At 39.9% G+C, this 144,179-nt stretch overlaps 3 protein-coding genes across 7 annotated transcripts in view; 2 read left to right on the top strand and 1 right to left on the bottom strand.

The window, feature by feature from the left end:
- Window positions 1–51,248, bottom strand: part of SCAPER (S-phase cyclin A associated protein in the ER) — a 167,909-nt gene extending 116,661 nt beyond the window's left edge. For 2 of the 3 annotated variants that reach the window (XM_074880532.1, XM_074880534.1), the window contains exons 1-15: window positions 51,153–51,248; window positions 49,035–49,110; window positions 45,506–45,623; window positions 38,561–38,631; window positions 30,994–31,191; window positions 18,904–19,004; window positions 17,385–17,501; window positions 13,781–13,941; window positions 6,275–6,537; window positions 5,590–5,814; window positions 3,858–4,028; window positions 3,290–3,365; window positions 2,719–2,836; window positions 2,270–2,381; window positions 1,654–1,794 (exon numbers count right to left, since the gene is read on the bottom strand). In XM_074880532.1, coding sequence (XP_074736633.1) covers window positions 1,654–1,794; window positions 2,270–2,381; window positions 2,719–2,836; window positions 3,290–3,365; window positions 3,858–4,028; window positions 5,590–5,814; window positions 6,275–6,537; window positions 13,781–13,941; window positions 17,385–17,501; window positions 18,904–19,004; window positions 30,994–31,191; window positions 38,561–38,631; window positions 45,506–45,623; window positions 49,035–49,110; window positions 51,153–51,208 — 2,004 coding nt within the window. In that variant the 5' untranslated portion in view covers window positions 51,209–51,248. The remainder of the gene's footprint in view (window positions 1–1,653; window positions 1,795–2,269; window positions 2,382–2,718; window positions 2,837–3,289; window positions 3,366–3,857; window positions 4,029–5,589; window positions 5,815–6,274; window positions 6,538–13,780; window positions 13,942–17,384; window positions 17,502–18,903; window positions 19,005–30,993; window positions 31,192–38,560; window positions 38,632–45,505; window positions 45,624–49,034; window positions 49,111–51,152) is intronic. The other variant, XM_074880533.1, reaches the window with a different exon arrangement.
- A 3,641-nt stretch (window positions 51,249–54,889) lies between these two features.
- On the top strand, window positions 54,890–68,363 carry RCN2 (reticulocalbin 2). Of its 3 annotated transcripts, none has more exons than XM_074880409.1 (7): window positions 54,890–55,045; window positions 55,205–55,310; window positions 58,089–58,285; window positions 60,747–60,848; window positions 62,048–62,144; window positions 64,573–64,715; window positions 67,555–68,363. In XM_074880409.1, the coding sequence occupies exons 1-7, from the start codon at window positions 54,932–54,934 to the stop codon at window positions 67,705–67,707; spliced, it is 912 nt and encodes a 303-aa protein (XP_074736510.1). In that variant the 5' UTR covers window positions 54,890–54,931; the 3' UTR covers window positions 67,708–68,363. The 3 variants fall into 3 exon arrangements, with proteins under 3 accessions (XP_074736510.1, XP_074736509.1, XP_074736511.1); XM_074880408.1 differs by having other exon boundaries at window positions 60,735–60,848; XM_074880410.1 differs by lacking the exon at window positions 67,555–68,363 and adding an exon at window positions 66,971–67,547 and having other exon boundaries at window positions 60,735–60,848.
- A 9,286-nt stretch (window positions 68,364–77,649) lies between these two features.
- PSTPIP1 (proline-serine-threonine phosphatase interacting protein 1) lies at window positions 77,650–135,016 on the top strand. The gene is made up of 15 exons (XM_074880639.1): window positions 77,650–78,183; window positions 97,845–97,945; window positions 101,726–101,800; window positions 113,661–113,695; window positions 114,777–114,883; window positions 116,774–116,836; window positions 117,908–118,006; window positions 119,743–119,788; window positions 120,602–120,681; window positions 123,493–123,591; window positions 124,218–124,314; window positions 127,379–127,463; window positions 128,998–129,068; window positions 130,714–130,814; window positions 132,733–135,016. The coding sequence occupies exons 1-15, from the start codon at window positions 78,151–78,153 to the stop codon at window positions 132,862–132,864; spliced, it is 1,224 nt and encodes a 407-aa protein (XP_074736740.1). The 5' UTR covers window positions 77,650–78,150; the 3' UTR covers window positions 132,865–135,016.
- Window positions 135,017–144,179: the final 9,163 nt, after the last annotated feature.

Below are 144,179 nucleotides of genomic sequence, written 5' to 3'. Positions count from 1 at the left end.
CTCTAAAGCCTTCTGGCCTAATTAAGCTTTATTTCCAGAACACAAGAACCTCAAGAGGCAGCAGATCTTACACATTTAAAAACACACAATACTTGAAACATCTGCTTAGCTGGGGAATTATGGCAAGTGTGATTTAGTTAATATGATTACAGAAGTCACACCAGTGTAATGAAATAATAATGAAGGTATGGTATGTTAGACTGAATTAGGGAATCTGGAAATCATTTTAATACAAGAGACAGGAACAGCGACTAAGTGAAAAAAGCTAAATCCATTTTGCTGTGCTTATCTCAAATAGTATGGATGAACAGCTGCATCAATCACAGCTAGAATACATACTCATTATATAATGTAACATTTTAGTTTGAAGGAGATGCATATATCTTTACTTGGGAAAAACAGTCTTTAAAATAAAATATTTCATTTATATTGTGCTGGTTTTGGTGGGATAGAGTTAATTTTCTTCACAGTAGCTAGTACAGGGCTATGTTTTGGATTTGTGCTGGAAACAGTGTTGGTAACACGGGGATGTTTTAGTTACTGCTGAGCAGGGCTTACACAGAGTCAAGGCCTTTTCAGCTTCTCACCCCACCCCACCAGCGAGGAGCTGGAAGGGGACAGAGCCGGGACAGCTGACCCCACCTGACCCAAGGGATGTCCCAGACCATATGGTGTCACGCTCAGCAATAAAACTAGGGGGGAGGTTGGCAGGGGTGGCCACTGCTCAGTGACTGGCTGGGCATCAGTCAGTTGGTAGTGAGCAATTGGTTTCATTTGTATCACTTGTCTTTCTTGGATTTCATTTATCTCTGTTGTTTTCCTTTTCCTTGGTTTTTTTTCTTCTTTTTTTTAGATTTATTTATTTCCATTAGTAAACTGGCTTTATCTCAACACATGTGTTTCCTCATTTTTACAATTCCAATTCTCTCCTCCATCCCACCAGGGCAGCAGTGGGGAGTGAGCGAGAGGCTGTGTGGTGCTTAGTTGCACCTAAGGGTTAAACCACAGCAATGTTTATCCAAGCAATATGAAAAAGGTAAACCAAAAAGCATTCATCTAGTGCTTGTCTTATGAAATTACGTATTAAAGTCAGAAGAGCACTTAACAAAATATTATTTTAGAATAATTGCCATGTGCTAACTGTAAGTTTCTATTTAATTCCAACTGTTCAACAATATTAGTGGTACACAACACAGCAACAGAACTATTGTTTAAGGACACAGAATGCTGGATCTAGAATGGATATTAAACAAAGGAGAAGAGCAATGAGCTCTCCCCATTTCTCAGTCTACACGCTGGAAAGCAGAGAATTAATAATCAGATCTTCTACTCCTTCCAGGAGGACTAGTTATCACTGAAAATGCTTCCACACTCTCTGTGAGGAACAAAAGCAGCAAGACGACTATTAACTCTTTATTTCAACCCATCTTTTCTTCCAGTCCAACCCACCACGATGTCAAATAACAGCTAATTAATTTTAAATTCATATTAGAGAAAAATTGTCTGGTTCAGAGATTGGCATTTATCCGCTTCACAGTACACACGTGTTCATATCTAACTTCCACCATCCTTCACAACCTACTCATGAGCACTCTGAGATACAAAACATATACAAGTGTAACTATTAAATAGTTTCCCTTTAAAACAACTTACCTTAGCTTCTTCCTCTTGTGCTTTTTTCACAATTGCTTGTAGCTGCACTTCACGTTTAAATTCTGCATGAAGTAATTTTTCCTCCATCATCCTGCGTCTTTGATCTAATAATTCTTCTTTCCATTTCCGTACGTCTTTCTCCTGTATATAATGAGTAAATTCATTACTAATACAGTAACAGAAAAGAGGGCATGAATTTTCCTCAGAATTTTCTAATATTTGAAGCTTTTTTTACATTAATAAAACAATCTGAGGCCCTACACAAAGCCTGCATTAAGTTTAACCCAAAGTGCACTGATTTGCTAACTGCTTCAGTTTGGCAAGCTTTAACATTTATGTTGGATACATGCAAAACATTACTACTTTTATCATGCCTTCCCTGAATCTGAGTCAATATAGTATGTCAATTACACTCTCACAGAAGTTCATGATTTGAAATAACGCTTCCTTTTGTATCTGTGATGCACAAGTTATCTGTGAAAACTATGTGAACTCAAATTCAGAGCAAAATTTCATTTCACTGCTAGTTTTAATCTCTAACGTTTCTAGACTATGTGGAAAAAAAAGCTTTTCTGAAAGGCAGCAGACAGGTTCCTTTGTATTACAGAAAGCTTACCCTCTCCATTAATTTTTGAAGCTTCAGTGTCTTTTCTTCACGTAACTTTTCTCTCAGCTGTTGAGCTTTCATTTGTTTCTCTTCATGTTTCTTCTTGGATTCTGCTATTGTTCTTTTAATAAAAAACAAAACAGAGCAAAAGCAAGTGAGACAGCATTAACTGACAGCGTTGCAAACATTTCTGTGTCATTTTCACTAAAAGAAAACAAACAGGCCACTGGAGGTCAATTATTTCCCCTAAATGTAAAAATTGTTCTTCTAGTCTTCAAAATCTTTATTTACCAGACAATGTAGCACAAGCCTAGTTCATGATGAAAATAATACACTGATTTCTATAACACTTTCCACCCACAGACTTAAACAAAGTAGAATTATGAACAGTTTCATGTGGCCATGAGTTTGGTTGCTCGTTTTCACCGGCCAATCAAGACAGGTAACAACTCTAAAACCTTTTGCGTGATGGTGATGACAGTTTCTCATGCATGTGTATTCCATGTCCAGGTGGACGTGCAGGCTCTTCTTCCACTCTGTCTCCCCAAGAATTACTCTGGCGCCATGATTCACGAGCTGTACATAAAGAAAACAAAGCCTTAGATAGTTTAAACACACTTTTCTGGGAGAAGTGCAATTAATGAGGCTTAGTTCCTCTTGACATTCTCTCTCAAATGGGTTCTCTTGCGCCTAGGTGAGGTGCAAACACAGACTGAAGAATCTCTAATCCCCATGCATTTTCAATGATTTTTACTACACTTCTATCCAAATGTTAAGATAAAACTTGGTAACAAATTTTGAAATTCTAATAGAGTGATGGGGGAAGAGAGCTGTAGAACAAAGCCACACAGAGATAGTTTAAGTCCATCCTTCCTAAGGAAATAACAAAAAAAAACGCCAACATAACTTGGAATAATATTTAGATGTCAGGGGGATCTTCTGAAACCTTAACTAGTCATGAGTAAAATGGGCATTTTTCTAAATTTTGCTGTCACTTCAATGTAAGCACAATAATATATGAAAATTTACCTTCATAATCTGCCAGAACATCATTCCAGTCCATAGACATACCGCAGAAAGATATGCTTCCATTGCCCATGCTAGCCTGAAATTTAATATGACAGTAAAATCATAAACCTTAATGCACAGGTGTACACACATACTAAACAGTGCCAACTCAGCAACTTTCAGCAATGTTTCCAAACTGAACTAGCCACCTCAAAGACAGATGCTGTTCCTGCTGTTTCTGACAGTAGAAATGCAGGCTTCTGTTTCACCTAGAGTAGCTCCTCTGTGGTAGTGACAAAAATAACAAGTCCCAGCTCTCCCAGTTTCGCACACAGAAATAGGCAGCTGCACAATGACTGCAACATCAGAGGACTTTGTACCAGTCAGCAGCACTGTGCTGCTGAGTTTAGTAAGACTAAATATACCTTAGACAGTATGGTGTAATTATTACATGACACTATTTACTTTATTCACATGTAGAACAGGTTGCATTAATGCAAAACCAAACACTAACAAAATCTATATTCATATTGCACTGTCATCAAAGACAGTCTGAAGTTGGGTACTTTAAAATAAACTGAACACTCACAGAAAAATCGCTATCATTGTCAGTCTCAATATTAATATCATTGTTTTCCTCTGCTTCAATCTCTCTAGTTAATTGCTCTTCTTCTGCAATAGCACTAGCAATGGCTTCTTCATTTGCCTTTTCCAGGCGATCAGCTAACTCTTCTTTCTTAGCAAGGACTTCTGCCATAGACTGTAGGAAACATGAAATGAGAAAAAAAAAACCAAAATCAGCAGCAGGCACAAAAAAGTGGTTTTCATATAGTTAACATGAATTATATGACATTTTGTTCAACTTCCAATTACTTGTCATTCCTTTACTGCTATATTTTGTGATGGTAACTGAAATATAAACTCTACTAAAACTGTTAGTAACTATTAACTCATTTAATAGTTACATGAAACACTTAGGAAATTAATTACCATCCACAAATCCAAAACATATTATATGAACACTGTCATTAAAAGCAGCAAAGACAGTTGTTCTCTAATTATTCTTTTAAATACCTAGCCTTAGGGACTAAGCAATGCATACTCGGAAACATTAGTGGCATGCCCTGCTATTATCTCCAGAAAAGGAATCACGCTCCAAAGTATTATTTAAAGATGAAAATGGATCTGCAGATGAACTGTTATCTGGAACTTTACCGTAGTTAATACGACAGAAACTCAGGCTATACTTGTTCTTCAACATGAATGACAAGACAGTTAGGCTAGAATGTAAACCTGAATATGCTGACTGTCTTCTTGTCCTCTAATCTCCAATGTTAACTGGCTCATTTCCACTCGGCTACCAAACAATACACAAACTGGTGTTCAAAACAATCTAATCAGGAGTAGTGAAATGCTCACAAGAGACACAGATCCCACCAAAGTGTCAACATCCTGAACTGTTAATAACTGAGAATCTGAAACATTGTTAGTGGATGAGATGCTAGATATAAGCTCTAAAAACAAAGATACTTGACTTGGAAACTACCTAGCAGGAGTCCAGTTTGTAAAAGATGTTAAAGGGAAAGTGATTTACAGGAAAACTTCTGCAAATCAGAATTTTAATCTAGTTTCTGAAAAAAAAACCAAAACAAAGCATAACCCGAAAGTATAACCTGGGTTTTACACAGCATTACTGCAATTCTCCACTCACAGAATCCAGTAAAGCAGACACACCTTGAAACCTGCAGAATTCTACAGACAAGAAAGGACATTCTTTTTGGGAAGCCACATAAAAACTGAATACTGACTTCACATTTGCTGCTTAAGAATGGCAGTCATCCAAATTGCTAGTTGTATAGTAAGACCCAAGAGAGCAGTTCAGCTAGTCTTAAAAGACAGAAGTCTACATTTGTTTCTAACAGAATTTTGATAGCCCATGTGTTTCCAGTTTGAATAATTAGCAAAACTGGAGTAAGAATTTAAGTCTGACTTAAAATGATTGATAGTGGAAGGAAATGAAAAATTATGGCAAACATATAAGTAATATATAAAAAGTAGTAAGAGCACAGATCTCTTTATTCCAAATAACGCATTTATATCTTTCTAGTTTAAGTTCAGAAACTTTACTGGAATTAAATCCTATCTTGAAAAGTATCGGTGTAATAAGTTCTTTTTTCTACAGTAAGTACCTTACAGACTTTTCCACAATTTCTACAGCAGGTTAACAAACACTATGTAAGACAGAATGAGAAAATTAAGGCTTATATTTATTATTTACTCAGAAATCTTATAAGATTTCTTACCAATCTGGCAGCACTCACATTTGAAATATCCGAGGGATCCATTTCAGTTTCAGTTTTAGCTTCTTCTGTTTGATGCCGATTTATAGTATCAGTGATCAGGGAGGAAGCTTCATTAATCTGCAGAGTTTTTGAAGCACAGTCAGTATTTGTGAGAACTGGAGACATCTTAGAAACTGTTTGTAAGGAATCTTCTTGCAACAGTGCGCCAGTGCTCCCATTGTCTTCTGAGGCATGTGCTGTGAACTAACAAGAGGCATTTGAAAAAATTAACGAAATTTTGTAACATACTGATTTTTAAAGTCACCAGGGTCAAAAGGATCTTAACAAAGTACTTGGCAACCTTACAGTGAGTGATGTAAACAACTCCATGTATATTTCCGTTGCTCATAACCTTGCAAAAGTTGGATCTTTCTACTAGAAATCTTCTATGTATGAGATGTGCTTAATGCTGAGTTTTTGGAAAACATGGGAAACCTGTCCACAGCATTGTAAAATATACGGCTCATCTCACAGTTTTTAACTTGCCTATTTGGGCAAACATCTTAATGCGTTTCCATAAATGTAACTGAAATAGCCATTATTTTTAAATCCTTTTCCAGTCTGGTTAGTGAAGAAAAGCTCAAGACAACGCTACCTTTAGAAAATGCTCTAAAGAAAAAGTTGCAAGATTTAAGGTTAGAAAATGGTTCAAAATTGTACTGACCTGAGTCTTTTCAGTAAGAGGACCTTCAGACTGATGTGAAGGATCTTTCTGTACAAGCTCTGTGCTTTTGGATGCACCACTGTCAGTGACCAAACTCCCATGCTTATTCTCTGATGGTGGTGAAATGACATTTTCTTTGTCACTGTCACCTTTGGACTTCAGTGATTCTGCAGCTACAGGAGTTTTTGTTGCCAAAGCTGTGGATCGAGATCGAACGGGCCTTCCACGCTGAACTGTTTCCCAGCCCTCTGCATCCTTTCGATCTACATATAAATAAAACACCCCATTCTAAGAAAGGGAGACTTATAAATAGAAGTATTATAAACAACTATTTTGTTACAGTATTACACAAGTTGTGTGATGAAAATGTTCTCTTTAAAAATCAATACAAAAAAAAAATCTATGAAATATTCTTTAGCAAAGCTTTTTACTTCGAGGAGTGCTATCAGTTTCACAAACCCTGAACAACTCTATTCACAGGACCAGTTCCATTATGTCAAGAAGCTAAGCTACTCATAATAAAATCATGTGAAAAATGGCAACACATACTTAAGCTTTTCACGCCTATGTTGCCATTTCATGAGATGGTAAAGCACAACAAAGCAACCACACTCTTGTTGCTCTTTCTAGCAACAGTAACATTAGAGGTCTTTTGAGAAAGTGTAAATCTCTGTAAGTACAGACGTAATTGCACGTCTTAGTGTGGAAAGTATTGTCCCAGAAGTGGCTTACTATTCTTCCAGAAATGTTTTCTTTACTTTTCCCATTTTGGAAAATTTCTTTTCCTGGATTCCAGGAAATAGCAAAATATTGCTACAGTGGGACTGCAAATTGAAAGAGAAAATAGAACAGTAGTTTTGTTCAATTTACTTTGACGACTAAATAGCTGTTAAATATGACTTGTTGATCAATATTTCTGATATCTAATCTTGGTACCTACCTGAAAAGCCTTCAAAGTTACATTTATCTGCCTAAAGTATCAGGTCTTAAGTTTGATTAGATTTCTAGAATATCAAGGTAAACGCCCTTTTTCATATATAAGATTTTTTGGTGGCGAGTAATTAATAACAGCACATAATTTCCCATATATTTTTGAAATAACTGTGATTCTTTTGAGACCTGATGGTTCAACTCAAACGTGTGAAAGATAAGCTCCTATGTACCTGTTTGCTGAACAAAAGTTCTTGCAAAAAACTCAAGAACTAACTATGCATGGTATTCTCCAACATAGTTTTAGCATAAGCTATTTTTAGGATCATTCACATAAAAGGAAGAGAAGGGTATGGGAGATTATTTTTACCTGGAGGAGTAGAGAACCAAAAAAAACTACACTAAATTGACTGCTTTACAGAGGGAAAAAAATCTAGAATAGAAGAGAACTTCTATAACAAAATTCATTCGCTGGATATTTCTAAAGCTTTTACTAACAAAGATGGTCCTGTAACTCAGGCATAAAGATCAGAGCTCAAACATTAAAGTTTAACATAAATATGAATAGTAATAAATATGAGTCTACTCGGTTGTCAAAAAATGTAACTTGAAACACCCAAGAGTGATGAGAAAACTAAATTATTTATATATTATGATGAACTGCATATTACCAACTTAAAGACTGGCTTAAAACTTGCATTTCTAGAGATCTGATTTTTAAAAGCAAAATATAAAGTGGTTTAAAAAATGTAAAGTAAAAGTGTTATGCTCTCTAAAAATACCACCTGCTTTCAGTAGGAACACATGGTGGTTAGGTTACAAGAAGTGAACCATCTCTATGGACTGCCACTAACATCTATATGCAGGTCAACACATCCATGGGGAGATGAGAGAACAAAATATTTTTTGTATGTTTATCTTAAAGTAATTTACAGTACATAAAAAGGATCTGTCTTAACATTAATTTTCATGGTCAGAAATCCTTGAGTCTTTTTAAATTTCCCTCCAGGGCACATGTTTCTGGCAACCCTAAAACAAGTACAGAAATTCAGGTACAATGCCTTCACTGGGAGTGCTATACCACAAAGTGCTGCAGTGGCACAGCCATAGCACTGTCAATAAAAATGGAGATTATTTTAGGGGAAAGATAAAACCGTTGTACCTACTGGACTAAACTACCTTTAGGTGGACTTGAACTGATGTTCAACATCAGCAGTAACCAGTAAACTGGAAATTAGCCTAAGCCAGAACGAAGGGCACTTTCATACTTTGCTACTCTTGGCATCTAGCATTTTACAAACATTAAGTGCTCATTTAATTACTGGGTTCTTTTAACATCTCAGGATAAAACATAGCAGCCCAAACCAATGCCTGGTGTAAATCATGAGTTACCAGTAAAGTTAACAGGACTGTATTAAAATTTATCTTAGCTGAGTAGCTCATACAACAGCTGTTTTAACATAACTATATAATTGTTCACAAACCTTAACAATACTGATACTATGACAGATGCGAAAAGATAATTCAATTTGCTATTCTACTGTTGAAACTGTTTTACTCTAGAAAATTTGCTGTATATTTTAAAGCAAAGTAAATTCCAAAAATTTGTGTGAATGACTGTAGCTGATCACTTCAGATTACTGATGGTAACCAGAGACAGCATACCTCTGCAAAAAGCCTTTCTATGTTCATTCCCGCTATGTGCGCTTGCACGTGCTTCAGTATGCACCACTGGTTAGAGAGGGGAATGGCACTCAAAAAGATACAGATTGTAATTTTTGCCTTACCACAGACTTTCCATTTGACCCCTGTAAGTGACTTTGGCTTTATTTTCATTTCTTCATCTTTATATGGAAAAAATATTATTACCTACAAGACCAAGTGATCAAAACATGTTATTACCCTCTCAGAGACAGTCTTATCTCCAATAATACTCCAGGGAATGGGGTTTTAATTCCACAAGAATCACAAACAGACTTATTGCAGAAAGCCCCAGGCACACAGCCTGTGTAGAATATAGCCCCTGCACGACACGGCACAACAAGGACTGCTTAGGCCCCTTGTATATCACAGCTGCTCCTACCCTACTGACTTTTGTAATTGGTAGGACCACAGAGATTTTATTGTATATAGCTTATGATAAAATTTGGCCAAGAAATTTCCCTGGTAAGTAATAAACAGACAATGAGGAGATTGTTCAGAAAACTACTGAAATAAACCAAAAAACTAACACTGCTTTACTGCAGCAGACGTAGACTGCAATTTCTTTTGCCTGTCATTGGTGAAACAGGACTGGTGCAAGATTTCACTTCTACTTGTTCTGTAAATTGAAGTCAGCTCTTACATAAGGCATCTCTTCTACATTGAAAGAGATCAGGAGATAGCCTTTAGTAGTAATTTACTAATATCTACTGAAGTTAATTCTACCAGAAAAAAAAATAATTCTTGCCTGCCTTGCCTAGTTGACTCCTTGTTTCATGGCATATTTTTTTAATATTCTAAATGATAGAATTAATCAGAATAAAATTATTCAGAGCACAGCAAAGCCATCATCACATTTACTACAATAAGAATGAATCTTTTAGTAAAAGCCATACATCTTCAATTTTTAATTTGTATTTTTTCACTCTCAGATTCATAGTTATTACTGAAGACTCATCCAATTATTTTAACAGCACAGAAATACTTGTGTTTGAAAGAATATTGTTTGGTGAATTCTTTAAGTACAAAACAGTTTTTAATGCAAGCATGCATTCAGACTGATTCATTTGGAATCAGTTTAACAGTTTTATGCCATCTGACAACTAGCTGTGCACAAGAAGTTACTTTTTCATTTTAATTTGCTTATCAGTTTAGTATTCAGTCATTTCCAGGAACATTTTTAACAAAAAGTTTGCAAAGCTGGTACATTTATTAACATTAGGTCACACAGTTCCTACTCTGAAGCAAAGCTAATATTAAGTAGGGCATCACTCTTCCTTCACTTTTTTCCTTAAGTCTGGAATTCTTTTCACATAGCCCAGTAGCCATGTCCACATGCTAAGTATCACATGCTGGGTTTGATTACTCCTAGAGTTTTGTTAATGAATAATTCATCTGACTACCTTGATCATTCTCTAGTTTCATTTGAACTTCCCTGTCCCTGCTTGCTCTTGTATTACATGGAAGTGACAAGCCATCTGTTATCTTGAGGCCCTCAGAGCCACCAGGGCCTTATTCTTTCGAAGTTACTCCATCTGGAAGAACTGGCCAAGCAGCCTTACTGGCAACATCAGTAAAATAAATCTAGGCAAGTTATGTGCAAAACTCTTCGGAGTTCTACCTCAGGAGATGCATGTCCCTTTTTAAAAATTTACTTGCAAGTAATATATGACCAAAGCCTATTTGACCTTCCCCACTCATTACTAAACTTCAGCCCCAATTTCTTTTTTAAACCTAAAGTTGTACTACTGTATCTGAGAGGCACTTTGGAAAACCATGATTACTTGAGAATCTGAAAGCAAATCAAGAGACATGAACTCAGCCAAAACACAGTTACACAGCAGAAGACATGAAAACCAGAACAATAAAATAAAAAAAAACACAGAGAAAATGTAGTGTTGCAAGAAGTGGTAAATTTACAAATCATAACAAGAGATGGTGAGTTAAGAGGCAAGACTTTAGAGATGTTAATTGTCAGACTACTTTTAATGATCACTTAAAAATACAAGGGGGTGGGAGGATAAAAGAAGGTAATTACTGTAAAATTTTCAACAGAAATCATGCTTAAGAATTTGACAACCCCATCAGGAATAAACCATCTTTTGCTGTTGGTGATGACATTCCTGCAAGTTGTTCTCAAGACACAGAAGTTACACATTCTTCCACAAGATCAGGTGCCAGCATGTCTGAGCCCAAACCAGGTCAGTTACTTCAGAGGACTGCATGTCCTGCAAAGTCTGAAGTCTTAGCCACATTACAAAGAACATCTATTCACAGTTATGGACAGGAGCAATTAATACAGGAAACATAATAATAATAAAGAAAACTAGATTTCAAGTGTGGCAACAGGAAAAAAAAATTCGGTATTTCTGAGAAGTTTGCACATTCTTGACTGCCCTTTCTCCTAAGTTATGTACAAACAATAATTATTCTAATTGTAAGCACCTACTTTCAGTCTTAATACATACTCTAAACTTGGGTAATCTATCTCACCTCTTACCACGAGCACCTGGGAATTAATCTCATGTTAGGTTATTGCCTCTGTGTACTACTGTTAATAATCCAATCTTTCCTCCTGCCATAAACTGGTCAGACAATAAGACTAGACTATGTTTCATATTGTAGAAAACACTGAAGCATGAAAGACAAAAATATTATTTTTTAGAATTCATTAAAATAATTGAGGGTAATGCTAAGTTTAATGAGGGAAATGAGATAAGATCATTCAACCTCATTTAATTATGCATCCAGAAAAAAATAACTTAAAGAAATATCTGGAAAAATAATGTGTTTTCTCTCTCCCTAAGGACTTATTTAGTTAAATTTGGAAATTTTGTCAACCATGAAACAGATACAGTATCACACCACTCATCCACTTCACAAAACTATTGTGAGACCTAATGATAATACCGTCGGAAATCACTGGAGAAAAAGTGTTTTAGGGAAGTCTTGCCACTGTAAGCCCCAGCTGGGCTTTAGGATGGGCCAGAGAGCACTACAGGGTGGCAGGAGGAATCCTCCCTCCCACAAGGCCTGAAGGTACCTAACAGCTGTGAGTGCATTAGCTGGTGAACAGGCAGAGCAGATGATACACAAGCCCCATATCTGCTTCAATGATGCATGTGAAGAGCCTTTGTGACTCCCTTTGCGTAAACTTCACAAATCCTCTCATGCTCCAATCAGGGAGGTTAATTTGATTTTACCAAAGTGATTCTAGCCTCCATACAAAGGGTAACATGCTCCTAACGATAAGCTAATTTGTTAAAACTATTACAATTTAGCCATGAGAAAATAATTGAAATTCAATGTTGAATGTCAGAAATAAGAGATTCTTAAGAGTAAACAAAGCCTCTAGAAGGAACGACAGTGATTTCTTAAAATGAGGTGTTTCATGTCTGAATTGTAGAGTGTATTTGATTTTGAAAATTACTGAACACTTATAGGCCAGTACTAGAGGACCTAAACGGTTTCACTCTTGGAGCTCATCAGCTGCAGGTAATAGATAATAAAACACAGCACAACAATGACCCTTCAGCCCTTTAAATGCATAAAACTAACATAAGGATAAGCTCTTCTGTTTTCCTTTTAGCCTCTTAAAAATACATTATTCCTATGGAAGTGCAGGTCAGTTTTATTCCCTGTGTAACTAACAAAATTCTCCATACTCACTAGAATCCCTAATTAAGGTATTTTAACAACAGCTTGGAGTCTGTCACTTTAAGATGAGCAATAATCAACAGGAAAAGGTTTTGTTATGAATAGCTTCAACTACTGGCAAAAATTAAAAGTGGAATTACACCTAAAACTCAGCCAAACTGCTACTGTTCTCCAACCAGCTCACTGCAACTATATACAGAAAAATATTCCCTCATGCAAACAACATCAATCAATTCCCATTCAAACAACCCTTTTTAGAGTATGGTTTTGATTGTTCTCTCCTAAGCACAAGAATCCGCATGCTACTGAACTCACTTATGCTAAATTGCAAGACATTTGGACAAGGTATTTTAGTTCCATAATATACCACAGGCCTCCAAACCACTACACATGACTTCTACTACTTCCAGGTTGAATGTACAACTACCTTAAATTAATACATGCTCTTCCTGTAATTTTTCTTTTAAAAAAACAAATTATGAACATTTCTTTTTAATTTCTTTCAGAATACCCATTTCTATATCCTGCCTGCTGATTTTGCAGTAAGTCATCTGGGACCACACATGAAAAAAATAAATTGAAAAAATGCATCTCTGAAAACAATCTCAGGGTTCCAGTGTGTGCAAAGAAACTAATTTTAGAAACCAAATGTTAAAGCTTTTTTTGTCTACAACTAAACAAATCTCTCTAGAACAAGAGACCCTCGCATCAAGCATTCTTCAAGGAGAATCTTTAGAGAAACAACTCATAACAATGTGGTAATTCTTGTCTTCAAAGAAAAAAAAAATCACTACTTCAACACAGTTCTAGTAACATCGTCTCCCTGGGCACATCAAAGTACCTTGAGCTCTTTTACAGATTCCTGAAGATGTATTATTCTTTATATTATTAAACCATTCCAAATTGCAGTCAGTTAAATTGTCAGTTTGTGACCAAAGACCTTTCATTTTTTGGGGTCCTATGTACCGGTATTTTAATAGATCAAATTCCAGTTAGTGGAAATACAGTGGAATGTTACCTACAAATGAAAACACATTTGTCTCAAACTTAACTATTACAATGTATGGCTGCATTAATCTTTTATCTCGATACTTAATTTAAACATTGTATTTTGGAAAATTAGATTTCATTCTGGTTTGCAAACAGATCATCACATTCTGAAATAACTTTATACCACACAGTTTGTAACAGTAACTTAAGCCACTTAAAGAGACTTGCCATTTTTCCGCGATGACTTCTGTGCTGGAGGTGGCAGACAGGTTTGTGCTGCTGATAGCTCAGGACTGGCAGCTTTAGCTCCATGATTGGCTTTTACCTTATCAGCCCAACTGACACCAGAAGGAGCCAGGCGTGTTGCAGAAATTGTCACTGCAGGGTTCCTAAATGAAAGTCATAGCTCTTTTTAGTGTCTTATTTTTAGTGTTTAGAATTGTTCATTAGAAAACTTTATCAGGACACTCTCTCCTTCATCTTAGCATTCAATGATTCAGACTAAAAGCTAGTTCCAAAAACTGGAACCTACTATAAAACAACAGGGAAAGCTTCCTATAATAACTCTTCACACAGCCTAGCCTGTCTCCTTTTCTCTTTCCAGTTTTAAAAGACGAAATTTGTAGTTCTTGAACATTAAAAACTCAGTATATTTCTCATCAGCAAAATCCCTATAAATTTAACTCATGAAAAAAGTAAATCTAACAACAGAAACAAGGATGCAGCAATAAATCAGGTGGGGTGGTTTTTGTTTCTATTTGGTAACTAACACTGATACATACATATTCCCAGTCACAGAAAAAAATCAAAGACAGAAAATAGAGCTGCACCTGAAGAAAAATGCACCTGAAGAAAAATCTCCAAATTATATTTCTTATATTTAGTAGTCAATGAACTAAATTAACAAGAAGTGAAATTATCAGATTAAAATTTTTTTAATATGTAATGACTGAAGAAACATGCATCACTAGGGATGGACAAACAGTTCCCACATGAAATATTCTCTGATAACAAATGCTAGAATAGAAATAAACATATGGTGAGTATTTACAGTCAAATATAAGAGCTCTTCTACTGTGTCTTCCTGGGTCCAGCCTAATTTCATCAATGAACTGTACAGCGTGGACTGCAACCATTACTAGCATAAGGAGTCTAACAAAGCATATGGGTAGGAAGTCCAAGAAGTGCAGGTTTATTGCAAATGTAGATCACACAAATCCGTAACATACTCTGTTCCCAGGTTAAGTAAATAAAGAACAGATCTATTTTCTATTACCTACTCAGCAAAAAATAATTGTAAATCTGGAAGGCCATTCTATTAACTTTTAGAAAGCTCTAAGTAACACTGACCACCCAAACTTTGAGTTTCTGTATGGACAGAACTGCAGTCATTTTATAATTATTTTGTTTTTCTTTTTGTAAAAGGTTGCCATTTTCTGCACAAGGCTTCGAGCAAAAACCTATATAGTTTTAGTTAAGTGAATGCAAGCAAAAATTTTTAAATTGGGAAATGGTAACATTCAAGAAGCACGTGTTCAAGAAGCGTCCAATTCTCTTCTGTAACAAGAGTCATTTTATCTGCAATCACACAACTGATTTCTCTTCCAAGCTTTATAACACTGATAAAACCAGTCCAACAAATCCAGCTGCCTCTTTAGCTAAAGCAAATTAAGGACAAAAAAATGAAGATCTTTCAAGTTTCAAACACATGCGTAGAATCCCCCACACACCTAGATTGTTCACTTATTTTAAGACCAGTGAGATGTCAATTTGTTGTTATTTCCTATTTTTATCAAGTCAGTCATCAAAAAACCCTATCAGAAATAATTCCATAAATTATAAAAATGTGGCTGGTTGGTTTGTTTGTTTTTAATAATCCCCATTGATCCTATGGGGATGCAATACCATTTCATGCGAGGAAATCAGGAAAAGAGGCCAAGCCCTGTATCCTGTCTCTGACAGTTCCATACAGACCAGCAAAGAGACTATCACAACTGTGCAGCACAGAATGACTTTTTCTTTGGCATATTCTCCAGGTTGCAGCGATTTACCCTGAAAAGTTGTTGTAACACATCTTTGTAAACACATCTTTGTGTTTAATAACCTAAGATGGACTTTAATCTTTGTGATATTAATTTCTCAAGGAATTTATGCTTTTGGCATCCAAAGCATCACATAATAACAAATTCTACATACCAAGTGTTGAAAAACATTTCTGTCATTTTAAGCTTGATGTTTGATCATTTCAATTAGTACTCCTAATTCCTTTTCATGAAAAATGAACAAAATTTTCCTACTCATCTTCTTTGTAAGTGATTTTATTTATCATACCCTTCTCCTTATCTCTTCTCCAAATTATTTTCTTTTTGCATCAATACTGTTGGATACTGTTTCCAGCTTCTGTACTTTTTCTACACTGCTTTTGGGAAGAGATGAAGATGACCAAAGGTAAGAGTCATTCAGTATGAATTTCTACAGTGGTACACCACCACCACCTCTTCTGTCCTCTATTCCTTTCCTAAAAATTCCTAGCATTCTGTCAAAAATTTCCATAATACCAAGTATGTCTAAACCCTTATTTTTCTATCCTATTTTCTCAAACACACACAAAATATTGTAGCTGTCTGGTGTTGGCTTTCTCTGAGATATACAAGCAGACTAAGAAGGAAAAGTTTGCACATCTGAAGGATAGAAAGCTCATCTTGTTATTAGCTGCTTTAACACAGTTGCTCATCATCAGCCTGTGATGGTGAATAGAACAGCTCCAGCAACAATACAACATGTAATTATATACCAAAAAAAGGCTTAGCTGGAAGACTTCATTACGCTGAGCTGTTGTTTGGGTTCTAATAAAAATAAAAGCATTGATTTCCACCAGATTCAAATTTTTCATTGGACTACTTGTGTACATTTTCTCCTCATGCATTCTCATCATGCATTTAAGCACACACCTCTCAAATGTTGTCAGGTAGGTATCAATACATACATCTACAAAGAGACTAGCACTGTTGGAGCAATTTTTCCACCAAACACTCTTAATGGTATTTTTGTAGAAATGTTTGATATTCAAAATTCAAGAGAGCTCAGTACTCAGATGGACTGACCAATATTCTAATATTACCTCTGCTGAGGCCATCGTAACCACTTATGAAACAGTATAGTATGTGCTCTAGATCCCAACAAACCTGCATGAACTAAAAAACACACCCTGAGAAAGATTTAAGTTGTACTTGTACATGCTCTCCAGAGCTGAAACAGCACTGCTCTAAACTGGTGTTTCTGCACATTTTTGTTGAACTGCTTTCAAACAGCCATTTTCATTTTAAGAAGTAAAAGATGCTTTACTGTTGTATCTAATTTGCTCTATATTTAAACTAGTATCAGTTTTGCTATTTGTCAGAATCATAATACTCTCACTTTACCTGCACTCTTTTTGACCTTACTTACTTTTGCAGACTCAGCTGGCCATTCACAGGGCATACACTGGCAATTTTAACATGCCAATTTTGACATTTTGACCTTTGTTTTTTAGTGGGAAGAGAATAAGAAACAGATTACATGAAATTGTATGTAATTAATTGTATGGTATCTTTAGATCTTTGGAATGACTGGTAATTAAATATATAACAAAGTAAGTAAAAAATTAAGTCCTTGATAGGATTTTCTCTTACAGACCACATGCTTTTCTTCCATGAATGCAAATAATTGCATATATGATTCAATAAACAGCAAAACAGTGTATTGATTACTACAGAAAAATAGTGTATTTGTGAACTCTGCTTCAAATGAATCCTTATTTTAGCTTTAATAAACTTATGATCTGGTTTCATACCCAAAATTTAAACTTCTTCGAGCATTTGATGTCACACTAATTCTATCTGTTGATGGACTTGGAATCACATGGCGTCCTGGAGACATTTTCTTTACTTCCCAGGCTAATGAAGTAGGTCTGTAAATTCAGGAAATGAAAGCTTAAAAATAAAATTCACAGTAACTATTCCTCTATCACCTTAAAAGAAAAACACCACTGACAAATGCTATAAAGTATTAATGTATTAGCTTAAAGTTAAAAAAAGTTAAAGTTAAAAGTTAAAGTTAAATTAAGTATAAAGTTTTAACGAATACTGCTGAATTTAATCATACATCTTAGCAACTATTTCTACACCAACTCCAAAACGTATTAGCTAGACCCATATCAAAAATAATGCATACTCTCAAGATTACAATGCTTATTAAATGTCAGTGTAGGACCAAACATCAAATCAATCAGTTAAAAGGAAAGGATATGGGGTAGGACTGGAAATATCCTCTAGTTCTAGTGACAATAACACATAACAGCTACCCTACATTTGCCTACCCTGTGTAACACAGCATTCAATACAGTTTAAATGATGCTTTGGTTAATATAGGTATCAAATATCTACAGTACATAAAAAAACTTTGGAATTAACCAAATATATCACCATCCACTCTTCTATTCTACTACTGGCATACCTAACTTTGTCAGCAATAACATTTACTGATAAATGTGTACTTGCAAAGATAACTGAACGGGTTGATTTAACTGTCACTAACGTAAAATGTTTTAATCCAAACAGTTTGAGGCGGAAGTCAGGGTAACAGTTTCATTATGCATTTCGTTGAAGCAGATGCTATTTTCCTTTTTTTTTTTTTTTTTAACTCTTGCTCCTGAAGCTATCTGATTACATGAAAATTGCAACTGACAATTAAAAAAAACCAAATCAAACTTGAAGAACCCAGTGCTGATGAAGACAGATTGAGAAAAGCGCTTACAGACATTATTTTTTAACTGGTTCAGTACTACTAGCAGGATCAACAACCTATAATCAACTACTAAAACCACTGTCACATTTGGCCTACTTTTTGTCTCTATGCAGGCAGATGAGTGATTGAGCTCACTGCCTAACAAAGGAAAATGGAAGAACTAGAGTGTATTACTCCACACTTACTACAGGGCTCCCACTTCTACAAGCACAAATTGTACCAGCAAAACCTTACTTCTCATCTACCTCTCAAAGCTACAACTTCGGCACCAAGGCACAAATTCAACACCAGGCACAAATTGTAATGACGTAATCAGTTACCTTTCTGACACTGTACTTCCAAACCATTTACTGTTTCCAGCACAGCTGTTCACTGATGACACTACCAGGAAGGATAAAATCTTCTCTGTGTCCTCACACTAATTGTGCCCAAAAGAAAAATTTCCTTTCTGATGCCCCAGAGCAAATAATAAAATTGGTTCTATTTGTTGAATCTCTGTTACAAAATGAAATTTACTATGAGACAGTATTTGGATGCAGATTAAAAAAATACATATATCTAATTACCTGCTTTGAGCATCAGCTTTTTCTAACTTTTCCTGTAGCTGTATCCAGTCGATCAATGCTTTGAAGTCCCTTACATAGTTATCAAGCATCATCAGGACTTCCTGAAAAGCAACAATTACATCAACCTTTGTATTTAAAAAACAATCCTCCCTCCACCCCAAGAAAGGAACTGAAAAGAAAGTAGGAAATTTACTAGTCTGTAGGGCTCTCATAAAAAAATAAACCCAAGAAAAACCCTGAAAACAAAAAAGCCCAGATAGTTAAGATTTTCATGTGAACAAACATTGAAACATTTATCCTAGCAAAAAAATGCACATTTTCTAAGATCTCTGTGAGCACCAGTGTCTAAGGACAAAATAGCAATATTCAGCAAGAAAATAATTCCTAACGTACATAAGTATCACTGTTTCAGGATTTTTTTTGTCAGAGTTGCTATCTTTTAAAGTATGCTGGACATACTTCATCCCATAAGCAAAACTGTCTGTAAAACCTGATAGACCTGTGGGAGAGTAAAAATGTCACGATTAATCTGTTTATGAAGTAAAAATACACCAAGCTACACAAAGGCAACTGCATCAGACAGAAGGAATTCCTTCTGGAGAATCCTGGGGTCCCTGCATTAGAAAAAAACAGTTCTTATGCCTCTGAAGTTGCCTCAGCAAACCGTATCCTTCCTACAGAATTTCAAGTGTATAGAACTTTCCAATGATGTCTACTTGTACGTGTCCAGATTAACGACATTCTATTGTCACATGAGATTATCAGAACTATTGTACTAATAAAGCAGTTTTTAATCAAAAAGACTCCTATGGTGATATTCTGAGAGGCAAAAAGAGAAAGACTGCAGCATTACACTTGGTTTATAAATCATAATCTCTGACATGAACTTACTGAGAAATAAACAACATAAACTGCAAGATACAAAGTTTACATTCTCTTCTCTGATTAGCACACCTTAACAAGTGAAAAAGTCACTAATTGCACATTCTTGTCTATGGAGTAATTACATGTCCAGACCTTACAACTCCAATACCCAGATTACACTTCTTGACCATTACAAACTTATTCATTTTTTACCATTTAAAAAATTACTTTTGAACTATATGGAGTCACCAAAGAATTTACACATTTTTATGTGAATTAATCACTGAAAACTGTAGTCATGAACACATTCTATGGTTTGAAAGATTTACACATTATCATGAAATAACACAACTGAGAGGGATCTTCAGAGCCATCTAGTCCATCCCATAATTCTTGGGTACATACAGTCAAAAATTATGTGGGCATGATGGAGTTTTATTCAAAATATTGCAAAATCTTGATTAAGTAGTTAGAATCTTGTAAATTATGTGTTGGTCTCTAACAAATAAAATTAACTGTTATGAAAGGATGTATAAAATTAACTTGACTTCACACTGGATCAGGAAGAAATTCATAGATAAAACACTAGGGGCTGAACAGTAGAGAACTAGAAGACTTGTTTCTGTCAAAAATATTCTTAACTTTCAGAAATTATTGACTCTACTGATTTCCAGTTTGGTCAAATATACAAGTGTAGTAACTATAGCAAGGTCAGATTACACAGAAACAATAAAAGATTAAAAGGTAAATTGGTATCCCACAGTCTTTACTCAGACAATACTGACATTTTTTCACAGCAAAGCAAAGCAAAAGACTGTATTGACTAAACTCTTAGCTTTGTTCCCTGAGCAAACTATAGTTATCTACTGTCACTGGTAGAAAGATCAATTCTTTACTGTGCAGGAAGCTAGGAAATCACTTATATTCCACATATAAACTCAAAAATGATTTATTGAATGTGACAAAAACCACACAGGCCATCACAGCCAACAGGCGTTAAGACACCTTCTCAGCAGAGCTGATTATCACCCAACAAAGCATATTAACACATTTCTAAAGGAGATAGTTCAAGATCATGTCAATCAGAAATAGAAGCTTTCATAAATACTCTTTCAAAGACAAGAAGAATGTATAATGTACTCTATGATGACAACATGCTGAAAATAATAAAAATCCATAAATGGACCTTGAATTGTATGAAAACTTACATCAGCTTCACATGCAGAGTTTAAAATATAGATATAATTCTATAGTAGATGAAAAAACACTGATGACAAAGTGTTGCTGTTTTGCCAATTCTTTACTATGTCAAAGTCATTCCTGCTGGTATTAAGAGAAATTTTCCTCTCAAAGCAAGTAATTATTACTTAGAAACATTTGGGAACAATCACAAATGAAAATGTATTGGTTCTTAAGTGCATAACTACAAATTTTAACAGTAAAACTTTTAACACTGAAAACAGTAAAAACATTCTACTACAGTACAGGTAACTAATGTACATTTTTGTAACATCACATCCCATTCATCTTTACTTTTAATTGAAAAAGGACCTCTAATGTACACAAAATGCTTTTTCATATAAAATTATATGGGTGATTATTCCTTTTGTTTAACACAAATGCAAGTTTGAAATTCAGCTTCAGTTTTCACATAAGTATCCTTTTAACTAGTACGTATGACAGAGAGCATATGCTGGCTGTTATAAGGGAAAAGTCACAAGAAAGTCAAACACAAGGGAAATCAAACAGAATACCACTACTGATGTAAAAGTTGCTCTTTGTTTTGAAATATTCCACAAAAAAGCTAACAAAAATCTTTCTTACAAGGCAGTTGTTTTACAGCACCAAAGTAATTCTTAAGTAAAGTCTGGTACAAGAAATGAACAAGTCAAGTATTTTAGCCAGTTCTTTTTTCAGTTTCACTAATAAAATTTCAGCTTTCTAATTCAATTCATGTCCATTTAGGTTAGCCCATACTAAGTTGTGCTGACTGTTACTAACAATAAGAGCATAGAAAGCAAAATTTAATTCTGAATCATTTACTTTTCAAGTCTGCCACTGAGATATTCCTCACAACAACAAAGAAAAGAATAAATCTGAATATGAGTTATATTTTTTGAAGTTAGTTGGCACAGGAAAAAAAATACAATAAATGGCCTAACCTATTTTAAGGAATGTTTAGCTACATGTTATCAGAAATGATCAGAGCAGAACCATGCAGCTGTAACCCGACTCATGTTTTACGAACAAGGGAATACAAACAAGACAAGCAGCTGGAGCGGCCCCATATTCACTGATGCACATCTTTCTCCCTAAAGCTATGAGGGCCATTTTGTCAAGCAGGATGAAGCAGAACAAAAGTGGCTCTGAAAGCGCCGTTACAGGCATCCAGATAACTACATATAGATGTACAGCTAAAATTACCAATTAGTTTACCAATTGGCTGCAACGGATTCGATTGGTTTGTAATTAATTCTAGTTACTGGCGCATACAGCAGGACGGTTGGCGCCATCCCTTTGTCCTACTGACACACAATACTGGCGTGCAGGGCTCTGGGGTCTTGGACATCAATACAGCTCTCTAGCTCACCTACAGTACCGAGTGTAGCAGATATACCCTGTGGTGCTGAAGCAGTGGAAACTTGTACCACTTGAGAAGGTGCTGACAAAAAGGAACCTTTATGGGGTAGACTACGGCTGCACTAGAGTCAAAACAATTTTAAATCCCATTATTTTTCAAGGTCATATCCATCCTATACAATATTTAAAGAGCCAGTTCAAACTAAAAAAGCAAGCAATACTGTTAAAAAACAACACTTAAAGGAAAAATCAGACATAAAATTTAAAACACTCACAATACATCTCCTGTTTCTTTCTCCCCTCTGTTCAATTCTCTGATCAATAGTCCTGTACATCAAAAACCTCTTTTTGTGCTTTTCCTTCTTTTCTCCAGCTCTCAGTCATTAACTCGGTTTCTATGTATTTATCTTAAATTGTACTTCTGGTCTCTTCAACTGGGTGATCATATTAACGACTTTGCAATCAATAAGGATCACTATTATATGAAGTAGCTACATCAGAATAATCCTATATTCCTGAATCAGAACAATCTTGACTTGGGTCCTAGACAGGCCTGTTATAATGCTTAAAAACAGAAATTCACTTTGTTTTGAAATCCCATAATGGCTTTGAAACATCGTCTTCTCCATTTATTCTCCCATTCTCAAACAAGGAGGAGGAGAACAGGGAAGCATGGAAGATTGTAGGATTTTAAGCTTACTACAATTCAAAACTGAAATTTTTATCTCTTCAGTTTTTAAACTGAAACTTTCAACCAGCTATTTCAATCAGTTATTGAACTAAAAGTTTAAAAGTAGTAGCATGCATGTCAGAGAAATTAACTCAGTCACCACATCTGTACTTTATATTATTCTCAAGGCTAGAAATGTGTGCTTTACTTCACAAACTATGCATACTTTATATTGTTTCATTATCTATACCAAATATTTTAGATTATGTATTTACCAAAATAAACTCCATTTTCTTGTACTGGAGTATACTTTTAGCAGGCAACTTAAGTTCCTTCTTTCTTTCTTTAAATTTATGTGTTTAAGGTTAACCAGGTGTTTCAGTAATTTGACACAAAAATTGCTTCAAAAAATTCCTTGTAGCCTTTTTCATACAGTTGAATTACAAACATTTAAAGACAGCTCTGGGGTTTGATTAAACATAACGATTGCCAAAGTGGTTCTTACAACTTTGGGAGAGGATGAAAGGAAGCAGCTCCTCTAGCCAAAGGACTCTCATTATACCAACTTCAGTACATGGTAGATAATATTTTAAAAAAAAAAAAAAAAAAAAAAAAGGCTCTAAAACAGATGCAGAGAAGAGAAAAACTGAGTAATTTTTCAGTAACTACAGTTCTCCCAGTTGCTGTGCCTTTTTAAATGCTCTCACACCAGCCTTGCAGAAGCCACTAAGCAGCTAACTCTAGACAGTAAAGCTGCAGGAACACATGGCCTCCTAGATCCAAGCGTTAAACGCATCAACCATCTCTGGCCTCAGCTTGTTCCTCATTGATTCACCTACAACATGACAGCCATAATCCACTACGTGCCAAGGATGTGCTCCTGAGAAGCGTAACCACTACCCAGTGTATTTTCTCTGTGAGAATGAATGTAGCAGCCAGGGGGCACATGCAGGGACTTAATCACACAATTTATTTACACAAAAAAGTAAAAAAAAAAAAAAAATATATATATATATGATGTGAAGGATGGCGAGGCAGGAATAGATTACCCAGACTGCCAACTAGACGAGATGCCAGCTTTTCAGTATCTGGCTTTTTAGAATAGATTACCATTCTGAAAGATCTCATCTATTTCCATCTGTGAGACTGAACACCCAATCATTACCCCATTTTCCTGTCTCACCTGCAGAAGATGACAACAATGAAAATGTAAATGTCCAAGAAGAGGCAGAAGGAATGCTCACAAAAGAGATTTTCACTTGGCATTGACTGCCACAATATGGCCACAGGGTATTTATTTAGAAAGAGACATAAACATACTCTTCCTAAATATCTCCAAATTCAGAAATAGAAGATGTGCTTTTTACAACTGAGTCGTAAGTGGCAGCCTAGCATACTTCTGACATATTACACCTGCAGAATTAGACCTTCTCAAACAATTTGAATATACATTCCATAAAACCCTATTGATCTGAAAGACTGTCTTGTCAGAAACACAGAAAAAAGAATTATACATGTTCTAATATGTAAATAATTTGCTTAGGCTTTCAGCGAAACTCGTAATCACCTTGGGTTTACTGAATAAAGATAAATTAGGGTCAATTATACAGAACAGAGTCCATTCCATCCTGAAATTCTCCTAACTGAAAATATTCTAGAGGTTCAAAGAATGAAGACATCAGTACACCAAGGTACTGAGTTAATGCTCAAAATGGTTACAAGATTGATAGAAATACACTTAATAGAGTACTCCAGTAGGAAATAATTAGCAATTAGAAGAATTTAGGTGTAAAAAGCAAAAGATGCTTAATAAACCTTAATTAAAACACATAGATTTTGCAGTTTGAGTTGGTTTAGGTTGGGTCTTTTTAACTCCTTTGGGAAGCCAACATTTTTTTCACCCAGAGACCCAAAGAAACCCGGGACACTGGAACAAGAATAATGTACCTAAACAGAATACTTAGAGGCCTGTGTTGAGGAAATAAATTACTTCACAATCCTTCTTGGGATACTTTTCTTAGGGTTTGTAGCACTACAAGGAAAGAAGTGAAGTTCACATATAACAAATTATCGCTCCCAAAAAGCCTTAAGTATCAAACCCTGGTTCTGTATTTTTAATTTCCTGAAACCAGGTACTTTTCACATTTGTAAAACTGAAGAGTATGGGAAGAAAAAATATAATCAAAACTTATCCTCCAAAAAAAGTAAAATGGACAGAGTTGAATTGGCTCTTATCAGTGGAAATAGGATCAAGATCCTATTATACTGAATTATTGCAGATTTCCTTTACACTGAAGTTACGAAAATCTTGGGTTTTCTACCTTCAGCTCCAACACGTTTAGAAAGTTTTATTTTCTTGGCTGTTTTAAAAGCCAGTAATCAGCCTGGGTGACCATGGCTCTCAGTCTGCATGCATAGATTGAAATCATTAGAATTAGCATAGCCGGAACCAAAAGCAGCCCTCACAAGATGTTCTCAGCAAGGGACGCTAATGAAGTAAGTTCCTCTCTCCTTCTGGGAGGCCTTCAATCAACTCAAACTCTCACAGATATCACCCTGACTGGAAGGCCTTAACTAAAGTTGTTTCAGCTGGTTCTTTCACATAATAACATCATGTCAAATCTTTTAAGGGAAAGGCTTTACCTGCCTCTTCAGAGTATCTTGCGCTATAAGAATCAGAACAGAACTTTACTGATGAATTTTCCATTTTATAAGAGGCAGTTAGAATCTCAAGCAGAATTAATCTGTTTTCACTGAACTATATTCAAGGTAGACTGATTAAGAATGGATCTGTAAGCTTTAGAAATGAGGAAACAAAAAATCTGTGCCAAAACCTTATAGAAATATACCGAGAAGTAATGCTAGGTGGAAAGACAAAAGTTTGTACAAGCATTAAGTAATGCTAAACAGCAACTTAAAAAGAATATAGAGCTAAATTTTTACATAACAAAAACACAGTTTTTTTGAAAGGAAAAAAAAAAGGCTGAAGCCTAGGAGGAAAAAACCCCAACAATTAAATTCAAAGTAGTTTGATGTTATTCTAGACATACTTTTTCCTTAGCTGCTGGATCCAGTTGCTCACTCTATCAGTAAGAGTTCTATACAAGCGTGTGGTGTGTTGTTTCTTTTATATATATACACACACACACATATATATAAACTCAGTTGCTGAGACACCTGAAGATCATAAAAGAATAGCAGCAGAAGACACATTTCTCTGTTTTGGAACTAATCAAAATTCCATTCACCAAAATTGACTACAGAATTTGCCTTCCTCTGTCTACAAATAATTTTGGGCTTAATTCCTTTTAGCACACAGAAAGAGATTTAAAAGCTTACTGTTTCTTTTCTGCCTAAGTTTATCACTCAAACCTAAAAATACTAGGTAATAAAATATTAATATAAACATTAGACACACAGAAACCTAGCTAATGTATAGAATATCCATACAATTTGTTTTGAAATGTTGATGGTTATAACCAAATCTATTAGAATATATCTAATCTCAATCATTATTGCACAGACTTATGTACAGCAAGATGATGCTTAAACTTGAGAACCCTTTATTTATTTTAGAAATTCAACCACGTTCGTTATATCTTTATATACAAAGCATCAAAGCCATACCCATATATCTCTATACATGATTTGAGAGTTCTCAATTCCAAATCAATAACAAAATACCAACTTCAGCAGTGCCCAAAGCTGAGAGAAAATATACACAACCACCGATCCTCTTACACACATTTCCACTGTTTGTATCCTTACCACAACCCTTTCGTCTGCAGTTTCAACCACAACCAGCCACTAGAGCCCTTTCCGATTTGGGAGCATCAAACATTATCTTCAGTGACAATGTAATCAATAAAACTATACCAACTTGTAAGAATAGAAGAGAGCAAAAGCTACAAAATAAACCCCCCACTTTTATACCAGGTTAATCTGAAGGTTTTCAACGCCAGAAGTTGTCACATTTCATTTTTACATGGGTCTTCTTTTAAGACAATCTTTATACAACTAAAATGTTTGAATAGAACAGCACATGCCCATTTCACCAAGACGTAAGTTTGAGAAGATATCACTTCAAAAGTTGAAATTAAGGAAGTTTTTGATAACATGGATTCGTCTTAATAAAAAACATGTTTCAAAATCCCACTTATAAAACAAAGAAGGAAGAGTTAACAATTTAACCATTTTGATTCCTCATTTAATATTGTTTCCCACATATGTCCAGTAGTAAAAATAAAAACAGTTCTTCATGAAAAAAGCTAACAAGATATTCTGTCAAATGAGTTTGAAAAGTAAACGTGGCAATATGGAATTCTTATTTATCAAAATCCTCTCAAGTCTTTAGGTATACCAGAAATACATTAATGCATTTTCAACTGACCTGTTGTGTCTGCTGGTATCTCTTGTAACATTTTAATGACTAGATACTTTTCTGTGTAGTGTAAATCATTTGCAAAAAAGAACATGAAAGTGAAGCTAATCCATTCTCATTTTTAGCATGAGCTTTAGTAAAAGTTTATTATAAACAAAATTTTCATCTTAAAATTGAAATATTCAGAAGACCAGTAGTGGCGTACATAAAAATGGAAAAAGCATAAGAATTAGCTGAATTCCTGTCTGAAGACGGGGGAAAAAAAAAGCCAACAACAAACAAAAACAAAGCCCCCATAACAAACCACCAAGCGAAAAAAGCTCAAGTGGTTCTGCAAACTGTGGACCTAGTGGAGCCTGTTTTCCCATGATCGCCTTACTAGTTTCTCTGGTGCCAGAAATGACATAATAACATGCATTTCAATTCATTCTTATTTAAGAAACAAAACAGCCCCAAAAAAACAAAAAGCAACCACACACACAATCCCTCTTCCCTCAGCTGGTGCATTCACGTTCTCTTGTTCTCTCTCTGAATTCCCTAGTGTCTAAGAAAGATTGAGTGGCAGTTTTTTCTGCAGTGTGAACCAGAATCACAGAATCATCTAGGTTGGAAAAGACCTTGAAGATCATCCAGTCCAACCATTAACCTAACATTGACAGTTCCCAACTATACCATATCCCTAAGCACTATGTCGACTACTCAATACAACTAGTCTTGTTACAGAACCGTAACAGGATGTCTTCTTCCAAGCTAGTCACCTACTCTCATGAAATCTATAATGACTAAATAAATTGGTCCACTGATTTTAAAAGTTATGGCAGGGATGACAGAAAATCATGGCTATACAAGGACAGGCAAGACACATAGTATGACTGCATAGAACTTGGTGTCCTAAGTCCAGAAGCCTAAGAAAAGGATTATACACATTACATACATTATTCTCCCACCAGTGCAGCTTAACATATTTTGCCATGCCACATCTGCATTACTGGTATTCTACCGACAATAGAAGAGTTAGGGAGATACCTCATTAGACCACAGAGAATTCATAGGATGCCTCATATTATGCTGCTATTCACATATGCCTCATTCAGAGGCATAAAATCACTTTGCATCCTCCCAATCCTGCACATTCAAGTAGTCAGAGCCGTCCCTGGACTAACACGTAGACCTTGCTACAGCCATCTTTCCTGCAAGAGTGGGCATCCATGCTGACACAAAACAGGGCACCCAGGTTCTGTTCATTGCTTTAATGTTTTCAAGTAGCAAGAAAAAGCACAACCAGAGATCTTGCAAGATCTGACCAGGCACAATCAGAACAGTCAATACAGAGTATGAAATCTGGTGCTTGGGACTAACATGACAGCAATGTATATAGGCCTACAAAGCCAAGGCAATAAAACAAGTGTTTTAGATACGTAAATGATGATTATTCACCTGAGTCACACATGGACAAATTGTAACGATCAAACTAAAGACAGTGTTAAGCTATTTTAAGGCAGGACACAGGCCTTCTCTAAGCTACACGAATTCTTGAAACACTGTCACATGAGTGCTTCTTAGAACTCTTGAGACTAGATCACAATTTTCATTTATCAACTCCTAAAATTGCGAGGTACTACAGTAAACGCTTTCTATATATTCCATAAAATGAAAGCTGCACTTAGACAAGATATTTTCAGTTGATGGAGGACAGCAAGAACTGGCTTTTCAGGTTCAGAGGTGAGGAAGACGAGCAGTTTCCACAAGGATCCATTGTTTGTTATCACTAATATTCCATCCAAAATTAAAACAAACCTCCACGTTAATGACAAGTTTGATCACTCCCTAGTTGAAGCCTATGTATGCAATACCAAAATGTTATATGCCTATGTATTAAGAGCTATGTAAAGCCCTCACTTCGAAAGACAGCCGTTAAGATATTCCACTGTGATTAGCTAGAACACATTGACAACTTCACCTCTGGTAGAAACTGGACTGTATCTGTCAACAATAACCCCCCCAAAATAAGTAAGTATTGATAGAGTGAAACTTTATTAGCAAAAATAATTCGCAAAATCCAACACTTTTATACTTCATAGCTTAATTAACAGAAATTTTAGTAATTTATCAAAAGAGTAATAATTATCATTTAACAGTAACCTCTAAAAGAAAATCTCACAAACAAAAGACCATAGCACAAACGCATATTCCAGCTACTCGGGTAAGGCACTTTTTTGTGCTGAGAAGATAATCTTTTAAAAGGTAAAAGCAATATGAATATTACCTAAGTTTTCCAACACGACACTGGACTCCCCTGTTTACTCATTTTTGCTTTTTCCACCTCTGTTTTGCAAACAAGTAATCTGATACACAGAGGTACATATACCATTGTCAAGCATCTACCAAAATGAAGACTTTTCACTTAGGCTATGTAATATCTCCATCCAAGAACAGACCAAGTAGCACAATTAAAATGCTGAATGATATCTAACCCCCAAAATATGTGATAATAATACAAATACGCTTCTGTTCTTCCAGTCACAAAAGTCTAAAATGGTAATCTAATTACAACGCATGGCTGACTGATTTTCTTAAACCAAAAAATTCCTAAGCAGGAAGACAGTTCAGTAACAAAATGTTAAATTGTGTTAGACCAACCAGAAATTTGGAAGCCTCTAGCTACTGTTCAGTTTTCAAACCTGCTTTCAATGAAATGTATTTGTACGCTAATCTCAAAGTCAATTTGGCCGTGTCTGATTACAGCAGAGAACTACATGCATATGATAAGAAAAAAGTTTACTTAAATTGATATATGTGATTTTTTACAGTGATTAAATAATCATTTCCAGAATGTGTTGAGTTTTCAGCCATGTTTCATATGAAAACAGAAGTCATATCTTTAACATTTCTTTTATAATGTATTCTTCTGGCTTCTCTTAACGCTTGCGATAAATTCCATTTCTAAAGAATGAGTGGTTTTTATTACATGACAACGGTCTTTCTACAGATCTACTAGAAAATAATCATAAAACGTAAAACAGATGAACAAGTTATTACAAACACAGGTTATTTGAAATTAGGAAGCATGCCTTACAGTGACATCCCAACTAGACATTTTTTACACTTCACCACCAATCACTTAACACCACAGAGCGAATTAGAAGAGTGGTAACTATCGTTGCAAAAAGGGAGCAGTGTATCATTAAGCCACTTAACAGGAAGCAAACAAATGTGAAAAAGGCTGAATCACAACAGTGCCACCTACAGTAAAGAACATCACAGGGAAAAAATAAATTGGTGTTCAGTCAGAAAATTAACAAAATCAGAACTCAATAAGCAAAAACTGTTTTCATCAAAAAACTGAGATCTAATAACATGTACATCACTACAGGTTTTATCCACTTCAAAAATTAGTCACTGCCTAAGATGAAAGCATCTTCTTAAATCTGAATAAATATGCCATCAGTTTTCCTATTTAGAAGCCTTCACTAAATACAAACCAAAAAGTAACATGTTTCTCAAGCTCTAATTCCTCATTTGGCTTTTTTGTAAAATATAAAAAAAGCATGATAAGAGCCATGTGACAACAGGCAAGGAACAGCTGAAAACTTACCTTGCATTCTACTACACTCTGATCCGACTCACATGTAACGTAGATTTCATCAACTGCCCGCCTGAGATTGTCAAAAAGAAATGCCCAATATCGAGCTCGCAGATCAACTTTTCGAGGCTGCCTTGTTTTTGTTGGGCTTTTGTCAAAGTTTTTATCTCCAGCTGCTGCTGCTGTTAATTTACAGTCTATGGTAGTGCTCTGAAAAAACGAGATAAAACGGAAAACAACAAACATAAGTGCTGTAAGGGGTCGGGTTTCTGTGCAACACACATTTTTTCAACTTATTCAAACATTTGTAAACAAGAAATTTTTCACTGAAGAAGACTACATCATGCCACCAACTTGAGCTTTTTAAAACACACTTTCTTATCTTATATATAGGCAGCAGCTACATAGAACTAGATTGTTTCTTTAACATTTATAACCCAACATTCATGTTGCACAACAGTACAAAGATATTCTGCTCCTTAGCACATTAGAAAGTTGCATTTTCTAATTATATATCCTGTATTATGTGTCAGGATAAGTATGTGCATCCAGAGATGAAAATAACATTTTACTAATAATCATACCAGCAATATTCCATCACAGTTAAATTCTATTACCAAGACATTACATATGACTTTATCGTTTTTAAACCCTCATTCTAATATATGAGCATTAATGTCAGTGAAATGCTGATGTGGCTAGCTCTTTGATCGATAGGTTATGGCTACACTGCAGAGGAGAGGCAAGCAAGCACTGAATTAGTTACAAAAGGAAGCGTTCACACTTTAGAAGACTACTTGTACTAAGATTTCCACTCACCATATTGTTAACATTGCGAGCTCAATTCAAGCCAATGTAAGTGCTGTGCCAATGAATCGAGTTGCTCCTACTTATACCAAGTCTGCAAATGTCCTCATGCTGTTTTAAGCTGTAATTTAACAGCTTTAACTACAACAAATCTGTTTTGATTTTTAGTGTTAATATGCAGACTAACTGATCTAGTACTGCTTTGCTGCACAGATGCAGAGGACTGCCAATATGGTTGATGCGATGGGAGCAGAGGGAGAACACCCAACTGCCTTCACAAATGCTGGCAGACAGGAATCGCTACGCACCTACTTGGAAGTGCTGTTATGCCACCTCAGTGTTACGTATCTGTTGACCTTGTGTGTTCAGCTTAGTCACTCGTATGGGGATAGGTCTCCTTGACAGAGATAGCCTGTCACTCATCCGCACAGGATATTCCAAAGGATTCTGAAGCATGCCTATTTGGCTGAAAATACCAAATCAGCACGTGGCCCCATGACACTGTCCTCACTAAACTTGAAATTCTCTCCCACAACAAAAAACGGAAAAATCCTGCTACCATGCCAGACTGCTATAAGCTTCTCCATCCCATAGCAGCCAGGTGGATAAGCACCTCCAGTAAATCCAAAGTGATACCCAGCTGTGCACCATTTTGTGATGGAGGTACTAGCTACAGGTACAATAGTCTGGGGTTTTTTTTTTCTCCATTAATGCATTCACTTTAGCAGCACCTCGAATGCAGTTTTGATGCACTGGTCCACTGTGGCACAGATCTCCAGAAAATCAGTTCTTACAGGAGTACACTTGTAGGGATTACTGCAAAATTCCATTCTAAAAACTCTACTTCTGGTGATTGAATAAAACCAATCCAAACCAACATTGCACAAGCCAGTACATAAGGGTTTATAATTAGAATATCTAATCACTAACCAGAAATACTGTAAAGAGCAAAACAATTGACTGGGATTCAAGCCTTTTTGTCCCCTGTGTAAAAAGCTGGGAAAAATTATTTCTTTGTGCCAAAAGATGAGTTTGATGGCAGGTAAGTTTACACTTGGAGACAGAGAACTCTTATAGAAAAGTCATTTTAGACCACAGGCAGCATAAGGTAATCAGGACTGTAGCATAGTTTTGGATGGACTTATGAAAGTACTTTTAAGGAAGAGCTATAGTAATATTTTTATGATGAAATATGTAGAATAGAGACCCAAAGAATGTACGAAGTCTAAAGAAAATTTTCCTCATTATCCTTAAGAGGATCTTTGTTTTCTGTGGATTCCTCTTGAATTCCAACAAGTTGTGCCTAAGCTACGAAAGTTCCCTGCACGTGTAGGATACACGTAAACGAACTCGTATTTCTCACGCTCAAATTACAGAATGGGAAAGTAGGCAATAACCAAATGATTTTTCAATCCCTGTAGTTCAGAATATAAATGCCTTTCTTCTCTACATTTTAGAGGCCTTATTTGATAAATTTACACCATAAACACAGCTTCCCATTACAAGAGAACTGAATGAACCCTGACATGAAGGCAGAATCTACAAAACTGTTTAGTAAATTCCAGAGCCCTGTTTCCTCAGTAGCCTGCCTCTCTGGGTTCCAGTCTGCTCGTGCTCCCCAGTGCTCTGACAGGCTGTACCACACAGCATTAAACACAGCAATTTAAGCTTTGTAATTAGGGAGGTAGACACAGTGCTGTCAAAATGGTTATTCTCTCACCTGTGTTGGTGTTCAGATTCTAATTTTTCTGTAAGGCAGGGAAGAATGGGAACCTGATTTACTATAATCATACTAACACCTCTGCTACCCTTACATATATCTCAAAATACTCTAAGTGTACTCCAGATGAACCTCCGCTAATGTATGCATCAGAGGCATGTTCAGAAAAGATGCATGTCACAAACAACCAATGAACAGGAATTTCAGAAGAGTTTCATAAGTCAGTATTTCATATTTCTCCTTCTATGACATAAAGAGTCACCTCTTAAATAACTGCTTGGAGAAAAGATGCTTCTTAGCTGATGCCTTGTATATAAACCTTTAAAGCAAAGCTTATACTGACTAATTTACAGCTCCTTTAAAATACAGTTTATAATGACACAACCTTGACTACAGAATCTTATAACAGAATGGTTTGGGTTGGAAGGGACCTTAAAGATCATCCAGTTCCAACCCCCTGCCATGGGCAGGGACACCTTCCACTAGCCCAGGTTGCTCAAAGCCCCGTCCAACCTGGCCTTGAACCCTTCCGGGGAGGGGGCAGCCACAGCTCCTCTGGGAAATCTGTGCCAGGGCCGCATCACCCTCACAGTAAAGAATTTCTTCTTTATATCTAATCTAAATCTACCCTCTTTCAGTTTTAAATTGTTATCCCTTGTCCTATCCCTACCCCCCTGATAAAGAGTCCCTCCCCAGCTTTCCTGTAGCCCCTTTAAGTACTGGAAGGCCGCTAGAAGGTCTCCCTGGAGCCTTCTCTTCTCTAGACTGAACACCCCCAACTCTCTCAGCCTGTCCCCATAAGGGAGGTGCTCCAGGCCCCTGATCATCTTCATGGCCTCCTCTGGACCCACAAGCAGGTCCATGTTCTTATTTGGTGCCCCCAGAGCTGGACCCAGCACTGCAGGGGGGGTCTCATGAGGGCGGAGTAGAGGGGGAGAATCCCCTCCCCATACCTGCTGCCCACACTTCTCTGGATGCAGCCCAGGGTACCGTTGGCTTTCTGGGCTGTGAGCGCACATTGCTGGCTCACAGTCAGTTTTCAATCCAGTGATACCCCCAAGTCCTTCTCCTTGGGGCTGCTCTCAATCCACTCATCACCCAGGCTGTTATTTATCCACGGGATTTCCCCAACCCATGGGCAGGACCTTGCACTTGGCCTTGCTGAACTCCATGAGGTTTGCACGTCCCACCTCCCCAGCCTGTCCAGGTCCCTCTGGATGGATCCCTTCCCTCCAGCGTGTGACCGCACCACACAGCTCGGTGTCGTTGTTGAATCTGCTGAGGGTGCACTCGATCCCACTGTCCATGTCACCACAAAGATGTTAAACAGCGCCGGTCTCAACCCTGACCCCTGAGGATGCCACTTGTCACTCCTCTCCACTTGGACATCGAGCTGTTGACCACAACTCTTTGAGTGTGACCATCCAGTCAGTTCCTCATCCACCGAGTGCTCCATCCATCAAATCCACGCCTCTTCAACTCAGAGACAAGGATGTCGCGTGGGACAGTGTCAAACACTTTGCACAAGTCCAGGTAGATGACATCAGTTGCTCTTCCCTTGTCCACCAACGCTGCAACACTGTCGTAGAGGGCCACTAAATTTGTCAGGCACAATTTGCCCCTAGTGAAGCCATGTTGGCTGTCACCAGTCACCTCCTTATTTTCCATGTGCTCTAGCACAGTTTCCAGGAGGATTCGCTCTGTGATCTTGCCGAGCACAGAGGTGAGGCTGGCTAGTCTATAGTACCCCAGGGTCTTCTTTATTTCCCTTTTCAAAGCTATATTAAAATAACAGTGCTAACTCTTGCTGCCTGAATTCATAAAATGTGACCTTAGTAAAGTGATTAGGTTTCTACTCATTCAGTTAATCTTGTTGATATAAAGGGTCAGTTGTTTTGGAGTGGGAACCATGCATAATTCCCATTATTTTAAAGACACATTTTCAAATGTATCTCTAAGACAGTGTCATAGAATATGTTTTGATATTTAGCAATAAATGTTATCTGTCTACTATATTTGGCAACCATTTATCATCTCTCTTATGTGTCAGCCATATTTTAATCAGGAAAACGGCATGTTGAACTGTGTTAACTACTGTAAGTTGTAGCAGTTACATTACCCCTGTAAGGAGATTTCCAGTGTACATGTAAAACCTAAGCAAAATTTACAGTTACTCATATTCCAATAGAACACGTTTGAAAGGATGCAAACCCCTAAACTACCAAATTTCTTGTAAACGCAATCGCACAAGCAGGGAAGCATTAAGTTGGTGGTTAGTTCATAGAAATGATATCTTAAGTTCCTGATACAAATTAGTTCTAACACTGTACATCTGAATTTGTCACAGCCTGGTATCTGCCACTCACGGAAACAGAAGTCAGTTTTCAGAGAAGAACCCAAATCGTGTCCCATGTTTGGCACTTCAGAAACTCCACGCAAAAAGATCAAACTCCGCAAGCTGCTTTCAAACTTAATCAAGTTTGACTGGCACCAACTTTACTGAAATGAAAGCCACTACTCACTTAAATTTAAGAGTTGCAATAAAAGCTATTTTTTATATAAAGATACTACTAATGTTTTATACAGACTGCTATATTCTGTACAAATGTTTAACACAAGCAGGATTTCTGAGTTAATGTGTATATTGTTCAGCAGAATCTTTACCTGTAAGCATCTTAAGTAAATTTTCTAATGAATCAAACTAAACTTTCACAGTGAAAAGCAAGAAATGCTGGATTAGGTACAGGCTTTTCAAGACTGTCGTTTCTGTGCTGATGTACAGCTGTAGCTTTATTATTCACCCTTCCTGGAACTAAGTTTTAAATAAACAATATTTATTAGAAGTATGTACTTCTACAGGCAACAGGACAAAATACTCCTAACAGCATAGTCTGAAGAATGCTCAGGCAATGATCCCACATCATCACCAAGAAGGAGCTATACTCAGCCACATAAACTCCACTTACATCCTTGTGCCTAGTGCTTCTAACTAACCCTTAGCAGATTTCTGAAATCACTCTGGTTAGTACTTGAGGCACAACTCTCTTTCTACTAGCAAGACACAAGGACACAGAATTAAGTTTTTCTGAGCAGAGTTCTAAAGCTCAAACCCTGCAAATTTCTACAAATCATTCTCAACTGGGTAGAAGTACTTACTTTTGAATCTTTTAAGTGATGTCAGAGCCCTTAGCCTTTGACAATACACTTATCCAAAATTTACTCTATGCTCAACAACTTTGCAAACCACCACACATTACATAAGAAGACACAATCATAGTGTTTACAAACACACCAGAAAATAGTTTGCGTCGGTGTCCCCCCCACCCTCAAATAATATGCATGTTTACCCAAGGTGTGATAATGGCTTATATAGACATGATCTAGCAGGCCTACACTGAAGCTTGTCCTCACTAGAACAACAAAACCCACCCAAGAACAGCAAAGATTCAGAGGGGCTAGTTCATATTATCTCACTTGTAGCAACAGTTCAAACCTTCAACTACAGAAAATGCAAAGCTTTTGTGCCTTTGAAGTTAAGAAACATTGGAATATTCCTTCTTACATCTCAAGTAACTCAGTGTGGATGCTGAAAGGGACATTAAAACTGAACCTCTTTTTTTTTTTTTTTCAAAATAGTTTCCATAACTTGCCTTGGAGTTCCGGAAAGCACAAAGTGTGTATTTATTCTCAGGATGCCAAAATTTATTGAATGTAGATTTGCCAGCACCCTACTGAGAGGAAGATGAGGTTGATAAGATTGTATGAAAGACTTCTTGTAAGTTTATTTTCTTGAGATTAGTGGCCCATTTGTATGTAAAAGAAAATTAAAACTGAAGGCTCAACAAAAGTAACCAAAAAAGCCACCAATTTACAGCAGTATCCAGTGTCTGAAATGTGGTAGAAATAAAGGCATTGAATGCTAAATTGAAATGCCAAGATGCACAGACACTCAGAAGTCCATTTCAATTAATTGTACCCACTAGGAGTGTACTGTTTCTACAATATAGTTTTCGTATAGCAATCCCACACAGAGCCACTGAATAACCATCAAGTATTCTCCTGAAAATTCAGTATTTACATAATCCCAAATGACTGAAATAGACAGAACCCAAAGTATGTAGCACGTTACTCTTACATCCAAAAGGTTCTGAGGGTAAACCCTTACAGGGGGCCCCAATTACATGAATAAAATTCCACCTTCACAGAACAAGAAAACCAGGATACACAGTGTTTGTAACATACTGGTACATGAAAAGAGAACACAGGGTTAATAGTTGCTAAACTAAATTGGGAAAATAACATGCCTATGCTTTAAAGAGGCAAATACATCTCTATGGAAGCAGAACACTTTTTTTTTCCCAAAAATAACATCTTCCATATGCCATATTATCAAAATCTGACAGACTGTCTCAAAATACTAAATGGCTAAAGCCATACTAATGGCTAAATCCATTAATCAAAGAAAAGCAACTGTTAAAAATATTAAACAGGAAGATTAAGGCATTACTTTATTAATGTAATAAAGATTGTCAGTCACATAGAAAAAACATGAATAAAAATAAGAGCAGCTTCTTCATGACACTTCTCATTCAGACTTGCTTTCCAGTCATAACTCTTGGAAATTTTACTCACCTGGACTACTTTTTTTTCCAAAATTGGATATATTGAATTCAGCCATTAACACATAAGGTCAAGAAATAAAGTACTTCCTTAAATTAGAAATTGGGCAGAAAGGTAGCCTTTGTATAAGCAGCATGCTTATAGGAAGAATATCCTGTATCATCTTCTTGAACAGCACTTCCCTTAAAATAATTTTAATGCCAAAAAGTCAATGCATCCAGAGATTTGGAAGTGCCAAAAGTAAAGGCTGAGGAAGATAACCTAAATTCTGTCATTTTTCAACTTTTGAATACTTGACTTTGAAGCTTGTATGCTTTAAAAATACAACGTATGCACAATTTTATACATGTATTATTCAGCCAATAACGTATCAGTGATATCACAAAACATTTTTAGGTTGTAAATTTTATGTCATAAAAAATAAGCAGATACCTGTTTTGCAGTCTTGTGTGTTCCTTGACTCACCCTCTTTGTCTTTCCACCAGCTTGCCATTTTGATTTTCCTGTGGGAGGAGCAACTGTTTTCATCAACAATAACAATTTTAATTAGAGCATTCTAAAATGCACATATCTCATCTTGCAATGTACTGATATGGGCACAATTTATGAGGTAAGAGGTTTGTAAAACTGTATATTCCAAATATATATGCCACAGTTCAGAATGTGAATAATGCCAGAAAACACACAGAAAATTAAAAGAATTACAAAGAAAGGCAAGAATAAGACTTCATTAAACAGATACCTACATTTAAATGCTCAGTGCCTCTGAAAATCATATCATTTCGATCTACATATCAAACATGATACTAGTTTTCTAAATAGATTAAAAAAAAAAAGTCTGCTCTTGAATGACTGTTCAATCAGATATTACAGAATTAAAACACAGAATATCTTTCCCAGGAAAAACAAATGTAATATAGTTTTTCTCAAACTGTTCAAAAAACCCAACAGTAGATTTATATATTTTCTGCCAAGAAAGATGAGGAAAAACAGAACTTAGGACTTGATTTAGTTTACCTACATTTAGGTAGCCAAAGGAAGAGACACAAACATTCACAGAGCATGAAGCAGTCCCCTTAAGATCTGAAACGCCTTCTCAAATGTACACATCTCCCTCCACTGCTTATATGAAGTGACTTTAGCCACTATGCTTCCAAAACCAGTTTAAATTCCCACAGTCAGAAAGAATGATTTCAGGTCTCAGTGCTGTGCTGGTGGCAATTTCTTAACTGATTAAGAGTTATCTTTCCATAGATAAATTTGGGTTAGCCCAGACCTACCTGACATGTTTGCATTTAATCTTTGAGATTTACTCAGGGGTAATTTAAAAAAAAATACTTTTTTAAAAAGTTTTATTCCTCCAACTTAGTATCTAACATGCATAACATGAAAATCACAGGCTCCAATTACTAAAAATGTAAGCAAGATAAGACAAAATACTAACTATAGCGAGAGTACTTTCTAGCACAGATCACATCTAAGTAAAAGTTTCAAGATTATTTAGCCAGATGAAGTCAAGCAAATAAAGGCATTAGTTGAATATAGTTCCTTCCTAGACCATGGAGATCATTCTCGAATTTCACAATTGTCCAGTTGAGTTTTTAACAGTTCTTAGGCCAAACTCCCTAACACAGTCCAGCTGTTTCACGTTGCTCTGGTTATGTAAAGCAGCTGTAAACCTGCCATAATCAAGCAGTTGTACAGCTGGTTTGCATCACTGGCTTTTCCAGGGAACAAGGCCCTTAATTTTAAAACAAATTAAAAATTATTTGCTTGATAATTCATTTTTAAAATGTTATATTAGCCAAAACAACAGGTACAAATTAATATATTGAACTCAATTTAGCAGCATTCAGGGGAAAAAATGATCCAGCTACTGTATGTATAAAAACTTCCTACTCACTAAAAAGCTTAAACTGCAGATCAGTTCCATGTCAGAATTATAACTGAAATATTTCAATCACCAAAGTCTCTCTTCTGACATGATTTACATTCTGCAAAGACAATATTTTCAATGCATACAGAACTTGCGTAGTGAAAAGGCTTACAAACAAATATGGATATGTTAAAATTGAAAAGGGGCAGACGAACACAAAAGAAAAGTTGCAGTCTCTTTAGATTCTACAAAAACCAGAATACTAATCCATCATCTAAGAACTGGGAAATGTCTGAACAAGTCCCCTGTAAAGACAAAACCAAGTTTTCAGGCACTTTCTATATAAGGCAGACATTTAAAGAAAACAAAACTTATGTGAATACCAGGTTTTGCAAACTTAAATAGTGTGTGGCAAGGACTAATTTTTTCTTAAGGTGTATGGGCCAAAAAGTTTTGTACTTCAGCAGCAGCCATATTTCCAAGCTTCATTATTCTTTTTCATCTAAAAAGTACCTCTAGTTATTGGAAGACATCTTCCTTTCTGCTTTTGTCCTTTTATATTCACAAGTAGTGACAACACAAGAGCACTGCTCAATGGGGATGTGTAGGTTCAGTGACTACCAGTACATAACTATACAATACTAGCATTGCTATGAGATACATGGGAACTCAATGACATATGAAGGGCAACACCTGCTAGGAATTTACTGTATTTTAAGGAAAGAACAATAGTGACAAAAAGATGATCATCTCATTAGCTATTAAGTTGCCAATGTGAAATATATAAAATAGCAAAGTTTTGCAGCATTCAGGGTGCTACAGTCATATTTTACACTTGAAGTCCATTTCCTCTCTGTCTGGTAATTAAATATGAAGCACACAGGGTTTATGATTTGTGAAGACTTCCTGTCACAAAAAGCTGAGGTGCTAATATCTCAATTAAAAAAAAAAAAGCCATTGATAAACTATTTTCAAAAGCTACCTTTTATATTAACAATCATCCCTCTCATCTCTCTCTTTCGGATAGCTTTACTGGTATGAGAAATGTGGGAATTGCCTTTAAATTTAGTAATTAATAGCAGCCCTCATTTCTGTTCTCACTATGGCAGAGATCAGCTGCGTATGACACTGTTCATCATCAGACCTTCAGCAGGCACAATAACAATTTTCAATTATATTTCTTTTCATCTCCTTGAACGAATCTGAGGATACAGCTGGGCAAGCATTTTCCTCCAGTTCTTACACACAGTGTGAGAAATCTACTCTGTCACCTCTCTTCTTTCATGTTATCTATAAAACCTGTAAGACAGTCAGTCTACGTTATAGTGCCATTGCTACATATTACCAGTCTGTGCTCCAGAATCCATGTTACTAGCTCAGCTGCTGCAGTTGTCCATCTTAAGAAACATATTCACAAAAATGACGCCTGGATCCCTGGCTGCCTGAACCTCATCTGAAGTAAGGCAGAGGTATCTGCCTGGAAGAAGCAACCAGATGAGACTGATTATTTTTGACCCCTTAACTGAGGAAGCATATTGAAGTTTCTAATATTATTATAAACCACATCTATTTAAAAGTTTGTAGAGCAATAGGAGATCAGATTTTTCTAACTGTACAACGCTAGGGATCTGGAGATATGACTGCCTGCAAGCATGGATATAACCAAAATTCTCCATGTTTTTCCACCTCCAGATTGAATTACAGCAATGGATTTTGCACAAAATTACTTTTACAAATCACTGTCACTGTCTCATCCAGAATATAAGGGCCCTGTATTCACCTACCAGCACTAGACTGGATTCTCATTCATTTCAGTGAAATTCAAGGTTTGAAACTTATGAGCCTTAAAGAATACCCTTCCCTTCATGTTATATTCTGCCAGTTACAATCAGATCCAATGTTGCTGGGTCTTACGCACAATGTTTCCAGTCATGACTCTTACAGCTTCCTTACTTGGCCAAAGAGAGCAAAGTTTCATGACTTTCATCGCATACTGCAAAACCTATTTACTCCTTCAGGCTCTTGCTAAAGCTGTAGATTATCCTGCAGGCTCCCCAAAGTGTGCCAGGTACCTTTCCACCACTAAAATATGTTTCCTTACCCTGAAATGCTTAATCTGCAAATGAATTCTATATGGAGAGAGCCAAAATTATTTTAAACAAATAGGAAATAAGAAGGGAACAGTTACAAATACAAGATTTTCCAATATTTTGACACATCTGGAACTTTGAGTTTGAGAAGGTACCTTACCTTCTATTAACATTTAAATGTCAAACCTCTCAGACGTTTTAACTGTTGCTAATATCATAGCTTAGATTTTGTAATAAAATTTGTGCGTAGCACTTATCTGCGTGCAGTGCCTCAAATTTCAAGTTAGGCATATAAAATAATTACAAAGGAAAAAATTTGAAATCCTCTATTAGAATGATCACAGCTTTCCAAGCTGGGCAACATCTAAGTGACTGCAATAGTCAATTGGTGGCCATAGGTTTGGAATGCAAATTTAATTCTGGAGACAATATTAGACTAGTGAATTTTTCACAGTCCTAAGACTCTCCTCCTAGGACACAAAGTCAATTGATCTGTTAATTAGCCTATCCAACCGAATCTGCTGCATATTAATGAATTCTGTGAAGGAGTATTTTAATTTCAATAGTTGAAATGTCTTCTAGACCATTGCCACCATGTTTTGGATTTTCTCACGTCACTGATGTGTATTCGTAACTAGAATTTCAGATCTGACATAACAAGGGCACGTGCTGCTCCAAAACATGTAACAGAAGTGCCACCTGTCATTCCAGAAATCTCTCTCCTTTTTAAGGAAATATGTCTTATTGACAGGAACTATGTATTTCCATTAAGGAATTAGAAGGTTTTGATTGCAATTTTTTTCATTATTGCTCTTTTACCCATGTCCTCTATACAAAATATGCAAGTCTTCCAGAGGAAAAGTTAAATGGCAAGGACACAAACATGTAATTTTTAAAGGAAACAGAAAATCAAAGGATACAAACTGAAAAAACAAATCCAGCATTTTATCAACCCTCTATAACACTACCACTAGTAATAGCAAATGCCCATACCCTCACTGTTTCTGCAGTAAAAAACCAAAAAGTCATAACGAATAACAGTACATAATAGAAAATGTTAAATCACACACGGTTACTGCCAAAACAATACCTCTGAACATTATGAGCAGAAGAAACTGCCCAAAGACAAAATTCTGCTTTGTACAGAAGAGTTGCAGGACTAGCTCAGGCAACCTGGACCTTTGGCCTGATTTACACAACCCCTGAATGAGGAAGAACTGTCTTTATTCATAATATTGCTGTATCATTCCTCAGGGACAAAATACATATTGAAAGATCAGCATAAAATGAATCAGAGCTCACTGACACCAACATATATACCCTCTGTGCCAAGACAAGGGTCAAGAGATACAGGATCTGGCTCTGCCAGACTTTCATTAGCCACAAGTTCCTTTCCACAGGGAAATTTTCCATCAGGCAATTATCGTCAGATCCTTTATATTGTGCAAAAAGGTCAGCCTATGATTTAATGAAGACATTTTAAAAAGAAGAAAGAACCAGTGACAAAAAGTTTAAAAATTACAGTGCTGCTAATACAACCAAAAGATGAAAATTAATATAGCTACTTAGATTTTAATTATCATACATAAAAACTATTTAATGAAGGCTAAAAAATCACTTTTACATTCATTCTTAATGTTTTAGCAGAAAATGTTAAGAGCAAACATTCATCTACAATTCACATACACTCATTTTTAGGGAAAAAGTCTTACTTGGAAGTTTCTTACAAGCAAGGTAGTATTAAAAAATAACAGACTCTTTAAACAGAAGTTGAAACAACTCACAAGTAGCTCAAAGATACTTTTAGAAATAGTCTCTGTTCCTCCCACATATACTCATTCATATTACTACCTTCCCCAAAAGTGTAATTCAGATTCTATAAATACTTTGGACCCAATTCTATTCTGCTTACATGACATAAATGACTAGTCCAACAACATTAGTGAATCTACTACCATACTCTAGAACATGCAGGCAAATGTAAGACTAGCAAATAGATAAATGCATCTTCTGAAGGCAGATGTAAATGAAGCTGCCATAAAAACACAGAGCTGGCCCACTTAAAAATCCACATATTCGTGATAATAAACTGAGTAGCTGTTGCTTATGATCCAAAGCACATACTACTTGGGTCAGATTATGCTCAAGTCTTAAATTATTTCCATTTCCTCTTCCTACATGTAGCTAACCATGATTCACAGTACATGTTTTTCTGCTGACCAGTTAGTGCTTACTAAAAATACTGCTATATGCCGTTATACAAAATGTAACAGGATAGCTGGGACAACACTGGAGAAAAAGGGGTCAGAACCTGAAACCAAAGCTTGTAAATGTGGGCATCTGTAATTAGGTTTAGGATGTTTAGCTGACAAACACAAGTTAACTGTCATTCTGCTTGTCACTTGCATAAAGCAAGTCAAAGACAGTTTAAACGCCATGTCAGTTTGCTTCAGACACGGGGTTAATTATCTTGTAACTTAGACATAACTTTTCATAGAAACATCTTTCTCACTGGCAGAATACAAGAACAGCTGAGGTTGGAAGGAACCTCTAGAGATCATCTAGTCCAATCTCCCTGCTTAAAGCAGGGTCAGCTACAGCAGGCTGCCCAGGACTATGTCCCCTCAGGTTTTGAGCATCTCCAAGGACAAAGACTGCCCACAGTTTCCCTAGGCAACTTGTTCCAGTGTTCAACCACCTTCACAGCAAAAAAAAATAATTTACTTTTAGACACTCCTGCCTAAGTCCCAAAAGCAGCAGCACCTGCACAGGAACATGTGAGCTAGAAAAGTCCTCAAAAACAGCGTTCTGACATCTGGAACAGCTTGAGCAGTATAAAAATTAGTCAATTCCTGGCTCCTTAAATAATCATACCACAAGAGAATATTACAACAGTAACAAAACTGTTCTAAGGACTCACATTATGGAAAACTGTTCCCCCATATCCCCTTCCTTAAGGATTCTTCACAGATGTTTACCAAAGACTGAAATGATACCAAAAGAAACTTCCAAACTTATTTGTTTTAGAGTGTAGAGAGCAATTTGTTGGATTGTTCTAAGCCATCCCTACAATTCTGAATTCCCAAGTTACAACAGATCAGTTTAAGACAATATTATCACATTACACAAGTATCTTCATAATATCAGCAACAACGAACAGTCTTAGATGTTGCTTACAGACAAAATGAAAACAGTTTCTAATCTGTCACTGTGAAGGTTTTATAGAGTGATCCGTCAACTAGAGGGTGCATTTTGGGAAAAAGCTTTAAAATTATACTATATGCGCTCAGCATAACCATTTATTTTTTTTACAGAGAAATCCTATGTAAGAAACATGTTTCCAGGTGAGCAACTCCAGTGGACAAAGGGATGGAAGTGGAAAAAGCTTGTGGAAGACTGCTGAATACATACCATCATCATCTTTGTTTTCCAGTGGAACACTCCATGCAATCAGGTTCCTTGCTGTACGTCCCTCTTCTGCAACTATTTTCCTCACTTTGTCATGGCTATTGGAGCGTTGGAAAGAAGCCTGAAAACAATACAGGGATGGAAAAAAATATATACATTTTTGTTTTAATATGTTAATTTCATTCAGTATGTGGTTAAACCATCCAAAGTAGGGTGCGTGTGTAATGAGTTTTCCTCAAATATCTGAAACAATTGTACATTCTCATTTTCACAACCATTTTTCTGCATGATAAGCAGACTGATTCATCAACATGAGAGTTACCACCCAGCCCTCAGTATGGGTATGTGCACACCACTTATTTTTAACCTTCCTTTAATTGATTGTCAGTGCTGCTAGAGCATCACAGTAGAATTTACAAATGTTTTAGTTACCTTGTGTTAAATTAGAACTAGTTATTCAAGATAAAAACTGCATGAGACCAAAACACATGTGTTAGCTGACTGGAGAGAGCCTGCAGAAAGGCACGAGATTTATCGGAATCATCTGAAACATATAAAAACCCACCTCCCTCTGACTGAGAAGACAAGAACCTAGAAAGTATTTCCTGGCACCTAAAGTTAGCTGTTATTACTAGAAAGCTGCAGCTGTTCAAAGACAGAATGAGAGACACTGAGGATGAACTTTGTTTACCTAATAAACATATTTCTTCACACTTGCAAAATACACCATCACAAGACATTTGAAGCCAAATATATTAAGAAATATTTGTATCAACTGACAAATGCCAATTAAATAAAATCTTGCCTCTTCTACAGTGTATTGTTACTCCTCAGAAAATAATTTAAAACAAAGCCAAACTGTATCCTGTAATAAATTTATGTACTGTGATAGCACAAAACTGCTGACCAAGTTATCTTTAAACACAGATACCCTTAACAACAAAGAAGTTACATAAATCTAACTATTATTTTAGGCATGAACAGACAGATTTTCTATAGCACTTATCAAAAGATGCATTTTTCCTCTTTTCATTCTTACCATCATATGACCCAAGCCTGCAACCACGTTGGTTTAAAGTACATCTTTAGAAAGAAAATACTGTAAAAATGAATATAGCAGATAAGTGGTTGTAATTTATTAAGATGGTAGGAAATGCAACACAAATGAGAAACTGCTTTTACTTCAGTGCTTATGTAATAACATTTAACTTAGGTTTCTCTCATCCAGATGTCCTCAACTGCCTGTTTCAAAGCCGCAGTGTGCCATCTAGTGCTCCACAGACCTACCTAGAGATATCACCATGTAATATAACCAAAATAAAGAAAAAATAGCACCGCTATATAAGTGAACTTCTGAAAAATCTAATTAAATAAAGCAAATTATGTATTTTGGCCCAGAGAAACCCCATCAAAGCACATAAAAAACGGGGTCTGTACTAAACTGCTTCTAGTCCATTCTTATTCTATGTAATTAATTGCCTATTCTCATTAGGAATTTTTAGTAAAAGTAACCATTTCTGATGAATCAAGTTTGGTTTGGGTTTTTAATCCCTTGTTGCTTAACAATACACTTTCCACGAATGAGCTAAGAGTTAAAGATCCATAAATGTTACATAACTGTTTTAAAATCACTTCAAACTAACATATAAACTCCCAATGTAAATATTTGTGGTAGCTTACTTCAGAGCAGTCAAACAATTTTAACTTAATCACCTCTGAAATGTGTCTGTCTTAAACCACAAGAATGTTCAGACCGCATTTTGCATTAATTTATTCTCAAGTCTTCAAAAAAGACCCAAACACTCACCTTAGCTGGAAGTAAAGCTAATCTATGGCATCCCCAATTGCCAAAAATGAAGTAAGCAAAGAAATAAATCTTTCCTCATTTACTGCATCTTTTCTTTCAAATCCTCCACCAGCAGCAGACAGTGTTCACTCAGCACAAACTACATTACGTTTAACTATGGCTTTCCTATAGCATAAGACCACTCATTCTTGCCATACAGAGGACTTGGAAACCATTTGAATTTTTTTTTCCTATTATTTTTTATGCTGTTATGTTCCATTTCATCCTTTATTGGTCTTCCTATTTTCCAGGCTTACCATCCCTCTTCCTTTCACCTTTTTTCTCATGTTTTCCAGATCTTGGATTTCAAGTTTTCTGAGCACTTAGGGTTTTCTCTTCCAGATTGTCTCCAACTGATTCACATCTGCCTTTGAAAGAAAATGTCCAAAAGCAGATACAAATACTTCAGTGGAGACTTTCTCAATGCTAAACACTGTGGACAGGTTATTTGCATCTTACAGATGATACTCCCATTTAAGCATCTCACAATGATGCATGGGGTTTTTTTGCAAAATGGCATTACCTTTTCATCACTTATGATACAATCGTAACACATGTCATGAGATACCACACATAAACTATCATCACAGAATAACAAAGCCTGGAAGGGACCCCTGCAGGTCTAGTCCAACCCCCCAGGTCAGAGTAGACCTAACTCTTCAGCAGAATTTCTCTTGCTGCACTTGTGACCTTCTATAATCCCAAGGTTCCTTCCTGCACAACTGACGCCAAGACAGTTGTTTTCCATCCTTATTTCTGGAGATCATTACTCCCATGTATGTCTAAAACTTTGCATCAGTCCCCACCAAAGTGACTTTTAAAATTATTTCTTTTATGAGCCAGAAAGGCTTATAAGGAAAGCAGAAGTACCTCAACATGACATTTCCAAGCACTTTGTATCATGAAACTAAAGCCTGACTTAAAATTCTAGTCTCCGTAACTTAGATGTCAGTCAAAAGAAAACAACAAACCCTTAAAGAAGGCCTTAGCAGGACAGTCAGCAATAATGAAGTGTACAGACACAGAGAAGTGAGAACTATTGTGCCAAAGACCCTAGTGGGTATCAACGTAGTCTTCTCATTTGACTAAACAAGAGCAAGCTTTAATACCCTCCTTCATACGAGTGAAATGATACAGATACATAGGTTTTTGACCACTTCCTCAACCTGAATCCCTCCTATTTGCTACATAACTATCCAAAGAAGTTACCTTCTTCAAAGTGCTCTAGGTACTCCAAGCAAAAGGAGTGACCACAAATTTGTTTAGCCACCAGTTTCATCCATTGCATTCTCAAAGAAAATGACTGCAGCTCTAACCTCAGCTACTTCAAAGAACAACACTCTACTCGTGTAACCAAACATTATGGTCTTACACTATTGCCCAGGTTGGATGAAAGCAATTTAAAATGGGCATCAGCTGAAAGAAACATTTTAAAGTGCAAAAAACCTACATACTAACGCAACTAGAAATGATGCAAAAACAGAAGAAATACATTTCTTCTACAGTATTATTAATTCATGAAGGTTTCTCATCACGGTATTAATAAATTAAATTGATTTAGTTTCTAGAATCAATACTTTCAGAGAAGGTATAAATTAACAGATTTATCAGTGAATCCCAAGATAAAAAAGTTTTTCTGCAGTAGGAAAAATCCTACCACACTGTTATAGTAGCTGAATGCCTTACCATCATGTTATAGCCTTCCTCCACATCAACAGGCTCACTTACTACATTTTTGGATGACCCCATTGAGTTTTCATACCTGTGTCAAAATAAATGTAATTAATTATTTTCACTTCAATCACTTCTAAAGTTAGTTTTAGCTTCTTAGCAACATTTATGCCATGGACATCAGATAAACACAGTAAGGTTTTCAGAAGACACTTTTATTAGTAAAGTGTTTGCATCGCTCCTTACTAAAAGTAGCTAAAGGCCCAAGAAGAAAACAAAGAGAATGACCCTGCAGAAAAATGTAAATGTATATGTAGTAACATAGTAAAAAGTACAAAGAATATTAAAACTTTAAAACAAATCATTGCATGGACTGCTCTAGAATAGTGAAAGGCAAACAGAATAATCTTTCCGGTGATAGAGAAGCAGGCAAATTGGTTATTTGTTCAAAAAGAAAAATGAATCAGACACATACTAAGAAATCAGTAGTGGTGAACCAAAATAAAACAGAAAACTTCTGTTCTCATTTAAAAAAAAAAAAAGACGGTGACAGTTCCTGTAGAAGTCTGCTCTGAGAAACTGAATACTTTCAACCAGTTTTTAACTACAGAACCATTGCCACAAATGCAGAAGTGCACGGGACTAAATATTTATAGGTTCATCAAGCATTTCCAAACAGTGATAATTCTGAAATAAAATTAAACCCTTGGCTTTAAGGTTCAAATAAACTCTAGCCAGCTACTGATTAGAGTGCACTCTCCTGCAACAATTCTTATTCTTCTGAAGAATCAGATGCTAACCAGACATTAAAGACACTTCTAAATTATCAGAAATTAGGTAACAAGATTATCCTTTAATCAGATCCAAAATTGGATTTTGATGGTCTTTATCGTTAATGATACTGCTTTAAGTGGGCTGTTCACTTGCTCTCATATTACATTCTGTACTCCTCCTAAATTGTTGATTTTTCTAAAAGTAAATAGCCCAAACCTATGTCAACAAACAGGCAGTTAAGATTTGTGCTTGTCTGTATGCTTTAAGAAAACCTACTGAGCTTATGAAAACTGAAACATTCCGCAGCTGCTTGTTGAAGGAAGCTGAGTTTTTGAAAACAAAGTAAGATTGTATTTCAGCATCACTTCAAACATCAGAACAGGCCCAGCATGAGGAGTCTTCACGGAGGTGTCTTAGAAAACCGTGCTTTTTGCTCACCAAAATAACCTGATTATAACCAAGGTGTAATAAAAGCTCATTAAACTGACGTATAAATTCGGGGGGGGGGGGGGGGGGGGGGGGGGGGGGAGCTAAGGGCCACAGTATTTTCCCAGTACTGCAGTGCATTTGGAAATAATTTAGAAACAATAATCTGTGCTTAGAAAAATGTGTAGAGAAAGGCAAACCCTACCCGAGTGCACTGCAAGACCTACTGTACTGTCAGCTTTTGTAACCAATTTTCCTTCTGACAGCAAAGGAACACCACCAGTTTAAACTGTGAACACCTCTAGTAGTTTTAAAAATGCAAATATTTATACAATTTATGGCACTGTTTAAGAATTTACAGTGAGTTCGCTCAGTATGTGTGCCTCTCCCTTCTGTACATACAACTTCCACAGCACCAGAAAGGTGCACCTCAAATTAAGCGCGAGGTTTACGAGCACTGGAACCTCCCTCAGACTGAGCAATTCCAAGTTTCCTCACAGACTTCGTTCGCGGCTTGGGCGGGAACGGCGCGGGAGAAGCTCCCTCGGGAGGGACAGGCCCCTTCACGGCACGGCTGAGGCTGGGCTGCACACCCGGGGGCTGCGGAGCCCCTCTGCCCGGGAAGCCGCCCGGCCAAGCCCCCCCACACGGCAAGGCCTAACCGACACCCACGGGTCCCGCTCGCCGCCATGGGCTTCCCGGTTGCCTGCAGCAACCGGCCTCACTCCCTCACCCGGCTCCGCGCCGCACAGGGCCGGGCCGGGCCGCCCAGGGGCCCGGAGGCGCCCGCAGGGGCAGTGCTCGGGGGCTCCGCGGGGCGGAGGAGGGGGAGGGCTGGCCCGCCGCCATCTTGCCCTGCCGCCGCGCCCCGCGCCGCCCTGTCCCGCCGCCGCGCCCCTCCCCCGCGCCGGGGCGCGCGGAGCGGCCACTCACGCTCTCCGCCGCGCCGCGCCGTCCCGCCCGCGCGCGTCCCGCCGCGGTGATGTCATCGCATCCCGCCGCCAGCGGCCGCCCGCCGCCGCGCCTGTCCCCCCCCCCCAGCCGCCCGGCCCGGCGAGCCGCGCATGCGCCGCCCGTGCCGGTGAAGGCATTGCCCTCACCGTGCCCACACGGCTCCCGCCCGCCGCCCGCGCTGGGGCGGCCGCGGCGTCTCCGCCGCTGACCCGGGGCTGGAAGGGGCTCCCAAAGTGCGTACCGGAGGCACCTCCGGCGCCCCGCTCTGTGCCAGGCCTCTATCGCTTGGGGCCGCCCCGTCAGCCCTGTGAGAAGGTGCTGAGGTGCTGGCGGGACCGCTGAGGTGATGGCCGTCAGTCCCTCAGCACCGCGCCCTTTCCGAACCAGTGGGGAGCTGGAAAAAGGGGAACGGCGAGTAGTGCGAGCCAGTAAATGATGGTGTACAATACATTGGGTTCAGGTGCAGGCAAATAGCTAAACAGGGCCTAATCCTGAGGTTTAACGCTGGTGAGGTGTGAGGTAGGGTACTGCGTCCAGCTTGGGCACCGTGCTTGGAGAAAGATGGGGCTTACGTGGAAAGGTTTCCAGCCTTTTTCATGGGATCTGAGGCCTGGAAAATACGATTTGTGAGGAAATACTGGACGAGTTGAATCTATCTCACCAAAAGAGATGACAAAAGCAGAAGTGGTAGGAGTGTTCAGAAAGCATGTAAAAGCATGGGTGTGAAGAAAAAGAGAATAATCCGTTTCCCCCACTGCGACAGGAATGATGAGAAGAGGCCCAAATTGTAACCAAGGCAATTTAGGTTGCCATCTCTAAAACATTAAAATTAACACAAGGATTGGAATAGATGGTTTGGGAGATTACACATGCTTCAGTTGAAGTCTCCAGAACAGCAGCACAAACATGTCTCAGAAATGACATGTATACTTGACACTGGTTCGGAGCAGAAAGCTGAGCCAGGTGGCCCCTGAAGGCCCCAGCCAAATCCCTTACAGTCATTGTTCAATAACGAGCTTGTTTATTATTTATCGGGCACCTGTCTGAGTTTCCACAACTGCCTCTTTGGTTTGCGGCTGAACTGAGCACAGTGGTACTCGCATCAAATCCTGCCATTCTGGTTCGATGCCAAATCAGATACCACATCAGAAGAGTGTCATTTTATAACCTATTTCTTCAGCTGTTAATAACTGCACTACGTGCAAATAAGTAGAAAAACAGGTCTGTAATGTCTGCAGAGTCTAAAAGACTTCAGGATACTTTGTGCAAGGTATTATGAAACAATTAATTAGAATACTCAGGAAGTTGGATTTGGGTACTACTAAAGCAAATGACTGCCATTTTGAAATCCAAACACAGGGTATTTAAGCCTGATTATAAGTAAATTGTTGCTCAGGTTTTTCCCTTACTTAAATCCACGAGCCAAAATCCAACAACTTTTATAACAGAAGAATGAAGGATAATCTTTGCATGCCAGTCTTAGATGCACTTAATTGTCTCATATGCAGCTTAAAACATTTACATGTGATAAAAACAAAATTAGGAAAATACATCAAAATGGAAGCCTATCTAAAAAGAACTACTGTAAATCCATTTATTCTGAAAGTGTATAAATGACGTGTTAGAGTAAATAAAAGCAAGACTTATTCAAGTTGGGCAGTGATTTATAAAACTACAATGTAGAAATGTCAAAAAAATAGAGTAAACACCAGACGCATAACTTCACTTGCTAGAAATAACTCTTAAGAAACTGCTGTTTGTGTTGCTGGACAACTGCTGTCATGCTGACAGTTTAACAGGAACAGATTTACATTTGCAGATCTCATAGAGAAGAAGTTGTGTTGAACATGACCTTCTAACATTAATCCCTTTGTGACTGAAAGAACAGCTCCAAACAGATTTGTGAAAGACTCTATACAATCTGTCTTGAGGGAAGGGGGAATTTTTCAGAGAAGTCAGAAAGTTCAGCACATAAAAAACCTTTTATAGGGCATGACTTGTATTCTGATTTTAAAATAGTTTCACTGATACTCTGTTTTTACTTACAAGTTACAGTAGTGAGGCATTTGCTGTGCACTTGGTTAAAAATATCAAGGGAACATGACAGTCTCTCTTTTTTTTTCCCCCTGCATTCATACCAGAATGATCTTGAATTTTATTATATGATGGATTAACTGCATGCTGGGAAGTGTCTGGATTATATTTTGACACAGGCTAACTACCAAGAGAAGAACATCCTTTCCCTCTTGCTGAGCTTCAGGTGTTTTCCTAATGTATAGGATATTGTCGGGTTTGCTTGCTTTATTGTTCTCCTTATTTGTATTTCCTCCTCCTTTTCAGTCACCTTGGTACGTGCATATATCAGTAATAAACTTGCTCTTCATACATCTACGTTGAATTTATTATTTGGAGGCTCTTACAGTTGTTTAGGCACTGAAATGTGTGATACACTTGTCAACCCTTGAGATATGCAGCAAAGAGTTTTTTTGGGGTGTTAGTAATGCATTAGACAAAGAAGACAAAGCATTTTCAGTACTATTTCAGAAATCAATCAAATCTTATTTCTGTTTTGACTGCTTATAGGATTTGCTTTGTCTACACATGCCACAAGTAGTATGACTTAATTCACATTTTGTATATGTGATTTATATAAATACTGATGGGAAATTTGACATTTAAACCAAGAAAAGATATTAAGCAACTCACTATTAGATTTTTTAATAGAAAGACATTTCTTATACGGCAGGAAATTGCAATAACATTTCCTGATTTATTGCAATATTTTACTCTCAGATCTTCAAAATGAACTGTCGTAGCTCTTCACAGTTAATAGAATTTGAGGTTAACTGGGGAGCAGTACATCGCTATCGCCGTGGAAGAGACAGGACAGTGCGGGAGACAGCGTCCATTAATTGAGGGCTCTGCTTAAACCTGGAAACAATTGCATTTCTGGAAATCCAGGTAGGTTAATCTCTCTTCTTTCTGTTTAAAAGAGGAGTTCCAGAAATACACTAGTATTGAAAGGAGAAGTAACAAATCTAATGGCGGCCTTACGTAAATCTCAATTAATGTAGTGAGAATGATTAGTTTGACCTCACTGGGCTCAGGATCAGAGCAATCCCAATTCCATGTGATAGCTCAGAATGGTATTCCTGTGGAGGCCCCCTGCTCATTTACTCCATGTATTTTTAGTTTGAGTGATAAATGAGGCTGAATTTAATTTACAGCTTTTCTGTTATCTGAACACTAAGGAAAGTTTTTAGTTATAAAGCATTGCTTCCGTTTGTGTTAGAAGTGTTATTTGTACGATGGGTCCTCAGGTAAGAGAAACGTTTGTTCCTTTTTGGTACAAAACATCTACGCTGCTCGTTTCCTGATACTCATCCCTCATGCCAGGGTTTGTTGATGCTTGTCTGAAGTTCTGGTAACAGTCACTTCAGTCTGCCGGGCTTCACCGATGCATAAAAGCTGGAAAATTATCTGTAGATGTAGGGAGTATCGAGTATCGTCCACTGGTGGAGCGTAACGGGCTGGGCAGGAGGAGGATAAACCTCCCCGCTCTTACCGAGCCGCGCGTTCCCGCAGCCTGCGTTTCGCCCCGGGGCCGGGGGTACCCCGAGGGCCCGGGCCCGCCCTCCGCGCTGCCGCGGGCCCGACCCTCCGCGCAGGCGGCGCCCCGCGCCCCCGCCGCCGCTCGGCCCGCCCTGCGCAGGGCCTCTCCCCGCCCCTCTCCGCGGGTCCCCTCCTCGGCGGGCGACATGCGGCGGCGGCGGCCGCTGCTGCTGGCGCTGGGCCTGGCCCTGGCGGCGCTGGGCGCGGCGCACGGGCAGCACCGCGCCGACTACGACCGGGAGGCGCTGCTCGGCGGACAGGTGGGCGGCGGCGGCCCCCGGCGGGCGGGCGGGCGGGCGGCAGCGGGCCGAGCGCGGCGCTTCCCGCCAGCGAGGCCGCGGGGCGGGCGCCGCCGGGCTGGGGAGGGTCCGAGGAGGGTCCGGGGGCGGCGGGGTGACGCGCAGTTGCCTCTGCCGCAGGAGGAGGCGGAGGAGTACGCGCGGCTCAGCCCGGAGGAGCAGCAGCGGCGGCTGCGGGCCATTGTGAAGAGGATCGACTCGGACGCGGACGGTCTCCTCAGCAAGGGTAACGCGCTGGCCCGGGGCCGCGGCGGGGCCGTGCCCCGGAGCCCGGCCGGGAACGCGCGGCGGGGCTTACCCGGGCGGGGCCCCTCTGCCAGGTCTGGCCCAGCGCCCTCAGAGGAGGCCGCGGAGCATCTCTGTGGGAAACGGAACGACCCTCTTGCGCAGGGCGTTAGGAATGCCGCCAGACTTCACGGAGAGGGTGTCTCAGTCCCTGGGATCTCTCTTTCAGACGATGAAAGAAGCGCGGGCCCTCAGGAGCACGCAGGAGGCGTGTGGGCAAGAGCGCGGGACCAAGTTGCAAGTACCAGCTTTGCGCTTGTGCCTGCCCCTCGCTCGTCTGAAGGAAGCCTCTTTGCTTCAGGTGGATTTCTCTGTGTGAAATCCTGTTTGTGCAACTCGGGAGAGCAAGTTCAAGAGGCAAAGAAAGTACACTGCAGCCATAATACAACATGTTTGCACCTCAGTACGTGGTGACACTAAGTGACCCTGAGGGATCGTATATTCATTTCATCACAATATAGTATCAAATGTCTCTTCCCAGACAGGTTTTTATCAGTCACACCAATGCACTCCACGGTGAACTCAGGCCCTTCCTTTCAGTACATCACCATGACACTTTCTTAATTTAATTCTAAAACTCATCATGAAAATGTATTTTTGTTGTTTTGCTGTGCTTTTGACAAAAAATCAAAAGTCTCTCACATGCACACACACGGAGCAAGTATAGTGCTTGTTCAAATGCCAGAACACTGATACTTCATTAACATGATATTAAACATGCAGGAAGCTTTCTGGGTGAGAGGACAAAATACGCTTTTAAAGACGAGATCAGCTCTTGAATGTCTTTCACTTCATGTGCTGAAACTAATAAACCAGACACTTATTTCAGTGTTCCTGCATCAGACTGTGCAGAGGTGAGGTAGTGTATAAGTTTGGCAGGATGGCTAATCCCTGTAATGAACAACAGGCAGTCCCCAACATGAAAGGCTGTGAGGGAAGAGGTCTACCTAAAGTGTAGAAATTCCACCCAGACACCATCCTCATGGTATGTATTGCATCTGGTTCTCAGTCTAATGGAAACTTGCCTTCCCCTCACTTCCTCAAGGAAAACTCAGATGTGAACGTGTCTTTACACTAAGAAACTTACAGTATCAAAGCTTTTTCAGCTCAGTTATTTCTCATTGTATTGCAAAACACTTCTCAAGAACGTTTTCCTTATTAGTGGTGCTTCCATTTGGGGGCTAACTGTGAGAAGATGGGGTATATCAATACTGCTTCTCTAATGTCAGAGCATTAAGTATTTCTGATTAATGGCACTGGATGTTATGTGTTCAGATGGCTGTGCCTCAAATGCTGGGAAATAAACCATGCTATAAATTATATGTTACCCATCTTTAAGAAACCATGTTGCGGTTTCTTATAAGGTAAAGCTGGTTTTGTGCACAAGCCTCAGTGGTTATAGAATGTGGTATGCACGCCTCCACGTGTTCAGTCAGTTCACAGAATCTGTTATAAAATTGGTTCCTTTGGTAATATAAATTCAGTATTAAAAATACATTTTAAAAAATCTTGCTGCTTTTCAAAGATATTTAAATAAAGCTAGTAAAGTTGTACTGGCACTTCTGTCAAGAAGGATAGAATAAGATACTTCAGTATTTAAAAAATGCTATAAAATTTTTTCTACACCGAAGTAGTAATTTCTGTAGGATTTTTTATTAGTCATCATGACTCTTCAGAGCAGGATTTCAGTTGACTTGATTTAGCTATATAATTTTGCAATGCAGAGGAAGTTGTCTTCCTCTTCTGGGCACCTGAAAATAACTGGATGATACTGAGAGAATATGTTCTCCCAATCTTTAAATGAAGTCAATTCAGTGTATTTGTGGGAATTCATCTGTATATTAAGCTTTTAGCCACATTTCTATAAAACCAAGTAGCTTAAAAGCATTTCCAGAATATATAAGGCTTGATTTAAGCCCCTAGTAAAGGGAAAATATATGTTAATATTTTATTTAGGGTAATTAAGGAAATGGCAGTGAATTTAGTTTTATTTCAGTTTGTGAATTTTTCAAAAGAAACCCAGAACTGATAGGAACAATGTTTTTTTTGGGTACCAGGTTATGTTTAGAGTTGTCTGTCTGAACCACATTCAGCATCATTTTCATAAAGCTCTGGAAAAAAATAGGTGAAAGGGTGCTACAGTGTCGATTACCTTCAGATTTGAAAAGGCATGGCTACATAAACGTTTCAAGGTGACATAAATGGCAGCAGGCACCGAAAGGGGCAGGCTTCCTGCTTCCATTGTTCAGGTCCCAGGTTGCTAAATAACGGCGCTTTCTCAGCTGAAAATAAGAATCTTCCTTCTTACGGGATAAGTTTTTAGTGATCCAGTTCACTGTGCAGCTGTATGAATGTCATCATTTTTTTCCTACCACTTCCCATGTGTATCAGAGAGGGATGCATCACATTTTTTCTGGCAGCACTAATATAGGCCAGACTAAAGTAACCGTGTAACTCTAGCCTAAAGATATTGGTGAGGAAATGGTAATACCAAAGAAAAATGGAAGGCTCTAGCTATGATCTATTCTCTCATTCAGTTAACTTGAAAAAAGCCATAGCATAAAGGAAACAGATTGTTTTGCTCTAACTAACCTCTTGCCTATATGCTTACATCTGAATTGCAGAGTATACTCCAGACTGAACAGACCTGTAGAATCTTTACAGTTTTTATAGTGCAGATGATTCTGATTTTTTAAAATTTATTTAATGATTTTCACAGATGAGCTGAGTTCCTGGATACAGCAGTCTTTTAAACATTATGTTACACAAGAAGCTAAGCAACACTTCAACGACTATGACAAAGATGGTGATGGATTAGTGTCTTGGAAGGAGTATAATATGCAAATGTATGATCGTGTAATTGATTTTGATGAGAACACTGTCCTGGAGGATCAAGAAGAAGAATCATTTCGACAGGTAAAATGTTTCAGCATCAGTTTCTGTAAGCTGTTGGCAAAACGCAGCAATGTTTGTTTATTGTGACGGAACAAGATGGGTAGAGAAACCCTAGCAGCTGGCACATGTTTTAACACTTTCATCTATCTGAGATAGGGGAGTAATTAAAGGAAAGTAATGGAGTGTTAAAGCTGCTACCAACAAAACAAAGACAGAATGAAATTGTACCTCCTGAGTGTATTTTGCTAGCTGAGTGGAGTATAGGTCTATTGACAGTCTTACCACAGAGCAGAGTCTCCAGCCATCATCTTAAAACAAGATGGCAATCTTGTTAGATGAGGTCTGTAGCCTAACCAGTGTCCTGCCTTCAGCAGGGGCCAGCACCACTGGAGCTGGAGATGAAGGAAACACTTGTACTCTTTAACCCCCTCTACTGCACTGTTCTATCCACTTTTTCAGTTATTTCTCAAGTACCCAGTGTGGGGTATCAGTATTGCCTGCTTTAACAATTTCTGTCCATTGGAGACCCACAGAGAAAGCAATAGCAATTGAGACATTTTTATCAATCAGAATGCAACTCTGATAGCTAAAACTGGATGTGTAAACAACAGAAGTTATGGATTAATCTCATGTATGAAAGCAGATACTAAAGAGTGGGAAGAGGCAAGAAAGGCAGAGAGGAAGGGTTCACCAAGAGTCACCACATAGCAAAAGTGGTTTCCTTTCAAGTTACACATTTACAAGTACATGTAAATATTTTCCAAAAAGAGAATAAGTGAGTTCTTAGACTATTCTGGCTTGAGGTGTTTTTGTTGTTTTTTTTTTCTGTGAGGATTGCTTTGCCTGCTTTTTGTAAAGTAGTAGTAGATTAATAAAGGATGTTGGCAGAAGTGAAGCTAAAATAGACAATGGGCAGGGGATTTTACACGCTAAAGAAACAAACTGTAAAGCTTTGGAGGTCACTTAACTGAATAATTACGTAGCTTTTAAATAAAACAAGCCTTTAAATGCAACTACCAGTCAAAATATTGATCCCATGTTTGAGATACTGCCATCATTGATAAGTATGCTGAGCTGGAACTCCTACTCACTTATGCTGTACTTCGACTGCTTGATAGCTTTTCCTGCTTGCTGACATATATTGTAAAGAGCAAAATGAGCAGCACTGTACAAGCATCATATGTCAGCCATCTTCAGCACTGTCCTTACATTTGGGAAGTAGTGATCTTGCTCTAATCAAAATGGACAAGTTAGACTATGGTATTGATTTAGAATTGACATCAAGTAAACATACGAATTTACCAGAAGATGGCAGCCTTGTTCATCACTTCTCAAAAAACCACTGAAAAATAAGACTTTTTTCCCTTAATAGTTCAAGCTTATGTTGCAGTCTAGTGCTTTCTGTAGTCAGTCCTTCTGAACTGCTTTCCTATTTAAACCCTCACCTCAGGTCAGCTTCTCTTTAAGAGTACATATAATTACTTTTCAGAATAGTTAAGATCTTGTACTTAATTGTACTAGGAAGTACAATTTCAAATGGTTATGTTTAAAATATGTGTGATTTCTCATTTGCTGGCTTCTCACTTATCCAGATCAGAGTCACACTCTTAACACGACACACTCAGTCATGGGATTCCAAAATTTTTATAGTTCACATCACATGCAGTTTGAGTAGAGATCAGTTATCAGTGGTGTGGGTCTTTATTTTGTCTAAGGAGACTGTATGAAATGAAAGGAGAAAAAAAAAATTTTTGCACATTTGGAATACAGAAACAGGAACTACAAGACATTCAGAAATAAGAACTTGCCTGCTTATTGGGGATATTTATTTTTAAAAGGCATGCTAATATTTATACTTAAAATAGGTTAGTGAAGTGACTTTGCTTTGAAATATGTTCAGATGTAATGGACAACAGTCTTGTATTAAAGGAATCTGTCTGATCCTTCACCACTTAAAATGGCTTCAGAAAAGGCATTTTACATATATGGTGTTTCAAGACCTTCGTTGAACTACAAACAGCCCTTTATATAAATAAGATATAGATCCAGAAAGTTAAATGTGCTTAAAATACAAATTTTGGAATTTGAAACGGCTACTGTTAATCATAATCGTTGTACTCCACAAGGTTAGTTTGGGAATTTCAGAAGAGGAAGCATGTATAAAAACATGAATTCTTGGTCTTTTCATTATATCCCCTTTTGTGTTTTTGAAGCCTTGGCTAAGATCGTGTGTCAGATGTCTCCTTAAATTGAAAAAAAGGACGCTTTTATGCAATTGTTAGAATAAAACTACCTCAGTTAAAAGTGCTGTTCTCATTGCTCTGGATGAGCTCTTTTTAGTGAAAATATAACATCAGTATAATATGAGTAGGTAATGTGAAATAATTAATATTCTAATGAACTTAGAGCCAGCTACTATAATGTTGTTCTTCCTTTTCATTAAGTGCTCTAACTAAATCTATTTTGTAAGCTTCATTTAAAGGAGAAAAAGCGTTTTGAAAAAGCTAATAGAGATGATGTTCCTGATCTAAATGTGGATGAATTTGTTGCTTTTGAACATCCTGAAGAAGTGGAGTATATGACGGTAAGATTTAGGAGAGTGTCTTTATCAGCCTGTGTGTATAGATGCAACATCTTTTTCATGTGCTTAGCCCCAGTACTACAGGAAGTGTGCTTTTGAGCAGTTATATGTATTGCTTTTACAGACCAAATTAAAAATCAGATAATGTGTTGTGGATCCAGTGCTGGAGGTCAGGAGCTGGAGCAGTAGTTCGGTGCTTTTCTTTGAAACCTGTTTCAAGAACTAGTATTGCAGCTATCCCAGCCTTTTGAGATTGGACTGACATAGCTATCTCTAAATTGTGTTAGGTTGGAAATATATGGGTGAGAGGGAGTTGAGGAAGTTTCAAGCCTGTTCAGAGTTCAGTTCTAGTTAGGGGGACTGGCAGGAAAGATTTCTTTGCACGGGAAAAGGTCAAGTGCTGATTACTCTCACTTTGCTTAAGGGACACAGTAGTCACTTTTCTGGCCAAAAAAGAGCATTCAAGCCCATCTGAAGCTTTAATATTGTCTGTAGTCAGGTCAGAATTTGGTGGATTATTATTTCAGCCAGGAGCACTTTGTCATTGGTCATCTCTTCCATCACTGCTGTGACTGTTGGTGTCATTCCAGCTCGGTACCGACAGTTGACAGTCCATTGGTGCTTTTGTGCAGTAGAGCCTTCAGTTTTGGCTGTGCGATGCTCAGAGCCAGCTGCCAGGAGGAGCGCCATGCAAACAGCCTCTGTTTGCGGTGACGTAACTGTTGATCATGGACAAGCAAGAAAAGACAGAACTACAAGAACAGGCACACTGGCTTCACTGGGAAATGCAGGACCAAAAGACCAACCAGTTTTCCTAACAATTTCATAAAATTGCAAAAATGCAAATTAGTGAATACATCACATGAAAGAAGAAAAGTGAAATGAGATGATACAGCTTTGTACAAATTCATGTTTCTCAGCTACTTCTGTAGTTCTGAATTATGTTGAAGGATTCCAACTTGATGTACACCTTTCAGATTTGGTTTTCATAGAACCCAACATCCTAAACACTTAAGAACAGATCTGTTTTGTTGCACTGGAACCAATTACTGCACTAATCTGCATAAAGCAGATTTGAAATGAGGGAGTCTTTACTTTAAAGAATACCTTATTGCTCTAAAATGATTTATTGCTGTTTATCTTAATTACAAGCTGCTAATTTTTCACAAATTGGTATTTTGCTTTTTGTATGTATACAAAAGGACTTTGTCATTCAGGAGGCTTTAGAAGAACATGATAAAGATGGTGATGGATTTGTTAGCCTGGAAGAATTCCTTGGTGATTACAGAAGAGACCCAAGTAAGGAAAAAGGGTGGGGGCATGAAAGAAGGAACAGAACAAAAGCTTTTGGAATGGGTGAATTGTATGCACCTTTATTTTCAGCTTCTTACACCTCCACCTACAGATTCTGAGTAACATTATCCTGTCTCTTAGAATAGTTCCCCTTCCTGGTACTGGGCATAGTAGCTCATTATTTCAGTCTGCCCTGTATGTATTTGACAGCAGTTTGTGTATAGCCCATTCCTCTGTCTCCTTGCAAGTTAGATCTTGGTTTCCTAAAAGCTGAAGCATGTTCCTCATCACTAGGTATGCAGCTGAAATAAGATGCGTTTTTGCTAACTGAACACATCTGCGAAACCAGCCAGCAGGAATGTAAGGTTAAACTTTCCTGGTCTTTTATCAGCTGAAGGCGGCAGCTGTCAGCCTTGCTTTAGAAAGATTGAAGCTGTGTGTGTTTTGAGAGAGGTGGAGGGGAAGGGGAAGGAGGCCATTCACTGTACCAGATATCAAAAGCCTATCTGCTGTCACTTTGTGGGTTTTTTTCCACTCTTGCCCTTCCTTAAAGTTGATCTATTCCTTCTTTAACAAGATAAAGGACACTTATCTGGTGTTTATCAATAGTTTTCTCTAGCTGTGTTGCTAATAGGTAAATATTGTATACACTGTATTTGATTTGCTGCAAGATAGGGCAAATAACTCCTCCAGTTCCAAGAAGACAGTAGCTTGAGGCGTGTGGAAGGCGTACTTGGTCCTAAGGAGTGCTAATTCTTAAGTGTGGACTAGCATCCTAGCTGGGGAAAATGTTTAAGCTGCATGAAGATATGGAGAAATAGGGGAATAGTCAGTTTTTCTTCACTCCAATCAACCACCTGTAATTTTACCTTGTATAACCATCTCTGTTTGCCAGAGCCAGTAAAAACAACAGATCTCGGATGCAACTACAGGGTTCTTTATCCTTTTCCTGCTCTGACTTGAAAAAAGCTTTTCCAAGGCTGTCTATCCAAAGTTGTTGGAAAGGAGTAAAATTGTTGCTAGGGACCTTGCGGTAATAGGGAAGTTAACAGCTTTGTCAATAAAACTTTTTAGCAAGAATTCAGAATCAGCTATAATTGTAGAAGCTACTTCAACTTTTCTCCAAATGGCCATCTCTTCTGCAGACAGTGTTCCTGCAGCACACTTTAAAATGACTAATAAACTACATGGTGGGTCTGGTTTTGTAACTGTCTTCTGGTTTTGGGCAAGAGTGTATGGTGAATTGTGACATTGATAATCTACTTGCAAAACTAGATGTTAGGAGGGAGAGAGACTTGACTTTTTTTGGTTTTCTTAATAACAGAAACCTAATTATTTTTTGAAACATTTATCTGCTTGTGATGCCAACTACTTTTGGCTTTCATAATGTTTAGGAAGTCTTAATACCTGTTCATGCTTGTCTGCAGTGCTTATCAGTTTGATGAATTGCTTCTAAATTTCTTGAAGAGTTAGAGACAAGTTTAAGATTGCTGGCTAGGTTGCAGGGTGCAATACCAGTGCATAGGGTAAGTATAAAACAAGTATACAAACAAATAACAGCAGTAAATGAAATTGCTTTGGCTCTATTCCAGGTATTTTAGAAAACAACAAAAAAATTAGACAGTAGACTAATTTGAAAGCCTGCAGTATTGACCTGAGACTATTAAGCCTGCACTAAGCAAGAGCTTTGCCTTCTCTGTTACTTGCCACAGATGGACCTCCCTTGATGTTAAAACAGGAGAACAGACAGTAGAATGTTTTTAAAAACTTCGTATGGCCTTATAATTTCATAATCCCAAATATTGCAAAACACTATTTGTCTACCTACTTTTTGGGACGCTTGTTGCTTTAAAGCTTTTCCCTACTTTCCTCCGTCTGTTAAGTGCTGGGATGACCGATGTCTGAGGGCTGTAGTATTGCCCACATTGCTGTCACGTGATACTCTCAACATGGTATCTGCAACACAATTACTGCACATTAATGGGAGAGACTAATTTTAACTCAGTCAAGGATCTCTGTCATCCACTTAACTTTTTCCTACTGGTATGTCAGCTGTCCCAATAAGTAGGAAACCATCTACTTGGCAGCACTTTCAATATAAAGTATGCTTTCTCCACTATCAATTTGGGCAATTGCAGAGATATTAAAATAAACAGTTCAGTTGATGGTAAACCTTGATTTTAATGTCCACTTAGTTCAACTGTAAATTTAACCTTAGCTTTAAATTCTGTTTTATTCTATACAAGTATTTTTTTCGTAGACAAATGCATTTATTTAATGTATTGGGACTGGTCTGTAAGGCTTGTCTTTGTTTACCAAAATCATATTTATGTTGTGTTTTGTGACATTTAAATGAATTTGCTTTGTAGAAAAGTTGAAAATACCTGCTTTAAGGTAAAGAGTGGCTTTAAACTTGACAAATGTGTCTTACTAGCTGCAAGGGAAGATCCAGAATGGATACTTGTTGAGAAGGATCGTTTTGTGAATGACTATGACAAGGATAATGATGGAAAACTCAACCCTCAAGAGCTGTTGTCTTGGATAGTACCTAATAATCAGGGTATTGCACAAGAGGAGGTATGTGTTTTGACTGCTGTTTAGATTTTAATGAATGCAGTAGTTTTGATGGTGTCACAACAAAATGATAGATGCATTCAGATTTATCATGCCTCAGTGATTGAAAAAGAATGTTCAGCAGATCTTTGCATATATTTTTAACCTTTTTTCTGTTTGACAAAAAATGCAGGTCTTTTAACTGCATTAGGCAAATTTTAAGTTGCTATTAATTGTATGAATGTTCATAAATGAACAAAAGTGCTTTTCTACATGTTTAAGTAGCTTATCTGGTTTGATTTAAGGGTACAGTATTTAATCTGTTATTTTTTAGTTATTGTAGGTAAATCTAATGAGATACACTACTAAAAGAAGCTGTTCATAATTTTGAAAACAAAAATTGATCGTGACTCTTCTAAGTGGATAAATCACCATAATTTGTAGAACTGAAAACTTGTCTTTTCATAAGTACAAGAAAATGGAAGTATTCTGTGATTCAAGATGTTGTAATGCAAACTTTGATGATCATTCAGATGGTTTAATCAGGGTAGAATGCCATAATAGGTTCAAGTGGATTCTCATTTTAGCTGTCTTTATTTTTGTGTAGCAGGCAGGAGAAGCACTGAGTGTTCCAGAACAACCTATTTTAGTAAGCAGACTTTACAGTCACCGACTGCAGTAGGGAGGATTTCTGCCTTTCCGCTAATAACTTTTAATCTTAATTTGTCCAAGTGTCTTTCCTTTGCACTGGAGGATTTTGGTGTTCAGAATGGCAGGAACAACAGGTCTTCCCATGCCTCCATAATTCCTGGGAGAGACAGTAGATGCTCTGTGTCAAAGAGCACAGCCCAGGCATTGTGTTGGACCATCTCGTTACAGTAATGAGTCCCACCTCTTCCTTTCTCAGCTCTGCTGGTGACAGAAAAAGCAACATGGCTAGCATGCAGCACCGGGTGCTCACTTATCTAACCTTGTAGGAAGCTAAGCTGTTAAATTGCTGTAGTAGTATTTCTGTAAATGTGGATCTGTAAGCCTTTGCACAGACTTTTTTTAACATCTGACTCTTGAGGGTGGTTGGTTCTTATTTCACAGAAACAGTACTGTTCTAATTGACGTGCATTCTGTGTTGAGTCTATTCTTACCTATGTTGATTTGCTTGGTTGGGGTTTTTTTTAGCAGTTCTTCACTGTTCATTCAAATTTTAGCTTACAGCAAGGCCATGCTGCAGTGATAGCTCAGTTCTGCAAGAAATCAGTTTTTTTTATTTGTTTCTCTAACATGCTAATTTTTTTCTTCAGTTAATATAAGGGCTTAGCAAAGTCATCAATCCTAAAGAGATTGACTTAAGTCATAAACTGCTGTTGGAAAGCTGAATATTGCAGTTTCATTTTGGCATTGCAAAATGACTTGAGAAACTTGGTAGCTAAATAACGTAAAAATAGAAAAATTATTATACATTCCATTTCCAGGAATTGACAAGATGTTTGTCTTCGTTTTTGCCATGCAGAGCACTTTTAAAATCTGCTTGGCTGGTATTAGTCCCTGTTATTTTCTTCAGTCCTTTTTGGTGATGTAGTCAGCTTAAATGTAAGTAATAATTTTTTTTAAAAGTCACTAAGCAGTTACATCGAGCCAAACCAATCGGAAAAAGTAGGAACAGAAGGATTCTTGAAATCATTGTATTTGTAGATGTTTAGCAAATAGAAACAAAACCCACATAATGCAAGGACTCCTCTATTTCTCAGAAATAGGTACAACAGAGCTGCTGTACTAGCCTGCTGGCTTTGAGCTATGTAATACTTGTGAACCCTGAATCAACCCTGCAGTTGTTTTTTTGTTTTACTGCTGAACTTCCCCCTCCTTTTATAATATATAAATAAGCAACAGCGGAGAATTGTTTTAACTTGCAGTTTCATTTGACACTGTCATGATTTAGTATTTGAAAGTTTTTTTCAGAAAAGCAAGCTTTTGCTTTCAGGAAATAAGGGAAAACATTAACTGCTACCCAAAGTTGAAGTTCCTATGCATAGATGACTTATCCATTAACTATGAATTAGAGCCATGGAGCATTTTTGCAAGTCATAAATAGATACAGAATATCCAGCTGCACATCTCTGTCCCTACTTTCTTTTTTTTTTAATATGCATGTATGATGGAAAAGTGAGTCTTCACAGGTTCAGGAAATAAAAAATGGCATAGCACAGTAGATACCTCCAGAGTTGAAAGCAAGAGTACCTACAGCTTAACCCGAGAGCTGTAAATGATGCTTCTCTTGTCAGACACAGGGTAAATATGTGACTGAGAGATAACGGGTGCACACTTCTGAAAGAGAATGCTCATCTTGAAGACTGCATTGGCCCAAATCCTAGTTGAGGTCCCACACATCAAGAACTTGCTACTGTAGCTGTCATCCCATGGCTGAATGTCCAGAGGAGCCCTCTGAAAACACAGGGTCACTACCTGACATGCTAAGCTTGTGCTTCCTGCAGATCATACACTAAAGAAGTGTACTGCACTCACCCGTGGATTTCAAGGACTACGGGTGCTTCCAGGAATATGATTAATCTTTGCTGGTTTAATACTCTCTTCCGCCCTCAAAGCAAAGCTATGGGTTTGACATTGATTTGTTGCTATATAATTGATAGTGAGGGTAGAGATTTGATACTGTGATTTTGCCACCAAATGAAAGAGGCAAAGGGAAACAAACCGAGGAAAGAAAGGCTCTGTTCGGAATGCAAAATCTTGTCTAGCTTGTTGCAAATAATGGTGTTGTGGCAGGACTTTGACAAAGCCATTCCAAAAGCATTATTTATAAACGCTCGTATCTATTAACCGTGCACATGGTGTTCCATTTATTTTAAAGGCTCTTCACCTTATTGAAGAAATGGATTTGAATGATGATAAAAAGCTTTCTGAAGCAGAAATTCTTAAGAACCAGGATTTGTTTCTTAACAGTGAAGCAACGGATTATGGTAGGCAGCTTCATGATGAACGTTTCTACCATGAAGAACTTTAGATTATTTATTTTGTAATCTGTTTTTCTTCCCTTTCTTTCATTTGGAGCTTTTGTTAAAAGCACCCATCAGCTATGTTGCAAGTTTTATGCTGTAATTACAGTACACTAATGTTTGTGTAAATAATTTGCATTCAAAATTTAATTGCCTTCCTGCAGACTTCCTTGGGCCTCTTCTAGCCTTCAAAATTAATCTTAAATACTTACTTTCAAAATTATATAGTGTCGGGAAATAAATTACTTCAGGGGTAGTACTGTATTGTGAAGAGTTGTTCTACTGTACTTGAAGGAAATGGAGAATCTAAACAATTCTGAAAGAATGCAAAACACAGTAACTGAGAGACTACTATTTTTTCTAATCAGTTTAACTAGGGTGGGGAGTGGGGAAGATGGGGGCATGTTTAGAGTCAGTATTAACTGTGTTTTGTTTAATACATTTGGAGAAACACTTAGATTAATGCCTCAATTGTTTAAGAGGTTTCTACTTAATTTTAAATGGTTTCTATACTGTGTTTTATTGTATCATAAAACTTGCTATTTTTACATCTATAGACAATAATTGTTTTTAATGTACAATTCTACAGCATTAGCAATACAATGGGATTTTACAGTGTTAAGACCTTCTTCATTTGTTGCATTAAAACTTAAAGTATTCTGTCTTCCTGTGTTTTGTCCATTATTACTTACTGTGGGTCACCCATAGCAGCTTCTTGAAATGTGAACAATATACACAATGTACATAATGTACCATGGCAGCATTCTTAGCTTTTATAAACCAAAGACACATCATCTCATCTAGATGCGAAGGAAGATTTGAAAAAAAGCAACGCATGCATTTAGCATTTTCTGGACAAGTTTGCAAAAGCAATCGTGGTGCGTTTTTTTATTTGTGATATATGGAACTCTAAAGCATCAAGACATTAAATAATATTTGTAGTAGTAACCTGTAGAAGTTAACTTTGGTTGAAAGCTCCACAATTACCATTCATAAAAATGAGTACTGTCCCATTATGTGATTGTCTGAAATAGTCTGAAAGGTTAATGGCGCAACAGATTCAACTTAGGGAAGTACATATATTCGCTTTTTATCTCCTAGAAAGTCACAGAAATTAGCTGAGTATTCCAAACAAAGACAAAGCCTCACAGAACAGATTATGTAGAGTGTATTGGGGTTCTTTAATTCCTCGATAACTAACTCCTGCAATGCTGTTGCAGTGTTCTTCTTGAGTAATGTTTTCCTTCCTCCCAACTCTTTTTATTGAGTAAAGCAACACGTTCTGCTTTGTTTTTTTCCCAGTATATCATCTCTTAATTATTCTCAGAACAAACAGGAAATTCCTTCCAACATAGGTGTTGAAGTATCACTATTAGAAGGCTAGTGCTTTTGATTGAGAACAAAACTCCATATGCTTTCACTGTATGTTTTTAGATATCATAGTGATAGAAATTCAAAACATTTTTTCAATTTTAGTGGTTGGGGTTTTTTCTACCTGTAGACATTTATTTCAGTTCCTGGGAATGTTGAGTGCAGCTATTGCCATGTTGGTGGTGGGATCTGCTTTAAAAAAAAAGTAAAGTCTAATTAAATCCAGTGTGTCCAGGAGTATTGAAACACTTGTTGTCATCTTTGTTGGTTTGAAATACACCCAAAGTTGCCCAATTGTTATTATTCTTGATGGCATTTTTAAAGTAGTCTTGATGACATGCAGCTGCATATTCAGTGTTAACAATGTCATCATTAGCATGAAAGTTCCAGCTTCCAAAAGAAGGAGAAAAAAGAGTGCCTTTGGAAGGATGCCACTGTCCCTTGCTCTTCGACTTGACTCCAAGTCACTTGCTGGATTGCAGTAAGTGCATAAACCAAGAATAAGAAGAGGTATAGCAAGGCCAGTGAAACACCAAACAGCATAGCATTTATACAATCCACGTCTCAGAGCCTGTGCCAAACATCCAATTTATTGCTTATTTTAATATTTCTGTAAGCAAATCATGTTAGGTGTTACTAGAGCTTAGTTCACTGTAAGATGGAACTACAGCTTTTGTCACTTTGCAGCTCTTAATGTAATTTTATGGGCACAGAAACGTACTTCAAAAGGAAGCAGTATCATTGTTAATTGAAATATGGATTTAGGGAAGGGCTAAACTATCCTTTAATAATATTGTATTTTGTTGAATGTTTCTGTAATTCCTAGAGTAAATTAATGTGGACTTCTTTTGATTTGTGATAATGTTTTTAAAATTAGGCTTCTGCTTTCACAATCTGAGAAAGACTTGTGGCTTTTGGTAGTTTAATCTAGTGTTTAGGCTGCCCAAATTGGCAATCCACCACTTACATTCAGTGACGCCTGTCCAAATACTACAGAAGAGTAGCTCCAGTATTTCCAGGGTTATGCACTGACAGAGTCTCTTACCTAGCCTTTGTTAACTATACTGAGGAAAAGTGCAATGAACCAAAGTATCTCTTAGAACTTGCAACAGTTTCACTGTAGATCAAAATCAAATAGAAACTAGTTGAATTAGTCAGAGGAGAGGTTTTCAGCACTGCAGTGTGGCATAATTTATTTCATGTATTTGTAGAAGGAATGACTGGTACTGAATCTGGGACTACCAGAGCCTGCGAAAGTCACACACAAAGTAACCCAAGTTCGCCTCGTCTTTATGTTCCCTGTCGACCCTATTCTTCGGAGAAAATTCAGAGCTGCTCTGTTTGGTGAAGGCCGAGAGCAGTGTCTGATGGCTCCCTCCCCTCTGCCAGGTTCTGCAGAAAGTTTTCCACAACATCCAGACCAGAGCTATAACCACATGTGCTCACCCATAAAGACATTTTGGAACAAAGGACTGTGTCTTGTGCTGTTCTGTCATGTAAAGCTGATGCTTTGTTTTGAAAGAGCCTCCACCCATGGTATCCTACAGATCGAATACACCTCGTAGGGGCTTATAAAGAATCCTGTTCTTTACACAGCTCTATGATCCTCCAGCAACACACACATCAGAGATTACTGTGATAGTCAAGAAGACAGAGTTGAAAAACTAAGGGACTGTTTGTGCCTGGTTTCTTAGGGACGTAATACTTTGGCAGTCTCTGGGTGTTCCTGTCTGTCCCACCGCTGTTGGAACTTAGATTCTTTTCTCATTTTCTGGCCAATCGCAAACCTCACCAAAGAGACAAAACCAGGTTGTAGGGATGTTTTAGAAAGCAAGAGCAGATTCAGCTAATGCTGCATTCCATCCCAGAATCCCCTTTTGAGAAATGAGACTTTATTCAATCCAACGGCGCAACTTCTACCTGCGGAAGTTTTATGAGCACAGTTTATGGTCATCTGGAACAGCTCAACACAGCCAGTCTGAAAAACCCAAAAATATCAAACTCAGAACTGAAACCTTAGCTTTGACTTACAGGAAGAATAAAAAGAGAGATGGTGAAGGTGAAGGTCAAGCATCACACTTTCTTTGTCAATACACTGTGGTTTGGGGTGAAGAGGCGTCCTACTTTAGCACATTGTACTGGGTCTCTGGCCTGTTATGTCTGATCTCACTTTGTAAGCAGCACATGCAGAATATTGCCGATTCAGATATTAAAGCTGGTAAAAGCACTTTGTCTCCATGTATTAACCACTCAGGTCTCTAAGAGAGAGAGTCTCAGCATTCTTGTTGGCAAGGTAATCACATTCTCATCCTCAAAATCCCTAATTCAGGGGCAGTCCCCAGCTCTATAGGAATATGCATCAGGATGATTCTTTGGACAATGTCTAAGTGAGAGAGACTTTCAGAGGAACAAATACTAGCTAGACTCAATGAAGAGAACAAAATTCCTCTGCTTATTCCAAAACCCTTCCATTTATAAAATCAAGGATCTAGCAAAATTTGATTTCTAGACAAACATTGCATATAAAAATGTCATGTGAACAGGGCAAAGGGAGAATAATATGACAAGTAGATAAAGTACCAATATTACGGAGCTTAGATTTCCAAAGTTTTCCAGAACACGAAGCAGCTCTTACAATTGGTATCTACAAAAACACACCCTACCAAAAAAGCACAGCTCATCTCCAGGAAAGTCAATGGGTGACAGAACAAGCAGAATTGCACTGCTGGTATAAACAAGCCAGACTTCTCAGAGGTGCACTACGAAATGACAAGAAGCAACAGTCACAAGTTCCAGCAAGGGAAATTCTGACTGGATGAAAATTTCACAGTAGTGGTGGTTAAGCATGAAACGGGCCCAGAGAGGTGGTGGAAGAATTGCCACCTTGGAGATAGTCAATGGTCAAAAAGGTACTGGGCAACGTGATCCATCTTTGATCATGTTGTCTGTACTGTGTAAGTTATGCATTGTCTGGAAATTAAAACAACTACACTTCAATATTTCCCACTGTTTACAATAATAAACATGCAAATAATTTACCTAGAAAATTTTGCTTTTTAAAAAATTTTGAAAAGATCTTTCAGATGTTCATTGTTGACTTGCTACAGTTTTGCATTTCTACTCATAAAAAAAATCATAAAACAATTGGTGATGTTTCTAAATGAGCAAATATGCAGAATATTTGCTAAAATATGCTGAAGGAATCTAAACTGTTCCTCCCAAGATGCTAAACAACTCACTGTATTAGTAAAGAGGGGACATTTTGTACAGAGACCGACCTGCTGGATGGTGTATTTTGGACGAAGGTCCAATGGTTTGAGGTTGACTACAAATGCCATGATTTTTCACAAAACATAGCAGTGTCTTTGCAAATGCCAGTCTGAACAGTTGCTGTCTATGTGCATACCCTCTGTAGTCGCAATCAGGTAAGATCTTTTTTTTTGCAAAGCATATCTAAATATTTGCCTGAAGTTTCTGTGAACTTGAAGCCATTGTCAGACTTCAGGCAGTGATTGCATTGCCTCAAACCAAAAAAAAAGAGTGTTTGTGGAAGTGTAAGTCTGTAGAACACATACCTTGCTTTCTTCCCAGAATTGCAGTATTCAGAGAGTCCTTTCTGAGAAGTGGAAACCTCTTCAGCACTGCAAGCACTGCCTACTTAGCTAATGAATATGCAGTACTTGCAAATGAATAGTGATTTCCTTTGAACTAATGGGATGGAGAAAGCAGATGTATTGATAAAACATACAAAAGATGTCAGAGAAATAAAAAGCATCTTCCTGCAGGTACCTGAAGTTCTGACAAGAAGGAGAGATAGAAACCCAAATCTTTTAATTTTCTCTTTCACAAAGTGGTTATACTTCTCTCCAAAGAACTACCAGTTATGTTAATTGAGCCTCCTATAACATTGCACTTTTCCACAGTTTCTCTTCACCTTTTTTTGTCTTTGGAACACTTTCAGGGGTAAGCATGGTAGCTAGCCATGTTTAAATATGTACCAAGCACGACAAGACCCCACATTTTTGTGATACCGAACAATAATTTTAGGATATAGTAACATGATGTTAATCTTAGAGAAAATCCATTCATATTCTTCATAATTATGGCAAAGACTATGATTATCTTCCTCTTGGGTAAAACATCAGGGACTGGATCCATCTTTCAGTGAAGGCCTCTATTGGAAACTGCTATGAAATGGTAGATATTGGTTAAGAACATCGTCTATGCAATTAATCTTTATGTTAGTTGTCAATTTTCCCGAAGCACAATGCCAGCAGGACTGTCTTGCACTGTGAAACAGTGCTTTTGGATGGATGTTCAAATAGTTCTTTCTAAAAGAAGGAAAGGGAGCGTGTTTCAGAGCCGAACAGGGCTGATGTCGTAGGGTCTGGAGCATACTGAATCAGCTTTCAGCCAGCAGCCATAGATGGGTTCAGAGGAGTTGTAACAAATCAAGCCGGATGCTCGCAGGCTGCTGTTTCTGTTTCCATGGGAACAGAGATTGGCTCCTCACAGAAGGCAAGGTGATTTAAAAATTTTTAAATTGGCACAATTGTGGATAATTTGAAAGCCCCTAACATTTCTCGCATTGAAATTCGGATAGCCATTTGTATGGAAATAGAAACGGCAGGCGCAGCTAACCAGCTAAAATGCTTGTATATTTTAGCCGTGGTTTTCCTCTGGAAGTGGTTTCATTGCTGTTGGTGTCTCTAGGCTTTAGGACTCAGTAAGACACCAGAGGCTGGACTGTTTAAATTTTGAACGTGGCTGTATTACAGCAATTGTTCTGTAACTGTATCTCTTAGATGTAATTGTTACAGAGGCTTTGAAGGACTGCAGAAGTGCCTTCTATTCTTCATTTTCATTTCACAATGATTCCAAAGGACCACAATACACCTGAGGAGTTTTGGAAAATACAACCAGCTTAATACCTGAATTATCTGAGTATTCAGCATCTCTTTATATACTGCCTTAATACTTTTTGTAGACTCCCTCGTCCTGTTTCTATGTAGACTAAAAGGTTTACTGTCTACTCCATCAGACTACCCAAAATCAGAAACATTAACTGTGAAGAATGTTTCGCTTGAAGCCCCAGATGAGCGCAAACCTGTTTATAGAAGCTATTTTCATATTTTAACTACTGGCAGGTCCAAACCTGCCACGCAATTCCCCAATAAAAAGCTTTGCTCAAAGCAGTATATAGTTAAAAATTAAATGAAACTTCCATTCAGATGCATGTCAAAATGTTAGGGTTTTTAATATGACCTTTTTTTTAAAGAAATCTGACTTTTCATCACTTTCCACTACAGAACGGATTCAAATGGTACATTCTGCCGCCAAACAATTTAATTACTGGAAAAAACCCACCAATACACTGGCCTGGAGACTGATTCTTGGCCTTATCAAACAGAAAACCTGCTTTTTAACCTTTCAGAGCAGCAGTGAGAAGGAAACTGCACTGGCTGTTGGGGAAGCATTCCGCTTAAGGCTCGTTATTTGCACTTTCAAATTTCTGAGTGGAGCTGTATGCAAAGACTAGATGAAAAGCCACGTTAAAAGGGTAAGGAAGGAGAAGGCTCTGCAGGTTTCCAAAGCATCCATCCTGTCAGTAACCAAATAAACGAACGAGTGGCTGATTACTTGTCATTGCCACCATAGTCCCACTCACTACAATGACAATAGTCTAAACCCCTTGCCCACTAAAAATGCTTCTGTTTGGTACAAATGTATCCATATAACTATTTTGTAGAGGAAAATTTCATGAAGTTCAAGGTGGTTTCAGCAGATGGCATTATAGTAGTTAGTAGCATAGCAAGGTTCATTGATTTTGCTCCCCTTCCCTTAGCCCCGCAGAGCTCCCTCCCAGGCTCAGCCCTTCCAGCCTTTGTACAACTCAGGCCACTCACATCCAAATATTAACCCAACCATGAGATACATCATTTAAGAACTAGATGCTATGTTGTCTTGTTCCTATTTAGAGGATGGTTTTAGGAAGATTTCTTCTCCAAGTGCAGCATTCATCATAAGAGTTTTACAAAAGACTTGCAAGACTATCCTGATGCATTTGATTGGGAAAGGGACAAAGATGAGTTTCTGGACTCATGGTCAGGAGGCTGGTGTGTCTTTTAAGACAGCTATTGGGAACTGCTATTTCTGGGTGCTATTTCAAGCTCTGCTAAATGATACAAGCTTACAAGAAGTAATTGCATCCTATAAACCAGCAGTTATAGTAGACTGGCTCAGTATAAATTTAGTAGATGCCCACTGCAAGGTATTTAGGTATTCTTTGGTGCTCTGGCTTATGGGAGAAAAGGAAGATAATCCTATAGCAGTTTTCTTGAGCCCAGTCACAGCCAGTGCAGCGGGGAGGTACACCCAAGGCTCTGCAGAGAGCTATTTACTAACTGCAGAGATACGGTTTTACACCTTGGCCAAGCGGAGGTGGTGCTGCTGCACGCAGAGGAAACAAGCAGCATGGGGTTACGGATTCTGTGCCCGATGCAGGCACGGCTGGCTGATGATGCACTGCTTGCACCTCGGCAGCTGCAAAGCACAACCACCTGGAGAGGACTCCCTCATCAGCATCCCACTAACCCCCTCCCATGCCTTCACTTCTAGCACTGACATATTTGCCAGCACTGTTTGCTATAGGTTTCAGTTTCTTCAGCTGAAAAATTGAGATAATTTTCTCCCTCTTCCAGAGCCCAGCAAAGCCTGGCAACCCCTGCAAGGCACAGCATCCTCTGGACATAATCCAGCAACACTGGGATGTGTGAGCAGTGACGGCTCCAAATCAAGTGTCTGCCCAACAGCTCTGCTTCATCAGAGCCAGGGGCTACATCTCACAGGAGCTAATTTCCGAAAGCTCATCAAAATAACTGAAGTAGGCACACTGTTGGTCTAGGATCTTCTGCATCCGATGGTAAGAGATAAACTCATCCAGAGCGCAAAGCTAACTGCCCATGAGTATGGTATCTAGAGAGGCATCCCTGGCTGCTCCTGAGGGAGGTGACTGGGCAACACCAGTACTGTTGGGTGGGACAGACAAAGGCACAGAGCTCAGCGTGAGATTCAGTCAAATAATTGGCTTTTTGGTTGGAGGCCAAACTAATGAGAAAGTAGCATATAATTTTGGAGGGCCAAAATGCACTCAATGCATTTTTATGAACCCCAACAGCAGCAAAGCTATCCGTTTCAAAACAAAGCTGTAATTTGGAAAGAGTAAGAGGAAACATTTAGTTTTAGAAAGACTGAGATAAAACACTGTTAAAAAGATTCTTGTTTTTGCTTACAGGTAAGTATTATGACTACTGCCCATGCCCTCAAAATACATTTTTTTCAGGGAATTCTCCCTTCTGGAAGAAAGCTTCACTCATTCATCCTCAGCACCCTCTGTGAGTAAATCCTCACATTTCTCCTTCTCCCCCCTCACACAATGATGCTTTTTTCCAGCTGCTCATGACAATCAAAGCAGTTTCACACCTCTGGCCCTGCAAACTCTTTTGCCCTTCTTTGCTTGCATTTCATTTTCCCTCTCAAACTCTCTGCACATTCCCTGTCTTCCTGAGTTGACCAGGAAGGAAACTTGCCACTTCTCTAAAATGCCAGCTACAAATTGCTCATGGAGTGACTATTGATATCTCTAACCACCAACTGCTGCATATCTCTGAGCAGATCTCTGTGCCCCGCTGGAGCTCAATGAAGTTGCGAGACTTCCTCACCACTAAATTACCTGCTGGTGCTGCAGGGACAGCAAGAATAAAGCAACACCCAGGCATCAGGAGCAGCGTTAATTAGTTATGGATAAGTAAGTCCTGATGTGTTCTTGGTGTGGAAGGACACAGTTTTGCATAGGCAACCATGGCAGGATTTTTTTCCTTTTGTTTTTTCCTGTCTTCTGAAAATGCCAGTGAGTATTTAAAAACACAGAATCCTTAAAACATCCTAAGGAGGTGAACAGAAGCATCCTCACTTGCAGGGCAGGTACTTTGAAGAGGGTTTCATGGAAGCGTTAGACATATTACCTTACTATCAATTATTTGCAGCGGCATTGTAACGGATCGGTTAGTTTATTTAAGGAGCCATCTGAAATACTTGCTGTCAGCAGTGTGCTGGGTGTGGTGCTGGGCCCACTGCCAGTTCAGGTGTCTGTGAAGTTTCACTTCAGGTCCTGGTGCTAATAAACTCTTAGGTCTCTTATCACAAGGCTTTTCAAGAGTTTGGATTTAGGATTTTTACTTCTAAATTTCACATATCTTTCTTATTCATATAAACATTTACATGAGGGCATGCAAATGAGAAATTTTCTCTATATAGACATAGAGGTATCTAAAAGTGTGCAGATACCTGCACGCTTTACAGTGTTCTTAGTTTAACCAGAGTCTTCAAAAGCCTTTTCAGTTGCAAATGCAACTTTGAGCTACACATCCCATGTACAAATACGTGGGCCTCTGCCAGCCCCAGAAGACACTGGAGAAGTGTGGCACATACATTTCTTTTGCTTCTTTTTCTTTGTAAGACCACAGCATTATATGATAGTTTGACTCTAATTTCCTCCATAGCTTTTCTCTTTGTATTGTGCTGGTTTCCTTTGCATTTTAATTGCTCTCTCTTCTCCTGTAGCTGACCAAATCATATCACTGAATTTTACTTTTATTTTTCCTCTCTTTTGGTTTTGTTTTTTTTTTTTTTTTGTTCCCCAGCCGCTTGCATGCACACATGGCAAGGAGCAGCCTGGCATCATTTGACATCTCCTTGCTTCCTCATTTCAATATTAACTGCTTACCAGAAGAGAAACAGGTTTGAGGTTTGGGTGCTGAGTGTGTGCATGTCTCTATGAGTGAGCAAGAGTTTTTTTTCCCTTCCGTCCCTTCACAGCCATAGGTCATTAGGCTGAGCTGCCTGAAACTGCCCAATGCTATTTTTCACAAGATTGACTTCAGAAGAGACAGGTCTGTGGATGTGCTTCACTTTCAGCTTTGGCTGGGCTACAGCAGCAAAGCTCAGTGCGGTGCCTGCTGCTGCTCTCATCTGAGAACAAACTTGCTGAAGGATTCCTCTACCACCACAGAGCAATAATAATGACACAGCTGCAGTTTAAAGATGCATTTTGGGTAAGTGAGCATTTCCTATGTTTTTCCTATATTCAACATGTCTGTATTTAAAAATCTTCTAAAATACAGCTTAGTTCTATATGTAGTTTCAAACTAATTTAGTCCTGTTCTGTGTTTTAAATTGAGTTTAGTAAAAAAGCAAATTTGTCTTCAAGCAAAACCATGCTGTTTGGTAGTGTAAGTGTTTGATCCTAGGCAGGAGAAGACATTGTAAAGAATTATATCCAATCCACATTAAACAACTGACATTCCCAGTTCCTGTGCTAGAAACCGCTTTTGAAAGGGACACTGGTTTGTCTGTCTCCCAGTCCTGTGAGTGCTTGCTTGCTGTGAGTGTCCTCAGTTTTAGGAGTGGCTCCCCTGAGCAGGTGGATTGTTACTAATTACAGTCTGAATTCTCTCATGTTTGCTTGTAGAGCAAAGCCAGCTGGCTGCGTGCAAAATGCTGTTGCTCAGCCACCTACAGAGTCCGTGTCTGCCTTTAGGTGCAGAAGGGCATGCACGCCTCGTAGGTGCCCAGGAGTCACACAGCAGCACAGGTAGAAAAAACTAGCAGTGGCACTAAAGAACTAAGCCCAAACATTGGCAACTGCCTTAAAATCAGTGAATACTAAAGCAGGTAGATATGCTCCGTTCTTATTCAACTTTCGGTTGAAGAATGTTTTGGTGTCTTGTTTTTAAGCTGTTTCTCTGCAGTTACAAGGTAAAAAGACCCTAGTCATTTCTCTCTCAAGGGTGATCTGAGGTTCTCTTGCCATTGCTTCTGGAGTAGAGGTTTTAAGGAAAAAAGACAAAACCGTAATGTTGCAAAGTTGGGTAAACAGGATGTTGCCTCTTGGCCGGGCAGTCATGTATTTCAGCATCTAGGTTTGACTTAAAGAAAGACATGAAAGCATATGAATTCTTCCCGCCATTTTCCTGTCAGGCCAAGTAGAACAGCCCCTTCACGGCGTATTTGCAGTTTGTGATTTCTTTCTATCCACCCCGCCCTTCAGGGTAAACCCTCTCTTGGTATGAAATAGAAGCGCAGATGCAAGAATATGTTTCAGTGAACCACCTTCTTCCTGGCACTTCCAGGAAGCCCTCCCCACCCCCACTCCAGTACCAGATTTGAACAGTTAAAAAAAAAAAAAAAAAGTAATGAGGAAATACAAAAGTTAATTTTGATGTGAACCCTAACTGTGCCAGACCACACCTACATAAGATTCTTCATGCCTCCTCTTTTGTACATCTACTAACTGCACAGTCCAATGCATGGGGTGGGACAGAACTGCAAGCCAGTGCTACTGTGGGAGCTTCAGCTTTTGCATTTCTGAACTTCCTTTGAAAATATGCAATCTGACTTTTAGAACTGGTACATTTAGTACGTTTACTTTTCAGGGTCTTGGTCTTTAGTGAGAATAAATCAGGCGCACTCCACAGTCTGGAGCAGGGTTAGGGTGATTAATGCCTGCTGAGAATCTGGCCAGGCCAGTTCTTTATAGCTCTTCTTCCCTAAACTTCTCCCCTGTGCTTAGTCATGTTAACATGACTATAATCCTTGCTTAGCTTTGAAGCTAACACCCTCCTTAAAGGAAAGCATCTTCATTTTTAATATTGTTTAGCTGGAAACACTGCATCGCTGAGCTTGATTAACAGGGCAGAAATACACCCAGATGCAGGACGGTAGTTTTAGCTATGCAACAATGTCTTTTAAAATGAAAACTTACAGGATATTGCACAACGCAGCAAAAGAGTACAGCTTGCCCTCCAAATCACAAGATCAGCAATTATTTTTGCATTCTTAAGGTTCTGTTATGCCCATTAGGGAGAGGGAAATGTATTTGCTCGGTTTGCTTCAGTGAGCAATTATCTCCTTTATTCGATTTGTACCATGAGTGGAAACCGTCTTAAAAACTAAAAAGTATATTTGCACCATAGAAGATCACTCAATACAGATCCCTGGTCTCTAAGACCTACCTAAGGACACCGCTGCACCCCCTCCCTGTAATTCACCCTGACCAGGTATACCCTAAGCAACAACTCCCTGCTCTTATCATCAGTAAACTTTTGGATAGGCAGAAGTTTCTTTAGTACCTATTGCAATGTAAAAAATGTAAAGAAACCCTAAGAGCAGCAGATCTTCCTCCACTAGCAGAAAAAGAGCACCATTCATTCCTTCCCAAAGTTCCTCAAACTTGATAAGAACAGGGTGTGCTGTCTTTCAGGAAAATGCAAATTGTTCCTCTTAACACACATACATTTTAATGTCTCTTTTCCCCTATCAAAAGTAGCAGTGATTTAATCTCTCTTTTCCCTTATTAAATGTAGCAGTGATAGTACTATACTAAAAGTTTCACAGTTGTGCTATTTTTTTTTATTTTCTTTGTAGCATGGCCTGGGCTAAAACCAGTATATTTTTAAATTACAACTTTTGGTTTTATATCCTCCACACACTCCTTAATAGTTTAAGGCAAAGTTGCTTAAAGCCTCCACTAAAATGTGCTTCTTAGCAGAAGTTTTCTATTCTCTGATAATACTTTTTGGAAAATATTTGTGAGACAAAAATACAAATAGGTTTTGATAGCCAGTGCAGGGCAGTTGCTAATGGATTGATATTCTGCTGGGCTGCTCTACAAATGTAACAGATGTTACCTGTCTTCTCTGGCATCCTATTAGACAGGTTAGGTAAATTCCCATGTTAATGGGGAGTATGTCTGCGATACCAGCGAGTATGTCTGCGATACCAGCTGAGTTTCATGTTAACATGGTCATGTTAATAGGCAGAGATCTGAGCAACATTAATTTTTTTTGGTTACAAAAACCCACGAACCAAGAAAATCTTTCCCCTTCTGAATCTCTTTCTTAGTCTCATTCTATGTTCTTGTACTTATTGTTTGTCTTTCCTCTGAAATTCTTGTCATTGCCTTTTCCTTCTATTTTGTTTTTCTCCTCCATGCTGCTCAACACTCCAGTTTCAGCCTTGTGAAATGCAGCTATTTCTGGCCAAGAGGTAGGTAGGTGCTTACTGGCAGCATTTGCTGGCTTTGCCTTACCCACCTGGGAAGGGGGAATGAAGACTTTCAAAGGAGATGTTTGGTTTTGGGGCAGGCTCCAAAGTGCCCAGAGTTGAGTGGGTGCAAATCTATTTCCTCTGGCAGCTTTGAATCAAACTCAAGTGGCCAAGTCAATTCTGAAAACCTGTCATGAGCTCCTAAGGTGCTTAGGATTTTAAAAAAATGCTTAAAGTGTGAAGTGCTTGTTCATTCTCAGCTGTGGGATGAGTTCAGGGCTTGTGGATTCTCACAGCTAGGATTTAAAAGCACGAGTGAGTTGGAGATACGGGCCAGCAAATATGATGCAGGCCTTGAACATGAGACAGCAAGATTTGCCTCCCTGCCCCGCTGCGGACTTCACGTTACCACGTTCCTGCCCGAGCAGCACCTGTGACTGTGGTCAGATGCTACAGCAGTGGGAGCCATGGAAGTGCTTAAGTTAAAGAGCCCGTTACAAACAAAGATGCTTGCTTAATCTTTCTTGTTTTGACTTCAGGTTACATTCTAGATCAGGTTCAATGCAAAGCTGATTTCGTAGGTGAACCCCTCAACTGTTACTGTAGCTTTATCACATGATGGTTTATTATATATACCAAAAAAGATGTAATTAGTTTCATAAATAATTTATCTCCTAATGAGACTCTGAACTGTAGTACAAGAGTGCAGAGATGATTATAAAAAGTCATGATGAAACTATTTTCTAGACTTACTAGGCAATGTACTGAAGAAATACAATATCAACTGTTTTACTCAAAAAAGGAAGTCTTTTTTATGTCAGAATCTACCCTGCTTTCCTGTAGAGGTTAAGTTTTGCAGGGCTCATTGTTTTGAAGCAGGTCTGTGAGGAGGAAGTGGAACCGGGCAGGTTTGTTGGGAGGAGGAACCAGGGCTGGTGAGGGCTCCTGCTGGCCCCCGGCACCCAAGACACTGCTGAGCTCAGGCAGGGAAGGATGCGGCTGCCAAACCTTTTGCCCTGGTATCTCAGCTTTGCAAGTGGTTCCCCACCGAGTTTCATTTGAATTGGATTGCACCAGTTGCATCTATATCTACAAAGACCAGGCAAATTAAAGTAAATAATCTCACGGCACACTGGCATACAGACAGGCCAGGCTCTGTTGTCACTACATATTGCATCTCTCTGAACTCCAGAAAGTGTGACTGGAGGCAGATGTATGTCTGTGGCCCTGCTTACATCGAGGGCAAGTCATCGCTGGTGGACGTGTGTGGAAGTGGGGAATAAAGGGGGAACGAACTCGGAAAAGTTGAACCAATTGCCCAGCTGATGTCTGTGTTTGTTGTGAGGTCAACTTCATCTCCACGGAAGAGGCTGTTCTATTCTTTTTTTATATGTAATTTCTTCCTACATTCCCCCAGCTGATCTGGGAGGGACGCTTAGCAAACTGGGTTGATGAGAAGCACCCGTGAAGGGGGGTGCAATCTCACAACAGTCATTGAAACCACAGGAAATCATAAGTAGAAAACCTGATTAGTTGTTGTGGCTATGGAAATACTGGTGCTTCACAAATCACTTCTGAGCAGAGCACAACAGCTAAAGTGAAGCTCAGATGAACTAACACTCCCAGCACAGATATTGATAGAGCGGCAAACATGTCGGTGTCTACTTCCATCTCCCAGTATTCCTAAAACAGCACCTAGGAGGGTCTGTGAAGAACCAAGTACAGTGTATTCAGGGTGGTTCTTTTCCTTGGTGATGAGCTTAAATGGAAGGACTACAGTTTTATGTTTGCAGCTTTTGGTTATATGCTCAGTTATGGCCTGCATCTGGGACATCAGGCTGAGCATCTTCCCTACGAGGAGGAAGAGTATCTGGGGGAGGTTTAAACATGGTGGACTGGTCCTAAGGCTGCAGAAGGCTTTCCAGACCAGGTAGATTAATGGCTTTACAGAAAGCTCATTTTAGGTCAGCAACTGAAATAATTAGACAGTTATTACATTTTATTAAAATTTTCTGATGATCATGCTGCAACTGAATGCTTTATCTAGGGGTTTTGACTGCTTAAATTGGTTGACTGATGAAGTCACTGTGACAATTTTGTTAATGTTTTTACACAGTTATATCTGGTTTGTTTTGATCTGTCCTGGTCTGCAAAAGTTGTTTGGTTTTTCTTGAGCTCAGAAAAATGAAGGATTCTTATTTATGCCAACTTTAACTGTGCCATGAGTATGCATTTTAAATATGGAATAGGTGAGTCATCGACTCTTTTCACCCACATATACAGACACATCTAATGAACACCACCTAGAGTTAAATGAGTATTTGTCGCACAAGGCTTGAAACTGATCCTGTGGATCTGTAGCAGCACTTCATGCAAAGATCAAAGTGGGTGTCCACTGGTTTGCTAAAGCAGCCTGTTGAGGTGCATTTTCTGATGGCAGAGTCACAGAATAGCTGAGGTTGGAAGGGGCCTCTGGAGATCACTCCACCAACCCCCTGTTGGGCACAGGGCCAGCTACAGCAGCTTGCCCAGCACCATGTTGTGAGTATCCCCAAAGACAGAGACTCCACAACCTCTCTGGGCAAACTGTTAGAGGGTCTCACTATTCTTGTAGCAAAAAGCCTCCTTATGCTTAAATAGGACTTCTTGCATTTCAATTTGTGCCCGTTGCCTCTTGCCCTGTCACTGGGTACCACTGAGAAGTCCTGGCTCTGTCTCCCCTACTCGCCCCCACCAGGTATTTATACACGCTGAGCCATCTCTTCTGCAGGCTGAGCAATCCCACCTCTCAGCCTCTCCTCCCACGACACATTCTCCAGGGTGAATCTCAGATTCTCCCTGTGAATCTCATTTCAACATATATTTTTTCCTTGCAGTACCGGGTGATCCATGACCCATCCCTTTCCTCCCACAAGGCTTGCACCCCCGCAATGCAGCAGTGCAGAGTTGCAACGCTTCCCTTTCTTCAAAGTTTACAGTCACTGACTGGGGACACTTTGCAGGCACAGTGAAAAACTCTGAATTTCAATCCAGTTACACTCATTACATACTTGTATTGAAGGCAAATTAGGCTGCTTCACAAACCAACTTTTTTTTTTTTTTTGGTTATTCTTCAGCTCCTTTTAGCTCAAAAAGACTTTTTTTCTGATCTTGTTTTCATGCCATACTGCACCAAGGTAGATTCTGGCTGGCAGATGGCACAGAATACACTTGCTTCATCTCTTGTTTCATCTAGGTTTTGAAATGAAACTTTTCTCCGCAGTCACAGTTCAATAATATACAAAGCTCACTGGTGTTCCATAAGAAATTGGGGATTTGAGGCTGGGACGAGGTGAGGGCTGGGGGCACGGCTCTGCATGGGGATCATTTAGCATTGCTCAGGGTGTCAAGGTTAAGAAAAAAAAAAGTTGAAAATATGTATCTAGATCCCAACAGCTTTTCAGTTCCCCAGAAAATTGCTCCCTTACTATAAACGGAATTTAGTTCTTCTTCAAAGTGATGGAAAAACATCACTGAACAAGACTGAGGAATTGAACAGTTCCACAGTTCTTGGTAAAGCACTCTTGGTGAAACTTCATTTTTGCTTGAAATGAAAAGCAACAGTTATTTACTCTTAGTCTTCAGAATTAAGGGAAAATTGACCAGCTCAGGCTAGCTTAGAGATACCAGCTTCTGTTGTTCTACTCAGAGCAAATAAATAAATAAACAAAACCTTTTTTTTTCTTTAAAGTAACAACTTTTCAAACCAAGATGCTATTTGGTGCTGCTCTCAATTTGTCCTGGCCTAATTAATTCCTAAAAGGAAAGAAAAGAAAAAAAAAGGGTAGGGGCAAAGGAAAAAAGAAAATAGATGGTCAACAACAGAGGTCTGAGTCTCACAGCTTCATGCCATTTGCAATAGGTGCTGTAATTACTGAAGGGTTATTAACAAGTCAGGACTGATGAATAGCCCTGGGGGCTGCTGCTCAGCAGGATGGAAATCCTCAGGAGCACCAGAAGGAAAGGAGGCACCTGCCATTGAAAGACTCTGGCCACACATTTGGTTAGTATTCTTGACAAAACCTTTTTTGTGGGAAAACACAGTTTTACTGGAAGTAGGGGAGCTGTTTTGGAAGATAAAGCTGGGTTTTAATGAAAAAGTTCACATCTGATGAAGGCTTCCTCTGGAGATGGAGGTTTAAGGTGAAATTTCTATCCAAAGAGGGGAAGAGGAGGCTAAACTCAGAAGAAACAGCTCTCTGGGGTGCTGAGAGCTCTGCACGGGGGAGATGTAGTTTGGAACAGGAACTGGAGCTTTCATTGCCCACAGTCTACCCTACCTGCAGCCTGGAGTCCAGGCATGCCTTCCCTCCACTCCAGTAGATTCATCCACAAGTAAAACAGCTAGAGAAAGGAGAGATTAAAATGAAATTCCTCTTCCCTATATAAACAGCAGATGGTGAATAGTGTACCAGCTTAGGCAGTGGGATGACTCAATCGGATCTGCCCGATTCAGAGCAAGTTTCTTCTTTATATCAATGTGAATGTCTTTTTGTGTTGTTCTCTGTTGCTGTTGTTGTCAAGAGGTGAAATGTGGACTTTTAAAACCTTATATAAATTTGCAGGGCAAGAAAACTGTTTCCCACCCTGCTCTAGAAGTGGTAGTCATTCATTTCATACAAGAGAAGCTCACGAAAACATAAAACACTGCTAAGGCAGGTAATGCTGAGGCTCTTTGCGAGTGGAACAAGAATTTTACTTTGGTTGGTTAAAAGACAAGGCAGTTCTGAGTGAACGGACACCTTGTGCATGACAGTTGGGCTGAAGAAACAGTTTTAACAGCTCAAAGGGTTCAAAAGTAGCTATGCTGGTGCAATCCCTTAGTGTGCACCCACTTATGTAGATCTTGCCCATTTCCTATACCCGAGGAGCTTGCAGCAAAAAGGGGGTACATCCAGCTAAATACCTCATTGATTCAGGAATTCCTAAGAAACCCAGAATTAATCAATTTTAAATTATTTTTGTATAAGGCAGGAGAGACATTTATGCAAGTAGGAGCAAACACAGAGAAATGCCTCCCAGAAGGTAATGTGATACTGGCACAGTTGTTCCACCCGGACAAACTGCTTGACTTTACTTCAATTAAACCCCTTCTCTTTTAAGAATTTCAAAAAGCCTAAAATTGATTTCATTCTGTTGGGTTGCACAATTCCCCAGGACTTTGTGATACACCATACTAACAGAGTGTAAGAGTATGTTGCATCATATTGAGTAACAGGATATGTGGAAAATTATTATTTAGGTGGTGAAGATCTCTTGTAAACTGGAAACGCTAATATTTAGCTATCGGAATAATCCTCACTAAGACACAAATTAAATCTTTAATTCATTCTGCTTGTACAGCAAGACTCTGGGAAGACTGTCTGCAGCTTTACCCTTCCCTATTGCCAGAAGAGACCACTAACAAAACGTCTGGCCCTTCTTATGGGGGAAGCAGACGGTGTGGCTACAGCAGTATGTTGTATTTAGTGCCTTTTTCAGGACTGACAGGAAACAATTCTATGTTTTCTAAGACAGGGAGGAGAAAGACACATAGGTTTTTTTAATGAATTAATGTACCAGCTAAGCAGGTCTGGTACTAGTGGCTCTGTATGACCTTCTGAATAATTGTCTCTGTGCCTGAGCAAGTCAGGGTTGTTTCATGTTGCCTCACTCGCAGCAGTCTGGGACCTACCCCACAGTGCTTGCAGGAGGAGAGGAACTCCCTAGTAAAAGGGAAGAGATCTGGAAGCGGATGAACTAAAGAGGAATAGAAACAGAAATAAACTCTGACCATTATTTTGTACAAAACAGAAGTATCCTCTACTTTTAAGATTCTATTTCTCCTTATTTTACTTCCAGTTTCTCTTGTGTAGCTAATATTATTCAATAAGTGACTGAAGCAACATCTGATTTCATCATTGACACATTTATCTATCAGACTCTGGAAGGCACCATGGCAAAACTATACTGTGCCTTATGAAAGGCAGGTGCAAATGCTCATATCAGGCCTCTCTGTTGGCTCCCAGGCAGAAGCCACCTTTGTGGATTTAGCTGTTGTCTAAAGTCACCACGTGAAGAAAATATAAAGGGATGCTGTCACCTCAAACCTGTGTCATACAGCCACATCAAGCTCTGATTTAAAATTAGTAAGGGATTTTTCTTCCTCCTGTTCCCATTTCTCACTATCGCCATCACAAAGGTGTTCCAGAAGTTTGTTATATCCAAATTTCCTGAATGGATTCCTAGCTTTTAGTCACACTTTTTCTTGTGATGCACATCGGGCTGCTGGCCCCTTTCTCCTTTTCCTAGCACAGAAGCATCAGGGGTCTGAACTGCTGCACAGTAGGAGCATGCCATGTCCTGAAGGTGGTCAGAAACATCCTGAGACCCCCACCAGCAAGAACTTCAGGTCAAGGCTGAAGTCAGTGAAAACTAGCAGAAATGGGCAAATAAAAGCATGATCTCAACCTGGTAGAATATGTGTAATTCAAGAGAGGGCGCATTTTTTTTCCCTGGCTGCTTCACAATACAAGACACTTGGAATAAAACCATAAATGACAACATCTCAAAATTAAAAGAGACACTCTTCTACTCAGTACAAAGAAGGTGCTCTTGTGAGAAAGGATGGCACAAGGTTTCCATTACCTGACTTCGCTCGTGCCCTTTGAGGAATCTTCCTGAATTGAGGCATTATGAGACATGAGCAGATGGGCAGTTGAAAGGAGGTGATACCGTGTGTACCTGAAGCTCTATTTTTTTCCTTCCAAAAGGCAAATCTCCTTCCATGTAATGTTTGAAAGAAGCTTAGAGTTCATAAATCACTGTTGCGTTCTCTAGACCCCTGGCTAAAGCTTGGAGAACTGATTTTGTGATTAATCATTTTATGAGATGTAAAAACACTGCTATAGAATAATAGAACACTTGCACTCTTTACAAAGAGACCAGAAATTAAGCTACAGTTTTTCTTCCCTAGGAAACATTGTGCATTCTTAGAAAATTATTTAATTAAATCATTAAGAAGGGAAGCTAAAATGGAGGTAACAAGCACAAGCAGAGTCCTTTTATTAGACTGGAATTGAGACTTTCCAACTCTGTTCCCTGTGCGCCATTTGTCTGCCAGCCAACAAACCACCTGCAAAAATTGAGAAGGCTTTTGTGCAGCCATCACTTTGTAGCTATGCAAATCATGGGGTGATTAAAATGTGAAGAAAGCCAAACAACATGCCATGACTATAAGAATGCCTAATACATAATACATGAGCAGTCCAGGACGCCACTGAGAAGGGTGAGGGCTCAGGAAGCTGAAGAGCAAATTCCTCTTGTCAGCAGAACTCTAAACCAACTATTTTCTTCTTGGAGAAAACCTGCAATGTCATAGAGAGCAAAAGACACTGGGAAGCTACTGGCTTGCTCAGTATCACCAATTTTGCAATGCTACCATGAACTCTGTGAAATACCAATTTCAATTTATTTCTGAATATCCTAGCAGAATTGGAGTCTGATGAGAATCTGCTTTCATTTGAAGTTCTCTAGCCTACCTCATTACATAGGGAAGCCCGAGACAGCAATCTAGCAGCTCAGCAATTGGAATGCTACAAATGCAATGGTTTTTTTCCTTCTGATCTTTGAAGGTCGCATTCACGGTTCACATCTATGCTATGTTTGGCAATAAATGCTGTTTGCTCCCCATGAAAAGTATTGCATTGCAGATTTAGGTAACAAAGACTGCAGTGAAACTGCAAACTAAGCCTCATGTTGAAAATGACCAAGTCAACTCCTGAAATCATCACAAAAATTCCCCAAAGTCACCTATATCCTTCGCAAACATTTTTGTTTCTAATGTGCAAAGAATGAATTTACAGGAAATGTCAGAAAATTTATACAGCCAGCTCCAGCCCACCTACTCTTCCATGTTTTTTTCTGCTTATGTGAAAAAACCCACATATTTTTTTAAAAAAAAGTATTGCTTTTTTTAAGTTCATATAAGTTCTGTAGTCAGTTTGATCTTGGAAAGCATGAGAACCACCACATTCCCGTCCATCCCAACCAGTTCTAGCCAGTAAGAAAAAGGAGCTCTTACACAGTACAGCAGTATGCAGCACGGACATATGCTTTTAAACTCACTAACCAGTTTGTTATCACATGAAAATTTGTAGAAAAGGACTTGTATCACACCAAGCATTAGTCAGAGGAGACTGTTTCGGTTAGAGGCTTCTGCTGCAATGCCGCTCTGTTCTGGACACTGACGACCTTCCCCCATTTTTACGTTCTCACCTCTTAATTAGGTTGCAGAGCTGGGTTTTCAGCTGCTAACACATTTCCAGGACAAGGCAGCAGAGGGTCAGTCTGAGAATCTGTTTTTTTGTTTTGAAAAAAGGTTATTTCATGTCTTGCTGGTGTAAAGCAGAACCAGGACAGCATCTCATGTGACGGGAAGCAATATCTAACTGCTTCTTACCGCATCAGGGCCACAGAAGGCCCAGGCACCCCTCCTCAGTATCACAGCTGAGCTGGAGCAGGGATTTAAACAGTCACTTGGACATCAGATACACAAACTAGTGGTGCTTACTGCTATCCCATTTTATTTCACATTTATTTCAGGATAGCTTGAGTGGCACAGAGAAAGAGCAGTAAACTTCCAAAACCACTTGGTATCATGTTAATATATTCCTGGAAATACTAGGAAATTTTAAAGTATCCCAGGGTAAAAAAAAACCAAAAAAACAAAAACACAAAGCAAGTGATTCACAGTGTTCACAGTGAAAGACCATGACATGACAGAAAATATCCAGCCCAGTCAAATGTACTTTGGGATTATAAATCATGTTTGACTGTTGGCTATTAAATCTGTTTGCTGCTCACCTACAGTAAATACTCAGCCCTTGACAGAGCACTTGACAAGCAGATCAAGAGATCAAGATCTAGAAACACTCTTTTTAAGCAGTGACAGTACACAGTGGTATGATGCAGTGATATAATTCATTGATGTAACTCAGAACAGCTTACTTTCAGTCCACAACTGAGATATCATGTGTGATACAGCTGCGGATAGAAAGGATTTCTTTCTGACAGTTGGAAAAGATATTGGCAGAATGATGCTTATTCAAAACTCACTATCCCCTGTTCTCTCTAAACTTCCTCCTCACACCAATAGTTGTTTCATTTTTGAACCCGAAAAAATGAATCTCAAGTTTTTGTTCTACTAAAATTGTCAAGAGCTTACCTTAAGTAAATAAGCTGTGATGCAAAAATTGATTTAAAAATTGATTTAAAAATTGATTTAAAAAAATTCCAAAGATACCCATAACAGATTCAGTTTCAAATTTTTTTTCTCTCTTTTGAAAATCTGTATGAGCAGTTTATTTCTGTGAGTTAGCAACATTCATCATTTTCAGTCCAAAACCTGTCTTAATAATACATCTGATAAAAGCCTTGGGGAAATACCATTAAGAACAAAGACAAGGAATGCACTTTTATAGCTAAATATTTTCAAACTTAAGAGAAAGTGTTTTGTTTTGTTTTTTAATATTTTTTGAACATTTGCAGAGACTACATTTCAAATAATTCCTAAATGAATGATCATTAGGCTAAAAGAATACCTGATAGCTATGCTGTAACTGTCAGTGCTCGCACCACTACCGCTTGCAGTCAGGCCCACCTTAGATGTGCAAACCAGCTAAGGTGCAGATTTTGATATTATCTTTATCGCCAGGGTAGCTCAGCGCTATCCTGCAACATACCAAGCAACGCACCCAGCGTCTGCTACGTAGTTAATTCTTTTCCATCCCTTCCTCCCGTCAGGGTAGTGTTGTTACGGTGCCGTATGCTGGGGGTTACTCTCTGTGTGTACCACCTAGGACCTAGTTCCTTGCAAAAAGCAAGGGAGCTGGCTTTGCGGCTGGAGGCGCTGGGGAAAAGGCCTTTTTTGCTGACAGCCACAACTGCTGCTCCCCCCGAGCAACGCAGCAAGCTGAGGTGGAGCTGCAGTGGCACTTACCAAACAGGACACACGACTTCAGCTGCAAAGCACTTCCCTGGGGGAGATGCTGAGCTGCTGACAAACCAGCTTATCCTGCAGGAGCAGGTAGAGGTATGAATTGGGTACGTAAACTACCTCTAAGAAGAGTTCTGGGTGGGCAAGTCAGGTCCCAGGATGATGCTAGAAATGCACCAAGAAACCAGCCACAACAGAAGAGCCCACAGTTCCTACAGCACAACCGCAATGACTTCATCAATTTACATCACTTTCTGAATATTAGTAGCTGGACATACAAGGGCATACAATTTAGCGGGTGCTTTGCACGCAAGCCTGGGTATTTTTGCTTCAGTTGAGTCCATTGTAATAGCTATTTACCAAAACCACGCTTCAGTAACCAATAAAGCATTTTAGTCTTTCCTTGCTGGTATTATTGCAATAGTACCCTTGTGACTTCAAAACATAAACTCTTGCTCTTCAAAAAGCCTTGCAGTACCCTCTGAGCACCCAGCAGCACAAGGCTCAGGGACTTAGCACAAGGTTACTCAGATTTGTGCCACCAGGGGGTAAGAAACTACTGTGTCACCCCCCAGCTATCTTTGTACTGAAATTTCTACCCTCTGGGCAGGGAACTGACACCATCAGTCTTCCCGCTTGCAGCCTTCATCACCAAACCAAAATCCTCAGAGCCTCTCCCTCATGGCTGCAGCAACAAGCTCAGAGCCAGCCGTGAATAATCTCTCCCACAATCAGCTCCCGATGTTTACCTGCATGATTGCCTCTGGAGAAACTTCTACCAGATGGGATGGCGCAGTCCCAAGGCACCTATCTCTTTAGAAAAGTGCTAATGTGGAGGAGCAGCATCTTTAAGCCTTAGAGAAAAAAAGAAATGGAAGGAAGAAAGCATATCCCATTGTGCTTACTGTCAACACCACTGCTTGCAGCCTTCCATGCCTCCTTTCAAGTATTCTAGGAAAAGCTATTCTGGTTAAACTAGAGCATAAAATTTGTGTTTTTCAGTCATATACTCTCACATTCCTTTAATATCTGGAGGAACAGTGTTGCTCATTGCACTGGAGGGAAACAACTTTTGTAAATGGGAAGAGGAGAGGAGATGCTGCCTCTCCATTAGCTGTGATTTTCCCCATGAGAAGAAAAACCCCGGGCTCGGGGGCAGAGACCAATGCGCATGTGAAGTATTAATGGAAGAATCCCAGAACAATACAAATCTGCCTGCAACGCTGAAATCCCTTTGTCAAGCACTTTGTTACTAGTGATTATAGGTCTGTTGGACAATGCAGATTAACGAATCTTTTTTATTAGAATAACAATGAATAAATCCTCTTTCACAGCTACACACGCTTTGACTAAGCAGAATCACTTCATTGGAAATGACACAAATTACCAGCAGTGATTCACATCACCCTCTTCCAAGCACCTACCTAGATTTTGTTATAAACAAATTATGTTTTACACATTTAATGAATATATTTATTATCTAATTAAAACATTTTTTCTAACTTCTTAAAAAAAAAGTTCTTTGACTATTAGTTCTTATAATCATCACAAAGTCCCAGCTGAGAGGTGCCCAAGCACTAGCTGAGTAGTGTGACTTTAACAGCCTTTGCAAAACCATTCAATGTGAATGCTAATTATAACACAAAATGGTAAATGGAAAATAGAATAAAGACAAGACAGTTTATCAAGGCTAGATAGTTGTTTAATGTGATAACAATCTTGCTGTCTTGATTGTCTTGACAAAGAAATTAGAGAAGAAAAACAAAACAGGACTGAACAGACATAGCAGGAGAACAACTGTAAAGTGGGCAAAGACACTGTTCTGGGGGAGACGCTGGTGGCTTGTGCTGAAATGGAAATGCTTGAGCTGGAGGAGGGAATCTCAGAGCTGGTCTCAGGATTAATTTTATTCAATATATTCATGGGAGATACTGGCATAAGACATTAAGAACGGGCTGGAAATAGCTGTTGCTGAAACAAATAGGTAGAATGAAATATTGTACAGGAAGTATCTGATAACCTTCAAGCCTGGGGTAACAGAAAGCAGACAAAATTAAAGTTTCAAGGTGCAAAATGAGAGTGAGATCAGTAGCAAAAAGGTCCAATGCACTCTGGGACCTTGTTAAGTAAAATTGCAGGAGAGGAGAAAATTGCAGGTATATCAATAGATCGTAGCTCAATTAGGTGCCACTGGTGTGATTTGATAGTGGAAAAAGGCAAATATGATCCTCTGATGTACCAGAAGTGTTTCTAAGAAAACAGAGAAGGCATTAATGCCATGGTACAAAGCATCAACTAGTTTTTACTGGAGTAGTAGAGCATCATCCTTGTCCATCATGGATTTATTCAGCCTTGAACAGGTGCTATAAGAACACACAGGAATAAATGGAATGAAAAACCAGTATCTCAGGAAAGGGCAAAGGAGGTTTGTTTGGATTCAAGAAGAGGTTGAGAGAAAACCAGTTGTACAACATATGAACGAAAAAGAGCTGTTGAAATGAAAGGGAAATGTTTGTGTAGGTAAACTTAGGCCTAAATGTTTTATGGCTCCATTGTGGTTGGAAATTAAGAAGCAAGGTTGCAGGGTGAGCAACCACAGCAACTTAAACTTGTCTAAACCTGGGCTGTCACCTGGCTATGTTTCCTCTCCCTCCTTGCTGTAGCCCATGATGTGCTAGTGGCACATGCTGTCTAGACCACAGCCAGATCTGCTGCCTGGGAGGCTGAGGCAGCCCTGGTTTAGATTTCAGATGCTGTGGTTCTGAAACATGGCTTCCACATTCTTCAGGAACACATACTGAGGACAATAAAGCAAATTTTGAGATGGATCCCCCTAAAATGAATAATGATTAAATGAGTGTCTATGGTAGGAAGTCCTTTATAGACCGGCATTTAGCTGGAGCCAAATCCCTCTACAAGCATCAACCACAGGGAAAAAACCCAGATGAATCTAGCAGGCAGGAACTGATGCCTCCATCAAAGGAGATTCCAGCTTTCCTTCAGGTGCAGCTGCAGTGGCTCTATTTTTAACAAGTTCAAGTCTTACTCATGTTAGCAGGCAACAGACAGAAAGCAAAACTGAGTAAGGTACAGGCTGCACTTGGCATACACACGTGCACATAAGCACACAGAATGAATGGTGGGAACACTACTACCCTGCTTGGTAGAAAGCCTGTGATCTAGAAATGTGCAAGACCTATTACAGATTTCACATTTAAACAGGTATCTTTCTATATGCATTAAAGGGCTAAAATGTTCCTATAGTTATAATAAGCAAAATCTGGCTTTTGCATTTCTAAATTCATTGAAGCAAGGAAGTAGGAAGGCAAAAAGATGAAGCACAGAATCTGTTGTGAGCAGTGGGGAGAAGCAGTAACCTGTTCCCTTTGCATTAGTGCCAGTAAAAATGCCAGAGCACGTCCTGGAGGCAAGCCTGTTTGCAGAGCTCCAACAAGACTCCATCGCTGTGCTACCCAGGGCAGCGTAGCTTACAAAGGGTCCTTAACTCAGACTGTGAGAATATCCTGCTAGATGTGCTGCAAAATTCGTTCTCTTGGTCACCAAGGTAGGGTGAACCTTGATACAGTTTTTAATATGGCATTGCTTCTTGCCCTTGCATTTTTATGGCTTAGAGCAAGATGTCCAAATGGCTGAATGAAGTTCATTAGGTAGTTTTTATCAGGCCCCTAGAAGGGTTGCTGACCCCTCGGCACACTGTTGTGTTTGTGTGTGTGTTTTTGGGTTGATAACAAGTTGGTGCTGCATTCTCCATTTAGGGATTTTAACAGGTGGTTCTCTCAGATGTACAGAATTTGCCATCCTTTCATTATAGCAACTGTCCCAGTTTAAAAGAGGTGGGAGAAGACACTGAGTGAGTTTTAGCATTTACTAAACAAAGAGATATGTTGAACAGAAACAGCAGAGTAACTTCACAGTGTGCTTATCACTCTCCATTTGTTGCTTGTGGCAGTAAGCCTGACTGCTGGGGTGATACAAACCCATATGATATTTTCACTTACCTCTGGGCAGCATTTCTGGGACAGGGAAGTTGTGTACACAGCTATGGGATGTAGTTAGTTGCATCTGGAAATAAGCAATCAAAATTTTTGGGCTGAGTTGGTTGTGGAGCATCTGACCAGAGTGGTTTCTGTCAGGCAGAGGGGGCAATTTATGAAATTCTTTTACAGCAGCAATGCCTTTTGCCATTGGGATGTCCACAAAAAAAAGGGAGAGTGGGGAAGTGACAAGTCTGTTGCCGGGGTATTATCAAGACCTTTCCTACTTTCCTCTATGAATAGCAAAATCTTGTTTCTTTACATTTCTTTCACAGCAGGATCCCTCCCCGGGATGTGTGTGTGTAACTTGCCCTTGGAAACATTAGGAAAACTGGTGTTTTAGTTTTGAGATGCTATTTCTTAATGGGTGAGCATATGCATCAGATGAGCATATGTAATCCTATCATTTTCCTGTGGTTGCACCAGTGATAACAGTGGATCCATTGCAGTCTCTCCATATCTTTTATCTACATTATTATCTTGCCTGGCTCTGTAGTGCAGACACTTTGCTGGTGGAGGCATTTGTCTCTGTCTCTTGTGCACCATTATCCTACTGTCTTTCCTTTCTCCCCACTGCTGGTGATAAGAGTTAGGGAAGAAGGAATTACTGCTGTCAAGAAACTGTAGCACTGGAAGTGTTACTACAAACTGTAGGTTTACAAAGGTTGTCTGCAGAAATTGATCCTAGCTCTTGAAGAAGCAAAAAGACCCACTCACAGGTCTGCAAATCCCCACAGAAGCCCTAGGGGCTGGATGAGCAGCACCGAGGCTGCCATCGGCCACCGGCATTCACCCCCAGAGCTCGCCCTGTTCCTCTCCAGTCCCAGCAATAAGGAAGCAAAGCTGCAAGCTCAAGTGTCCAACCGTTGCTTGCCAGCAGATCCTTCCCGAGTCCCAAAACTTAAACAGCTGTCTTCTCAACAGTCATGGTGTAAAGCAATAAACTAACGCATTTATTAAACGATAACTGCTTAGGGGACAGTGGATAGATGTATAAACTGCATTCAGTTCATATATAAACACTTGTGTTGTACATAAACTGCTTGAGGGAAGGAACATATTCATTCTCTTTATGGTTACAGTCCATGATTTTACCATAATGCTATAACATAAAGCTCAGATAACATTCACCACTATATTTTCAATAACATTATCACTATGTACTGGTTAACTGAGGCTCTCAAAGTAAAAATGTCTTGTCCTGATCCTGTAGTAAGTCAGTGGGAGGACCAGGAGTAGAACACAGAAATCCTCTCCTAGTGCCACACTCAGAGCACATCACAACTTTATTCCCTTCCCTTTGTGGGCTCCCAGCATTTCCTCAGCAGCACTGTTGTGACTCTGATTTACCATTGCTGCAGGGCAGTCTGGAAGTTGGGAAAAAGATGAAAGAAGTGCAAGACTAATTGTTTTTCTTCTCATTACTCAGATATTTCTGTCTCAGATGCAAGGGGGTGTGCTCTGATGGATCATGTGGACAGGAATAAACCTGACACATGGACTTGTGTGATGGGGAGGGATCCGCAGTCCGAGACCAGAGGAACGTGGCCTGGAGCCACACAGAATGCAGAGCCCTGGTAGGAAATAAGAGCCCTGGTTGGTTTTGGGGCAGCAAAATCCACTCAGCTCCATGACCTCGCCTGTAGTGTGGCTGGCTGAAAATCACAGACTGCCTTGGCTGGCTCCATTTGCCACGTGGGGTCATGGAGCAGGACAGGCTGCAAAAATACCCAAAGGCACAAGTGAATCCCATGTATTGCACAGGAGATTGGGCAGTGAATGCAAAAGCAAGGGAAGCAACACTCATTGCAAGCATCTCAGACACACAGACTTTCAATTTCCTGCAGATCCAACGTCCACATTCCTAAGCTCTCCACATGCCCATCTTCTACTTTTTTTTTTTTTAAAAAAAACCCTCTCATGGTGAATTTATGCCAGAGACAGATTGATTCAATAAAAAGAGTTGTTACAGCAATCCCAAAGGAAGACATAACAGCACATCGGAACCCAAGTGTTGTCTGACAGCAAACTGTCTCCCTGTGCTATGAATCCCTCATTAAAACACCCCACCACTGACCAGGTGGCACAACCACTACCCCATGTGTTGATATTTGTATGAGCGCAAGATTCCTTCACTTCTCCACTCACATCTAGACAGCGGGTCACTGTCTTACTGAGAGTCCTGTGGCAGTAAGTTGACTCTGACCTTTCTTTTTAGAAAATGTATGTAAGAGGAGCTGTTGTCCTTAAGAGCTACTATACATCTCTGCTCTGCAGAGATCCCCCACCCAATGCTAAATGTGACTTCCCCAAAAGTACAGCTAGTGCTGCTTTCCACAAAATTTGCAACCTACTTCACTTTTTCAGTATTAAAACCCAAACTTGATTTAATAAAACTTTTACAGATTTTCGCTTTGGAGAAACCTCACCCATACCTGTGCCCTTAGCCCTGCCCCAGCTGCCATTGCTCTGAGCAAATCTAAAGGTCTTTTGGATTCTCCAGATAGTTAATTTGCTCCATATGACTGACAGTAGGCATCTGGTAAACCTGCAAACTATGTGCACAGATCAGCTCAACTCTTTATCTTTCTGTCTTCAGTGCAAGGAGTTCACCTTCCACACTGGGTATGAGGTGCTCATACAGCGGCTGTTAGATGGAAGGAAGATGTGCAAAGATGTGGAAGATTTGCTCAAGCAGAGGTAAGAAAACCAGAGTGAAAATGTGTGAACAGCCTCCATTTTCTCTCCTGTTTGGCATCTGTAAAGGGATAGTAGGCTGTTTCTGAATTTGGTAGTGATACTAGTTTACATAGAAAAGCCTGAGTGATGTGATTTGTGAAGCTAGATAAACAGAAATTCCAAAGATTTGAGAAGACTGGAGAAGGAGAAGAGAAGGAGAAGGTTAAAGAGTCAGAAGCCCAGAGCTCCGTTAAGACCTAGGTCATTATTGGTCCAGAATCACATGGTAGCACATACATCCACAAGCAGCATTACTGAGTTTCCCCCTTTACAGGAAGCAATGACCTGCACATTTTTCTTTCTCTTTGAACATGCTGTTGCCACAGGCACTGTTTCACTTTCCTGCAACTACTGAAAAGGGGCCATTTTTCAAATACAGACAAGGCTGTATAAAGATGCTACCAAAAGGCCAGACACCCAAGACAGCGCAAATCATTCGCCAAGCTTACCAGACTCTTGAATAACAAAGTTGTAGTTTATGTCCATCCTTTACACGCTTCTTAGGTGCCGGTCAACAACAGCTATGGATGGGTGATGCTTTTATAGGTAAGAAAATACGTATTACACAGCTGCTCTGACTTCTTTGCAATTCATTTTTGTATTTCTGACTTAGAAAAGTATATATCTGAAATTTGGTTCTGTTTTTAAGCGGCTGGGTTTCAACAGTTTCAACATATAGCATGAGGCACGTACATGCTCATACATGACCCGTAGGAAAGACCACACAGTATGGATTATATATTCAGTAGGTAATCCTAGAGCAGTTAATCTCAGAAACTGTCTCCTTACGAATATTGCTCTGCGTGTCCCCATCTAGTTTTCCAGTTTTAGGTTGGTTTTCTGAAAGCTACTTTTCAAGCACTGGGCCCTTCAAGGGGATGTGAGCTGTCAAACTGAAAGTTGACTATTTCACAGAGCGCAAAGAGTCTCCCATCAAAATCTGAAGCTATTTGAGTTGCTTTTCTTGACCACCTGTGAAAGCATATTTCATTGCTGCGTGTCACACAGTCCTGAAGTCGCATCTGTCTGATGGCAGCTTAGCTTCAACTGTTTAAAATAGCTCCTTTGTGACTCATTACTTACAGAGATCAGAATTACACTGCAGGCTTCAGGAAGGCTTTGCACTGCAGCACGCAGCTGATGCTATACATGCCTGTGTTTCTTTCCAAAACATTACAGAGGTTTCTGCAAGTTGCAGGATAAGGTTCTTCCTGGTTTGTGGTGGAGGCACAAAGGACTTTCCACACAGAAGAAAAAAAACCACATACAGTCATTTCACAGATCTGAAAGCTACAGGAACAAATGTTTCCATGAGCTTTTTCACACCCCCAAAACATTCCAGTGGGCGTGCATACGTGCATGTGCTTGTGTGTGTACATGCATGTTGGGGGAGGAGGAAAAGGAGAAAAGGTAGTGGGCACTGAGTTGCAGAAAGCAGCTATTATATCTAGTTTCTCTGGAAGATGTTTGTTTCAGCTTGTCCTCATGTCATTCACGGGAATGACCCAGAGGAGATTAAAGCATGGGATGAATCTCTGTTCCTAGAGACTGTCCATATCATGGGCTCCATACCAGAATTTCAAAAAGGGCTCCTGCAGCAGCTGCCCTAAGCCCTGGCTACACCAACACTTTTCCACCCAGGCCAATTACTTTTCCTCACAAATACCCCTGCCTGGTCCAGAGGAGGGCCTGAGAGGTTGGGAAGTGAGAAAGCAGTTGTATTCCAGAACAAAGCCTCGGATTTAAAACACAAAGTGTGTTCCAGCTCTTCATGGCTGCAGGAAAACCTAGAACTGTGTGCAAGAGTACCAGAAAATGGGAAAGGCAGCACTAAGATGTGAAAAGATGGTGTCAGCCTCCTGTCAAACTCCTCTGACCCTGGGCTAGTCCAGTCAAGTGCCTAAAGTTTCAGGAAGATTTGACCCACGGGTTTTGCAGGAGCTGGAACTGGATTAAGAGCTGGCTGTGCTTTTTTCCCATGATACAGCGTGTACTGAGCAAGCAAAGTGGGCCTGTAGCACTTGAGTTATTCTCATTGCTGTACATCCACCGGCACTAAGCAAAGTCTCTGACACAAAAGTGTTTCTTGTTATTAAAATCAGAAGAAAATTAGGCCATTCTATTTCTGCAGCGTTATGTGTCTCTGGAGTATATTTCCATTTTGATGAAATTTCATTCATCTAACATGAAAATGAAGTGGCCTCTGTGTGGCCTGTCACCATATTTTGCACCCCATTCTTCTAGGAGGAATCCCAAAGCAGTGACGTAGTAACACCCTACTAAAATGCAGCAATTTCTAGTGCAGGGTGACAGCAATTAACTAACCACACATGGGAGCCATGGACAGAGGCCGAGAACAGCCTCCACTCTGGGCTGCAGTGACTGTAGGCTGCTGTATGACCAGCACTCCTATTCCGCCACCTGACAGATCTCCTTGGGCTGGGGGAAAGTCCCCAGGATGAGCCTGCCTCAGGTCTCAGACGATGATTGCAAACTAGTGAAACTGCAGCAGAGCCACTGGTACAGCTGGTTACAACACAAGGTGCTCACAGCCTTGTGAGACACAGAGAAACAGTCGAAAGGGCGGTCGTATATTCTCAGAGACCCACCCCAACAGCTGCCGGGTTGCAAAACTGAAAGACTCAAACCGCTGGAACTCAGCAAATAGCAACAATAAAGCACAGCGTGGCCAAGTGGGAAGATGCACGTAAGAACAAACCAGCAGGGTTGCATGGCCTCACACTCACATCAAAATTCCTTTTTTGAACAAAGAGTATGTTTCTCTAAGGTGCCCGGTTTCAGGCTCAAAACTGTTCAAAATGCTTTGAAACACCTTTTGAGAACTGGACTTACCCTAAACAAAATCTCCACCACCAAATCCTAGCACCAGGCCATCTGTTCATTATTTATTATTGACCATCCAATAGTTTTTAGCAGCTACTCAAAGACTGAAAACTCAGTTCTGCCCTGGTCTTGCACCCAGGAGAAAAGAAGTAACATATTTAGTAAAAATACTTTTTTTTTTTTTTTATTAAACAGAGAATAGAAATTTCTCCCAGAGCTGGGGGAGGGGAAAACAGCAAAGAAATAATTGTATTTCTTTATTAACCATAGAAACAGAACTACTCTCCTGAGTCACTAGTTACAGTTCCCCATTAGGTGAAACATCACATCATATTGTCCCTTCCATAAAACCGTCACAGCCTCACCTTACAACCAGCAAGGCTCCTTCCCCCTCTGCCTCCACTGCAACTGTTTAAGCAGCACTTCATGTCGTCAATGGTTAGAAATTTTCCTGCTACTCCCAGCTCCCTATTCACAACCTCTCAAACAGATCCTTTGGAACCTACTCTTCCCTCTCCTCCCAGCCTTCGTTTTGATGGATCAAGTCAGCCATCATCTTTTAGGTTTGTTTTGCAAAAGAGTCTCTCCATTCTGAGCATCTTCACTACACTTCTGTACATCTCTTCTTCTAATTGAATCCAACTTTTTGGGGAAAGAGTTGTACGTAGCACTCCACGGTAATCAAGGCCATGGACATGGGTTTCATTTTCCCTCATTTCTTCTAGAAATAGCTCAACCAAATATTTTAGAGGTAACTAATAGCACTAGGATTGAGGAGCTAGAGAAATTAAAGAAATTGTATTTCTCATGTTTTGTACCTCGAATGCAATTACAAGACTGGTGTAAATGTGATCCTGGTACCACTAAGAGAAATTGAGTAAGTTTTTCTTTTAACAGAGCACAAGCAGAAGAGAGATATGGGAAAGAGCTGATTCAAATTGCCCGAAAAGCAGGAGGACAAACAGAAATCAAGTAAGGAATTATTTTATTATTAGTGCAAATGAAAGCATTTTGGGAGCAATATCAGACTCCTGTGTTTTGCCTATGAATGGGGTCATACAAGCTGCTCACTTCAGTGCGCTATACATCACTTCACAATGTACAGGAAAAATGGGGAAACACCACAGTCCTTCAAAGCAGGGTTCACAAAATCTTCATTTGGGAACTGCCAGTAGGTCTTTACTGAGAAATTTTTTAACTTCAGGATTCCTAACAATGTTTAATATTTGCTTCCAAAAGGAAACTAAGTGATGGGAAAAAAAGGAAAAGAAAAGGTTGTGAAATGTTTAGGATAGTGGCTTTGCAGTTCTGGGAAGCTGGTGGACACTGAGAGGCTGTGACAGAACAAAAGCAAAGTGCAAAGACATCAAAAATTAGCTTCTGCAGCAGGAAAAAGGCTTAGCTTAGGAATATAAACTTTAAACCGCTTTGAAGGGACTTAATTTGAAACAAATCGATAGAACTACTGAAATGCACTAAAATGACACATATTTTTCTCTGTCTCCTCTACTGTTATTTCAGATCATGTGTAAATTGTGTTGGGAGAGGAAGATATATGTTGGCATGGAATTTAACTTAATAAACACTGCTGATAAACTGTAGCTATTATTGATGGTAGCAGCAATAATAAGACATTTTGTCATTATTGTAACAAGTAATAATACAGTAATAAGGTGGTAGAGGATGAAGATTTGGGGTCACAGAAGACAAGTCTGAAAGAAAAGACCTCAATCTAAACACAAAACAGTTCTATTGATCCCTGGGGCCTGCTACCCTCATCTATCCCATATGTCATTTCTTAATTACAGTCTCCTTTTAATGTCAATTTATCAGTCTCAGCGTGAGCGTGGCTTCCTGTTCATATTTTATGGGAAAACTTGACCTCAAAGCCTTGCACCATCATGGCATGCAAGCGCCAGGCAATCACCCATAGCACTTGCTATCGAATCGGTGGAGGCACATCCAGGCTGACAGAGAAAGTGTTGCACTAACCCAAGCGCCTGGTAGCGTGGAGAGCACTGAGGCTCACTCCAGAGAATGTGCGAGCCTCTCGTTCCCTAGTGTTCCATCTCTCCCTTGTCCCTGAGCAATGCAGTAACGTATAGCAAGGTTCCTAGCAAAGGCTGCTGGAGATGGCTTCTACCTTCCTGGTGTCTCAATTCACAGATCTAAACAGAGAAAAGGAAGGAGAAGAAAAATTATTTTGACATTAAAATAGCAGATTAAGGATGGATGGCTTCTTCTTCCCAAACCAAAGACTATGATCAGCGTTCCAGGATTAATGAAAGGCTCCACCTAAATGTCTTTACTGGCAGTGCAGGGCAGGCAGAGCAAACCTGTTCAGAAACAGACAGCTTTGGCTGCCCTTCTGTGACTTAGTGGATAATTCATAGGTCTGACTTTTCCTAAGAGATTATAAGAGCTTGATTTAGAGGCAGAGCCAAGTCCCAGAGTTGGGATATGGATCCAAGTTCCCCTGAAGTCGGGGGAAGTTTGGACTCAGGCCCAGCTCCACTTTGATCCAGCAATTTTATAGCTTGGCATAGAGAGAAGGCTGAATATACCAACAAAGCATGCCGCAGAGCTGATTTACTATGTTTCCATAAACCCACGCCTGGTCTGGGTAGCGACCAGCTTTGTGCTGATATTTTTATCAGAGCAAATGTCTCACCGTATCCGTTCTGAAGCAGAGAGAGGCAACTTTGCTTTCTGTTATTCAGCATCCCCTGGTTGTTTAAGCAGTTACACAGATGGGCAGGGAAGGGCATTTGTGCAGAGTAAACAATTTAAAATCAGAGAAAACTGGGATCTATTCAGGGCTGGAACAACTCATGAGAATGAAATACTTGGTTTTAATGCCTTAAAATTTTTGACATGGTGTGAAGTTTCTGTTTGTTAATATGATATCGATTGCTGACAGCAGTTCTGCTCCCAAGGTCAGTCCTTCAGTGAGACTGGAGGGAGGGAACCTATGTAATACCTATAATAAGAAAAGCTTGAAAGGGCCATGGCACAGCTATTCCCATGCCTTATTCCATGTGCTTCCTCTATATAGGGCTCCCTATTATTGACGAGCATACCGAGTCCTAATAGTATTACAAGTACTTGACAGGCTGAACACATCTTTAAATGCAGCTTTGGGTAGCAGTATTTCTCAAATAAAGTCTAATGAAGGTGTTGTGTGCAGGTATTTGTACCTAAAACTTGCATTTGACAAATACTAGGAAAAAAAGTAGCTTCCAGGTTTTTTTGCAGAACATTTTACAGAACTTCCTGTGCCATGCTATGTATTGCAGAGGAGCAGGAATTACTAATTTTAGATCACTCATTCATTTTCTTGCTAATGCAAAATTATTATCATCTAGTGTTAAATCCAGTCATCTTTTAAACATCTTGGATACTAAAGCTTTCTGTCACTTCTCCTGGGAAATTATTTCACACTCCAGTAGTTCTCAGTATCAGGAAGGTATCCAATACCCTTTCAAAAAGTCTATTAAAAGATCATAGAAAATCTGACTACAATAACAGAATCACAGAATCATCTAGGTTGGAAAAGACCTTGAAGATCATCTAGTCCAACCATTAACCTAACACTGACTGTTCTCAACTACACAAAAACTTCCAATAACCACCCAAAAACTTCCAATACCAAAAAATACCCAGAAGACCTTAAGAGAAACAATTTCAAGGCCAATTAATTCTGTTTAGCACAACTTCTGAAACTAATGAATTGGCTGCAAAAACCTCCCATCACTCCACCGGATCAAAGTGATGCTCTGTAGGTGCTGTGGAAAGCAGAGCAGGAGAGAAGCAGCACAAAACCGGAGCGAGCAGCAGTCCCCATGCAGGGGCATGTTGGCAAAGCGTCCGTGGCTAACGCACTGCAGCCAACGCCAAGCCTGCTGAACTGGAGACGGCGGCACCGCTACACGCGATGGGCAACCCAGCAGGGCCTTGGGCTTATGTCCTCACATTACCAGTGCGACCAGCTCTTTCCAGCTCCAGAATCGCAGTCCCTGGCAGCTGCCCTGCTCTTCTCATCTCATGTATGTAGAGAAAATCTCATCTCAAAATGTAGAGAAAAAAAACCCCTTTCTCTTGCTTCCTGTGCTTTCAGAGAAGAGGTTCTGATCAAGGGAGAAATTAGGCAGTGGTGGGGAGGTACTGCCCAGATTGTTACTTCAGGACCAGCAAAAAACGAGGTGAAGAGAATAAGCACAATGAGTAAATACAAGCAATGGGAAGAAGCCTGGAGAAGCCTATGGCACGCTGCACCAGGTAGTGGCCATCGCTGTAGAAAACAGTTTTCTCCCATATTGTAAAAGCTTTTAGTTTTGAATCAAAGAAAAGAACAATTTCAACATTTTTTGGGGCTCTTCCCTTCTCTCCCAAACTTTTGCTTCAGCTGGAGCAAATTGCTGAACTCAGCTAAATGTATAGACTCAGCTGCCTATTTTTATTTACTGAAAGACACAGATGAAGAAATATGCTGCTGACTTTAAAGAAAGCTGGTACGGAAGGTTTGCTGAAATGTAACAGCAACTCTGGGACCACTCTCCATTGCTTTGAGAAAAATCTAGGTGACAGCAGCCATCAGGTTTCCATCTTATATGTAGACCACTGCTTGTTCCCTCAGCATCGTTACAGCTCCTCTGATGGAGAACTGAACCCTCAGGGCCCGGCACTGCACGTGCTTGGCAGAGGCAACTACAAGCCAAGACCATACTAGGACACTTCACTACTGATTATCAGCAGCAGTATAACATCGTAACCAGGGAAAAGAGGACAATGTGTGTCTCCACCCGCAGACTCCTGAGTACCAGAAACATGAGAAATCATTTTGACCTGAGAGTTAGCAGGGGACAAGTGTTTAGCACTGCTACTGGAGGTGTGACTGACTTCAGTGAGGCCCTCGCTGTTCTTTTTCAAACCAGTATTGGAAATGGCCGCAGTGAGCCTACAGCTGTAGAAAAATTTCTAAACCAACTAAAATCAGAGAGGCAGACATGCAGCAATGAGGGAGATGTGCTGCCCCCACTTTTTATTTTTTATTTTTAAAAAAAAAGCAGAGACAAGGTTTCTAAAGAAGCCAGTGCTGGTTGCCATGGGCATAGCAAACAAACACTCCAGCTTCTAGCTCAAGAGAGACAAGTTCCCCATAAGTGCTGCCTAACAGCCAAAGGACACAATCATTGAATAGTCCAGCCTGATTCAAGCAAATTTAGGCATTCTGGCTGCTTGCCCTTGCCTCGAGCACTGCAGCTGGTAGAAACTACTTCCTATAGGGAAGGGAGATATCCTCTTTCCAGCCCACGACACAGATCTAACTTAGCAGTTGCTATAGGCCTTGACAAGTTCATTCTAATGTGCAGAAGGATGCTCACACTTGAATCTAAGTGCAAGACTGCAAGAAGGGTCAAACAGGCTCAGACCAAAATCCCTTTAGCCTAATATTTCATCCCCAACACCAGATCCCAAAGGAAGAGTAGAAGAATAGGATAAGCATATGAGGATATTTCACCTAAATAATCTTGTAGCCTTAGCATTTGGTAGTTCAGGCGTTGCCTCACCAGCAGCAGCTTTGTATGCAATAGCCCCCAATGTTTTCTTACCTGAAACATTTTAGCATCCACTGAGTCTTAAGGTAAAGCAACGTATTTTAGGTGCAGAAGTGCTTTTTTCTTTGTTGATTTTCAGCCCACCTCACCACACTTGCCATGTTAGATCAGACACACCTGACAAAGGCAGATTAGCTTCCTTACAGTGGGGTTCCTCAACGCACATCTGCACTGGTGAGCTGCAGTCCCTGCTGCCTGTTCTGGTTCTTAGAAACACGCTCAGGTCCATAATAACACTGAAACTGTGGAAAAAGTCAGCTGCTTCCTTTAAGCTAATTACCTGGATGAAGGCTATGCCTGGGGATACAGACAGCTGGGGAGTCTTAGTGAAAGCACTGGGAGGAGAAGAGGTATTGGAAGGGACCATCAGAGAATATCAATCACAAATGTACCTCTTGAGTGGGTCAGACCTAGGAGAGGGCAGGGCAGCTCTTGAGGAGTGAGCAAAGTGTGAGTATCACAGCAGTCAGGGTGGAAAGATGGATGCTGCACAGAAATGGACCTCTGGAACTCACCTATCAAAAGTCAGGGCTAAAGTGTATTTTTAAAATGTCTTCATTCCTGCCTTATACTAATTTTAAAGCCCTGTTATCCCACTTTTTAAATTACAAAACCCCCCCCATCTGAATCACAATTTTATAGTCTCTAATAAAAAAAAATATGAAAAATATGATTACAAAGCTACAGTCATGTATTCTTGGCAAATGCCAGGCTACACCAATATCCAGCAGGGGAGAGGGAACTACATGTTATTAAGTTTAAACTGCAGTACAGTTTTGTACCCTCCACATTCTGTGTTGCATGTATGGGAGAGGATGCACAGAAATGGGATTTTCAGCCAAGTTACAAACTGAGATCAAGTTTGCAAGTGTTTGCTGGTAGCCACACAGTAATGATGTCTCCAACGCACTATAGATGATTCTCAGCAGAGCTCGTGCCTTTGAGAAGAAACAACTTTCAGGCTGCAAGGTGACAAGGAAAATCCATGCAGTAGCTTTGGGCAACTCTTCAGCAGAACAACATGAAAACAGAATATACTACAGAGCTCAGTTTTCAGATACATCCTCAGCTTCAGCTGAAATAGAGCCTCTGGGAACTCTGTTCTTTTGTAAAATAACTGTTGTAAACACGCAGTAGCTGGTTAAATTCTGCCTAGTCTGACAACAGCTATTTTTGTCATTTGCTCTGCTGTCTCTTTTCATGTATACGATTTCCTACTTTTTTCCTTCCATCTTTTTCACTACCATCTCCTTCAGACCTCAGGAAAGGCTAGTTCCTTCAAGCCTGTATCTGCTCTGCCCTTCTCTACAATGCCTGAAATAGAATATTTCAGTGAGTGTGAGGTGAGGGCATCTGTAACGAAATGCCAGTTGCTGCTTCCTGTGTATAAATATAGTGCATCTGTCACTTAATATACAGAATCCTCTGTATTATTCACACAAAGCAGGCATTTTTGAGCTGAAGCTAAAAGTCAGTTTGGAAGGTCACATCCTTCCATGGTTAGTTATTGTCCACTCAAATGTTCTGAACCCACACAGAGTTTATACACTTGTACTTTGAACTTTCAGGACTCTGTGGAAATGGACCCAAGCACATACTCTGAAAGACCTAAGCCTCTGCTCAGTTCTTGTTAAATCCAATCTAGATAAGCTCTCTGGTGATGAGGATAGGCATTTTTGCGTAGTCCTGTTCTCTTTCCAAGAGACATGAGGAAATTCAGTTTTATGTTGAAGGTACAAAAGTTGTTTTGATTGTTTTATCCTTTGATTTGTATGGCATACGTCATTCTGAAGTCACAAGGGGTCTAATGGGCACAGATTTACAGGGAGGAGAAGGTACCTGGAGATGCCATCCTGTTTGCTCTCCTGCCCCAGCAAAGTCTGGGGTATTGTGTCTATGCTCCCAGTAACCAGCCCTGGGAGTGATGACACAGCCCCCCCCTTCCCATTCAGTTTGGGCCTGTTTCTGCTTCTGACTCATATCTGAAAATATCCAAGCACCAGAAGCAAAACACATATACAAACACCCCACAGCACTAGAGGAACCCTCCACATTTGTTACCACTTTCATGAAGGATATGCTACACCCAACCTGACACTAAGCCCAGCTTGCCACACAGCGCAGCCCCCTTTAATAGTTGATGTGACTACCCATGCTAGCTAGCGCCTTGCTACTGCGAATCTATAGACAGACAGAAACTTGGACTCCCCTGGCCAGAGAAAGGGTGCTGGCTCATGCCTTTTCTCCACCATGGGTGGTTTCAACATCACACCACAGCTGAGACCTGTATAGAAATCTTTCCAGTTGCACTGTGTGGTTTTGCCTTGCTGTTCATAGCTCTTCTGAGAACAAGAAGAAAACATCCTGGAAAAATTATTTCTTTGATATTTTCACCACATCCCCACTAAGCAATGTTAGATATGATTCTCATGTGAAATACTCTATGTGCCTGGCCTAGGACTTGGTAGTGACTTCATTACCTCCCTGCTAAAAGAGCACACCACCTCCCCCTTCTTTTCTTTTTTGCAATGCAGAGTCCCAGGTGCAAATTGAGACCAGATGCTTTTGAACTTGTTTCCCCACACTTTGCTACTACCACTGGGCTTCACAGAAAGAAATGTTGGTAAAACCACATTGGGTCTTCTCTGTGTGGCAGGAGGAAAGACAGATGTTAACCCTGGCCTCAGAGGAGGCTGGCATTGGGTTGGTTTCATAACCATGTCACCAGGATCTAAGTTACCAGAGGCAGAGGGTCAATAGGACTGCTGGAAAGTGGTCTGTAGAGTTCATCTGGCAGAGAATTATCTCAACTTCAGAAAGAATGTTTTTTTAAATTACAATAAGAACAGAACATTGTAGATCATAATGTTAAAACGGAAACCTACCAGAAAGGAAGGTGGGGTTATTTCACACTTCTATTTACCAAGCAAAGGTAGAAGAGAACAAAAATTTTAAAAGAGCTGTGGTTTTCCAGTTAGAAAAGCCTGCTTTACCTTCCTGTGTATAAGATGTAATAAGATGTAAAGGGACTCTCTGAATTACTCAGTTAAACCAGTCTCTAAAGACAAATTACTAAAAAAAAATTGACATAACCATCAAGCTTAAAGTTGTGAAAAAAAAAAAAAAGTGTGGTGCAACAGTGTATGTAGTGAGTATACCAGTGACCTAAGCACTGCTACTGCTAGATATCTGCTAATTACATCTCTGACGCTATAAAATTCAACTTTTGTTGAATGTGAAGCAGAAGGTACCATACCCCATCTACAGTACATTTCCTGGTGGTCCTCATGTCATGCAGGACTGCCCAGTGCAGCCTGCTCTGCAGCAACAGCCCAGTTCTCTAGCAAACACAGAGAGTAGCTAGGAAAGTTCACTCTGAAGTGCTGTCATCCCATACTGTTCCAGTCGAGTCCCCCTCCTGAACCAACTATAAGATAATTTTACAGAGTGAGTAAAATGAATTTATGATCAGATGCAGCGATTCCCCACTACTCCTCTTACCTATACTGCAATGGTGGGTGAGTGCCAAACAAGGCATCTTTGCTCAAGTACAGGATGTGTTTTCTGCCTTGAAAGTAGGGGACAGGTTCTGCTGGGAGAAAAATCAAACCAAGCTCTTAAACGATGCATTCTGTAAATGTTTATCCTGTTGAGGAGAGCCACAGGGACCAGTGGTCAGTGCCCTAGAGAGACAGGTTGCCTTTCCAGCTGTGGTGTGCTGGGTGAATTTGGAGAAATAATGCCAAATAATGGGTGAGATTTATTGTAATGAGCTTCTCCCCTTGGTTCCCCCGTTCTTCTAAAAGCTCTGCGATTCTCCTTCTCCCCCTCCACTTGAAAAAAGCAAACACTGAAACGTGCAGATTTTACAAGTGCAGCTCAATTCCGCTGTACTCGAATAGCAGGAGCCTACAGCAACTGAAGGCAGTGGCCAGGGTCGGCATTCCGGAAAACGGTAAGAAAATTTTAGCCACTAGATGGCAAAAACCACCAGAAGTTGCTGCAGAGTGACTGTTGCACAGGCTCTATCCCCCGTTATTTCGGATTCAGAGTCAATCTTGTTTCCATCAGAAATTCACTTTGACAAATCCAATCTTTAAATGTTCGAGGAGGAGCCGTTTAAGAAACACGCACAGTAAATTTGTGTCCAGCTCTATTTTCAGTGGGACATCTGCAGGAGGCTCCATGTAAGGATGCCCAAAAGGAAGGCTGGTGCTCTGTCTTCAGCTGGAGTGGTTTAACAGTCTTCCAGAATTTACATGGAAATGTCAGAAGTAAGCAATTAAAAAAAAAAAAAAATTAAAAAGAGGCAAATCACAAATTTTCAGTTTTGCTTGGATTATTTTCAACCCCAGGTTTTCTAATTTGGCCACAGAACAATCAAAAACCAATTACTACCACCACGCTAAACAGCATAACATACTGAGAGGATAAAACACTCTTTTAAAGTGTCCATGAGAGTAAGACTTCCTCACTTTGGATGCTTCAGAATAAAGCTCTTATCAATTCTATTAGAAAGTCAAACCCACCCAGAAGCAGCAGGTAATAGGTACTGTACATACAAAACAGCACAGGCAAAATTAAAACTCACTTGTATGTTGCTTCCATTAAACCCTCCAAAGCACTGAAATTATATATTTCACCAATATAATCAGAGCATCTAGCAGCAACTAGAAGCTAATCTACAGAGCTGCTACTGCAGTCAGCACATCCCCGCAGCCCAGAAGTCATAAAGGAATACTTGACGGATCCATGGGTCAAAATTTGATTTATTTATTCTCTCCCACACATAACTTTGCACAATGGCATATTTGCTACTCCCTTAAACCCCATAAGGGTGAGGAATCCAACTCACTGATTTTAGAAAATTATTATCAAAATAAGGAAGGAAATGGCTTAAGTCTATTTCAATCTACTTAAGGAGTGCGGCCTTGCCCCATTCAGCAGCTAGGGAATTGGCTGGACAAATCTTTCATACAAGGAGCAAAAGGCCGGAGCTTTCTGAAAAGGCCATTAGAGACCATGCAGGGGGCAAAATGGTCTCTCTCCAAGTCATAGCCAGATGCATTATTATACTAGAAGACACACTCATCCTTACAGAGAGCCAGCAAAAAGGAGAAAAGCTTCATGTATGGCTTATGAACTGGTAGCTCAGATGCTCGGAAAAAAAAGCAGCAAATTGCTTTTGTCCTTGATATGTACTGAGAAAGCTCTATTTTTCAGTATCCACTACAACAATTTTGCTAGGCTTTGCATAACTTGAATCACCAACAGCAAAGGAAAAAAATCTCTGGGAACAATAGATCAACACAGCGTGCAAATAGTATGTGCAGCTTGCAAGTGCCCTCTATTTTTAAAATTCTAGTATTTACCTATTTCAGGCATGGAGTTGTCAGCACATTCCCCACCTCATATTGGAAAATCCACACTAAAAAAGCAAATTTAATTCCTTGTATATATTTAATTTCTCAAAATAATCCATTAGAGCTTTTAGGTGAAAAAAAAGCTCTCTCTGCTGCTGATATTCAACTTGTCTTTTAACTTCAAGCTTTTAATTAACTTCGGTGAAAAGAATACTGTTTGTTTCCTTTGTGTTATGAAAATTTGGTTTCTATCAAAATTTCACACCAGATTCATTTTTTGCAAAAAAACCTTCAAAATGTTAAAGTATTATTAAGACAATGCTGAAAAATATCTAGCATGTTTTCCCTGACTTAATTCAGGAGATTCACCACAACAAATCTAGTTGGAAGCTGAAGAATCAAACAGCTCTATACTTTTCTGGCTAAAAGTCTTTTGCTTATATTTCTACAAATTTAGATTTGGAAGTGAATTGCAAATCAGTTATCACTGAGGACAGGCCCAGCCTTTCCCCTCGCCTGTGCATTCTTCTTATGCCTGCCAAGGCAGCCTTGCTACCAGGAGAGCAAGCTTTGATTAGGAAACAGATGTCCAGCCTAAATTAACACAGGGCAATTAGGATCCTTCATGTGTCTCTTAAGTCTCCTGAAACAGCCCAAGAGATACAGGATTTCCCAACCCATCTGCAGTCACACATGGCTGGGATGTGCATCCTCTTCTGGGCTCTCCTAGTAGCCAGGCTTCAGACAGGGAGACTTTAGGGTCTTCATTAACAGGCTTTTCCCCTGGGCTCATGCCTTGGGTAGACCAGGATTCCATGGAGATCCCAGAACTGTTTCTTTCAGGGAACAACACACTCCGGGTCTTGAAGAGATGATTTCGAAATCTGAAAAATCTCCAAATCACACCACAGCCCTGGCTTCTGCATATACAAATGCCGTGCCAGCCTGCACACTCGGAACTAGATGAAATTATTAAGTTGAAAATGCATTTCACAGACAATGCTTTGTCCTCTTCCATCACTTCTATGCTGGTATCTCTGGTGCTTTCTTAAAATGGATTCTGGCTTGCCAAAAAACCTGGACACTAGGCAATCTATCGTTACCCTTTCATGTCCTTCTGCAACTCCACACTGTAGGACCACTTACTGATGTAGGTCCTTCTGGATGAGCAGCGTAACATCTCTTTTTGCTCATCTCCATGCTGTACTTCACAGCCCAGCACCGAGGCTTGATTTCACAGCATGGTTTATTCGTGCTGTACTGCTGGGAGCATCAGGGTTTCAAAGCCTCTGTAGGCTCTCTCCACCGTTTGTGAGTCTTTTAAAGGACAGTGAGCTGTGCCACACGGGGGTGCTCGGAAAACATGGTATGGAGGATGCTGCACAGCAGAGCTGCTCTAGCTTCAAGGGTGACTGAGGAGGAAAAATTTGCTGGTGCTGCATTCAACACAGAGAGGGTGGAGCTGGTTTCACTCTACTCTTCAGACTAGTGCTCCAAACCTCAATTCCCCTTGACCATCTTTATTTCACTCAGTTGACTTGTATCCATTGGCAAGGTGCAAGTATAGAGAAACGGCTGTTAACATTCACAGTCACAAATATACTGGGATTAAAAGAGGGTGCACATAAGGAGTAGTGCAATGCCTTGCTTCATGGAGCATTTTATTGCATTTCCTGATGGTAACAGATTGATGCTGTTGTGCTTGTTAGCATGGTCAACTTTTATTACAAGACTATTAAGAGTTTTACCTCTATGTGGATCTTTGAAATCTGAAGTGAAAGTTTTTCTCTAGATTCACAACCCATCCTTAGAAGCCTATACAAATAAAGTGTACTTGTTTTTGCCTCACAGCACACTGAAGGCGGCATTTGAGAGGCTCAAGCAACGTAAGTATATACTTCTTCCTTTCCGGCCTGGGTAAGACATGCACACAATGTATTAGTCCCCAATGGGGTCTTTCATCCTCTTTCCCCCTCTATTTCCAACTTTTCTATCCCAGTCTGTAGTGTGGAGAATGGAGGGAAAGGACACTCACTGGGAGTCCTCCATGGCTGGGCACTCAATTTACTCTGGTGGCAAAGAAAATAGCTTGTCCCTCAAGTTAGTTTTATCTGGATCAAGTCACAAAATATCAGCTCTGTCTCCTCTTCTGCAAACCACTGACATCAAAACAGCATGCTTTCTAAATGTGCCCAAGGCTGAACGAAAACCATCCACACACAGAAAAGGCAACACCATCACAGCCAATAGGACAGTGTACCTGGCTACTGGCACCTGCTGTTTAGATAAAAACACTCTTTTGAAAGGCAGCTGGTGAATTAAGGTATTTTTAGAGCCTGGGTGGGGTAGCTCAACATTTCTGGAAAATGCGGGATTTCATTTCAGAGGCACCAAAGCCAACAACTTGCAGCCAGGTGCTCTGAAATTCAATCCATCTTTGCTGACCCTTGGAAATTCTCAGCTTGCAGCCTCGTCTAATGACATTTGTGCAAGGCTGGACGCAACTGGCAAGCAGCTCCCAAGAGCAATGACAATCCAACAGCATAGCGGAGGGAAAGCAGACACAGGGGGTGATGATGGAGGTCAGAGCTCTTTCCCTCCCCCTGCCCCACAGCATCTGACCTCCAGCCCCAGAAGGAAGGGAGTGTGGCTGGGGTAAATGGGGCTATAAAGCAACGCAGCCAGCTCTGCATGTGCCAAGGCTGCTCTGAGCGAGTGCTCCAATTCTGCAGCGAGGAGTCTTGCCCGTGCACTTTGCAGGCACTGAGAGGACCTACAATAAGCCCTGTTCAGGTTGTATGAACCCCTGGCAATGTCAGTGCATGCAGAAACACAGGGAGGCCTTTTTTAAGGCTACTCTGTTCATGACAAGTCATACAGCAGCCACATCCCAGAAATATCTGAAAAACGTGACTTCATATTTAAAGATCTTTCCACTGACTATATATGAATTTTGATTTGCTTTAGAAATTGAAAGTGTTGGAAACTCTCATATCCAGCTGGCAGTAATGCTGAAGGATGAACTGAAAGGAATAGAAGAGTTCCGAGAAAGACAGAAGGAGCAAAGAAAAAAGGTGAGGAACTAGAGAAATGTTGAAACAGATTGGGTCAATGGTCCATGCTGATGACCTGTCTCTCCAGCCATAGGCTGTGAATACTACAAAATATGATAAAACATGCCCAGTGTGCCCTGTTCACTCTATTTACTAGACTGTGGAAGAAAATCTCTTTCTGATCCCAGCTGGAAATAAAGTAGTGCTCTGAACTCAGGAGACAGAGGCTTTAGCGACTTTTACTCTCTGCGGTGCAACTGCAGATACTATTATTATTCCTGTAAGAACATAATCCTTCCTTTTTTCTTTTTTATACCCTTGCTAACTGGGTTTCTTTGGTATGATCCTTCATGACCTCCAACATGCACTAAAATAAAGGGATAACACAAACATTTAAAAATGTAAAAGCAAATGAATATCATGCTGAATGCAACACCAATAGATGCTGAATTACAAATACATGGAATAAATAGCATCTAGTTGATGTTGTGTAATAAAAATTTGAGTATATTTAAGGTCATTTCATCCCCTATGATCTTAACAAGCTCTAAATCCCTTGAAAAAGTAGCTCTCAATAGAGACAACAGTGGTCACTCTTACACCTTCGCTGGTTCCATGGTGTTGAAGACAAAGATGGGACAGTCACCTAACACTGAAAGCATTGACTGATAGAGGAGTAAAATAAAATATCCAGTTCTTTGCTAATTTTAAACAAATGAAAATGCATATGACCAGTATCCAATGCCACAAAAATCTCGTGTCTACAACCCTGACACAGAGAAACTTGGAACAGCAAAGAACTCTGAATATGAAAGTGGGTAAAATCAGTGCTGCTACTGAGATTTAAGGTCCACAGCAACCTGATGAAGCAAATAAGGCAGATAGAGACAGACAGTGTGCACCTAGTTCATCAACATTTGTATCCCCTCCCACCTTTGCTACTACAATTTGCAGAGAGAGTCTCTCTCTCCTGTTGAAAACAATAAGCCGAAAAAAACCACCCAACCCTCAACTGGAAATAGTTAGAGGGGCCTGGAAAAAAGGGAAAAACTGCTTTCAAGACTTAGGCGAGCTTTTTCCCTCTGTCCAGCATGTGGCTGTGAGGAAGTCAACATTAGATATGCTAGATGGTGTCAGCATTTTTGGTAACCTCCCAAAATGCTGTGATTTGTATTTCACTGTAGCTGCTCTCAGGACTGTGCTATTTATTTAGCCCAATGTGAAGCAAGCCTCTGGGTAACCCCAGAGAGAGCTTTGCTTGAGCAGAATAAAGATTCAAGGACCAAAAGTCCCACCGAAGAAACCCATACCCTGCCGAGTAGGAGCATATCTCACTGTCACATAAAGCTGGGCAAATCACAACTAAAGCCATTAAAGAGAATTCAGCACTGTCCTTCCAATGCTGACCAGATGACGGTATGGAAATCAAATCACACTGAGCATAACTTTGCCAAAAGCAATGGAGTATAAATTACAAAATAATTGTTTGTGTTTAAAATGGACAACTACCCTTGGTGAGGCAGTGGTTTGGTCTGCAGAGGTGTGGGATCAAGCTCCTGCACCAGCAAAGGAACTCTGCTGGCAGAGCTGATGGGCACTGTGACTGGGTGTTATGCTGTTTAATCTCCTTAAGGAAAAAAAAAACGGAGGAAGAAAATTAAGATCTACATGCTCTCTGCTATTAATAGAAAACGCTGAAGCAGAATTACCTTGGATTATTTTTTTACCTGGTACTTTGATGCTCTCCGTATCATTTAGAAACTTAGCATTTATAAAAGCAGAGTGAAGTAATTTTCTCCACAGGCATGTGGTTTATAGAAAGGCCCTGACAATGGCTTTCCTAATCCTGCCACTAAAAAGGGAGGAAGAAGTCCAAGTCAAGAAATGCTTACTTCTGTGTGTTTCTTACAGTACGAGTCTGCAATGGAGCGCATACAAAAGAGAAAATTGTCGCATTATAAGAAAACAGTGGAGGTAAGCAAGGAGGTTTCGTGCAGGTTTCTTGGTGTAAACTGGCTCCAGTTTGAGACAGGGTAAAATCTGTACCACACGTACCTATATTTAAAAAAAGGTCAGGAATGTGTGAGTGTGCAAGAGAGTATGGGAGAGAGAGGATGTAATTCCTGCTATGAGGAGGAAGCTAATCTTCCCTGCCACACCCACTGAAGAAATACTCAGAAAGTTCATGTGGAGTGAACAATGCCCCGTGTCAAACAGGATTTCATTCTTTCTAGGTAAGAATGCTTACAGGAGCAAATGTAATTTTTCAGTCTGTGTAAATACAATTTTAAAAACGGTGAGGAAATCTTGTAAACAGGAGGAAACCTCTCCAGCTGGAAAGCTTGCAGGTACAGGAACTGCAGGCAGCTGGTTTTGGTTTCCAGTGAGCAATTGCCTCTAAAGAAAAGTAGTTGCAGACCTGTCAGTGCTACAGCTGGAACTGTACTAACAATTTTTATTTAAACGTGGTTGTTCTAAGTGAATCTGTAATACAGGGAGGTCTTTTGGTACAAATAAGGATTTCTTTTGCTTCTGAGGACTACACAGAGGCTGTTAGTTATGGGGTCCTGGCTCTGTCTCACAGCTTGGAGCAATGGGCAAGGCAACGCTCTGGCTTCAGCCACCTGATGCTCCAAGTCAAACTGTAGAAATGACAACCCATCCCCACAGGCACCTTGGGACTGTGGGCTCCTAATTTTGACTCTACGCTATAGCTTGGACAGACACCTGATGCACCAATGGTGCTAGAGCTGCCTGTGTATTTGTGACCACCCCTGTGGGGAGCTGAATGCAATTGTAGAAAGCAAACAATTTCAGGTCTCCAAGAAAAGGAGACAATTTATGCTGTCAGCCCCTACCCCGATTTTTCAGTTCTAATTTTCTATCTTCTTACAGTGTTATTGGGAATTTTTTCTGTTGCCCAAACTTGGGCACTGATTTGCTCCCCCAGACTGCAAAACAGAAAATGCCTAGAACATCATGCTGGAGACAACCCAGCCTTGTTCCCTAACCCAAATCCTCACATTTTATTTCATTTCAATACAGTCAAAGAAGACCTATGAACAGAAGTGCAAGGAGGCAGATGAGGCTGAGCAGTCCTTTGAACGGACAAGTGCTTCAGGCAACCAAAAGCAAACAGAAAAGGTATCTTATATGACAGTGCTATTTAGAGAGAAAACTGTGTATTTTTCCTTTTCAAGGTACAAGAGAATACAATTGAGCAACACATTCTTCGGGATGCCAGGGGCTGCTTTCCCTTCTAATTAACCCTTTAGAATCAAAATTAAAACAAAGCACCTTCCGAAGGAGGTCTTCCTTCACAAACTCCTTTGGAATCCCTGATCTTGTTCTGCAATAGGCCAAAGGTTTTTAAAAAGGCTGGGAAGGAACTAAGTTATCTAATTAATTTATCCCAGGCTATTATCTAATTGCTCTATGAATCCTGAATGAGATTTTTCTCAAAAATGATCCATAAAAAAAGAAACAAGTCAGAAGTATGTCATGCAGTTAGTTTTGCCTTTTGGTCGCTTACATTTAGTAGGCATAGTATCTTACATTAAAATGCATATTTTTTGCCTCAACATTTTTCTCCTTATGGTTAGTTTCATTTCAACTAAATTTACAAACTCAGAAATAAATCATTGGAAATTAAGGCACTGCAGTTCTTCATTGCATCGTCTTGATACTTGTAGCTGACAATTCACTAACTTTTAATGGGAACATTTTACAGCGGAACAGATGGAGAAAACAAACTAAATGAACTCCCTTTGGCTCGATAAAAATCAGTGCAGTGTAAGCAAAAAGGATCAAAAATCATCTCAAGGAGTAGGGGGATGGAGACTCCAAAAACAGCATCAGAACTTTACATTTCATTTCCAGCATTTGCTAATCTTTGATGAACAAAAGCCTCCAGCTTAGCAGTAAAGAGGGGATGAAATCCTGGACCTACTGAAATTATGCCAGAACACTTAGCAACTTCAATGGCATCAAAATCTGACCCAGCTCCTTTCACACAGAAGGATCCCAGGGTGCTTCATTGCCATTACTTCCACACACATGCCAGCACATTTGAAATGCACAGAGGCATCTCACAAGAAACGAGTCAGTGTAGCACTTGCAAACAGTTTGGGCCAGGAAACAAATAAGACTGGAGCTTATGTTCCCAGCTTATTACACGTTTCCCAACCAGCTGTGATGAGGAATATGGTCATAAGAACCCCTACCTGAGCCTTATCTTGAAGGGCAGAATGGAAGAATGTATTACACTGATGTCTAGAGCTGTGCATTAATGTACTGTCATCACCATCTGTGCAGAAAGACCTGGGAGTACAGAGCTGTCAATAATAGCCGTATTTTCATTGTTAAAAGCTGCAGGTTTTTAAAAAAGAAAAGTTCTACTTAGAGTGAATTTTGCTTTGAGGCTTCTGAGTTGTTATGGGAAATAATCTGGCATTTGCAAAGTATTTTAAAGGCTGTGTTCTTTTCATCTGTGTATTACATGAGGAGCTTGGAAGATGCCATTTATTTCAGCTTATAAATATCTATTAGAAAAGCACATCAAACACTTGACAAAAAACAACTCAGCCAGCAGACACAAGCTTCAGGGTGGGTCATGCTAGCACTGAGCTCCTATGGCAGGGATGTCTGAATGGAAAGATGTAAATTGCCAGATTTCCCTTGAACTCAGTGGACCTATGGCTGCATCTGTGAAATTCTGGTCCCTTCTTCTGGGGGGTGCATAGAGGCGGGACAGCCAAGAAGTGTTTGCAAGTTCGAGCTTTTCCCCTAGAAGGGGAAAGGGAGCAGGCAACAAAAAAACTGGGGCAGAAGCCAAGTATATGGTCAGAAATTAATGTGGGGTGTTTCTTTTCCTGTTTCAGAGTCAGAACAAAGCGAAGCAATGCAGAGACGCAGCAAATGAAGCAGGTGATGCTCTATTTGCAACAGAACTAAGATTTTTCTCAGCAAAGATCTACCAGCACACTGATTTTGACAGAGCACCATCCAAATCACTCAGGCTGACTCTGTTTGAAGTCAGGTTTCCCAAAGAAGAAACTTCTAAAGAACAGCAACCTGATAGCCATCTACATTTACTTTCCTGTGGAAATGCGAGTCTCCAGCTGTCATGAAAGAATTTATAGAAGACCTCCTTTAGGGAGTTCACCCAGGGAAGAAAAGCTCTTCTTAGCAAGTTTGAAAGCACAAAAGAATGACACTCAAATTGCCCCCAGCCATCCCAAACCAGATACACAGCCCCCAGGTTCCCTGTACACGAGCATGGTAGTGCTCTGCAGCCAGAAACACAGTATATGTCCAGAAGGACAGCAGACATCTGAGCTGGTTCATGAGTTCAGACTTGTCCCTCACTGCTCATGTAAAAGGTTACACTAAATCACATGGCTTACCCGGCTGGCCCGGCACAGAAAGAGCCTACAGGTGCTCAGTGCCCAAGCACGGTCCGGGCTCTTCATCTCTGATTTGCATTATCCCCACTCTGAAGTTTATAGATGATCTGCAAACCATGCAGAGAGAATCCTTATTCTAGTATAAAGTTGCAAAGAAACAAAACAAATATCCTTGCAGCCCACCAGTTTCAAGCTCACACATTCTTGTGATACTCTAGCAAATCACAGGCCTAAAGTGTAAAAACCATAGCAAAGTCCTATAGGAGGAAAAAGAGAGAGCCTGTCTCATTTTTTTTTCCTGTTGGGTTTCTATTATGTGTGTCTATGTTTACAGAGAATGTGTACAAACAGAACATTGAGCAGCTGGATAAGGTCAGGACAGAGTGGGAACAGGAACATATCAAAACCTGCGAGGTAAACATTGACTTTTGCAGTGATGTATTTGTGCATTCTTTATTTTATCCTACTTGCAGATACCGGTCCAAAGACCTGAGATATCGTCTCATGGGGTTTGCTGTTTGCTTATGTGGAGTCTCAGTAGATGTCTTTGCAAAAATACTGCAAAAACTAGAGTTGATTTAGACATAGCTGCTAGCTGTCTCACTTGCTTACGCTCTCCTTGCTTGTTCAGCATATGTGTGTAAATATAAAGGAGGGGAATAAGTGCAGAGGTGCGAGAAGTGGAGCAATATATGAACTGGTACAATCTATTTGCCAGCCTTTGCTGCCAGTTTTCACCCACAACTTAACACAAGAATACATTAGCTTCAGGGATGATCTTCTATCACAGACAAGATAAGGTTGTTTCTCAAATAACTGCTTTGTGGCAAAATGCAATTTCAGTAGAAAATGAACAGAAATGTAGACATGAACATTCAGTTTTAGTTTAAAAAATGAATTTTAAAATGGAAACAAGAAGAATTCAATTAATTGATTAAAAAAGAACAAAAGATTCCGTTTAGATTATGTTTTGCAAGAGGCTACCAGAATGGCTTTTTGTCCCAATGCAGGAGATGTTTTTGTGTTTGTTTCTTTATTTTTAAAAAAATCTCACAAGTTCAATGGCAACTAAAAATAAAATTTTCTGGCTAAGCTAAAAAAGTATGTACCGTAGCATTCTGAGAGCAAAGATATCCACTACTCAGAGTCTTTATTTTGGATAGCACTTTATATTCACCTGCAGAATATTTGCCCTCTGCCATGGAGTAATCTTTCAATTGAAAGGTGGTGGTGGAAAAGTCTCTATTTCCATTATGCTTAGGATGAACAAGGAGCTTTGCTCTTGGCTAGTAAGTTTTGTACAAGAATTTACAGGAACTGGTTGATGTCCAAATCAGCCACATATTTGGTCATATTAATCCTTCAAATACATTTGCCCATCTGCTAAAGTATGATTTTGCTATGTTTACGTATTGCAGGCTTTATTTCCACATAAAATGAAATGCCAGGAGCATAGCTTTGCAGTTCTCGGCTTCCTCTTAAATATCCCCTATCTGGGAGGACTGGAAAGTCCCATGGCTGGCACAGCAGACTTTCCATAGAAATTGTGCCAAGCCTTAATTTTCCCAAGATGCACATTTTCCCCCTTCTTAAGAAGCCAACAAACAAGCAAAGCGTTCCACAACCTAACACACTTCATTTCTCCCACATGGCTAAATTCTGAATAGCCCACAGAGCTTGTGGCCTGCCTGCTGCTTAATTCAAACAACCAGTCATTAAGGAAGGGCATCTTCAATGCCTTCTTTTAAAAATGCTTGTAGATAGAAGAACTGATATTTTTTTTGAGGCCTTTAAAACTAGTAACTAGTACAAAAAGCAGCTTAAGATCCCAAACTTCTGGCTGCATAGTGGGGAATCTGGAAGTGCTGAGGTCGCTTAGGTGTCTAGCTGAGCACTAGATATCCATAGCCCGAAAATCTTGGCTAGCAAGCGGCAGCGCCAGGACGACCTTTATCATGGGGACTGTGCCATATTCCTTGGCATGAGATGCCCAGGTTCACTAGCAGCCTGTCACACAAGCCAACGGGGCACGAGGGATGTGTCTAACACAACACCCAGCTTTACTTTGCAAAGGGCTTGACAAGCCCAGAGTCACTACACTTCCCTTTGATGAGCTGCATTTCCTGACAGGACACCATTTACCTGGAAAATTCCCAGTCTGCTCTTGTGCTATTTCAGCAGCCCCCGAGGGGCTAGGCTGCACCATAGGCTTTTTGTTCAGAATGGATATTTAAATACTCATTCTCCACCCTTCAGGTTCTCTTTAAAAGCTTTTTCTCTCAGAAACTGGTCCCAGTGCCAGCTTACTCCCTTGACAGACTCTTTTCTGGGTTTTTTTTAGATGGTAAGATATTAGATGGCAGGCAGCATACCCAACTGAATGTTCTGCTGAATATTGTATACATTTGCAGTGTTCTGGACATAATTACTAGCAAATAGAGATGGAAACAGATGGCTGGAAGCATCTGAGCTTTTCACACCTCATAGAAAACCAAAAATTGATGTTCTACTTATAACAGTACAACTTAAGATCAGGGTGGTTACAGGGTTTTTTGTTTGTTTTTTGGGTTTTTACATTTTTAAAGAAAGAGGTTTATCTGCCTCTTCCCCCACCTCAGTTCACACTTCTCTCTTCCCCCTGCGTTTTTCCCAAGCTGTGCAACAACATAAGAAAATCAGACAGATGAAGGGAGTAAACTCCGATGAAAGAAAAATGCCTTCTCTTTACCATGAAAATAACCTTAGAAACGAATAGAGGCAACTCCAGAGAGCCTCAAGTAGTTTCAAAAGAGAAAAGTTGGGAAAGACATTTTAGAAGGCAGAGATGGATAGTTTTGGCTCTACCTCTAACATAAATACAATCCTTTTGTGCCAGTACTCTACTGATCTGTTAAACATCAAGATTTCAAGTGCAATGGGCAGACAGGACTCTGAAATCCTTGGCAGTAGAGGTAGCAGTCAAATCCAGATCCTGATTCTTCTCCCTTGCTTTATTTTTGTCTATAAAACATAACTTTAATTTGGTGCAATCAATTAAAACAAATTCTTGAGCACGAAAATGTAGATACAGTTTCTCCAGTGGCTGAAAAGACGTCCTTTACAAAGGATCCTTCAGAAGTTTGCAGACTTACGAACTCAGCCCAGAGAAGCCCCAGCCCTGTTGCTGCCTGCAATGCAAATACATAACTACCACGAGGCTATATCACATCTCCTCTTTGGCTTTAGGTCTTCCAGCTCCAGGAGTGCGACCGCATCACCATCCTCCGCAACTCGCTGTGGGTTCACTGCAACCAGCTCTCCATGCAGTGTGTGAAGGATGATGAGGTAGGGGCTCCTGCCAAGTAGCTTCATGTCCAGAGGAGGAAGAGGAGGAGCAAGAGTACTCTAACAATACAGCACTAACTTGCCCTTCTCTGCACATGCTGACTGTCTCTAGTAAACTGGCTGTTGTGCACGCTCAGTGTGTGTGGGGGTATACTCAATCTAGCTTGTTCCCTCTAGATGTAAACCAGATATATGCCTGGATGTAGACAGTCTGTGTCATGCTCGGTGACACTTACATGTCTCCTCCCCTCAGTTTGTGGGGGAATGATTGGAGCTACCAGAACGGTCAGTCAAGTATATTTGCACTCGGGCACATCTTTCAGAAAGGCATCCAGTCATGGTCTCAAAATTGGAAAGCATAAAGCATACATGAGTTTTGACTTTGAATAGTTGTTCCTGATATTAATCTATTGCATTGAAAAGCCCTGGACTGCCTTTGTACTCCTCTCTTACAAGAATATCCAGAGCACAAATAAAACAATTGTGTTTACAAGAATGTTTGTATGGGGGACAGGCCAAAGATCTGTCCAGGGTCTCTTAAGGGGAAAATTATTAGAAGAGTGTTAATTGTTAATTCAACATGAAATGTTAATAATTAAATTAAATTCTTGGATTCTGTTTTGTAGCTGTACGAAGAGGTTCGCGTAAGCTTGGAGAACTGCATTGTAGAGTCAGACATAGACTACTTCATTAAGACTAAAATGACAGGAACACAACCTCCAGGTAATTATTCCTATTGGTCTTGTCAGATGAGTCACCCGTTAGGCTGAGGCTGCAGTTGTGCAGTACACGTCCTTTGGACGTGAAGCCAACTGGAGGAGCTTCTGCTCTGGCTATTCATTCCCACCCACCACTGCTCACTTCCCCCTCACTGTGCTGCCATCGCTTCTTGCACGGCACTGTAAGTGGGATAGCTGAATGATCCACAACATCCAGGTTAAAAATAACCCTCCAAAAAAGGAGAAAAAAAAAGTAGTTTTGGCTTTGCAACCAGGCTCATTTCACAGTACAGCTGAACCGACACTGCTAAGGAGGTGGCAAACTGCCTTGCAGAGATGGCAACCTCAATTTCCTGCAGTGGTGACGAGTCAGAGCCAACTATTGTGTAACTGCACCCTGGTGTCCCCTTGACAGAGATGCTGCCTCTTCATTTGCAGCACAGAGAAGACCAGACTTTGTATTCTGTTTTGTTCCACCTGCCCAATGGGAAATAAAATGTTTTGTCCTCTCAGGAAGTTGTTTGTATAAGGGCAAGACTCTAGTTGGGCAAAATTCTGAATGAAATTGGCTCTGCCCCAGCATGCAGAAGCAATGTAAGGTTCACAGACTCTGCCCAGAGAGCCAAAGCAGCCTTTTCATCGACTTCAATGATCAAAACCTCTGGGCTGAAATGGAGACTGAGACAGCAAGACCTAAGAGCAGTTGTGAAATGAAAACATGCTGCTCCAGGGTAGGAGTTCTCCAAACACATCACCAGAAAGGAGGCTGTCTAGTGTTTCACACAGCCGGATACAAACCATACCCCCTTACTTCAACAAGCAATACGAGATATTTACAGACTGAGTGAATGCTTGCACTTCTGTGCAGCTGCTGCAGTAAACAAAGATTCGCTGCCTTTGTAAAAGGAGAGAAAAATCCCTATTTCATCTCTTCATTAGCTGATGATATATAGCTATGCTGAAAAGATCTCTTCCTCAATTTTTTAAAAATCTGTGCACAGATACTGATTGCACTATCTGCTCTAACACCAGACTGCTACAGCAAAGAGAAAATCCCCTTAGTATGCCTTCAGCGGTATCAATAGAGCTTACTTCCATTCAGGGTGGGGAATAAGCTATTCTGGCCTAAGAAAATTTTATACTGATAGAAACTTTCCATGCTAGGAATTGCATAGGTACAAACATCAGCAGTATGAATGCCCTGTCCCAAGGAATAATTATCTCGTACAGGACCAGTTTACACCCCTTGGATTTCAACGCAGAACTCAGAGCTGGCAGCAATTACACCCCAGCAACTTCCTCAGCAGAGCTGGATGCTGTCACTAACTCAGCACTGAGCTGAGGCCTGTTTTTCACCCAGTCTTTCTGCCATTACACCTATGATGATTAAGAATTGGGATTTGGAGAATTTTTTTAAACTAATATATTGATACTGGTGCACTGCATGCCATTTTGCTGCTATAGTTTATTCTTCTTCATATAGGGGATTTAAATTCACTGATATAAGAGCATTTACCAAGGAAAAACTACATTTTCACTGGCAGAAGGGAGAACTGTGCCTTGCAACAGTGTGAAACAACTCTGTATACTAAGAAATTTGTAATTCTCAGCTAGGTTTTTTTTTCCCTATGTGAGATTTCTCATTCTCCCGTCGCCTAGGCAATTTTCTGCAAACAGCTCTTGGCTATGTCAGGACTCATTTCTAATAAGAAATAGGTGGGAAAAACCCTTGAGAGCTTTATGAAAGGCAAAGAAACAACTGACTTGCTTTTTTGTTGTTTTTTTTGCCACCTTCTAGAAGGTGACATGTTCTGGAAGTAACATCCCAGTATCTCCACAGCTCTGGTTAATGAGTTTGCACAGTAGCACATGGCGAGCTGTTCATCTGTTTTATTATTTGCAAAATGCAGGAGGAAACCCACATGTGGTTTTGCATTGTGTAGCAGAAGACCTTCATCCTGACCAAACCTTTGCGCACTCCCCTCTTCTACCTAATCTTACAATGCATTATAAACTAGAAACTATACCAAGGTAACTATCTAGAAGGATAATAGGAGACCCTTAAATTGGTCAGAAAAATCCCTAATTACTGTGAGTCTTATTTGTAGGGATTCTTCACACTCACTAGCTGTACATGCCTGCTCTGCTTGTGATCTTGGCTGACCCAATGTGAGAATGTCAACACAACCTTTAGCCCAAGTCCAATGTCTTTCTTAATTTGCTGGTATCAGAACTGAGATAATGCGGTATCACAGACTTCACTCATGTTTGTTTGGCTTTAACACATAGAAGGCAGAAAGGGTGTGTGGCCACCAGCTCTAAGCAACTCCACTGGAAGCTATGAGATGAGAAATAAGTAAATCCATCTGTAACTATTTCATCTGTAAAGCTAGACTTGGAAATGGTCTCAATTTTACACCATAGGGGAGAGTGAAGGAACTGTAACATAGCTCTGTTTGAGAGAACAAAACCCAAATATCTCTGGGTAAACAGCAAATCAGCTCTCAGGAGATGGATGGGGGAGATATGAAAGGTAATGCTCAAGCACAAGCAGAGACCAGGAAATTGCTCATCATTGCTGCTGGCAATAATGTTCAAAAATGTCCCCAGCTCTGACAAAAATTCCTGACTCAATACATTAAGAAAAAAAGAAACAAAACACACTGCAGCCAATTGTATCATAAACACGGTCCCAGGGTCACAATGACCATGCTCTGCTCCCTTAAATCTGAGCTTTAAGGCAACAAAGGAAACAGTCATGGAGGAAACTGCCTTCTTAATTAGGGTTAGCCACAGCTATTAGAATGGTTCTTCAGGACCTTGACTGTGCTCGTCTCAGGTCAATGCCTTCCTAGCAAGGACATATCTGCTTACAGTCACTTGAATGGCTTTCGTCAAGTCCCCAGGTCCCCCTGAGCTGCTCCAGCCACATTACAGGTGAGTGCAGATAGGTGCTGTATTGCAGTTTGCTCCAGCAGCCCCTGATGGTTGCATCTGTCAGATGCACTCTGGTGAGGAGAAGGAAGTTTTGCCTGTTTGAACACCTCATTTTTATTGCCCTGTTGCAGATGCAATAGGATATGAGAGCTACTACACCAGAGAACCAAACAGAAGCAACAGCAGCCCAACCCAGTCTTGTGGGATGATGAAGAGGTGAGTGGCAAACTTCAGTTCCCAGAACAGATATTCCTGTGTATGAACAGCAATATATGATGACAGGAAACAGGACCTGGAAAGTTATTACTTCCTTCATTGTAGCAACAAGCAGCTACATATCAATAAATACAACTTGACAGAAGTAAACCTATTAAAACCAGAGTCAGAGTAATTTTGCCATGGCCTAGTGGGAAGAGACAGGGAATGAATTCATAAAACAATTAGTTTGCCAGCAATGGATAGTAGTCACTTATTTCCTCTTTCCTAGTGAGTCATGGCACATAGCAACAAAACCACTTTGTTCAAGGGAGGGCAAAGGTGAATCTTGCTGGGAGCAAAGGCTGGGGAGAGCTGTCTTTTTCGGCAGTATGTCCTGGCTTACTGCACCGCCCAGCTGAGCAGAACAAAGAGCTGCTCTCTGTATCTAGACCAAAGGAAAAAACACTTAGCAGAATAACTGTGATGATTAGGGAGGCAATCTTTCTTTTTCTGATCCATTTATGCTGCTAAATGCTGTAGCATGGATGCAGTTATATCAGCAGAAGAGCATAGTAGATCTATTGGTTTAAATATTTTATACTAAAATGGCTAATTCACGGTGGGAATGGCATCATATTTAAAGCAGAAGAGCTTTATATTTTGACAAGCCTTATTACATAGCAAAGACAAGGAGTGGGCTGTGATCTCCCATTTAAAATGTGGTCCAGGCTTGTTGGTGAGCTGATAAGGTTTACGTACAGTACTTTGTTTTTCAGTTGGAAATCAGATCTTCTATAATTATGAATTCTAATGCTGCATCCTATACAGTTACAGAAGACAAGTGTACTGCCACTTAGAACACAACTGTGTTCTGCAGGGGCAAGTAGCCTAGAGACATGCAGCCTGAGTTTTTCAGAAACTGTTGAGTTTGAATGTCCATTTTCCAGAAACATTGAGAGTTCACCAGCTGAAAAATCAGACCCTTTAAATATGCTAAGCATGCAATGCTATTTCTATCTATGCTTGAGAATTCTAACCCATTTTCTCACTTTACTGAGTCTCCAATACCCAGCTGTGATATAGAAAATAACTAGGGATAGATTAAAAAAAAAAAAAAAAATCACTTAAATTCAGTTTAGAAAGGCTTGTCATACAAGCTTTGTATTTTAAATTGTATCAGAGTTTTCCTTAAAGACAGAGAGATAGTAATCTCTTATAAACAACTGATAATTCTCATCATATTAATGTGAAATAATTGGAGTTTTGCACCATGAGCCTTTGGATCAACAACAAAATACTATCGGATGCATTTTATGCACAATTTAGTGATGGCTGATGGTTCAGCATCCTGCTGCATTTTTTTAAAATATATTTTTAACTGAAGATAAATATATCTGCAGCACAAATGAAAATAGACAGCCACAGGAAGAGGTGACATCTACTCAGTGCTGCAGCAGATGGAGGGAAGGTTGAGTCAGACAGCTGAGACGAAGGAATGCTCATATGCAGTCCTGTTCATTCATTTTGTCATTGACTTCTCTTGGTTCTGCAGATTCTCTGGACTACTGCATGGAACCAGCAAAAACAACATGGAAAGTGCCACTCCTTCAGCCCCTCCTCTTGGTATGCCTCTTCAGGAAATAAGTTTACCAGATGTGTTTGTTTTAGATCCCATTGCTAAATCAAGCTTTGACATGGAGCAGAAATGGTACAGCAGATATTCACATGCTGGCAGTCAAGAGTAAGAGCAGTCTGGAAACGAATTTAAGTTTGGATGTGTATTAAACAAATTTCCCAGTTTAAACTGCCAAATAATCCATATAATCAGAACCTCTGTCTAGGCAAGGGGAAGCTGTACATTCAGAACAACACAGTGTGACTTGGATAATAGTTTTATCCTGAGGTAGAATACACTGCCTCTAAAAAACCCAAGAGAATACCTAGTTTTTAACAGACTAGGTTCATGCCTTATGAATGCAGATATCCATCTAATTTCACAGCTACACTGTCTTATTGTAACCCTTGCAACTAGGTGTTTATCAGATGACATTTAAAACATAGTATTTTGACTATGCAGAAAGTAACAGCTTACGACATTTTTATTGGTTTCATTTAAACCAAAAACATTTTAACTGTGATTCTTGCTTAAAGAAAATAAAAAGCTGTTGTAGAACAGCTTGAAAATATACCCAAATCAATTTCCTTTGCCAGGCTTGTCTGCTTGGGCACCCAGAAAAGACGCCCAGACTGTCTTATTTGTTGCATTCGGTGCTCAGCCAGGGGAGACTCTCCAGTGTGCTCAAACACCAGCTGGACCTGCTGGGCACCAGCACGGTCTTGGGCACACGTAGAGCAATGCTGAGGGTAGTCACTCCTTCAGAATTTTCTTAGGCTGGGGACAGAAGGGGAGAGCATTCCCTGGACAAGACCCTCAGGAATGGCAAACACACTCTGAGTTTAGCTTTTTCAACTGTTCCCATGCTTGTCTCAAAATCTGAAAAGTCAAGGAGCTAAGAGTGCTCCTTAAGAGCAGGACAACTAAACCAAGGATTGACTGGGGAAAGGTACAGGCATCCCGGCCGCTCCATGCGCTGTCAGAGTGCTATCATCTCATCCAGGAGTCGCATGTGGGAAATTTCTGCTTGCCTTAATGGCAGGGGAAGCTCCCAGGCAGATGCTGGGAAGGAATAAGAGGTTTCCCTAATTATGACAAGCTGGATTAAACAACATCTGCCAAAAAAGTTAATGTCAGTGACAAATAGCTATCTGGGAACTATGTAAACTACTGGAAAGTGTCTGGTGACCCATCGGCACAATACTTTCCATTTTTCTCAAGGCAAAAAAAAAAAAAAAAAAAAAAGTCCTGTGTGAATCATTGAACTGCTGGAATTTTATACCACCACTAGCAACCATTTTAAACCACTTTAATCACAGCATTTCCCTCTTTGGACCATTTGGATTGTGCTTTAGCAGGGTAAACATTTTTCCCAACCTGGATGAGGCTAAAGCTAGTTTCTGACCTCCCACAAAGTTCAATGGGTGTATTGTTATCTAATCAATGGGACACAGTTTTTGTGCAAGACTTTACCTACAGTTCACAGCAGCTTTTCTATACATGTACATCTCCAGACAGAGAGAGAACAGAAACCCTTGTATTTGTGAACTCTTGCATATGATCCCATGCATTTATAAGCAACTGAACTCTTTGTTTCTGTGGTGGTTTGTTTTTGGGGGTTTTTTGTTGTTTTTGTTTTCTTGTTCCCCCTAGCAGAGAAAGCAGACGGAGTCTATGCATCCATTTTTGTAAATGAACAAGCTGGAATCACATCATCACAGGACTACAGAGTACTTTATGACTACACAGCCCAGGTAACAAAAGGCTTCAAAATAAATATTTCATAGTGTCAGATTTGAAATAGATGATGTTGATCCAAACATCTTGAAAGTGTCAATTCTGTGAAGGAGGTGTTATCTTCACTATGCAGCCAGGGACACTTAGAGAATTATTGGACAAGGTCACAGCAGAAGCCAGGAATCCCAACTGCCAGTTCTTGGCGCACATCAGTAGACCATGCTGCCTCAAGATGCAACAGTAAGATTTTTTGCTTAATTAGTGCTGAGCTGTTACAACCTTCTTCTAGAAATTTTTTTTCTTAGGGAATGACGGCTAAGTATGCAGTATTGTGCATTCTGAACTTACATCTCTTGTGAAATGTTTTCCTAGAGAAAATGTATACAGATTCCTTGTGTAAGAATATGTGACAGACACTTACCTAGGAACTCTTCTCCATCTGACCTCACTTATCATCTGGAGTCCTGTTCCAGTTTAACATACTGGCCCTCCATGCTGGAGAGGTCTGAATCCCCATAAATGACACTCTTTCCCTCTACTTCCACGTTGCAAGTTGCAGAATCACAGTGGACGTGGTCCATGTACCAAAAGATTGTTACAAAGAGCAACCTGCATTCTCAACTGGGATACTGAACTCTCACTGGCTTCAGACCTATCTAGGCATAGTACCATTAGTAAAAGGTTATGAATATTTTCTTATTCAGATGGACTCCAGAACCTCTTGGACACTTGCTAAACCATTAGCCTCCCCTAATGGGACTTTCATAGTTTCATTACATGTCAATTCCTGTTATTAGCTTTAGATTAGCAGGAGGAGCAGCATTCAGGTCTTATGTTACAGTGCAGAGACACACTCACAACAGTGGACTTGCCATCAATAGCCAACACTGAAGAAATGCTGGCATGTGACAAAACAAATAGCCAGATAAATTATGAAAACAGAGAACAGGCTGGAAAGGAGTGCTTTCTCTTAGGTACAACAGCATTCTGACACCTTTTATTATATGTTCTTTGTTTTGCTTTGTTTTAAACACACTTTTATTATTTGCCTGAAATTTCATCCAAGCACAGTGGAAAGTACCTCACTGTTGATGGCAGTTCCCCTGAGGAGATTGCTGGATCTCTTTGTCAGATCCTTACTCCAGGAGTTGCCTTAAAAATATGACACACATGGATTTTCCCTGCTGAGAAAAGAGCCTGTTACTACTTTTAGTATATTGCATACAATATAACCAAACTCACTTTTTTACTCCATTCTTACCTACTCAGGTACATTAAATTTAGATTTAGCTGACACGTCAAACGTATCTGGAAGCCTCTCTTACCCTGTTTTCTATTTTACTACTCTGTGGGTAGCAAAGTGGTTTCCTATGGAAAATAGAGCAGCACCAGTGAACGGACTGATAGCTGCCTGAGAGCTCAGCAATAGCTTACTTGCAACTACTCCGTTTGTCTCAGAGATAAAAGTTACCTATCTCAGGAAGAGTTGCTGTACCCCCACTGGTTGCCGCTGTTCCATATTAAAAGAACTGAGAGACCTATTTAAGGCCTGGGTTAGTAGAGAAGCTGTTATCATCTCCCATGGGAATTAAGTTGTGGACTGTTTTATTTAACAACACCTGAAAACCCTTCAGTCATGGTTAGCTGGTTTATGATAGTCATATTTAACCCTTTCTGGCCTTCCCCAATGATACAACAGTCAACTTGCTCAGGAATATACACCATGGAGGCTGGGGAAATTTGAGGATCTTAAGGAAATAGCCAGCTCAGTAAGTGCTTAATCTCTCACTGTCTGGTATTTCAGGCTCATTCCCAATCAGAAGGACACTGGCAGACTGTTGATGAAAGTCAGGCTAATAGAACCCCTCCAAATACATGCTTGGGTCCTCCTGTGCTCTCAGGCTAACCACAGTTCCTTTCTCTGTCTCCTTTCAGAACATGGATGAACTGGACATCAGTGAAGGAGACATTGTAGTTGTCATTGAAGAAAATGAGGATGGCTGGTGGACAGCAGAAAGGAATGGGCAGCGAGGCTTTGTGCCAGGATCTTATCTCGAAAAGCTTTGATGAAAAGAAGCCCCAGTCCTCAGACTTCAAAAATATTCTATTACTGAAAATGAACAGGACACAAGGACTGCTTCAGCTGACCAAAGGCAACCCACAATGCTGTCTTCTACAATTACCATTCAGGAAATAACCAACTGACCATGCTTTCCTCTTTCTTCCTCCTGCCCTATCCCAGCACCTCCTGGCCTACACTATCTGCAAAAAACATCTTCACCTCAGAGAGATTAGGACTCGCATTTCTTCCTATAGTTCTTCCTACCCTCAGCACACTGCCATCAGCATTGCAAAGCTTGGCTAACATGGGAGGAAAATCCTGCCCGGAACTTAACTACACTAAAGAAAAAAGATCAAGGAATGAAGTGCTGTTTCTCCAGGATGGAGGACTGCCTCCAGCCAGCCTGTGAGCCACCTTCATGGTCACAGTAGTCATGTTCTCTTCCACGGATCTCCTCTTACTGCACAGGCTATGTGAGCATTTTTGACAGTGGGGTGGAAAGCACACTCAGAAAGCAGATAGCTTTGATGTCACAGGGTCTTAGCTGTACAAAGCAAATAAGAAACTCAAGTTCCTTTTAACAGCCTGCTTTCAAGTTCCCCTTACAGCATGTGGGTAACCCGGGAGAAAGGTGGGGAACCCTCCACTGTTCTTTATGAGCATTGCTAATGAAAATATGAAAAACAATGAATGCAGCTAGAGAGGAGCACCTGAAGAACCGAGACACATAAGGCACTCCCCATCATGGCCATCTCTTAATACAGTGAAATCCACGCTATCCATGGCTCTGCTTCGCACTGGATTCTGGGGCAGCAAAATAAGGACAGATGATCAGCCTAAGGCTTGCTTTTGCCTTGGCTGGATGGTTTCCCTGACACCTCCCTGGGATTTTTCATGTTTAAAAAGAACAAAAGCAACAAATAAGCCAAGTCTCCAGCAGTGCTGTACTGCCTTGATCCCTCTGCTCTAGCACCAGTGAAGTGCCAATTACCTCCTCATACAATCTGCATACTCATGTCATCAGTGCATTCTCCTTTCAACTCCTCCATCCACCTGGCTGATCCTCTCCTCCTCAGACCACAGGCTTTTCTGTCTCTAACTGCCTTCTACAGCCTCTGCACCTCTGGGATTGCTGGCAGACACGTGCTGGCTCATTTCCAGGCACTATTAACGTGCTTGTTCTTCAACAAACCCTCTTCAGAGAAGTCACACTGTGCAGGTTCACTGTATTTCACAGATTTCAGCTCTGTCAGTCTTTCTACTTTAGTATTAAGAACATTTCCACCTGCCACTGTACTTACCAAGGCATGGATAGGTACTTTCTGCCACTCCTCCCTTTTCAGTATTTCAAGATGGCTAAAAAAAAAAATAATCAGTGATTTAATCTGAAGCAGAGCACACTATTTCTAGGGGCAGAATAAAATTGTTTGTCAAGGTTTCAGGTCTTGAAACTGAACCAAGTCAATGAAAATGAATCAAATTGCTACTCAAAAGGCACGGAGCAGGGAAGAACTCTTAGCTAAGACACAGAAGGAAAGACAAAGAGAAAAAGACATAATGGTCAATGCAATTATTCCTTCAATGAAACAGAATGAAGGTAAGAGGCACTTGCAGTACCTTATTCTAATTTCTTGCTTCAAGAATAGAATAAAAGTTGCTGCAGACCATTTTTCTTTAGTTCCCTGCAGTCCTTTGCACAGGCACACTTGTCCTTCCCACATTTCCCCAAGTTATTATGCAGCACATCTGCATCAGTGCTGAAGGGCTCTTAGTACCTCACATTAGCACAGGCTCAGAGGAACTGCAGGAACTTGAAAGGCATTTAAAGCACTAGGTTATATGAATAGTAGTGCTTGTTCAGGCTGAAGATGTTAACGACAGGTTTCCCTGACCACATCTGAATTGAACAGTGAAAGAAAGACGGTCCACAATAGCCTTCAACTAGGCCACTGCACTGTAAATGGTAGCTGTCAGAGACAGCTACATCGCTTGTTATGTGCAGCCTGAGAGGAAACCTAAAGTATGAGAGATTTAATATATTTCCTTCTTGAACACTCGGTCTTCCACAAAGAGAACTGTAATAAACCAACAAATACTTAAATAAATGTAGGCAGATATTTTGTAGATTATCTTAATTAAAGAGAAAAAATAAACCATTGAATGTATCTCCTCTAATTATGTGTGACACACAGATTTTGCTAAGACTCCTCGCTTCTCTGGGGCCCGGACAGCCTCACACAAGGCACTGCAGTACCCAGTCCTCGTTACCCTGAAATCCTGTTACAGATCATCTTTGCTTACATGTACCACATGGTCTACATCACTGACCAACAGCTAGTGGAATGGTGACTGCTGTTTCTACCCCATCAAATAATTTCATGTTTTTGCTGTTAAACTCAGGGAACTGGTTTCCTTTACACCTCTATCTTCTTCTGTCAAGTACATACTGCAGTAAGTGCAAGAAGCTATAGTTATTTCAAAATCTACCCAGTGTCTTAGCATTTGGGTCCCACATGCTAACTCCAGACTGTTCAGGAAATGAAAAAGCAGCAGCAATGTTTTCTCATGATTCCTCTGCTTTACATTGAAGAATTTGTCTGATAAGTAGTTACCAAGCCGTATCTAGGCAGTTTGCCCTATCAGTGTGGCAGCACTTGTCAGAAATAGAACAGAGATATCAAGAAATACCCACACCCTCTGAGTACACCCATATTTTAGGTGTCATCCACCCCATCAGTAGGAAAAGCAGGAAGGTCAAATGTAGGTTACTGCGTTCATAACAATGTTTCCTCTCTAGTTTGGTAACACTTGGGAAACAAACCTGACCATGCAAGTAATCATTTAATTTTCAGGTAAGATGGGAAACTGAAACAGGCCCTTTCCAGTGGGAGGCATTCTTAAACTAAATTCCAACATTTTTGGTTGAAATTCTTTTTGGACAAACACTTCTGATAAGCCTCCACTTTCATTTTGACTACCATTTTTTTGACAAGGAGGTGCCATGCAACATGCAGGGACAAGAGTGGCAAACAAAGTTGCGTGTTTGTCCACTCCGATTTCATAGCACACTCACAACAAGCAGACTACCTCTTTACTGACACTGCTAATGCTCTGGCTCTGGGTAGATTCACACACAAGCAGCTGTTCCCAGAGAGCAAGAATGTGCTTTTGCCAGCTGCTCTGCAAGGGAGGAACCTAATTACCTGCTTACAGCCTATGGCTAGTATGTATATACACACTAATTTAAGATATTTACAATAAAGTTACTGATTTGGTTTTGACTTAGCACTGCAGGATTTCAGTTTGCACAACAGGCCACAAGTATTTCATACTGAACAATTTCAGACCTGTAACTATTAACTCTCAAAATTTTGACTAGGCCGTAAGAAATAGGCATCATCTATCCATTAAATATGAGCAGCAAGAAAGATTGGGAGTCATTTCCCTTACAAACCACAACAGAATAGAAAGGGGCTGAGGTTGACACCTGCTGCTCTTCTAGATGGATTTTGGATTTGAGAAACATGGCCATGAGATAGCTATGAAAACGTATAGTGGTAATCTGTTCCATTATTCCTTTAACCACAAGAAGAATTCAAAGGTTGGAAGTGGGCAATCTAGCCCAACAGTACCCTTAAACCAGACTCAGATATGCACATTATTCTCTTTTATCATGTTCTTATTATTAATTAAGGAGAAGAACAGGAAAACCTGTTTAAAAATAGCATTTAACCAACAACAATCATATGTAATTCGGAAATGTCCACAAGAGCAGCGTGAGGCCCATCTCTGCACAGAACAGATTTCAGTTGCTGCATAGGGCATTAAGAGCCCACAAGCCAGTAGTGAAACCTGGTCAAAAAAAGTAGAGTCAGACTAGAAACAGAGAGATCCAGGCAACCCAGCTCTAGGACAGCTAACACAGTCAGTACTTAACCATAAATGACAGACCTCCTGCCAAGCTCACAGGTCCACTGCTACAGACAGATAACTTCTGGCATTTTTTTACTAGTCAGCTAAAAGGAAGAAATCAACCCCATTACAGCTGAGAAGTCAGCAATAGCAGCAGCAGAGTGGCTATTCAAGGTTTGAAGTGTTTGCCACCTCCATGAGGATAGTGACTTGAACTCTGTATTATGAATAACCCTGACATACTTCAGCCAAAGTGTTGACATATCACATACAAGACATAAACAGTAGCAACTCTTACCTTGGATTCCTTCTCATCTTGCTTCTTCAAGAGGTGCATTCAAGGTCTGAGTCTCCTTTCCAGAGGTAATTTTCTAGGCAAAGACTTCTGATTGCAGTTCTGACCTCACTGATTTCTGAATGCAGTTTAAGGGGAAGCACATGGATGCCAAGAGGAGATTCATTACAAGCCAGGCATCAGGTGGTGTCTAACAGGAGCCTGGCTGGGCCTTAAGAAACATCTAACCTAAGCACTGGTGGATAACTAATACACTTTCTTCTCCGGTACTATGTAACCTCTTGGCTGTATCATTGCTAGCTGGCTTAACTGTGCAGGTTTAGGGAACCCAGGGGACTCTACATCAGTACTAAACAAACACAGTCTGCTGCACTGAAAGGTCAGTTAACCTTCAGTGTGGACTGGCAACAACTCTGCACAGTATAGGACAAACTGTAAAGGCCTGAAAAGCAGCCTCTGCTGCTCAATACCATCTCTTTTCCCTTGCTTTGTTCTCCAACTTGCAGGGCTGGGGCACTGAAAGCAAGGGCAGTTACCAGCCACATAGCTACCAATACTTCACGTGTCCTCAGACAGAAACTTCACTCATTGCTAGTATTCAAGGAGAGCAGGGAGGTGCCCTTAGCTTGGCCTTCACCCTGAGATCCATGTCTCCTTGCTGCCACAGGGTTATGAGCACAACCAAGTGGCCAAGCCACTAAAGTAGAGCAGAGCTGGCTGTTACACATCAAAACTAAAAACAGCATTAGGGTCAGTCACTGCCATCTACCAGCAGCATTCAGCAACTTCCTACATCAATGACAGTACCCATCACAGGTGTTTTTATAGTGCAGCTGTGATGTGTTGGGCATGCTCACTGTAGCTGAGGCTAAAGGAGAGAGAAGAGTTGGGATTTTGCTTCCCAGGAAGGGGAAGGAAATAAAATTGTGATGCTAGGTCACATGGGGCTTCTGGAAGGTAAATGGCTGCTAGGGGGGGCTGATGGGCTGTTTTTTTTGTAGGGGAAAGGATACTTGTGTGGAATAACTGAATTTTGGAAGAGGAACAGGAATCAGTGTCCTGCCTGTAATTAGGTTATTAACAAAATGACAACACCTCATCTACTGAGAGAAAGTGGAGAGGGCAAAGAACTTTTCGTCAACCTGTTAGCCATTATCTAGTCTTTGTTAGCAATTACCTAATTTCAGTAGCCAGCTCACATTTTGGATGAGGGAAGCTCAGAGCCACAGTTATCTCCAGATTTGTGCACTCCTGGATCATGCACAGTGCAAATTTGTTCTGTTGCTAGAATGGCCAGATAATCATATTTCTATCAAATTAAGCCAATGCACATGGTACAGTTCTCATCCTGTCCTTCTACCAGCTGTTAAAGGACAGCTGACACCTGATCTGGCACAAAGCCACTTGGTGCAACTTTAAGAGCACATTTACAGCCTATCACTGCTGTGTGCCACGTGGCTGCAGCATCTCTGTCTGACACAAGGGCCCAAAAGGCAGATTTACTGTGGTGGTGTATTCTGAGCGAAAGCACAGACTAAACCTTGCTTTTAGATATAAAACTCTAACAGCAATCAGAGGCCTCCCAGCAAAATCAGGAGGAATCAGACTTGATATCCTTGAAATTTCTGAGAGAAGAGAAAAAATCCTCCAAAATCACCAGGCAAACAGAATTGGGCATAGAACATAGCTACCAGCTTATAACCAGGGGTTTCCACATATCATCTTGAGGATAAAGAAGGTACAAAATCAACTAGGGGGTAAGGGGGAAGAGGGAACAGATAGATCCTAAGTTGTTCTTTGAAATCAGAAGGAATTTTACTTACCTGATCTAAAATAGCCAGTGTTTTACAGATTTGAAAACACAAACCAGCACATATTCCCAGCTTTGCTGCTCTTACCATAATTCAACTAAATCACCAAATCAAGGGTAGACATACAGAGAAGCAACCATGTGTTAATTGGTGCAATGCTGGATGAACTATAAATGCATCAGTGGTGCTTTGACTTAAATCCTCTTTGACTTTGGAATTCTCTCATTTACTGCAGCCCCTGCCTCAGGGTAAACAGACACACAGCACTGCTAAAGAAATTCTAGCCTAAACTTGAATGAAGTTTCCTGAGTGTGGAATTACACACTTGGGACTGTTCAGGGAGCCCAGGCTAAAGCCTTTAATAAAAAAGTGACTGACTTCGTGAAGCAAAGGTATGACTTTGAGAAGTCATCCCTCATACCTCAGTTTCCCTCTTCATCATGGGGAGTTTGTAAAAGCACTTTGATGTCACAAGAGAAAAATCCTTCTGGCACGCTAAATATTTTTGTGATTGTTCAATCCCAGACTCAGTCTAAACAAGCTAGCATTGGGTGGCGGTCAGATCAATATTTGCAATGGAAAATCTTGTACAAAAGGACAAATTATATTGTGTACACAGTGCTGTTGCTTGTTTTGTAATATGACTGGATGGCTCTTGGTAAGGGGGCTGCAGACATGAGATAACACTCACACTCAATGCAGGGAGAGCATGTGGGGGAGTTTAGTACATTCCCTTCCACTTTGCAAGGGCACAAATGCTCAACAGCTGCATCTAAGAAAGAATTGTTCTGAAATTTTAAGCCGAAAACAGTCCATGGAGGAACTTCTTGGGAAACTGGTGAACTTTAACCTTCCCAGGATAAGAATGTTAACATAAGTGTGAATGGGAAAGCTTTCAATGCACTGATAGACGTGAGAAATGCTTTGTCTTTAGAGAGGGGCTGCACAGCCCTTCTTGTGTCTGAACCCCTTGTGAGGAAGGGAGACATGAGCGACAGTGACTTTGTTCTGCTAAGTGGCAGCTAAAGGTTTTACTACAGTCACTGCTCAATTCAGCAGCCATGGGGGGATTCAAAACCAAAAAGAAGCCCTCATTCTAGGGATAGAAGGGATCTGGAGAAATGCATCCTCCCTGCTCTGCAGGGTCCTGCGCCAGCTTTTTTAAACCACAGCGCTTATCAACGCAGGCCCTAAATTTAACTTGTTTGCTCAGTCTGTGTACTGTATCCTCAATCCATCGTTTCTCGATGCTGCCATCTTCATTTCCCACCCGTGTATACTAACACTGCCAGGCTAAAAAGGTGGTTTTAAGCTTTTAAAATGGATACTGTATTCAAAGTGCAAGAGCACATTGTAGAGCACTGGCCTATTAGCAAAAAGCATGCTTCCCAAGGATGGGGCATTCTCCAAGTCCTGGAAGTGCCAGGAGTACCTACTTCTTCTACAGTACGGACTGGGAAATAAAGTCTTGCCTATTGCCTGTGAGGTGTTGGTAGAGGCTTGGCACGGGACTGCACAATGCAATCTTTGCCAAAGAGGACTTATCCTTCTCTTACTCTTAGTTGAGAGTGTATGAACGCTGCCCCTTCTTTACTTGATCTGTTAGCAGCCTCATTCAGTGGTGTGACTTAAATTTCATATCTTACTGCTTCCTTTGTTCAGGTGGGAGAAAAATTTCAGAACTCTGTTCAAAAGCAGTTTTCTAGACTAATTCCTACTTTGGTCTACAAAACAGACTGCTTTTGTATGCAAGGCATCCCAGATGCTCCCAAGTTCCCCAAATGTCAGTGGCTTGCTTAAGCATTTTATTTGCATGAAGAAAATAAATTCCAGTTCTTCAGTCAGAGCCTGATGCTAGCAAAGGTCTGACACTGCATTTATCATAGAAAAAGGTAGTTATTCTTTGAAATGGGGCAGGAGCCCATTTGGTGAAAGGGGCTGCTGCCTGAAGCACCAGGCATCCAAGATGAAATCAAAGCCATCCATTCTCTGGAGTGTCAACAGGAATAGCCCTTCGGTCCTATACTGCTGCAGCTCACCAGTTACCAGTAGTAACCCATGTGTGCAGGTTTCCCTCTGGCAAAGAGAGAAGAGGTTTCAACTCAACAGCTTTGATGTGAAGCATGATCATTCAGGGTCAAGAAAAGCAGGTGAGAGCAAAAAGAAGTGTTGTCCATTGCATAGCACTAAAACATTGAGACTTTGCAATAGTGCTGCTTTGCTTGCTCCAGCAGGATCACTGAGGGAGTCTCAGGTTGCCAGACAAGCTCCGATAATCTCTCATTTGTGTGGTTAAAGTTCATGTCCAAGTTTGGTCTACAAAACCAGGCCATGCTTTCAGGTTATGGGTAAACTGTACTTGATGTTCATCTGCAGTGTAAATATACCACACAAGATACAGCTGAACAGCTATCCTGGAGTCAAGACATGGAGGGAAGCGACAACTTCTGCCAGGCAGAGATCCAGCAGACATTACTGCAGTCACAGCAAGGACTAAGTCAAAGATATATGCTCGGACTAAATACGTATCATGAAAACAAAACTTGTATCAGGAAAGCAACTGCTATAGCAAGGAAGCAAAGAAACAGGTGGGCAAACTTTACATCTCATGTTTACCTCTGCTACCCCAGGCAGCTGTCAGGCCATTAAACCTGCCAAGGAGCAGCTGTACACCTGTGCTTCCCCAGCACTTCCTCCTCCTCCTCCATCTACTCACAAGTAGCCTGCAAGTCAGCCTTATTTTTGAGCACTAATCCTTGTGATAAGCTATAGAGAAAGAAACATGACTTGTTACAGGATGACCTTGGTAAGTTTTTGCAGATATTCCTTTCACCTGGAAGTAGGACAGAAGGGCAAAGTTTACACATACTGCTATATGTAAGGCACAGGCAAACTCTGACACCGCCCCATCAAAATCAGTCCACCCCTAGACTTCCCACAAAGCAGCAGCAACCTTAATTCTGGTATCTGCCACTGACTTTGCTCTCTCCTAATCAGTCCCAATACTGAACAGTATCACCAAAACTGAGATTGACAAACAGCAATTCCAAGAAAGACAGCCCTACAACAGAAGTGAAAGATCAGTGCTGAAGCAGTCTAGAAATATGAGAATGATAAGATCCTGGCACTCAGACTGTTTCCCACTGTCTCGCTTATCACCCAACAGCCATGCACAGCCTACAGCACCCATCAACTACCGTTGCCACTTTATAGGTCACTGCATCAAGTTCAGCACTTGGGGAAGCTTTGTGCTAGCACCACTTTAGATATAGTATAGATGTCAGTTTGCTCTCTTGCCTTTTAGCAACATCCCAAGCGTACATGTTTTAAAAGATGCTGCCCGCAAAAGACCTTCCCATCTACTCAATACAGCTCCAGAGGAAACAGATCAGCTATAAGGTGCAGAGTTCAGCAATGAAAAGATTAGCAAAGTGAGTTTTAAAAAAGGATGTGGAAGTGAAAGTAGACTTATTGTACATAGAAAGGGCAGTTGTTCCAATCAGTGAGGGTGACACTAAAGAGGGAAGATTGAAAAAGACAATTTAGACCTAAGATCCACTGCACTTAAGAGACTTCTATTGTATTTTAGTGGGATTCATCTCAAGCATAAGATTAAGTCAGTTACAAGGTCCACTAACTCCATATTGTGGAGGCTATCACTACCACTATTATCATTATAATAAGTACTTATCTCAAATCGCATCTGAAACTCCAAGTAATGAAAAAAATCTCACGAGCTGTCCTCCTTCTTGCTATCAAGACAGATTTTTTTTTTTTTACTAACTTGGTTAAACTGAGCTTGTTAGATCGTTTTTTCCCCCTGTTTATTAAGACAAACACACACCTGATCATTCCTTACTACAGTCTGAATGAGATTCTCAAATTCTCATGAGCCTCATATTAGGTTGCTGAAAGGCAGTAAAGCACAGGACTTGCACTGCAATACACTTACAAGTCATTTTCATAGCAGGAAGAAGAAACAAAGCTCAATTAAAGAACACCCTTGAGGCAATTCTAATCCCTTGTGTTAAAAAGCTCTGGATGAGGTCAGGCCCACTGCTGCAGGCAAGCTACACGCTTGTGTGCTCCACACAGCATACACATGTTCAATCATTCTTTGAATAATTTCCTGTGCAGTCTGCACAGAGACCTCACTGCCTCTTCAGCAGAAGGCACCAGACCCAGGTGGTTTGGATGAGCAGCTACTTCAGCTGTGCAGCTAGGATGAAGTAAACATACTGCTGTTTGAAGCTGGAAATGCAACACAGAAAAGATCCAGCCACCCCCTTAAATAAAAACACAAACCTTTCTCCCTCCCCAAATCACCCAGTGTTCTTAGTATTAACAGCTCCATTGGCTGAAGTAACAGTAAAAGGAGTAACTGCTGAAAAGTGGCTAGACTTCATAGATAGTATTATCAGCACTTGACAGTGTAGTGAAACATGAAAATGTAATCAATGTACTAGTGTGTAATCAGTTCTACAGAGCTTCTACAAGCCTATCAACAGGGTACTAAAAATTATTTATTGGTTCTGCATTTCCTGTGCTGCAAGATCTTGCTGTAACAGAGCTGAATTTTGGTAGACCGTGCTATAGATGACAAGTTGCATCAGATTAAGTAGGGGGATAGGAACATCCTACATATCGTATATTCAAGAAAGTTAAATACACAAAAGAAACCTCTTGGGAGCAGTCACATCTAAAAAATCAAGAAATGTGATATTCGGCTTGCAAAAGTAGTAACAGGATTGCCTTATACCCAGCTACAAGATAGCCAAGAGGAAATCCACACAGGAATTAAAAGTATCAGACACAGGAGTCAAGTAAAAAAGAGCTAGAATTAAACCAAGTCATCCCCTGTCCCCTAAAAAGCACTGGCAGGTATGAGCATATTAGAAAGGACAAACTACAGTGACACCAACGTCCCTGTCTAATGCAATCCAAAGCTTATTTATTCTTTCAGTAAGAAAAAAAAAGTATTTCCTGAGGTATCATCAACCTTATTTTACTTGCTGCAATTTAAGCCCATGATTTTTTTTTCTAACAGTCACAGAAAATATATCCCTCGAATACATGGAAGATTTCCACAAAGAGGAAGGGAAGAAGCTTAATATTCCCTTTGCTAGAATGCTGACCTTAAAAATACTTAATACATGTGGATTCTGTGCCTGAAGAAGGAAAAAAAGGCAGTTATTCAGTGATGCTAAAGTTAAAGAGAAATTAAGAATTCCTGTTCGCAGCGTTAATGAGAATGGTGTTCAAGTATAAGTTTCAAGAGTGTAAACTAGCTCGGAAACACAGG

The sequence above is a fragment of the Strix uralensis genome, chromosome 11 (assembly GCF_047716275.1).
Source record: "Strix uralensis isolate ZFMK-TIS-50842 chromosome 11, bStrUra1, whole genome shotgun sequence".
Taxonomy (NCBI): domain Eukaryota; kingdom Metazoa; phylum Chordata; class Aves; order Strigiformes; family Strigidae; genus Strix; species Strix uralensis.
Note: the sequence above shows the minus strand (reverse complement) of the source record. Positions and strands in the feature narration are given on the sequence as shown.

Excerpts from the sequence above, each read along its gene's own strand:
- PSTPIP1 (XM_074880639.1), top strand. The coding sequence starts at position 78,151 with ATGACACAGCTGCAGTTTAAAGATGCATTTTGG. Across the intron at positions 97,946-101,725 it reads GAAGATTTGCTCAAGCAGAG|AGCACAAGCAGAAGAGAGAT; the intron begins GTAAGAAAACCA and ends TTCTTTTAACAG. Across the intron at positions 130,815-132,732 it reads TTTATGACTACACAGCCCAG|AACATGGATGAACTGGACAT; the intron begins GTAACAAAAGGC and ends GTCTCCTTTCAG.
- RCN2 (XM_074880408.1), top strand. The coding sequence starts at position 54,932 with ATGCGGCGGCGGCGGCCGCTGCTGCTGGCGCTGGGCCTGGCCCTGGCG. Across the intron at positions 55,046-55,204 it reads AGGCGCTGCTCGGCGGACAG|GAGGAGGCGGAGGAGTACGC; the intron begins GTGGGCGGCGGC and ends CCTCTGCCGCAG. Across the intron at positions 58,286-60,734 it reads AAGAAGAATCATTTCGACAG|CTTCATTTAAAGGAGAAAAA; the intron begins GTAAAATGTTTC and ends CTATTTTGTAAG.